The sequence below is a fragment of the Pinus tabuliformis genome, chromosome 6 (assembly GCF_031772625.1).
Source record: "Pinus tabuliformis cultivar Carrire ecotype Pingquan chromosome 6, CPIR1, whole genome shotgun sequence".
Classification (NCBI taxonomy): Eukaryota; Viridiplantae; Streptophyta; class Pinopsida; order Pinales; family Pinaceae; genus Pinus; species Pinus tabuliformis.
This window is the reverse complement of record NC_142292.1, coordinates 1,921,278,791-1,921,422,969: the sequence shown is the minus strand read 5'-3', so window position 1 is coordinate 1,921,422,969 and position 144,179 is coordinate 1,921,278,791.

Genomic DNA, 144,179 nt, shown 5'->3' with positions numbered 1-144,179 from the left:
TATGAAGGTCTACGATCAACCTTTGCGGACCCTTAACAATTGATTTAGCCACTTACGTGCATCAGAGAACAATCCTAAATTAGGGTTCACACAGATAAGCTTACATTATTAATAAACATCAGATAATTCATCACAATCTTCGCGAGAACTTAACATGCATTGTGTACATTTATTAAGACTTATTCAAGAGAATCGCGCATCATTAGATCAATATTTCTTAAACACATTATTCATCCACAACATATATCATAAACAGAAGTAAACATATATAAACAAATATACACAAGATTTCTTTGGTAACTTTCTTTATTTATCTTCAATTTGGCTTTATAGACTAAAATGTACCTTGCGTTCTCAGCTGCAGGGGTCCACGCACTTAGTTGCAGACTCTACCTAGGCATCTGTGCACTCAGTTGTAGAGCCTTTCTCTCCTATCTGACCCACTTCCTTGCGTTATTAATTTTCTTCTATTGACCCATTACATCCAAGATTATTCCTTAGACTCTCTAAGACACACCTATTTATACAATCCCATGGTTCGTGGACCATGGGTGGATCTCAAAGCTGACTCAAACTTTACATAAACAAGGGGCTAATACCCCTTTAACTCCTAATCATCTACACGGTCTGCATCCAGAAATCGCAGAGAATTTACATTAGTTACAAAAAATACATCATGTCTTGGGTTATTGTAACCCCAATATTGATCCAGGGGACCCCATACCAACACCAACATTCTCCCAGTTGTTGTCTTCATTATACATAGGGGGTCACAGGTGTTACAGGCCATTTTGTCACATCTGGTCAATAGGCCTGAAAACCAAATCAATCAATATCCATGAATATGTTGTCATCATCCCTCTACAAAGCCCTAAGCATGACCTCTCCAAAAAGTCCGAGTTTTTGGGAAAAATTTATCAAAAACATTGTTTTTAGCCCCAGCATACCTTGTCTCCTTAGTCACTTGTTTTGAACACATGTTTCATACTTGTCCACATGCATTGATCAACACTTGTTGCACCCTTTTGTAGACGTGCTGATTCTAGAAATTCGAGAAAAATAAAAAATATTTCTGAAGCTTTCTCTTCTAGAAGCTTCCAAGGTAGTTTTAACCATTTACCATGGATAGAGAATTTGAATCCTATATTGGAGACCTCATCTCTTATCCCTTGAGTTCATCCTCCCATCAGAAGTGGATCTCAATCCTAGATTAGTAATTGGATAATAATTCCTAAACAACCATACTCATCCTATAAATTTACTGTCTCCCATAACATCTGGGTTGGCATTTGGATATTGATAACACCATTATGTTGTTTCTTTGAGCCTAAAGGAGTCACCATATTCATGCATTTGGGTTGAAATTGAGGTGTGATTTGTGACAAGGAAGGACAAGTCAAGTTGGGGAGACATCTATACAGTCAACTACTATTTAGGGTTGTAAAATTGCTCCTATATTTCTCAATAAAAAGAGTATAATATCTCCCTATATTTGTTGCGTTATGTTTGGACTCATGCATTTTGTTGGCTTGAGGGGGCTTGACATAGGTTCAGTGTTGATTAGCCAAACAAATTCCTACACTACTGGCCCTTTTGACATTAGCCCGGAAAGCGCGGACCGAAGTCTCACCCGAAGTAGTATGGGGGGATGCTGGAACCAAGTTTCCGCACCCTGAGATGGTTGTGATGTCATTTGATTTCTTCTATCCTTGACTTCATGTAGGTGGTTTTGCTCTAGGTCTTGCAAGACAAATCCTTTATTCCGATCCTTAATACCTTTGGGAAAGTATACAAACAACCTTCGCGCTGCCCTAACCTGCGGCTCAAGTACTTTTGCACTGCAAGGGAAGCGAGCCGTGCAGATTCCTCAATTATCCTTAGTGATTTTTTTATCTTGTCAAATACTTGAAGTTATCACCGCGTAAACAGATATTCATAATTGTGTTCAATTATTCAATTTAATTGCATTCAATCACGCATCATATAAGAATAATAAAGGAAATTTATACATAAAATATCCAAGCCCATCAACAGAACAAAGACACAGAAATTGCAGAATAACTCCTTTTATTAATATCTCCCAAGTGTTACAGACTGTCTACCCTGCACACATAGCTGCAGGGATCCGCGCACTTAGCTACGAACTTCTACCCTAGGCCTATGCGCACTGAGCTGTAGAGCCTCTAGCTACACTATGACCCAAGACTTAGACTTTTTGCTTCAAGGCTATGACTCTATTCCATGTTTGATTGATTTCTTTCCTCTTTTTTTAAACTACTTAGAGCTCAGCTCTTTTTATACAATCCCATGGTCCACGGAACATGGGCAGGTCTCTTATAGCCGACTTTACTTTAAAAAGCTAAAGGTGGACTACACTTTTTAACACATAACACCTTCGCGCTTCGCAACCAAAAAATGCGGAGTCTTTACAATTATATTACAAAATTTGACTTAACATGGGCTTGTAGCCCCAAAACATTCCTTGGGGGATCTCGTTCCCAATAGGCCCTGTCGGCCGGATAAATCATTCTTGCAGACAAGACCGATCTCCTTAGTATCTACTGATATCTAGCGACAAGCAAGACAAGCAAATTCTTATCTTTCTCTAAATATTGCGATTTATAAATAAAAGCCAATAGATGTTTTAGACCCTACCTCAAGTCCAATGCCAGTTTGTGGAAGCCACGCTCCATTCATCCAAATGAGCTCCCTTTTAAAGAACCTGCAAACACAAACAGGCACACATCAAATAACACCTGCATAGCCAATATAATAAACCATATTTATCATGATGATCAAGGAATTCATGAAATAAACCATAGAAGACAATTTATTGAGAAAAATGAACTTGATTGTATTAACTTTAAACAAAGAATAACTTTACAACCTTGGTGCCTTGATGTTGTACAAGCTCCTCCCAGGGTCTAGCGAGAATCTCCTCTACTTTGACAAGCTTCACACTCTTCCCAATGAAGCCAAAAGGTATGTAATCTCTCCTCTCAAGCTCAATTAGGAAGTCTAAATTCCAACAACATTTACCCTAAAAAATATTCAGCTTTCAACCTCTCTAGCAACCAGCCCAATGCCTCATTTTATAGTGCAGAGGAAGGAAGTTACCAGGTCCACCTTCAAAGGGATAGATTCCTCCTTCAAAGGGATAAGATCCTCACATCAATGGGTTAGCTCCTTTAGTTATGGGATGCATGAACCACCTAGGAGAGAACTTGCCACCTCAAGATTCCTTCTAGAAGTGTCTAGAATTAACCCAAAGTGAGTTTTTAAGAATAAACTTGCGCCTTTTTGACTTTTATAGGGGTCCGCACCCTTTCCTTTAGAGACAGAGCGGGCAGGTCCGCAAGGAACATGACCAAGGAGTGCGGGACCACAGGTAATGCTAAGAGAAAGTGCGGAACCAGAGTTTTAGAGATTTTCAAGGACTTTCTCTCATTTTTAAGGCTTGACATGAAGAGCTGAGGTTTAAGACTTGCATAGGAGGACAATATGAGTGGTGATAGACTCACACTGATTTCAGAATGTTATGGTGACAATATTTTGTGCAACAGATTGCCCCCTAAAGTGCGAAGTTTGTAATAGATAGTATTTTTCATCTAAGAAGAGTGAAGTACTTTATCATTTCGAGGATCATCTTGTGGAGAGCCTGGTTGGAACCTATAAAAACATTCAATACAAAATATATATATGAGATCATATCATCGCTGAGGTAGGCATTCCCATACTCAGATCAAAACTGACTAGAAAACTAACTAAACTGCTCTGATATAGGAATGATCTCGTAATACATCACAAGTATAGACATATGTAGACACAGTATGGACGCAACCATCTGTTTATGAATAGTCCACTTTATAATGAATAACAAAATTCCTCGCAGCCTAGATGGTGGAAACTAGACCCAGGGTCTTGATTTCTACTTCCCGAAATAGTACGATTCTATCCATGTGAATGAATGTGTCTAAGTCGAACATGGTAGAAACCACTTGATTACCAGTCAATGATGTAAACTATTAACAAGTGTGAGAGAAACCACCAGTAATGTCAATGGATCTCAAAGTACTCAATGCAATCCATGAAATGTGAATAGATGTGTTGATGTCGAACATGTCACGGAATCCTTTGATCGAAGGTCAATGATGCAACCTATCGTCGAAGGCGAGAAACCTACCATTGAGGCATGCAGATTCCAAGGTACTGACGATTTCTAGATCATATTTCTAGATAATGAGCTGGAGTCGATAGAAAGTGATCCGTCGTAGGCAAGCCCACAACACGAAATCATAGATCAAGTTTGAAGAAATACGTTTGCAAGGACTGAGTCAGGGATGGTCAAGATGGATGATAGATATTTTGCAGATGAATGGTTTATTTTCACTAACCTCTTGAACACATAATGACACTGCAGATGGTTTGGTGACAATTGACCCAAAGCTAATACCCAGAAACTGGCTGAAGACTTTCAATATGGTTTTATTAACTGTTAGGCAAAGGATTTCCCAACCCAGGTGAACAAAAATGTCATGTTCAAGAGTGGTTGAATGCTTTTCTGAGACACAAAGTATGACAAACAGGTTCATTTTTCTCTCTTTCCCCCACCATTTCTGGCAAGTACCTCTTTATTTTTTACAATCTTGAGGAGGATAACATTTGCTTGATTATAAGCTCATCCTTCGGATGAGTCCAACTTAGTTTAAAATTCGAACCCTAAGAAGGAGTGGTCCGTTCCTGTTTTTAATTGAATAGGTCCTTTACTGTTAAATTTTAATGAGTCCAGTATAGGAGAAACTCGACATTTTTCAATTTTAGGGAGTCAGAAGAAAAACTTAAGAAAACTCCATGGTTGTCCTTTTTCGTAAATTTGTGTCTCCCAAGCCCGAAAAAGTATAAAATAATACTTGAGAGAACCACTTGACCATTACAATCAAGGAGTACTTTTCATAATTAGTGGCCCTGATCTAAAAAAGTAAAAAAGCGATCAAAGAAACGTCATTTTATTACCAATATCGAACTTGAAACGACAAAAGTCTTGCAATTTTTTCATGCTTATGCGGTCAGAAAAGAGCTGTAAGTGGACCGTCCTTTTAATTTTATTTTAACAAGTTTAAAAAGAAAACACTCGGCAATCTTTTCATATTTTATGAGTCAGAAAAGAGATTAAAGAGGACTCGTCCTAGAGGAACGAGTGGTATAAAGGGTAGCAACTGGTTCCGACAATGCAGGAACTGCTCAAAACATGTAACGGTTAAGAGGCTGGCTAACAAAACCACTCAGAGATGCGGTCCCTCAGGAAGGGTAAACAACCAAGTGAAAGCATATGATCAACCAAAGTGATGGTGGCGATGGAATGAAAACAACCAAGGCTCATCTAATAGAATTTAGCGGATAAAAAAGGAAATCACGAGATGTAAAATGGTTATGGGTTCATTTTTACACAAGCTTGAACCATAGAGAACTTTTCTTCGATTCGGTTTCATGTTTACACAAGCTTGAAATGAAAAACTATGCTTGTTATAAGTTCGCATGCCCCCAGCATAATGACGCAAAATGAGGTACATGCCACCCAAGCTTCATTACATTCAACCAGGTGGATGAAATGAAGGTTTAATTTCAAAATCTTGGAAAGACTCGAGGGAGTTGTTTCATTTTTTAGTGAGGTTGACACAGGAAAAGAAGTATCCTCAAAACCCTTGTTTCATTTTTTAAACGAGCTTGACACAAGATAAGGAACTATGCTCATGACTCCTTGTTTCATTTTTTAACAAGCTTGACACAAGACAAAGAACTATGCTCATAAAATCCTTGATTCATTTTTTTAATGAGCTTGACACAAGACAAGGAACTATGCTCAAGTCTACTCTCTACAATCTACCTAACAAGGAACTATGCTCTAAAATCGTTGATTCATTTTTTAATGAGCTTGACACAAGACAAGGAACTATGCTCTAAAATCCTTGATTCATTTTTTAATGAGCTTGACACAAGACAAGGAACTATGCTAAAAAATCCTTGATTCATTTTTAACGAGCTTGACACAAGACAAGGAACTATGCTCAAGTCTACTCTCTACAATCTACCTAACAAGGAACTATGCTCTAAAATCCTTGATTCATTTTTTAACGAGCTTGACACAAGACAAGGAACTATGCTCTAAAATCCTTGATTCATTTTTTAACGAGCTTGTCACAAGACAAGGAACTATGCTCAAGTCTACTCTCTACAATCTACGTAACAAGGAACCGATTCATTTTTTTAATGAGGTTGACAGAGGAAAATAACTGTCATCATACCTGATTCATTTTTTAACGAGGTTGACTCAGTAACAGGAACTATCCTCTGACCAACTGATTCATTTTTTAACGAGGTTGACACAGGAAAAGAACTGTCCTCATACCTGATTCATTTTTTAGCGAGGTTGACTCAGTAACAAGAACTATCCTCTGACCAACTAATTCATTTTTTAACGAGGTTGACTCAGTAATAGGAACTATCCTCTGACCAATTGATTCATTTCTTAACGAGGTTGACATAGGAAAAGAGCTGTCCTCTTACTAACTGATTCATTTTTTAACGAGGTCGATACAGTAAAAGGAACTTTCTTCGCAACATCTAGTTTCATGTTTTAATGAGGTTGAGACAGGAACAAACTATCCTCACGACACCCTGTTTCATTTTTTAACGAGGTTGACACAGGAACAAAACTATCCTCGAGGTAGCTTGTTTCATTTTTTAATGAGGTTGATATAGGAACAAAACTATCCTCGACAGCCTGTTTCATTTTCTAACGAGGTTGATACAGGAAAAAACTATCCTCACGACAGCCTGTTTCATTTTTTAACGACGTTGATACAGGAAAAAACTATCCTCGCCAACTGATTATGGCTTCAAACTGGAAGAAATACATGTCAATGGACACACCTTGATAATGGCTTCCAAGAGGTCTTCATCAAACGAAAGAATAGTTCTCTGGAAGGAACACATGTCAAGGGACTCAAAAGGGATAAGAACATCGCGTTCAAGGGGTTAGCTCCTTTAGTTATGGGATGCATGAACCACCTAGGAGCAAACTTGCCACCTCAAGATTCCTTTTAGAAGCGTCTAGAATTAACCCAAAGTGAGTTTTTAAGAATAAACTTTCACCTTTTTGACTTTTATAGGGGTTTGCACCCTTTCCTTTAGAGACAGAGCAGGCAGGTCCACAGGGAACATGACCAAGGAGTGCAGGACCACAGGTAATGCTAAGAGAAAGTGCAGAACCAAAGTTTTAGAGATTTTCAAGGAATTTCTCTCATTTTTAAGGCTTGACATGAAGAGTTGAGGTTTAAGACTTGCATAGGAGGAAGGTATGAGTGGTGATAGACTCACACTGATTGCAGAATGTCATGGTGACAATATTTTGTACAACAGGCCCCCAACACAAACATCGTGACTCACCCTTGAGTCACTCGGTAGGCGCATAGATCTTTGCACGAAGCCCGTCCAACTTGACCCTGATGATTACAACTTCGGCCATGCACTGAGCTGCTACCTACTTTGCATCTTCGACTCTTTTCTTGGTTACTGCCCCTACGCTATCAGCCCAAGGCTGTTGTTGTGTCGCTTGCAAAGTCACAATATTGCCTTCAATGTTTCTTGTGATTGTGTAAGCTTCCTCCAGCCAGGGTTTTAGTTGTGCCTTCATCACTGCTTCCTTATGCAGTTCTGCGTCCACCTGTTCCTTCAGCTGCTTGGCTTCCTGTAGCTTAGCTAACCTCTATGTCAACGCGACAGTTCGTGCTGTGCCTTTAACTTCATCATAGCATTGTTGGAGTTCGCTTGCCTCCGTCTCTAGCCTCTCAATGCTTGGGTCCTCTTGCAAGTTGGTCATGACCTCAAATGATTTTTTGATCAAATGTGTGCAGTCTGCTACTGCACTCTCCACTGCCACGATTTCTTCTATGATAGTGCCCGTCTCCTGTTCCTTTACCTCTGGCGGTGTTGAAGGCTGGGCCTTCAACTAGAGCTCTGTAATCTATAGGTTCAGCTCCAACTGAACCCGCGCCATCTCTGTCTGAGTGTCGCACACCCCTGTGGCCAATTTGTGGATGCAGACCTTGACTGGCTCCTCTTCTAGAATGGCCAACTCTAGGACCATTCTACATGCCTCCTCCATGACCTGTATGATCTTCTTGCTATGGTTGGTTGCCTTAGCCTCAGCAGCAATGGTAGAATTTCTATGTAGGGCCATCTATTTATTGTTTATCCACTGTTCACTGATCATCTCGAGGGCGTGGTGCTTGCGAGCCCTCAGCTCTGTAATTACTCCATCCTGCAAAAGGTGGAGTGCTTCGTGTGGAAGCATTGCCAGGTTCAGTCCAACTCCCTTCAATGCGTTGATAGTGGGCCTGTTAGCCTCATTTTCTATGGTCAGTGCTCCATCTGGTAGCACTATCGCATTGGAAGCCTTCATGCAAATCAAATCAGCAACCTCTGATGTGTCGATATCCAAGATGGTGGATAACGTACCAGCTTGCGATGCGCAGGTCTGTAACTCCCGCATCCCAGTTTTTATGGTGCTTAGGATGATCTACTACTACTTTTAAAATTGTTGTAGGGCCTTCGCGGTGACATCTCTGACTATGTCACCGATGTCATATAAGTCACCCTCCATCAATGTGATATGGTCCAACGAGGTCTTGGTCGCCTTGGATTTCTTTCTAGGCCCTCCCTTTTCCATCTCACTTTGGCACTTAATGCGGCCAGACGTCTCCTAAGGGTCCATGCCATGCTACTCTGTGTCCTCCACTTCAGTCTCAGGTGAAGGCGACCACACATATTTGTCAGAGCCCCACTCTATGCCACCTATTTCTTTTCCTACCTCCTTTCCTACCTGTTCCGCCTGGGCCTTCTCAACGGCCTCCTTTTTCCTCTTTTCGACCAGCTGCGCCATCTTCAGCTTGGCCTCTTCCTTCTTCTTTTGTGCGGCGGACTTTCTTCCACCCACTACCAAGTCCATGGTAGTGCACCACTCCGCTGAACATTTGTCAAGCACTGCATCAATGCCATCATCTGTGGCTAGGTACGAGAAATCATACCACTTCTACGCAGGTTCCTTCCGCACCCTCATTGATATCCGATGGAAATCAGCTTTAAAATCAGCATAGATCTGCAGGTTAGCATATACCATGGGCTAAAATCGTGGCTTGCAATTAATGGCCATCCTAATATTCATCTCCATCAAGATCCAGAAGATCTTGTTGTCTCGAACTCGTTGTGCATCCTTAGTCACCCATAGCAAAGCATACTTTGCTGCTTCAGGAAGGTTTAGAACAACCGAAGGGAACTGGCTCTCCTTTGGTAGCTCCCACACTACCAACACAATCGATAGCAAGATCCATGCTAGTGGAATGTCTTTCTTTGCTCTTGCGCTTCATGGTAGTTTGCCAGGAACTCTCAGCAAAGGTAGTTCGACCAGTTAAACTAGACTCCTTCGGCACATTGTTGTGCGAGTGCGAAGACAAGTGCCAACACCTCATTGGCGCGACACTTCCACATCACATTCCCTGCAAGGATCTGCGTTACCAACTTCACAGTGGGGTCATAGATGCTAGAAATAGTGTACCTATGCAGCTTCTTCACCAGTTTGAATTTCTCTTTCATTGATTCTGCGAGTGCCTGCTCGCCACCCTTGCCACCAAAGATCATAGCTAGGTTTTCACCTGTATACGAGAGGCACGTTATTCTATAAATCAACATATTAGTGATGGGTATCGACTCCTCCATCCATAGACACCCATCATGTGCCAAGCACAATAGCTACTTGATGACCAAAACTATCATGGGGGTGCGGTTGTAGTAAGGCACCAAGAGCAGGTTGAGTAATCCTGCCTTCTCTACTCCTCTGAGCCACTTCCACAGCTTTAGTGCAGTCATCCCCGTATTTGTGTCTATGATGCGGTGCATCGGTCGCCAGGTGTGGGAATTTCTCTTGGTCTTCCAAGTCCCAGTCTTTGAGCTTCAATATCGGTACCCATGCCAAACACGGACCGTCAAAAGCAATTTCATCCGATAGCAGAGGGGTTTGCAGGGGAATCTTACTTTCATCAATGTCCTTTGGGACCTTGGACTTAGGCTTGTGTAGAGAGACATACTCCGACAACCGTGTAACAAGGTCCGCACCCTGGGCTTCAACCTCCTATATTTCCACTCCCACATCCTCATCATCCATGGGGATGTCTTCAATATCCTCCTCCTCTGCTTCTAGGTTTATAGCCTTACCTTTCTCTTGGGTAGTGGGCTTTGGTGGGTTTCGTCTTGGCAACATGCACACCAGTGTGACAGGCTGCTTGCCCTTCTTATCCTTCATGGTCTCCTTCGTTGGGGTTGGCTTTAGTCTCGGTGTTCTTGGGGATTTAGGGATCTCTGCCAATACTCCGTCCACTTCTGAGGCAGCTACTTTGATCCCCATATCAATTCCCTGCACATTCTCCTTAGCTGCCACTCCTTCAGTGTCCATAGCTTCTACGCAGGCCGACATGATGCTATTCACTAGTGCTTGTGTTTCCTTCGATAATTGCTCAAACGACAGACTCGCTACCAAATCTTGAAAGACTTCACAGTTCATTTTCACCTGAGAGTGCAATAACTGAATTCTCAAAATGCCAAGTGTTTTTTGTTGGGCAGCCACTTGTAATTTATAGGGAATTTTGAATTCAAAACCAATTGTTCCCCCCAAAACCGTTTCATTAATGGTAGATTGGCGACAAATTTTCAAGGATCTAAGCCATAAATTTTGTGTTAAATGTCGAATGCCTACTCCATTTGGCCTCACTTCTGTCGTTTTTCATGAAAAGTGACTTTAACGGTCACTTTCCAGTTGACTTGCATGATTTCTCCCTGGGTAGTGCAGTTTCCTCCGCACTGCCGTGAACCCAGTGACACATCCTTGCTTCACTCCGTCTTTCGATCATGCATCTCCCAAACCCGGGTAGTGTATTTTATAGTCCCCCGCCTCCTTTCAGCTGCCTGGAGCGCTAAGACTATGCTATTTTCATTTAGTCACATGGCTAGGGCAGTGATGTATGGCTTCAAGCGAGTGCCATTCACCTTTCCTGGGAAGGGTTCTCCATTTAATTTGACCAGCTGTACTACTCCTCCATCGGTAATCTCCTTAATAACATAAGGCCCTAACCAATGCATCCTGAATTTCCCTGGAACTTTATCAAACTTACTAACATATAACAAAACCACATCATTTACCTTAAATGTGCGCAGCTTGATGTGTCGATCATGCCATGCCTTTTCGCACTGTTTTTGGACCTGCTGGTGAAATCTAGCCAAAAATATTTCTTCTTCAAGATCATCCAGTTGTGCGAGCCTCTCCTCTAGGGCTCCGCAATCCATCATACTTGTCAGTGTTGTTATGTGTATACTAGGCATGATGTATTCAATAGGCCTTACTACTTCCACACCATAGAGAATCCTAAAAGGGGTTTGTCCAGTCAATTTCTTGCATGTCGTTTGATAAGACCATAGTACTGCATGTATGCATAGGTCCCAATCACTTCACTAAGCATTGCAAACCTTGGTCAACACATTTTCGAGCACTTTGTTGAACGCATCCACTATCCCATTAGCCTATGGGTGATAAGATTTTCTCTTTTGGTGGTATACTTGAAATTCCTCCATCAGTGGATTGATCGTCTCATTTAGAAAGTGTGTACCATGGTCACTCATCAAGATCTTCAGACATCCAAATCACATCAGTACATGCTCAAATAGGAACTTTGTGGTAGTTGTGCCCGTGCAATCCTTCACTGGCTGTGCTTCTGCCCAACGAGTCAAATACTCCGTCGCGGTGATAATGTATCTTGCCCCTGTCTTTCCTTGTGGCTAAATGGGTCCTACAAAATCTATCGCCCACTTCTCAAAGGGTTGCAACGTCATTTGTGGATTCAAAGGCATTTCATCCCTCCATGATGGCCTGCTCGTTCTTTGACATACATCACATGCCTTGCAATATGCTTTTGAATCTTGATGAAGGGTTGGCCACCAGAACCCTACGCATAGAATCTTCTGCGCGGTTGCTTGCCCTGCATAATGTCCTCCCGCGATGCCCGCATAAGCGTCCGCAAGGATGCTGCTTCGTTCGAACTCATGTACATATTGTCACAATATCTCATCAGTCCCTATCTTCTATAGATGCCCAACAATAATAGAGAATTCTACCATGCGCACCACTAATTTCTTCTTTTTCTGGACAGAGTATCCTTCCGGTGCAGTTCCTATTTCTATGAAGTGTATTATATCCTCAAAATGATCATCTGCAACATGCACTGCAAATAGCTGCGCGTTAGGCAATCCTTCTTCCAAGTTAGTAGGTTCCTCCCCTATTTTGATGCACAACAGATGGTCTGGTCCTGCGTTCAATCGTTCAGGCTTCACAACAACTTCAAAATCATGCTCCTGGAATAATAAGAGCCATCTATAGATTCTCCCCCCCAACACAGGCTTATTGACTAGGTACTTTAGCATGGAGTGATCTATATACATCTTAAAATGGCTTCCTAGCAAGTAGTTCTTATACTTCTGGAGTGCATACACCATAGCTAGCCCCTCGCGCTTAGTGGTGAAATAGTTCTTCTCTGCTTTGTATAATCTGCGGCTTATGAACATGATAGGATGGTACAAGCCTTCTCTGTCAACCTGTGTTAGTACTGCTCCCAGCACTATACATGACGCGTTGACATGTACATGAAACTCTTTCCTCTAGTCCAGGAAGACTAGAATCAGCACGGTAACCATATTTTCTTTCAATATATCCAAGCTCTTCTTACAGTCATTGTTTGAGTAGAACATGACATTCTTCTTCAACAATTTCTCCATAGGCGTGGTGATTTGGGCATAGCTTTTGATAAACTTTCTGTAATATCTAGTATGTCCCAAAGTGGTGCGCAGCTGTTTCACACTCCTCGATGCTTCCAAGTTCAGTATCACTACAGTCTTCGTGGGGTCTATGATCAGTCCTTGTCTGCAAACCACATGCCCCAATAGGTTTCCAAAAGGAACGAAAAACAAACACTTCTTGAGGTTGAGCATGATCTGGTATCTTTGACAGGTGTCTAGCATCAGGCGCAAGCTTGCTACATAGTGCTTAACTAGCCAAAATACAGTCTAGTCATCAAAATATACCTCTAGGAACTTATGAATAAATTCCTTGAATTCCGTAACAACCACGCACGAGAAGATTGTAGGCGCATTCTTCAATCCAAACAACATTATAGTGTACTGAAAACAACCCCACTTAGTTGTGAAGGTTGTCTTGCTTCTATCCTCTAGCACGATTTTGATTTTGTGGTACCCAGAGAACCTATAAGTGAAGGAATATGCTTCCTGGCTGCCTACCTTATCCAACACTTCATCAATGAATGAAGTCGGGAAAGGATCATGCACACAAGTGTCATTCAGTTTTCTGAGATCCACACATAGCCTTATCTCATCCTTCTGCTTCTTCTATTGAACCACCATTGGGCTTATGCAATAAGATTCTTCCACGGGCTCAATGATGCCTACCATGAGCATCTTTTCTAGCTCTAAGTGGACCTTCTCCTTATATTTTGGATTTAGATGGGAAGGCCTTTGCTTAATTGGCTTTGCGTCGGGGTTTAACGTGATCTTCATCATTCCTAGGTCCCCGATTATTCCTTTCAAATCCATAAAATTGGTAGGGGATAAGTCTTGGTATTCATGGAGCAATTCATCAACATTATCCATCGTCGTGTCATCCCAGTAGTCTCCAATCTTTGAGAATTTGGGTTCTGCCTCTGTACCAATGTTCGCTTGTTTCATTTTCAATGGCACAGTTATATCAGGGTTCTCAATCTATAGTCCTTGAACCTCGCAGTGGCCTTCTGTTTCTAGAATGTTAATCTTCCACAGATTCTCATCCTCTTCTTTAGCAGTTACATTATAACATTCTAGTGTGTGACTCAATTGAGTAGCCCATTTAGGCTTAATCAGATCTAAAAGATCTTGCGGTATCCTAAAGATTGCTGCTTTCACCTCTTGTAGCACTTCATCAATACTGTCAAACCTGTTCTCAAAACTGAATGTCATCATGAACCCTTTGCGCAGGATATCCCATTCGCCTATACCAATTCATTGGGACAACATCCAGGGTATGACAAAATAGGTGCACCCACTCAGGTTGGGGCTTTTCTCCATAAGCCTGGGTCCATTTGGCCAGATGCACACGTGGATCATTCTGCCCATCATACTTGTCTATTAGTCACATATTAGGCTTCCCAAATCATGTTCTCATCATCCTCCTACATTCGTGCCAATCATCAAAGCTTCCCTTGTGCATACCCCACCACCTTGCGGGTGTAGCGCACAGTGCCTTGTCCAATGCCTGGAAGCATTGCTTTTCTGGTGCTTCCCTTTCAAATGCATCCAAAAAGATATCTACCTCATTCAAACCATCATAAGTAGGCAAATTTCTTACCTCTGATGACACACAATGCAGCAACTAAGTCATCATGTTGCAATTCAACGTGGTTACTTCATGTAACTGATTCTGCCAGTGCTCTATTTCTTCATCAGAATCCGAGGTGCAGGAACTCTCGCGATCCCATGTAATTCATCCATCCACGATGGGATTCACCCAATCTTGGTCTCACACTATTATCTTATAGATACAATCCAGGTCGTCATCACTCTCATAGTCGTGGACATGTTCAGTATAGTGCGATCCTTCAGCAGGATCGAGGGGTATTATTACGCACAGTGATTTCTTCTCAAAGATCATCTTTCGCTTCTTCAGATTGATTACCCTATTCATATTAGTAGCCCAGTCAATTCCTAGGAGTGCAGGATAGGTATTGCTTTCTTCCACTATTTCTATTACTTTAAAATCAGCCAACACGCTCGCTCCCTCAATATCCACGGTCACCCCCTGCAACCACCCCATGGGGATGATCTTCTGCTGACTCCCAATCCTTAGCTAAATCAAAGACCATTGTAGTGTAGGTCTCCCCATTTGTTCCCAAGTCTGCTTTGTAGGACATTCACATATGACCCCAGGTCCAAAATGACCTGATCCATTTCATACTCTCCTATCAATGTGGTCAGTCTTATCTCCCATCCCGTCCTTGTTTTAAGCTTGCCAATCTTTTATACTATGTGCGGCTCACCTGGTGCGATTCCAGTGCATCTATTGATGAGTTCTTGTAACCCATTCATAGCCCTACTGTCATGCAGTAACTTCATACAGGTTTCCAGGAAAGTTGTGAGCATAGAGGGGTCCATCTCCTGCTCAGGCTTATCCTTGCTTCCTGAGGTGGAGGTCTTAGCAAAGCTCTTCTTAGCTTCCATGAAGGTTTCACGTGTGCGCTCCAAATCAAACTCAACCTCCTTGGCTAGGGCTTTGCAAACCCATGTGTTGTCTTCTAGTTATTTCCCCTTGTCATCTCCTATCGTGATTCCACTTCTGAGCATTATATTTACGTTTGGATCTTCCTCGCGCGGCTCAGACCTCATCATCTGCAGGTTCTGAGTTGGCAGAGGTGGTAGTGCCCCTTTGTCACATATCCTAGCTATCAGCGTAGGACAGTCTTCCGTTTCATGATCAAATAGTGTGCAATACTTGCACAACGGACGCGTCGAATTAGTGCAATCACAGGCATAGCGTTCTTGTCCTCCGCAATTGTAGAAAATCAATTGTTCGTGACCTCTACCAGGTCCTCCTCCACCTCGGCCTCTTCCGTGCCCCTGAAATCCTATCTACGCCATCGCTGCGCTTTGGTCGAGGGGCTGCGTTTCGTCCTGAACCCTATAAGAGGGAGTTCTATCCATCATCAGTTCATAGCTCCTACAAGTATGCTCATCGCGCCCTACCGAGCTACAAAAGTTGCAGAACAGCTGTTGCAGTGTTTGTACAAACTTCTGTAGCAAGTGACAATTATCCATGGCATGTTTTCTGCCTATCTGACAGATAACGCATCATAATGCAAGCCCCACACTAGGTTTTGCTTGAGCTTCTAGCCTTAAAGGCATCGGTCCTCCTCTTGCAATATAGTTTGAAATGACCGGGCAATGGTCGTTGTCATGACCCTGACTCTTGCATTTCAAGCACCATACCTCCTTACGTACTTCTGATCGAACCATCCTTTCTTGCTTCAGACTTTGCATCTCAAGGCACAGATTCTTCAGTTGCACATGGATCTGCTGAACTCCTAGATTAGGATCTTGCATTGGAGTTTCATGTAGTCTCATGGCAATCTCCAAGGCCTTTGCCTGAGTTGTTATCTTCTACTGCGACAACGCACTCCTTAAGTGTGGTAGTAGTGAAGCCACAAACCACTCATGATGTTGTCCATCTGTCAAATTCATGTTGGCTTCGTGGATTATGCATTTCAGCCTCTGATCTAGTTCCCAAGGTGTCTCACCTAGTTGCATCACGATCTCTTTGAATCCCACAATCAACTGCGCCTTAGATTTAGGCCTACTAAATTCCCTATTCAGTGCTACCTGGATGTCTACCACTCTAGCATTCGGGTTATCGTTAGAGTACTTAATATACCAGGTTAGCGTGCAATCTTGAAGAGCACTAACCAGTGTTTTCTTCTTTATATGGTCATCTGTAACACCTTGATCTTCCCATAAAGCCCTCACAACGAACCAGAATTGGTTCGGGTCCTCATTTCCCAAGCCTCTAAATAGAGGAAATTTCACTATATTTGCCATACTGAACCACAGTGGAGGTGGAGGTGGTATGGGTGAAGTTGGAGGTGAGGGTGGTGAAGTTGGAGGTGGTGTGGGTGGAGGTGGTATTCGTGGCAATCTGTGTCTTATTAACTAAATAGCACTTCATAGAGAAATCTTCGCTATCCCTTCTTCATCACTTCACGGAGGTGAAATCAAGGGACTATACTGCGAACCTTTTTTTCCTTCGTTCCTGTAAGTTTTTCTGCTTCACATAGTCCCGAACATCAAGGTAGCTGCATAACCCATTTTTCACACAATAGCATTTTAATCTAGGTATTCAAAGATTTTACATACTTACCTCATGGTCCTTTGGAAAAGTGTCACTTCGCCTCGCAGTAGCTGACCGAGGTGTCGACCGTGAATTCATTCACAAATCCTCCTATGGCGCGCTCAAGTCAATGATCAATAGTGCAGGCTATCTTATCCTCCGATTCTTCCAACCTTTGCACTAGCTCTGGGGTCCACACAATAGGATCGTCAAGTTTCTACCTTAGTTATTTGCTAGCTTTGCGACCCACTCGTATAGCTCAATAGGGAAGGAGAAGAAAAAGATCTTGTGGATCTCTGTATACAGGTATTTGTCGAACCATTTTTCCTTTATCAGTCATGGGTTTCTACTCTCTTGCACTGCGAATTTGTGGATATTTCTATCCAAGCAGTCTCCAATCTCCTTCTTAGTTGGATTCCAGTGATACGACATCACACATCTCTTATGCAAACTCCGGTCCTGGCAACAGAACCATTTGTTGGCTTGAGGGGGTCTGACCTAGGTTGAGTGTTGATTAGCCAAACAAATCCCTACACTACTGGCCCTTTTGGCATCAGCCCGTGGAGCACAGACCGAAGTCTCACCCGAGATGGTTGTGATGTCGTTTGATTTCTTCTATCCCTTCCTTCATGCGGGTGGTTTTTCTCTAGCGCTTTCAAGACAAATCCTTTATTCCGGTCCTTAATACCTTCGTGGAAGTATACAAATGACCTTTTTGCAGCCCTAACCTAGGGCTTAGGTACTTTCGCACTACTAGGGCAACGAGCCATGTAGATTCCTTAATTATCCTAAGTGATTTTCTTATCTTGTCAAATACTTGAAGTTATCACCACGTAAACAAATATTCATAATTGTGTTCAATTATTCAATGTAATTGCATTCATTCACGCATCATATAAGCATAATAAAGGAAATTTATACATAAAATATCCAAGCCCATTAATAGAACAAAGACACAGAAATTGCAGAATAACTCCTTTTATTAATATCTCCCAAGTGTTACAGACTCTTTCCACCTTACACACACAGTTGTAGGGGTTTGCACACTCAGTTGCAAAATTCTACCCTAGGCCTCTGCGCACTCAGCTGTAGAGCCTCTATCTACACTACGACCCAATACTTAGACTTCTTTCTCCAAAGCTATGACTCTATTCCATGTTCGATTGATTTCTTTCCTCCTTTTTTAAACTACTTAGAGCTTAGCTCTTTTTATAGAATCCCATGGTTCGCAGACCATGGGTAGGTCTCTTATAGTTGACTTTACTTTACAAAAGTAAGGGTGTACTACCCTTTTTGACACATAACACCTTCGCACTCTGCTACCACAAAATGCAGAGTCTTTACAATTATATTACAAAAATTGACCTAACATGGGATTTTAGCCCCAAAACTGCCCTTGGGGGATCCCGTTCCCAACATATTTCAATGCCATGATGATTCAATGAATAAAGACTTTAGATTATGCTATGTGAATGTTGTGGATCCTTTGTTTGTCTTAGTCGTGTTTGGAAGTTCTAATTATAGCACTTGGAGCTACGTTTGGAGCTTACAAGCAAGGAGGAAGAAAAGGTTTGATTCTGATTCCAGGTGGGCTTATTTTCCATTCTCTAATTTCTCTAAGGAAAAATTCATGCTTTTTGCCTTTTGTTGTTGTAGGTTAGACCACTAGACCTAGGGAATTTACCTTTGTCCGCAATTGTGAAAAATCTACATAACAATAGGAGTACATGATCAATAATCCAGGGAAATATTGGGAATTGTTTATTTGCAACAAGAGATCTTCTCATTTCTCACACTTTTTTTTAATGAATATATAAGTTTCTTCAAAATGTCCACCTTCATTAGCAACACCTTCTTTTATTCAACCATACCTTTCACAAAGTGATTCTAAACATTAATATGTTTTTTCCTAGAATGATTCATTGGGTTCTATGCTAGGAATATTGCACTATAACTATCATAATCTATCCTCATAGCTCACTATACCAACCCAATACCTTAATTTAATCTCTATAGCCATACTGCATCCTTTCTTGCATGAGTATATACCATGTATTCAACTTTTATTGTTGAGAGTGCCACTATAGACTATCTCATGTTGGTCCAATTGATTTCTCCTCTAAATAAGTTAAATAGATACCCACTTGTAGATTTTTTACAATCCAGATCTCTAGCCCAATCTGCAACAACAAAGCCATGTACGCCCAACACTTTATCCAATCCTAGTGACATTCCTTTCAATTACATTTATAATTTGAGTAGAAATATATCAAAATGCTATACATTTAATTTTCAATTCGAGATTCATATGGAACTTATGAACTATAATGCACCATTTGTGATAGTACAATATGAAGTTGCAGTAGCTTAAATAAGTGTCACATGACAAGAGAATGGGATGCTTTCACAATTAAGTACGAGAAATCTACTTGAAATCCGATACACACTTGCAAGAAAGTAAATCACACTTATAGAAAAATGAATCACATAGGCATCTAAGGTGACTTGTTCCAATTGGTTGAGATGACATTCGTTACTGTAACAAAAATGCATTAATACATGAAATATGATGCAATAACACATAAACCATAAAACAAAAATCACTCATAAAGGAAATAAGGCTATAATTCAAACATTGCCAAAACATAGCTCAATAAAAATGAGAGTACTTGAAATCTTATAAAAGAAACATAATATTATGTTATTAGCATGGGATTGTTGCAACGAGAGTTGCAACAACATCTTGAGTCAGAATATTCTATGTAAACTCAACTATTATTCTATAATTAATGTTAATGTTAATGAGAAAACTATAGCAATAAATCTATGATACAACATTGCATCAAAATAAATTATTGGAGTTGCAACAATAAACCTATGTTATAGAATTACAGTAACATAAATTATCAGAGTTGCAGCAACATGAAATCATAGAGCTACAAAAATCAAAATTTAGAGATTCAGTAATTAGAGTGACAACAATTAAACTTTAGAGTTGTAGTAAAGGAAATATCATATGTATATCAATTGATCTTCATAATTGCAAATGTTGAAAGGATGGTGTTGGCACTAATGTCAACAATGAGCTAGTTGTGGTGGAAATGATGTCAATAGTTAGATGTGTTTTTTCATGGTTTGATTGATGCATTTTAGTGTTTTAGAGGTTTGTAAGGTGCTTACAGGCATAATGAAGCAATTGATGCAAATATGAGTAGTTTTGGGTGAAATATTTTATGTTCTCCCTAATTTTAAGTATAGACGCAACTTCATAGGGAGGAATTTGTGTTTACAGATTTGGAAGCCCAAATTTCCATTGTAAAATGAGCATTTGAAACTCAATTTCTCAGTGGAGAAACCAAATCCATGTCATGTGCATTGAAAAGGGAAAGTATACAAGCTTTACCAGCATTTTCCCATGGTCTTGGTTGTGATCAGGGTCATTTGAATTGATCTCATTTAATGAATTGATCTAGTCATCAAAGTATATTATGGGGTGTGTTTAATGAATACAATATTTGGGATTGATTTGGTCAATTGTAATCATTCCAGTTTGATCAAATATACAAGAAAAACATGGAATGCGTAATGGTGGATTTGGTCGTAAATTAGTGGTGATTGTTCACAATTTAATATGCTTGATTTTCTCTATAATGATCATACTTTGATATGGTCTCCAATGTAATTGTGGAAGATAATTAATGTCATTTGATCTAGTCACGAAGTCTATGTGCATAAAATTGGTTTGTTTTGATGGTCTGAGTAACAAAAAATTTAATATGTTATGTTATGGATAAATGAGGAGTTTATCCATAGTGTATCCCCTATAGTGGTGTGATTTCCAGAGACACAACATGTTTAAAGGATTAGTATAGTTGTGTCTAAGCATAAGAATGATGTGGTATGTTATGGATCAAGATGAACATTTGAGATGATGTGATTTAGAAGTCAAGTGAATTAATTTGTGCATTCTACCAGAGTTATTAATGGCTACCGGAGGTTGGACACAAAGAAAATGGATGAAATTTCAATAATTCGTTGATGCATTGAAGAGGTTTGATAATATTGGCTTGCAATGGTGAATTATAAGCATGATGTGCAATTGACTTTGAGGTAGATTGAGCATTTGCATTGTTGTAATGAAGAGACAGAGTTTGGAAGGAAAGTGTGATTGGTAGAGTAACACATAGTGTGTCTTTGGAGGTTGATGGATCATGTGTGTGTGGATCTTTGATCGGTGATAGTTTACATTTGGTTGATGGAGAGTGTTGCCCGTACAATCTACTTGTGTATGGAGTGACATGTAGCTAATGTACACTTAAAGCATGGAGCAATGGACAATATAGAGCATTGTTGTGTAAAACTTGTGACAAAATGTTACTGATCTAACCACTGTGTGTAGAGTATTGTTAGGTTTATATGTGTTGCTAATGCCTTGTTATTGATGACTATGACCATTTCCACATGATGTGCTACCATGAGTCTTATTTCTATAGTATTGGCAGAGTCTTGATGTGTATATGGTTGAGTGAGTGTTTGATTGATGGCATGTCTACAGGGTTTGAGATGAGTATGTTGGTGTATTTGGAAGTGGTGTTGGTCATGAGGCTTGTATTTTATTGAGTTAGGATTTTGTCAATGTGGAGTATTATTGTTGCTAGTATTGGTGTATAATTTTGCTGCTAGTCTTGGGAGTGAGTTTATATGTTTCTTGTATGGTTTCCAGTTAGAGTATGATGTTATTATTGGGTTGATGAGCTATGGTTTTGTTGCGGCCTCAAAATTCTGCTACCAAAACATGGGGGATAACCACCTAGTCCGGACCTTAAGATAGCTCCTTTTTCGTTTAAAGTGGTGGCTTCGACTGGGGATAATGGGACCAGTTTACCAATGTGGGTTTTAAGATGAGAGTGGGTGGTTCATGAGTGTTTTCAATAGGATAATGATACTCGAAATGACTTATTCTATGATTCAATTCTCTAACTAAATTATTCTAATATAAACCCGGGTATTCCTGTGTGGTATGCGATCTACAAAAATATCTACTTAGCATGTGATAATAAAGATTGATCACAACTAAACAAAGATGATAACGTATAAAGATAATTTCTTTGACTAAATAGTTAGTCAAATAAATTTATAAAATATATCACATATATGATGAGTTATATATGAAAATCACAATTTGAGCTAGGCATCATACAAAAGTGCAATTAACGCTTAACATAAATAATAAATCTCACATGCAATTCATGAAAGTAAAATTTTGCCACTAATTAAATGTTGACATAATCAATTATACAAGATAATAGTACCATATGTGTGAAGTCCTGCTCATTTGACAAATGACATAGACCAACTTCTTTCTTCAAATCAAATTGTCTCCCAAGAATACAATAGTGCATCAACAAAGGAAAGTAGTCTGATATCTAAAAGAAATGATCATGTTCCATAATTTCACCAAAGCATTCATAAACTTACAATAGTGCATTCTTTGCAAATGTTTTTGATAAAATTCTAGACCCTTCTCTAAATGCATGAGAAGGGTATAAATACTATTCTAACTAATGTGCAAAAATATATTATACAAAATTTGAGGAGGTTTCAAACAACCTTCCTCCTAACTAGGTAACTAACTCCAAAAATAAACAGTGGCTAAATGAACAGAACTAAGAGGATGACTTGTTGTTTGCCAGCTTGTCCTTCAAATCACATATATCAGTCATCGGTTGAATTTGAGGAGGTGCCCAAAAATGTGTCCTGAGTTGTCCTGTGAAAATTGCATCGGTGAGAGGTGGTAGCATCTGCTGAGTCATATGAAGGGAAAAATTGAGAGTCATAATATGGCTGTGTGGCTTGATGAGGTACTACCAATACGACTCCCAGTTGGTCCTGGTCAATTTTGTAATTTCCTCCCTTTGAGACTCCTCCTTTTCGTCTCAGCTTTTATACAAAGAATTTAAATTGGGAATTTCTTTTAGATTGCCCTCTTTAATTAGGTTGGTCACAAATAGGGTGTGATTCACTGCCTTAATGATATTCTTTGATACCCCGACTGCCCTTGCGACTGCTAGCTTGACCTATTTTATTCTCGCATCCCAATCTGTGAAGAGAATGCATTTATGAGTTTCCTCAATCTCAAGTAGATTGGCTTTTCTTCCATCTTTGTCTCCTTCCATTAGATGAACTTAGAGATTCTAGTGTTTAAATCATTAAACTCGGTTCTCTGGTCAATTGCCTTATCTATCAGCTAGTTTCTAGTAGTCAGATAGGGAGTAATGTGTGACATCTTTTGGCAGAAATACTCTTGTTGTTTCACCAGAAGGGAATTTAATTCCAGTGCCTCTTTAATAAACTCCTCAGTAGTGGGAACATCCTTGTATCTTTCCATGGCTTGCTGCATTTCTTGGAGTTGCATGTTTTTGGCCGATATATCAGCTTCATGGCTTATTTTCAGGACCTCCATGTCTTGTTGCAATTGTGCGAGCTGCTCAGCTACTTGCCTATTTACGCTTGCTTTCTTTGCTTTGAGTTGTTGTTCAAGCTGTGCAATCCTCTCCTCTTTTTCCCTTAACAAAGTAGAGACTTCAGTAGCCTTGTCCATAGTGGCTGATGCATATGCTCATGTGAACTGTGATAGTCTAGTCAAGTTTTCGACCGGATTGAAAGGAATGTCCTTCGAAACTATGTCCATCACTTCATTTCCAGATGGGAATTCTGGTGTGTCTACCTTTTTCCTTTTTGTTTGCCTTCTTACTACATCCTTGTGTAGAGGGCTATAGAACACATCAAGTGGAGGTATTTTAGTTACTTTCAAAAAAAAATCTGATGTGGGTAGGGCAGGGATAATTTCAATATGTTGGGACATTTTTGCTTATTCCTCCATAAGCTTGGACTGCTCACCGATAGACTTGGGCTCCGTATCCTTATGAACATGTAGAGGATTTTTATATTCCACTATTTCTTCGATATTTGTCATTTTGGGAGTGCCTTGCAATTTATGATTAAACTGATCCCACTCCTGCTCCAAACTACTGCCTTTGACCTCTGAACTGATTTCTGTAGTCGGGGTGCTCATCACTTGTTTCTCAGCTAACTTCCTACTGGACTCAGCTGTGTTATCTGCGTCTTGGGGTTTCCCTGTGTCTGGTGTCTTCTCAGTATTTACCTGAGAATCTACTCGAGAAATAGGACCTTCACTATCAACAGTGACACTTGGTGTAGGCTTATCCTTAGGCTTTAACAAATGCATTGGGATCACTTCAAGCCTTTCATTTCTGAATTCCTGAAAGCTTTGAAAATATTCAGGTTTCAGATTCACCCTTGCCCATTTGAATGCTTGTTTGAAGGATTCAGCTGACTATAACAAGTCTTCAAAATCGTTCTCCTCATGGTTGTATTGCTTGAGTTTTACTCTAGTAGTGATATTATATGCCACTTTTTCTGGATCAAATTTCCTCTTAGGAAATGTATGAAGCCTGAGGGCTTCCATGTGTGTTGACTCTTTAGTAGCATGAACAAATTTTCTAAAGCAAAAGAACCGCACTTGACAGGGAAAGAGGGCCATAATGACTTCTTGCTATCTTTGAGAACTTTAGTCAGGCGGTATCCCACGATCTGGTAGGCAATCTCTCTTGCTAATATTTGATCAGAAACATATAAAGGAAGGACATGTGGATTGGTTGTGCTACCAAAAACCCTAATGTAGGTGAACCGTTCTTCAATGAAATATTTGCCAACAACAAACAGGTCTGTTGCGGCTTCTTGGGAAAACCTGGGGGCTTTTTTATTGAAAATTATTTGATGTAGGGGCAACACAACAACATGAAATATCTTATAGAAGTGAGGTATATAATGTGATTCCCATATTTTTTTATGACTGAGATGGATTGGGTAGGGGTCTTGTAAGGTCCATTTCCAACCCATGGTTGGAAATTTCATGAAAAAACAGATGACATCCATAATGTAGGCACTAAAATAGAATGGAGGGAGGTTATCTAGAGAGGAGGCTCTCTTCTGTCGATATTCTGTAATGGTGGTGGCTAGGTTATCAGATAGGATGGAGGGCCAATTCATGATGTGGGAATTAACATAGGCATCAATCAGAGGAATCCATTCTATGAAAAAATTAGTATTATTGGGTAACCCATATAATCTACATAACATAGTTTCTACATAGTTGTAGGGGTTTGCCAAAGAGGCTATAGCATACATACCTGATTTGTCATATTTGAATTTGTTGTCCAATACTCTCCAACCCTGAATCAGCTTGAAGGGGTATGGGTTATTCTTTGCAAAGTTGGCCACAAATGTGTTATCGTAGATATCCTAAGGTTCAGGTATGTGGTACATTTTCTTCAACTCCTCTGCTCTGAACGACCCTATGAGCTCCATTCTTGAATTCTTGAATTTCCTATCTTCAATGATGAGGTTTTCGATCACCCACCTGATCATATCTGAATATGGGAGGATTTTAGCTCTTTTTCCTATCCTATGAAGGAAGGAATAGGAAGCATCCCTGAATTGAAGTCCCAAAGTCCTTGTTGAGTCAGTTGTTGCTCTCATGATAGCGGTTTTAGGACATTCGTCCCGAAGCCTATCATATATGACCTCCCAAGCTGTTGCGCCTCCGGCAGCATCACAAACTGTATCAGAGAAAATAGGATCCATCTCTGTAAACTCGGATTCAACAATGGTTTGCTTGCTCTATTTCTGCATCACCTTCCTTAGTGACATGTATTTTGTAGCTTGCCTGACATAGAAAAGATATATCAGCACAGACAGTATCGGGTAATTAAGACTGAAAGCTTCTCTGAAATGACTTTAGATCATGAGAAAGGTTTAATGAGATACTCGATGTTAACTACCCATAACTTGGAAAATGATTATCCTTCCTCGGGCCGCTAAATATTTATTAACTTGTCAATTCATTCATTTTGATATTAAACATAATTATTTCACACGTTTTACCACTCTTAATCACACATCACAATCTTTAAATAGATACAATATAGAGCTACCAGATTCATAAAGCGAAATGCGATTCCAAATAGTGAAATATCGAATTTCGCAAATTGCTAATGGACATTCTAATGGCATGGCTAAATTTCTTGCGAAGTTTACGAAGTGAAAAATGCGATTGTGAAATGACAAAGTGCTATTTATCGGGCTATCATAGTGGGATATTTGATCACAGATCACAATATTTTGAAGATGTTTTAGGATAGTCCCACAGAAAAATACGATTTGTGATTTGTGATGTGGATTTCATCCTTAGTTTGTTTTGCAAGGTTTTGCTAGGTATTTTCTTAGAGTTAGTGTTGTTGGGAAAAGTATCCAATACGGAATGACCCTATCCCACTCTAAGGGTGATAGTACCTCAGCAACAACTGAATACAAAGCTATTCAAGATTACTTCTTTATGAGATGTAAGAGAGAGGAGAAAGGGATCCACTAACCGTTATCTTCCGCTAATGGTTGATCCAATCTTCCCTCTTTGCTGCTTGCTCCCAGCTCCTTGCTCTTTAACTGGCCCAGCTACACAAAGACCCTGCAAAAGCACAAGAAAGGGAAACTACAAGAAGCATACATCCATAACTGATTCAAGGATTAGAATAAATCAAATATACAAGCATCAATTTGCCATAGAGACACATGCATATAGAAGAACCTCAAATGCTTTATTAATGGAAGAAGTAAAGTTCTGAGAGTGTTACAACCATAAGAGGCCCAATCCAGCAACACCTCCCAGCAGAAAGAAATCTCCTCTTCACCTCCTTCAAAGCAATCACCCAATAGTTCTATACACAAACCAACAACACTTCCTTACTTGCACAAAATTCCAGCCTCCTTAGACCTCATGAGAGAGCTCTATATATAGGGTTTTTGGAGAAAGGATGAGTCAGCTTGAGACTGACATGAAGCTGACTAGTGTCCTCTCCCACTTTAGTTAATCTTCAGTTCTTGAGTCCACTTGGAGATTCTTGCTTCCACTTGGAGATCAAGACCCTCTTACTCATCACAAGGCGAATTCCTTGACCCAAGTGTCAGTTTGGAAGCTTCCTGGGCAATTGACACCTTGCAGAATGACTGTGCCACTTGGCCAATCTCGCCCAGTGCAGGTAGCCTTCATTAGATTTGACATTCAGCGCAGGTACAGAGTGGAGTAGTTGACATTCAGCGCAGATGCTCAGTGGAGCAGCTGACATGATCCAGAAATAACTTGTTTTTGAGTGTTTTCAGGTGGAGAACTGATTTTCAGTGCTGTGGTTTGCTGACCTTGTTCCTCTAAGGGTAAGAACAACATGTTTAGGGACTTTGGATCCCTCAGATTATTGACATTTCATGCTCCATGCTGTTAGGCACAAAAATGTCTATAACAGTTGCCCCCTAAAGTATGAGGTCGTTTATCGGGTGAAATGCTTTATCAGGAGGATCCGAAGTTCATTCAATCGCTGAGACGTGCCCTGTAATAAAATACAATACAATACATTATTTTTCATTCTGCTTTCATGATCTAGCTGAGGCGGGCATTCCCATGCTCAGCTTTATAAATTCATTTTGGTACATAGAACAAACGATCGTCTGATGGTAGACTGATAATTCTCTGCTGAAATTATCATCCTTTGAATAGGATGATCATCTGTTGCAATGATGTACATAACAAATGTCTTTATATTTCCTGAATATATATCGCAGCCCGGATGGATGAAACTAGATCCGGGGTCTTCAATCTCATTCGATCTTTACTCTAAGTACAAGTCGATCCATGTGAGAATTACATTGAAGTCGAACATGGAAAGACATCGCTTGATTACCGGTCAATAATGTAAACCGTTAACAAGCGCGAGAGGAATCACCAATAATGACAATGACCCTCAAGGTACTGCAGTACAATTCACGTGGTGTGAATAAAGGACTTGGCGTCGAACACCACGCAAAATCTTCTGGTCGAAGGTCATTGATGTATACCTGTCGCCGGAAGTGAGAAACTTGCCATTGAGGCATGCAAGCTTCAAAGTACTGGGGGGGTTGTTCCTAGATCAACTTCCTGGATAATGAGCTGAAGTCGAAAAGAAGCGATCCGTCAAAGGAGGGCCTTAATGAATCCCACATTAGTGACACGGAACGGAGTTAATGATTTTAGTGGAGGTGAAAACAATCTGTGAAATATGATTCAGGGTGGCGATCATGGGTGGATGAAGGATAATGTATGGCAGTGGATGGGACACGGTTGACTCTTTCTGAACAACATCTCTTGAACATATAACGACACTGATGTGATGGATCGGTAGCATTACCCCAAATGTGGATGGTTTGGCGAGGACCATGGTGATGAGACCGGTGAATGAAACAACCCAACCCGATGTGATACGGAGGACAAAGTGTCATGTTCAAGAGCGACTTGCTACCATTAAAGCTTTGAGGTTCTCCCAATTTTTCCCCAGTCATTTCTGACCAGTACCTCTTTATTTTTGTCAAGCTTGAGGAGGATAACATATGCTTGTTCTATAACCTGCTCTTCGGGCAAGCCCATCGCTATATTTTAACGAGCCTAGCGATAGGGAAACTCGTTCTCATCTAAAGACAAGTTTGTCGCTATTTAATCATTTTAACGAGTCTAACGACAAGGAAAACTCGGTCCTTTTCATTTTTAGAGAGTCTGAAAAGGTACAGAAAGTTAACTCCAAAATTCCTTTTCCGTCATCTAATCCCTTAAGTCCGAAAAAGTATAAAACAATACAGAAGGGATGAGTTTTCGGTACTTTTAACGAGTCGAACAAAACAAGCGCTCGATCTTTTTGTGCAATAATCCCTCAGGTCCAAAAAGATTAAAATTTAGAGGAGGGATAGCTCTTCCGGTCGTTTAACGAGCTGGAAGGCCAAAACTCGGCAAACTTTTCATATTTTACGAGTCAAATGAAAAGAGCTCAAAGAAGACTCGTCTTTTGAGGAACGAGTGATAAACAGGGATAGCAGCAGATTCCAGGTACAGGTTGGAATTTTCCAATCACGGCAGTGTCATAAGGATGGCTAGGTGAAATCACTCTTCGCAGCTGCTCCTCAAAATGGGTAAACAATCATATGGAGGTGAACGATCGGCCAAATGACGGTGGAGGTGACGGGTACAAACACGACCAAGGCTCTTTATGGCTGATAAAATTACGATCACAAAGGTTATTTACCGGGATAGGTTCTTTTTTTAGATAAAAATGAGCTTAAACTCTGGAGGAAACATTTCTCACTGCTTTTATTTATTTTTTAACGAGCATGAAGACCGCGTTAAAACTGCTCGGATCTTGCGTTTTTTTTTTAACGAGCATGAACTTTATGCTAAAACTGCTCGAATCTCGCTTTTCTATTTTTTAACGAGCATAAATTCCGCGGTAAAACTGCTCGATCTTATGTTTATTTTTTAACGAGCATGAACTATGTGCTAAAACTGCTCGGTTATATGGTCAAATTTTGATTTTTACCATTACTAGCTTTTCTCTTTTTCAAAAATAGTACTGCATTTTCAATTGCTGCAACAAACTTCGTTAGAAATGAATAATATTTGCATGAAAATGAGATTATAACCCTAATATTTCACTTTAAACTGTGTAAAAAGCCATTAAAAGGTGTTTTTACCTCTCATTTACCATTTCATTTGCATTTGGTTTGTTGGAGCTCTGGAGGTGCCTCTTCCCCCTTGATTTTCACCAGCAGATTCCGGGAGATTCTGCGGACGATTTTTGGCGCCGTCTGGACCAGGTAGGAGCTAAACACTAGCTCTTTCTTTTCATGGTTTCATTTTCCAGTTTTAGGCCTGTTTTTCAGTGTTTCTGAGCCCCAGGGGTTTTGCAAAATCGCCCTAACTTCAGCGCAGGTTCCCCTTTCGAAATCTGCGCTGAATGTCAAGCTGCCTTAAGGCAGCCTGACCTTCAGCGTAGGAGGGACACTCTTTGCCTGCGTTGGGCTCAGAAAACTGAGTGTTCAGGTCATTTTTTGATGATTTTTCGCCAGTTTTTCATCAAAATCAGGAACTTACTCTTTCTCTTGTTTGCTTTGCAGGGAACTTTGAACAAAATGTCCCTTACATGGCGAGAACGAGAACATGAAGAGGAGGACATGATTGCCCTCCATGACCCAGTCACGGTGAACGCGCTGCGGAACTTTGGCCTGCTGAAATTCTTCCGTATCTCTAGCATGAGAGCACAGATTTCTTTACTGCAGTATATGCTTGATGCTTGGGATCCTGTTAACCAAGTGTTCCAGATTAGGGGGAATACCATCCCCTTGACCATAGAGGACATGTACTTCTTGACTAGACTGTCAAGACGAGGTGCCCCCATTTCCTTATCAGGTACGGCCCGGGGGACTGATTCCACCAGAGATTATGTCCGCCAGTACTGCAGGGAAGGTTCTCAGCCGAGCAGAGACGGCAAGATTGTTATCCGAGAGATTACTGATTGGGCTCTCAGGTCCATTCTGTTCACTATTGGTAGGATGGCCGGCAGCGCAGCTCTACATGTTGCCAACAGGTCTTATATGCAGCACGCCTTGGAGTGTCTCCAACTGAAAGTATTCAACTGGTGTGATGCAGTACTTGTTCAAATGAAAAGTCAATTGACCAAGGTAAAGGACGAGAAGCTGAAGAACTTTGGATTTGGTTCTATCCTGACTGCCTTCGCCTTGGAGAAAATCCCACTGATGCAGCCTCAGTACATCATACTTGACTTGCCTTCTTCGATCGAGCCACGCATGCAGAGGTGGGTTGACCACATGTCTAGGCATGCAGGTCAACCTCAGATTACCTTTACTGAGGCCTTCTTTAGGTGGTTCGAGCGCCAGGAGATGGCGTTTTCTGAGTATCCATATGTGGGTATGGATTTCCGAGGTGATCCGGATTTGGTGTTACCGGATGGCGAGCAGTGGGGTGCCATTGGTAAACTCTTTGACCATATTACTATTTATTGTTCTTACTCATAATGTTGTTGTGCTTTATTCTATCAAGACTTTTAATTGTACTCTTGGGTGCATGCAGATATTGGTCCTGTTCGTCCAGCAGTTCATCCGAGATCGCCAGCTGCTGCCCCGGCAGGGGAGCTTGCTAGGAGAGTTGTTATTCACGATCTTGACGACACCGAGACCCTTACAGCTATGCAGGAGTAGGTTGAGAGCCTTACTCGTGACCTTCCGGATGTACAGATTGATGAGTTACCTTTACAGATGCAGCGGCATACCATTGGTGTGCCTAGACGATGGACTCGTCTCTTGCGCATGATTGCACAGGCCGTGACGTACTATCATGAGCACCACTAGGCTAGGGTGCCCCCTAGCATCTTTTTGAGTTCTTAGGTCATATGACCAATTTTGTCTTGGTTACAGAACATTATGTATGAACTTATATAAACAGCTTATATATTTTGATTTTCGGATTTTACTCTAGTTGATTTACGTGATCCATATGTACAATTTTTTGATGATGTGTCCTTTTTATAAATGTTGCAAATGTCTATCTAACACATAGTTTGCCAATGAGTCAGTTAATGTGTTTAAGTTTCTCGAAATATGTTGATATTGAATTGAATCAAATCGTCTTTCCAAGATCTTAACCTTTAGGAACATGCGATAAATAGCTGGATTGCGACCAGAATATATACCATTGAGTTGTAGTATTACGAGCTGTGAGTCTAGCCTGACAATTAGTCGGCGTATGCCATGTGTGATGGCATCAGAGAGTAGTTCTATCAACGCGCTATACTCAGCGATGTTATTCGTTGATTGCCCAATACATACACCTCTGAAACTTACTAACTCGCCGCTTGGATCAAAAATGGCCCAGGCTGCGGAGGACAGGTTCCGCGAACTACGACTCGCTCCGTCGGCATATCCAACACATGTCTCCAGAAGGTTCGACATCTGCAACGGAAAAAGGTGGATCATTCGACCAGAACAAACACTTTAGCGAAAACAAAATACAACAAAAGCATGTAGGTTACTATTTAAGCATAGTAACGCTTGAGGTACAACCCGTTGCGGGGCTGCGCCAGTGGAATTCCATCGTAATCCATCAACTTGTAGGCTCCTTTTGCTAACACCCTTTTAACAATATAGGGGCCCATCCATAAGGACTTGAATTTACCTGCTCCCAATTTATCGGATTCTTGGTCATAAAGCAAGACCAAATCACCTTCTGAGAAGACACGGGGTTTGACATTTTTGTCAAACTACGCCTTGACTCGTTTCTTATGAGCTTCGTTAGCCAAAGCGGCATCACGACGGGTTTCATCCAACTGGATTAATTCCAAGAAATGAGCCTCTTCTTCTGAAGTTCCGGGGAGGAGGTCGATTGCGAGTTTAAGTGATGAAATTTCGCACTGGATTGGTAAGACTGCTTCCAGGCCATACACCAGTTGAAAAGGTGTGAACCCGGTTGCGTTCTTTACCGAGGTCCGGTAAGCCCTCAAAGCTGAGTACAGGATTAGGTGCCATCTCCTTTTATGAACCCCGATCATCCTTTGCAACATACGCTTCAGGACCTTGTTGATTGCCTCAACTTGTCCGTTGGCTTGCGGATAATATGGGGTAGAGCTGTCGTGAGATAGCCCTAGCTTGGCAGCTAATTCGACCATCATGTGATTGAGAAAATGCGACCCATGATCTGTGACTATAGCCTGTGGTACGCCGAACCTGGCGACTACATGATTGAAAAAGAAAAGGGCAGCTGTTTCACCAGTGTTATCCAATGTAGGCATCGCCTCGGCCCATTTGGTAAAATAGTCAACAGCGACTATAATATACCCATGCCCGCCGGTCGAGGTGGGGTTACATTGCATGAAATCGATGCCCCACTTGGCGAAGGGCCCAACAGCAACTATCGGCTGTAAAGGTGCGGGTGGTCGTCTGGTTTTGCTATCAAAGATTTGACAAGTATGGCAACTTCTGACTGCGGTTATGCAATCTTTGAACATGGTTGGCCAGAAGTATCCTGCTCGTAAGATTCTTTGTGCTGTTGCATATCCAGACTGATGCCCCCCACACGCGCCTGAATGACAATCATTTAGGGCTTTTTCGGCCTCCTCATGGGTAAGGCACCTCCTTAGAACTGTATCGACACCACGACGGTAAAGTGTATCATCGACGATCATGTAGTCTTTTGCTTGGTATCGTATACGTTTTTGTTCGGAGTGAGAGGTGTTAGGCCTGAACTTTTGGGTTTGGAGATAAACTATGATATCCCCATACCACTCATCGCTTACAGATATCAGAAACAAACTTTCGTCCACGATTGACTCTTCCGATGTTTCATCGTTGGACAATGATGGGAGATCGCACAATAATTCTGCGAAAACTAGAGCTTTCTTTGATTTGGATTTTACAAATTCCAGATCAAACTCTTGAAGGATTGCTATCCATTTTGAATATTTGCCCCCCAGCAACTGTCGCGACAGTATATATGTCATGGGGTTGCAATCTGACAAGATGGTAGTTTTCCGAAAGAGGACATAATGTCGAAACCTTTGAATCGCTTGAACAGCTGCAAGCGCTAGTTTTTCAACATAAGAATATTTACTTTCTGTATCGTTTAAGTTTTTACTTAAATAATAGATAGGATGTTCAATTCCATCGACTTCTTGAACTAAAACCATTGCAATGGTCGTATCTGCTGCAGCCAGATACAGGTTAAAATCTCTTTGATAGTCCGGGGCGTACATTAATGATGCTTTTACTAGACAATCTTTCAGAGCATCAAAGGAAGCTTGCGCCACCTGGTCCCAGACAAAAGGTACATCCTTTTTCAAAAGACGAGTATAACCCTTAGCAAGTTCTGTGTAATTTGGAATGAATCTTCTCAGAAAGTTTGCTTTCCCTTGGAGTTTCTGAATCTGAAGCAAATTTGAAGGTGGAGGCAAATTAATTATTGCCTAAACCTTACAGGGGTCGAGACGAATCCCATCCTTAGAGACTACAAAGCCAAGTAAACGACCAGAACTGACGCAAAACACACATTTGTGTGGATTGAGTCTTATCTTGTAGTGTCGGCAACGTAGAAATATCGCTCTTAAATGCTGCGGATGATCAGTCCGCTTTTGCGAATGAGCCGGAAGATCGTCGAGATAAGGTTGAACAATGTTCTTGATGTCATGGAAGGCATAATTCATTGCCCTCTGAAACGTTGCCCCTGCGTTCTTTAAACCAAAGGGTAATTTTCGATAAGCGAATGTGCCCCACAGACAAATAAATGCAGTCTTTGACTGGTCCTGTGGGTGGATATTTATTTGATTATACCCGGAAAATCCATCCATAAATGAAAAGATTTCGCATCCGGCGCATTCATCAATTATCTGGTCGATGAAGGGTGTAGGGTAGTTGTCCTTAGGACAAGCTTGGTTTACATCCCTATAATCGACACACACTCTAATCGTCCCTTGTTTTTTCATAACTGGGACAATATTCGATACCCAATCAGTTAGAGGAACTGGGTAGATGAATCCAGCATGGAGAAGTTTTTCAACTTCTACCTTAATGGCAGCGGCTTTCTTCGGGTGCACTTGCCGAAGTCGTTGTCTTACTGCTTTGACATCAGGATACATTTTAATTTCATGTTCAACGATACTCGAGTCAATGCCTGGCATTTCATCATATGACCAAGCAAAGACATCTCTAAATTCGCGAAAAAGAGCGTCATATATTTCCAGTTCTGAAGGGGAACAATCTTTGCCGACATAAATATTTTCTACAACATCTGTTTTGGTCGAGATATTTATGGCTATAGTCTCTTCAATATTGGACAGGTTTCGCTCGGAATCCACCGTATTTACAGTATTCGTTAGGAATTCAAATACTGAAGGGTGATAGAGGTCACTTTGAGTATCTTCTTCATATTCCGGAAGAAGGGAACGATGGTGGTGATCATTCCATGGTGCCCCCTCAATCATCATTGATTGTAGGATTCCTCCGTCAGTCCCATGTACTTTCGACCAAGGATCTAATGGGGTTCCATATTCTCTAGTTCTATCTACCCAAACGCTTGAGGAGCGTTGATTTGGGCTCGCCTCCCATGCTTGAAACATTGATTGCTACAATATTTCTAAAGGGCTTGGGGGAAAAACCATTGAATGATCCATGTTGACCTTCGTGGAAGATATCATGTTGCAGGTTGCTACAAACGGTACATTTCCTATATAAATAGGAGGTGGTAGCGCGAAAGTTCCCATAAATGTGGGGTCTTTCAATAATCCTACTCCGATATCTTGAATTGAATGGTTGCTCTCGTGGATCATGGGAATGCTTCCTGTAACTTGTGAACCATTAGGGAGGAAATTCTATTGGTCGACGATCGTAATCCCTCCTTCAAACGGGAATGCAATCTTCCTAAAATAAGTTGACACGATAGCTGCCATGGCATAAATCCATGGTCTACCCAATAGGATGTTATAGTCAACATTTCCATCAATGACTTCCACATCAATTTCTACTGTCTTTCCTCCTAGTTCAACTTTCAAGTTATTAAGGATACCGTAAGGGGTATAAGTCCTTCCGTCGAAAGCTTTTAATGTCGTCGAAGACCGCGACAAGGTTGGAGATCCTAAAGTTTTCCAGCAACTCATTGACATAATACATGTCGAGGCTCCCTCATCAATTATCGTTCTGTGAATAGTTTTGTTGAGTGCTTTCACTTGAATAAGGAAAGCTAGCTGAGCTGGTAACTGAGGATCATATCCCTTGTGATCAAAGGATACTAGATTGGAATCCTTGGGATCAACCCCACCAATTGCCGATAACAATGCCTGCCTTTGGGTTGGACAATTTTGTAGCACTTCAAGATTCGACATAGCGGATGGCGATTGGGCCAAATCTTCCACTATATTATAATGTTGTGCCGCTCTAGCGCGAGGATTAAATGTCGACTTGTGTACTACACCCTTCGGCGGTTTTATTGTTAATTCAGGGATGGTGGGCGTTACAACTTCTGTCGAAGTTGTTGTCGAACTACTTGGTTGATCTTTACCTTTTTCGTTCGACACCTGAGGATTCCCATAATCTTTGTTCCTTGTCGAAATCAAAGCATCATTCTGCTGTTTCGAAACCGACAACATAAGGACTTGCGATGGGGAAGCATTTCCACTATCAACCAGATTTTGACCTGGGTTGGGAAATGGATCAGTTAACACAGCTGAGGTTTGGGAACTTTTAAAGAACCTCTTTAACTCAGCTTTGAATGGGCAATTCTTTGTGTAATGATCCTCATCATCACATATTTGACATGGATAATTTTGTTTCCCTTTTCCAGGAGGGTTTGAAGAATTTTTTCCAGGGGAGGACTCACCCTGTTTCTTCTTCTTCCCTTTGTTTTGCTTTTTCTTGCTTCCTGGTTGATTGGTTTCTTTGCCTTTACCTTCTGATACGGCATTTACTTCCGAAGCAAGAATTTCTTCTTTTGCATTTTGATCCGAATTCTTACGGGCTTTCTCTGACGAAGCCTTTATCGATTTCGCGTTTGCCGTGCCAATCATGCCGTCACCGGCATGAGAGTCACTATTTGATTTAGGAGGGGGAGGAATTGAAAATTCCGGTCTAGGGGTGTCAGGTATTTTGTCATAGAGTGTGCCGGACTGAGTATAAACTAAGTCCAAATACTGCGCACGAGCAATAACTTGCTCCTCTGTTACGACTCCCCCTTTGGCCACATCTTCCGTAATAACCGGAAGTAACGACTTTATAAACCATTCAGCTAATAGCTGATCGGGAACATATGTTTTTACCATCCTACGACGACGACGCCACTCATGTATATGATCAGATATGTGGGTAGCAGTTGTCTGTTTGAAGTTGGTTAATATTTCTGTTCCCGTTTCATACCTTATCGGTAATTGAAAGTGGGTTAAGAAAGTTGTGGCTAGGGAACTAAAGTTGTCGAAAGAGGCTCTTGGCAATTCAATATACCATTTAGCCGCTGGACCTGTCAATGTCCTCTGAAAAAGGCGAAGTCTTATCGAATCGTCATTAAGGGTGTTCGACGAACACCACAGATGAAAAGTCATCACGTGATTCGACGGGTCTTCACCTGGATTTCCATTGAATTTAGGAATGTCAGATGGAAGTTTATGAGGAATCGCCGGCCACCAAGGGGCATAAGCAATCGGATCGTTTGTTAAACGGTGTAAATCGGGTAACTCTAAAGTTGCCACGAATGGTAACTGTTGATTCAGGTTAGGCGAAGCGTAACCAGGGTACGATGGAATCGCTTGAGCAGTGGGTCTTTGCATACCCGCATAATGTAATTGATGTTGGTATGACTGATACGGCTGGTGGACTTGACCACTGTAAAGTGGTTGGTTTTGACCGTTTTGGATATACGATTGTCCACTGTTCGCAAAGATCTGCTGCTCAGAACCTTGGTACACTTGCTGGAACTGCGGTTGTTGGTATTGTACAAGCCATGGTTGTGACGCCATGTTCTGTTGCGCCATGCTAACCATTGGACCAAGGTGTGGGGTAATTGTACCCATTTGTACTTGTGTCATCCCACCAGTTGGCGATTGTGGTTGTGACCCATGGTCAAGCGACTGTTGCATTACAACCTGTGAAATTTGAGGTTGACATGTAACAGGTATCGCTTGAACTTGGGACACGGTTACAATAGCTGGGGTGGTTGGGATGTTCGTCACAGGTACACACTGTTGCATAGAATATACAATCCTTGGTTGTTGAGGTAGCATAGGTACCCAACTACTTGATGCAATTCCAGTATAACCAGAATACTGTTGAGAACTGCCATATGGATATCCTCCCGGAGGAGGTAATGAAAGGGCATACTGCCCCCCGTATGGTAGCAATCCGGAACTCAGAGGGATTGTTAGTCCTTGAGGACTAGATGGCCCAAATTGACCTCCATGAGGATCAATCTGTCGAGTCTCAACATAAGAATTACCGGGTATTACTCCGGATGAACAAACTGGAACAGACCATACTGTCGAAATAGTCCCTTGGTGGACTCCTTCTAGCTGTTGAGAGCTAGTTGGGACAGCTGGTATGCCGGCAAACATCGTTGGAGTGACGGTAGGGGCTTCTGCTGTCGCTGTGTCATTTGACACAGTCCTAGATGATGACGGTTGTTCAGACATTTTAAGTCTATCCAATAGATTGCCTAGCGATTCTACAGGGACTTCCACTTGTGGTGGATTAACCTCTGATGAAGGAAAGAGAGTGACCCCTACTCCAAAATGAGTTGGAGTACTTGCTTGCGGATCCTCTGCAATCTCTTCTATCACAATCAAACCCGGTGGAAGAGGAAGACCGTCAGGTCCGTAAAATATTTCTGGTGCCGAAGAAGTGGTTGTTTCGACAGCGACAGTTGTTTGGGGAACAAAACTTTCTGGACCGGTTACAGATGGAACTGGTTCAGTTACACAAGTATTTGCCCCCAGACTAGGATCAATATTACTGTCCTTCTGTGGCTGTTGAACTTCTTCTATAGAGGCAGGGTTTTCAGAAATGTTAGGAGTAACCGGAACCTCGGATGTAGTAGGAACACTTGTTCTAACTTTCAAAGGAGATTTTGAACCGGTTAAACGAGTTCGCTTTGCCCGTACCGTTTTCGATTCCAGGGACAAAGACGGTTGACTCGTAAGCCTCTGCGAACGACGGGGTTTCAATTGACTTTCTTCCATGATTGCGGATTACTCGATCAACTAAAATATTAAAAGGGGAAATTTGTGTTTCCGAATTGAATGAATTTTATTAGACGCTTTTAGACACAACTTGCTTTTTCACTTTTTAAGAGTCGAGAAAAAGCTAAAGATGACTCTAGTCTCCTTCGATGTATTAACGAGCCTGAAGTGACAAATGCTCGGTTGGACTTTTTTGGTTATAGAGTTTGAAAAATGCCAAAAGAAACTGCTCTGGAGATCTAGGCAGAGGGTGTGCCAAACCTTTCGCAAAACCACAGAATACGTTTTACGGTACGAGTGGTCGATCTTCGTGAATGCTGTGTTCACTGCATTGCGATCAGTAGGGCGGCCGACACGGTTTCCTATTGGATAAAGGCTTTATTCCTATAGGGGTCTCCCAATATATACGCGATGGTACGTGGGAGCACAAGTCCGTATTAGTGCCACCGACTCTCAGGAGGAATCACCCACCTTCGTCGAGATCGACAGTCACTACGTTTAACGACGCCGGAACACGTCTCTAGCTTAGACCTCTAGATGTTTGCGTTATGTTTCAAAGCGTTGTTAGGTTCATTCAATATATTTTAAGTTGATCTTTTTAAAGTTTGCCTTTCAAGGTTCACCACGAGATGTATTGATACAAATTCCTAAATGCAGTCTAAGATGAGAAGCAAGCTTTTTTTCAATCTTTTTGACTTATGAAAATCTTAACTACTGAGGGAAAAGAGAGACAAAATCTTTTCACACAGATCAAAGAGCACTCGCTAATGCACTTTTTCCCTAAATCAACATACAAACTTATATGCAAAATGCAAAGATGCATGTATTTCTTTTCTCTTTCTTAATGTTTGTGCGACAATACAAAAAGAAAGCTGTTGTATAATTTTGAATTCAATTTCAAGTGAAAGCAAACAAGCTTGTCCAAAATCAAAAGACACCTTAAGATTTACTTGTTTCGACCCTAGAAATATATAAACTCAAACCAAATGACGAAAACAAAAGCTCAATCAGCTATGAACAGCAAATAAACTAACTCTTAAGATCAACACGACACTTTATCACAGGTCTAGATCTAAGAGGTCACAGCAAGACTGGTTCACTTTTCGTTATGGGAAACTGTAAATGTATAAGAAATACACAAAGAACAAACACAGTTTCCTTATACAACTAAGGCGGAATAGTGACAAGGAAAGTTGGTTTCAGATAGGCCCACTGACTGGTAACAAACTGCAAAAACAAGATTGAAAACAAGGCAAGAACCAGTAGGAAACCCCAGCAGCACAAGGCAGGACTGGTCCAGCGCAGGTGGAACACTGCCTGTTTGACCTTCAGCGCAGGTAGCCCCTTCGGGAACTGCGCTGAAATGAAAACAGCCTTTGTACAGCCTGCACTGAAGAACGAAACTTTCGTTTCTGGTGGTTTCCGGGTCACAGATTGCTCAAAAATTCACAGTTTTTGCTCAAATCAGAAGCTATCAGTCAAGGACACACTAAGGGATGACAAGGAGGATGAAAAGCTATCACTAAGAGCTTATTAGAGTCTTTGTGGATCAGCTCTTCAAATCATAAACTTGCCCAGAAACTGAGCTAGAGTAGCTGCCCTCTACTTTGTATTTGAATGATTCAAATACAGTTCGATTCGGTACTCCCTTTGTTTATGAAATGAATAGCAAAAAACACAAACAACCAACAAGATACAATCCCCAGCGGAGTCGCCAATTTGTTGTTGGGAAAAGTATCCAATACGGAATGACCCTATCCCACTCTAAGGGTGATAGTACCTCAGCAACAACTGAATACAAAGCTATTCAAGATTACTTCTTTATGAGATGTAAGAGAGAGGAGAAAGGGATCCACTAACCGTTATCTTCCGCTAATGGTTGATCCAATCTTCCCTCTTTGCTGCTTGCTCCCAACTCCTTGCTCTTTAACTGGCCCAGCTACACAAAGACCCTGCAAAAGCACAAGAAAGGGAAACTACAAGAAGCATACATCCATAACTGATTCAAGGATTAGAATAAATCAAATATACAAGCATCAATTCGCCATAGAGACACATGCATATAGAAGAACCTCAAATGCTTTATTAATGGAAGAAGTAAAGTTCTGAGAGTGTTACAACCATAAGAGGCCCAATCCAGCAACACCTCCCAGCAGAAAGAAATCTCCTCTTTACCTCCTTCAAAGCAATCACCCAATAGTTCTATACACAAACCAACAGCACTTCCTTACTTGCACAAAATTCCAGCCTCCTTAGACCTCATGAGAGAGCTCTATATATAGGGTTTTTGGAGAAAGGATGAGTCAGCTTGAGACTGACATGAAGCTGACTAGTGTCCTCTCCCACTTTAGTTAATCTTCAGTTCTTGAGTCCACTTGGAGATTCTTGCTTCCACTTGGAGATCAAGACCCTCTTACTCATCACAAGGCGAATTCCTTGACCCAAGTGTCAGTTTGGAAGCTTCCTGGGCAATTGACACCTTGTAGAATGACTGTGCCACTTGGCCAATCTCGCCCAGCGCAGGTAGCCTTCATTAGATTTGACATTCAGTGCAGGTACAGAGTGGAGCAGTTGACATTCAACGCAGATGCTCAGTGGAGCAGCTGACATGATCCAAAAATAGCTTGTTTTTGAGTGTTTTCAGGTGGAGAACTGATTTTCAGTGCTGTGGTTTGCTGACCTTGTTCCTCTAAGGGTAAGAACAACATGTTTAGGGACTTTGGATCCCTCAGATTATTGACATTTCATGCTCCATGCTGTTAGGCACAAAAATGTCTATAACAGTTAGGTATTATTATCCTAAGCCTAAAAATTTAAAAGGGTCCCCATTTATAACACTAACCTTAGCTATTGTTCTTTATAAATGGGGGGGTTGTTTTTTAGTACAACTATTGGTGATTCACTTGGGAGAACTAGTTATCTCTGAGTAGTTTTCTGAAATTTACAAAAACTTTCAAAGTAATTAGAGTTATAAGAATAATGATTACATGAGTTATAAGGTAAACAATATTTATCGAGAATCATCATTACTTTCTCACTCTACTTATTTAATTACTTTATTCTTTTAATGAAAAAAGATATAAATTTTTGCATCAGCCAATAATAATATTTTAAGTGATATAGCAAGTGTCTTTTGCAGATTAGTTTTTTGTTGTTTACTCATTTACCACAGATAGAGCCTCTGCTTCCAGTAGGCATTAATAGCCTTGACAAGGTTATCTTTTAACCAACAATGATCCATTATCCCATCTGAAGTAATTTTCAAATTTCAAAATAACATTGACTTACTTTGAATCTCACTTGGACCTTGTCTCTTTTTTCCTTTTTGAATATAATCTTTTTCTTTTTGGTTTCTTAAAAGACATTTTCTAGGCATGGTAACCTAATAATGACAATGTCATTCACTGGTTGTAACTAAATTGAACAAGCTATCTCTTGAGACCCCTTGTCTTCTGATCGAGGAGATCATTAGTTATTACCCAGTTTGATATGTAGTATTGGTAATATCAGTTTAATCATTTCCCTATGAACATGGTAAACAAGCTCGTAATGATACTTTTTATCTTCTAAGTTTTATATATTTTAGAATTACACTCTGAAAGAGGAAAATTTTATCAGATGGGGTGAATCATTGGTTCTTTTGAGAATTTTGGATGATAATGATAGAGTTTTTTAAGATACTGATCTGCAAAAAGTCCTTACTAGGTTAAAGATTCTTTTCTTGACTAATAACAAAACATTCATATTCTATAAAGATAAGAGTTTGTTCGTAGAATAAATGTTTTAAGCAAGATCAAGTTTTTCCAAAGAAATCAAGTTTACTTTAGTACTCAAATTCCCTAATTATTTCTTTTAACTCTTGCTTACTTATAAAAGTGAAAAAATAGAAATATTATCAAAGATTTTATTTTGAAAAGCCAAAAGCAAATACTAGTTAACCATTATTTTCCTAAGAATCTTAAAAGCAATATGTTACAAAATTGGAAGAGGTTATCTCTTAAGAAAAGTATTTTTTCAAAATTTTCCCATTAATGGGAAAATAATCCTTCTTACCTGACAAGTCTTGTAAAAGAAACGTTGATTGTCCAATTTTTTCAATGATTTGAAAAGGGCCAAGCCATAGTCTTTGGAATTTGGTATGTCTACCTTTTTCCTCATGTGCTTTGTCCCATTTCAAAACTAAGTCACCTACTTCAAGAGTTTTTTGATTGGCAGAAGTTGTATCAAAAGAAGCTTTGACTAATTGTTGATGATGGAAGTGGGTTGCTTTAGCCTTTTCTCGTTCTTCTTCAAGCTTGAGAATTTGAAACTGTCTAGCCTGGAGAGAAGAAGAAGGGTTTTCATCAATGAATTGTACTAGGGAAAGAGATGGGATTGCTACATTTTTGGGAAGAACAACTTCTTTTCCATAAAATAAAGCAAAAGGAGAAGAACCAATAGAGGCTTTCTGAGTAATTTTGTCTTCCCAAAGAGCAAATGTTAATGCTTTGTGCCAATTCCTGTGATTTTGATCAATAGTCCTTTTGATAATTTTGATGAGGTTCTTGTTTGTTTATTCTGCTAATCCATTACCTTGTGGATGATAATTGGCTGAATATTTCAACTTGAAACCTCGCTTTAGAGAAAATTATACCATTGTATTTCTAGAAAAGTAAGATACATTGTCAGACATTAAAGCTGAGGGTAAGCCAAACTTGGTAATTATGTACTGATCAATGAAGTCCGTGATGCTTTCTTTATTAGCTATCTTAAATGGGACAACGTCTACACACTTTGTAAACTAATCAGTAGCTGTAAGGATGTACTTATGCTGTTTGGAAGAGTTAGGAACAATCTCACCAGTTATGTCCAATCCCCATTGTTGAAATGGTTGTTGGATGTTAACTGGTTGTAAGGGGAATGTTGGCTTTCTTTCTCTTCTAGCTGTGGTTTGACAACTTTTACACATTCTTGCATATTCATGTGCATCTTTAAATGCCATTGGCCAATAACATCCTGCATGTAGGATTTTGTGAGTTGTGGTATTTCCCCCAAAATGTCCTCCAGCCAGTCCATCATGTAATTCCTGCATGACCTTTTTGGCTTCAGGTTTCTCCAGGCATATTAGCAATACTGAATCATAATTTTTTCTAAACAATATATCATTGACTAGTTCATACTATTTTGATTTCAATCTTAAATATCGCTTTGTTTTATAATTAAGATGCACAGGAGCATATCCATCTTTTAGATAAAATTTCAAATCAACATATTTTGATTGTGTATCATTGAGGCTTACCTCTGATATTTGCATTTCATTACCTTGATCTTCTTCTGGTTGTAACTAGGAAGATCCTGTTAACATCCTACAAAAACCTTGGCCCCTAACAATTTTAGCTGGCCGGATTTCTACATCATATTCTTGAAGTGCAATAACCCAATTAGCTCTTTTCTCCCCTACTTCTCTTTGGATTAATAATTGTCTTACTACAGGGTAGGGTACAATTATTTTTGTATGGGCTTTAAGAAGAAAAGGTCTGAAATGTTTCAAGGTTTTAAAAACAGAAAACGCTTGTTCCTCGACATCTGAATAATTGAATTTGGCACCTTGGAAGTTAGAACTGAAAAAAGAGATGGGTGCCTCGATATTTTCATTGTTCAGCTATGTTAAAACTACTGCATATGATGTATCAAATGAAAATGTGTATAATATAAAAGGTTTGAGAAATTCAGGGGTTGTCAATGAAGGATCATTAATAATGGCTTTTTTAATAAACTCAAATGACTCCCTTTCATCCTTATTCCATCTAAAAATTGTGTTTTTTCGTATCATTGCTTATATGGGTAGGACGATTTGTGAAAAATCTGGAACAAATCTTATTACAAAATTTATTTGGCCTAGGAATGATTGCATGTTTTTTTTTTTTTGTGTGCGAGGGGAATCCTTTTGATCTCTTAGACTCGATCAGGATCAATGTAAATTCCTTTCTTGGACACTATAAACCTAAGGAGTTTGCCTTCTGGTAAAGAAAAATAACATTTTTTTGGGATTTAAGGAAATGCCATATTTCTTGCATCTTTCAAAAATGTGCTTCAGGTCACTTAAATGATTGTTCCTATCCTTAGAATAGACTGTGATGTCATCCAAGTAAATAACAATTGATTTATTAATTATACCTTTGAAGGCAATGTCCATAGCATGTTGAAATGTGGCACCAACATTAATGAGTCTGAAAGGCATCTTCTGATAGGCATATGTTCCCCACTTGGTCTTGAATGTTGTCTTTAATCTGTCATATGGATGCACAAGAATTTGATTATATCCTGAGAATCCATATAGAAAAGATATTAATTCGTAACCTACAACTAATTGCAATATCTGTTCCATAGTAGGCAAGGTAAAATTATCTTTTTGACAAGCTTTATTCGGGTTTCTAAAATCAATACAAATCCTAATATCACCGCTCATTTTCCTTACGGGTACCATATTCGATACCCACTTAGAGTGTCTAATAGGGAAGATTATTTTGGCCTTCAGAAGTTTGTTTAATTCATATTTGATTTGACGATCAAGGTTTGGGTGAATTTTTCAAAGCTTCTATTGAACTAGATTTTTGTTCAAAGTCATAGGTATGGTACATTGAATTACAGAGATATCGTAGCTCTTGAGATCTGCATAATCCTAAGAAAATAAACCTTTGTATGTTTTCAACAACCTAATGAATGATATTCTTTCTTTAGATAATAGGTCAAGACCTAGGTTGACATTTTGAGGTTTTTCAGTTGACCATAGGTTTACTACTTCAAATCTCAATGTAGAACTTTGAGTTTTGGAGGTAGTAATTTTCCTGAACCTATCCTTTAGATAATAGAGATATTCCATATTAACTATAGACTTTGGGATTGGGTTTTGATCATGATTATGTTTGGTTTCTAGATCATTCTCATGTTCATCTATGATTTGTTCTTCATACGACCCTTCTGATGTAAGGAAATTAACTATATCCACATCATTTTTGAATACTCTCCAATTTGTTACATTATCGGGAATAGATGGCCTGAATATTAACTCTATTGAAAATCTGTTTAGACTAAAGTCTTATGAGGGTATAAGCTTGGATGCCACATTAGTAAGTAAGTCAGCACTTGTGTTTTGTAGTCTAGGGACTGAAGAAATGTTAAAAGAAAAAAAATGAGAAGTCAAATTTTGGGCTAATGATTGATAATGTTTAAGGTGCCCAGAGACACAATGAATTGTATTTCTCACTTGTTTCACAATTATTTCAGAATCACCATAGACTTGTAGATATTTGACATTAAGACCGATGGCTTTATATAGTCCTTGGATCAGTGCTTCATATTCAGCGATATTATTAGTGCACTGGAATTCAAGTCTACAAGCTAGCATGGTTTTCTCTCCTTGCGAAATGATAAAAATGCATCATGTGCCTGTGCCATCTTCCGATTTAGAACTGTCAAAATAGAGAGTCCAGAACAAAGAATTATTTGAAACTTTATCTACTAAATTTAGACACTTGGAAGCATCTGTTTGTGAAAATTTTTTGATTTGAGAAACTACAGCGTTATCTGGAAAGGGAGACCTCTAAGCATTAAAGGATCCAAAAAATGACTCAGTTGAGTAATTTCCAATGATATTATTGGTGAAGGAAATAGGTTCGTTGCTTCCCTCGAGGTCAGTGACTGTATATTTCATGATTTTTCTTGGTCTACCCTGATTTGGTTTGGTTTACCATTGTGTGGAAACCACATGTGAGACCAATCAGTTGCGAAATAACCATGCAATTTTTCAGACCAATCCCTACTGAGAATTAAACCATAAAATTCAAGGATATCAGCCACCAAAATATCAATTATTTGTGAAACTTTTGGATTAGAGGAAAGCCTAATTGAAATTGATGCTATCTCTCCAAGCACCTCTACTTTTGTTGTGTCTAACTGAACTATGTGTACTAAATATTTTTTTAGGGGTAATATTCAATTTGGTACACATAGCTCTTGGAATTATATTCAAGGAGGCTCCTGAATCAACAAGGCAGTTATGAACATTCCAGTTGAAAATTTCTTAAGTGAGCAGGAATGGAGGAATATGAGAAATAGATCTATCACCAACTAAGACTAAATCTAAAGGATCTACTTTTTTTGAGGATGAGGGAGGTTTTCCCATATCATAGGTAGCTTGAGTAACTACAAGAGATGGCAGAGGAGATACAGGAATTGCTTTTAACTCTCTTAATATATTTTTCTGTTGCTACTGGAGCTTAGTGAGCTCATGTAATGAGATGTTTGCTCTAGTCTTTTTCATGTCTTCAACTATATTGTATTCCACTGTATTTGAGATTACCAATGTTTTTGAGGCATTTGGGGAATCTAGAGGAATAGGATCAGTTTGGCTAGTCTTAGATTTATTAGCTACTGTTTTCTCCTTTGCAAGAGTAGCAGTTTTTTGTTTCTGATTTGTGATAGACATGTCAAGAGAGTTTTTACTTCTTGTAGTCACTAGCATTGCTTGTGCCTCTTCTTCAGTTGGGAGGATGAAATCCCACATTCCATTTAATTCAATTTCTTCTTCTGTTTTAGCTTCCTCTTCGTTTAGTGAATCTTCTTCTACTTCATGATTAGACTCAACATTTGAAATGGTGTTTGGGGGTTGTGATGTAGAAGAAGGGTTCCTTTTGAATGAGTGAAAAGGTTTCTTGGGAGTAGAGGATTCTGCGACCTATTTTTTGATTTCGACCATTTCATTAGACATTGTTTTTAACACTTTTTGAAGGCCTTCAAGATTGAAAGGGTCCTTTGAAGATTTCTTCTTAGAGTCATCCTTAAATGTTACTTTCTTTGACTTCCTTTCATCTGTTTGTGATCTCTTTTCCAAAGCTATAATTCTTCTTTCTATAGACAGGGCTTCTTTCATGTTTTCTACAAGGGTAGCCTTATTGGCTCTATCTACAAAAATTGCAATATTAGAAGGAAGAGATGATATATACCATTCTATTTGTACATCTACAATAGGTTTAGAGGTAGCTGGGATTTTATTTAGCAACTTGTTAAATCTGGAGTTGAAATATTTGATCTTTTCATCTGGATTAGCTTTCAAATTAGAAAGATCATTAATCAAGGATGCTATGGTCCTATCATCACCAAATTTTGCAAGAAATACTTCTTGAAAATTAGTCTCTAATTGAACCCGCTTGAAGAGAAAAATACCAAGATCTAGTAGATCCTTGGAAAGTATAAGGAAAGAGTTTGATTATAATATCTTCATGTGCAGCCCCATTAAGATTCATGGCTAACATAAAATTATTTAGATGTTCTTCATTCGGGAGAGCATCATCAGGATTGTACTTAAGCAGCCACTTTTCTAGGTTTGATGGGAGTGCATTCAGATTTGCAACTAGGACAACACCAGGATTTGTCCAAGGTTGATTGGCCATAACTTGAGTTGGAGACTGAGAAGATGGGAAGGTTAGTCCAGAAGTAGGTATAGATGGCGAAGAACTTACTACTGGGTTAGTACTACTAATGGTAGTACTAATTGGAGAAGTGGATAGTTGAGAAGTCATGGATTGAGTAGAAGTGAATGGGGAAGTGAATGGATGGAAAGGTGATGTGATCTCGTTGGTATCTGATTCAAATCTTGATGAAGTAACTTTCCTACATCGTGGAGGGATGGGGAACTTGAAAGGGGTGACCCCAAGCCTTTCACTTTGTAGTCTAGTCAATACACCAGTTTGTTGTAATAAGGAGGTAACACTTTCTTCAGAAACTTCAGGTCTCTCTGGTTTCTCGGCAGAAATGGATATCTATTCCAATTTCTGTATCAAAGAATGAACTTTGGGAGACTCAGGAGTGTAATCTGGAGAGGGTGGTTTCCTTACTACTTCAGGAGACGAGGGAGATTTTTCTACAACTTCATACTTCTGATCAACATATTTTGAATGAGATCTAGAAGGTGCAGAAAGTGTGGAGGGGTTTTGACTCTTATGAATGTTTCTCGAATGATCTTTAAGTTTATATGCCATTCACAGTTGAATGGCCCTCCTTCTAGCACCAAAACGTTGCGGCCTCAGAATTATGCTGCTGAAAAATGGAGGATAACCACCCAGTCTAGACCTTAAGACAACTCCTTTTCTATTTAAAGTGGTGGCTTCAACTGGGGATAATGGGACTAGTTTTTCAGTGTGGGTTTTAAGATGAGAGTGGGTGGTTCATGAGTGTTTTCAATAGGATAATGATAATCTAAATGACTTATTCTATGATACAATTCTCTAACTAACTTATTCTAATATAAACCCGGGTATTCCTGTGTGGTATGCGATCTACAAAGATATCTGCTTAACATGTGATAATAAAGATTGATCACAACTAAACAGAGATGATAATGTATAAAGATAATTTATTTGACTAAATAGTTAGTCAAATAAATTTATAAAATATATCACATATATCATGTGTTATATATGAAAATCACAATTTGAGCTAGGCATCATACAAAAGTGCAATTGATGCTTAACAGAAACAATAAATCTCACATACAATTCATGAAAGTAAAGTTTTGCCACTAATTAAAAGTAGACAGAATTAATCATACAAGATAATAGTACCATATGTGCAAAGTCCTGCTCATTTGAAAAATGATATAGACCAACTTCTTTCTTCAAATCAAATTGTCTCCCAAGAATACAATAGTGCATCAACAAAGGAAAGTAGTCTGATATCTAAAAGAAATGATCATGTTCCATAATTTCACCAAAGCATTCACAAACTTACAATAGTGCATTCTTTGCAAATGTTTTTGATAAAATTTTGGACCCTTCTCTAAATGCATGAGAAGGGTATAAATACTATTCTAACTAATGTGAAAAAATAGATTATACAAAATTTGAGGTTTCAAACAACCTTCCTCCTAACTAGGTAACTAACTCCAAAAATAAACAGTGGCTAAATGAACATAGCTAAGAGGATAACTTGCTATCTGCTAGCTTGTCCTTCAAATCACATATATCGTTCATTGGTTGAATTTGAGGAGGTGCCCCAAAATGTTTCCTCAACCGTCCTATGAAAATCGCATCGGTGAGAGGTGGCAACATCTGCTGAGTTGTATGAAGGCAATAGTTTAGAGTCATAATATCGCTGTGTGGATTGACGAGGTACTACCTATATGACTCCTAGTTGGTCCTGGTCAATTTTGAAATCGCCTCCCTTTAAGTCTCTGCCTTTTCCTGCCAAATTTTATACAGAGCATTTAAATCGAGCATTTCTTTCAGATTTCCTTCTTTAATCAGGTTGGTGGCAAACAGGGTGTGATTCATTGCCTTAATGATATTCTTTGATACCCTGACTACCGTTGTGATTGCTAGCTCGACTTGTTTGATTCTTGCATCCAAATCAATGAAGAGAATGTTTTTATGAGTTTCCTCAATCTATGGTAGATTGGCTTTCCTTCCATCTTCTGTTTCCTACCATTCGATGAACTCAGAGATTCTAGTGTTTAAATTGTTAAACTCAGTTCTCTGGTCGATTTCCTTATCTCTTAGTTGGTCGTTAGTGGTCATATAGGGAGTAATGTGTGACATCTTTTGGCAAAAGTACTCTTGTTGCTTCACTAAAAGGGAATTTAATTCCAGTGCCTCTTTAATAAACTCCTCAGTAGTGGGAACATCCTTGTATCTTTGCATGGCTTGTTGCATTTCAATGCTGGGAACTTCCAAACTGTAAGTGTATTTGTCTTCTACAACCACGCCAGTTTCCCATAGTCTTCTGATGTGTACTCCACCATCATGCGGGTGTCGTGCGTAACGCCCATTCTAGCGCATCGTACCACTACTGTTCTGGTATTGCACTTTGAAATTTGTCTAAGAATTCATCCACTCCTGTTACCCCCTCATATGTTGGTAGTTCCCTTGCTTTGGTCATCATGCACTGCAGTGATCTAATCATCATGTTGCAATTTAGCTTTGCTACTTCATGCAACCGATTCTGCTAGCGTTCTATCTCTTCATCTGAATCTGAAGTATAGGAACTGTTGTGCTCCCATGAGATTCTCCCATCTACAGTTGGGTTCACCTGATCCTAGTCTTGCGTCGTTATCTGATAAATGCAATCTAGCTCATCGTCGCTGTCATCGTCGTGCACAGGTTCAGTGTAGTGCACTCCTTCGGCTAGATCTAGCAGAACTACTATGCATTGGGATGTTTTCTTGAAAATCATCTTTCACTTCTTCAGGTTGATGACTCCATTCATATTCGTGGTCGAGTCTATTCCTAGTAGCACAGGGTAAGGGTTGCTATCATCAACAATCTCTATTACTTCAAAGTCCGTATGTGTGCTTGCACCTTCAAAGTCCACTGTTACCCCTTGCAACCTTCCCATGGGCAAGATCTTTTTTTGTTTTTCCATCCGTAATTAAATTGGGGACCACTGTAATGCAGGCCTACCCATGCATTCCCATGTCTACTTGAGTAACACGTTCACATCCAAACCCGGGTCTAGGATTACTTGATCCATTTCATATTCACCAATCTGCGTCGTTAATCTCATCTTCCTCCCGGTGCACAATGTATGCTTTCCTAGTTTCTGGACTACGCGCGGTTCCCCTAACCCTGCACACCTAGTTATCAACTCTTGTGGTTCTTTAACCACCTTATTATCGCACAACAATTTCATGCATGTCTCTAAAAAGGTAGTTAGCATAGAAGGATCCATCCTTGTCTTTGATTGATCCTTACTACTTGAAGTAGAGGCCTCCACGAAGCTCTTCTTAGCTTCCATAAACGTCTCCTTTATGTGTTCCAAGTCAAAATCAGGTTCCTTTGTAGGAGCCTTGCGAACCCATGTATCCTCCTCAGGCTGCCTCCCCTCATCTTCCCCTGTGGTCGTGCCACTTCTGAGCATCATGTTTATGTTGGGGTCTTCTTCATGTGGTTCAGACCTCATCATTTGGATATTCTGAGTCGGAGTAGGCTGTAGTACCCTTTCTCTCGCATTTGCATGATCAACGTAGGACAATCCACTGCTTCATGATCGAATTGAGCATAGTATGAACAAGATAGTCTGATTTGTTTTGTACAATCGTGAGCGTAGTGCCCTGGTCCTCCACAATTGTAATAGATTAACCGTCCACAGCCTCTTCCTAGCCCCATTCCTCCTCGTCTTCGACCTCAGCCTTGAAATCCAGTGTGCGCCATCCCTGCGACTGGGTCAACGCCTTGAGTTTCCATCTGCATTCTATATGCAGGGGTTCGCTCCATCAATAACTCGTAGCTGCGACAAGTACACTTGTCATGGCCCACCGATCTACAAAAATTGCAAAACAGCTACTGGGGAGTCTGTGTATACTTTTGCAACAAGGGATAGTTGTCCATTGTATGCTTTCCTCCCACCTGACAGATCATGCACCAAAGCACGGGTGCCACACTTGTCCCTGCCTGTGCCTCCATTCTCGACGACATTGGCCCCCCTCCTGCCAAGTAGTTCATGAAACTAGACAATGATCCTTGTCATGGCCCTGGCCTTTACATTTTATGCACCACACTTATTTGCATCCCCCTGGCCATGGTGCCCTATCCTGCTTCAAACTCTACATCTCTAAGTATAGGTTCTACAATTGCACGTCGATCTATTAGACTCCCAATCTCGGATCCTGTATTGGTGTTTCATGCAGCCTCATTGCCATTTCCAATGCTTCTGCCTGGGTCGAAAGCTTCTATTGTGACAGTGCCATCCTCAGGTGTGGTGTCAAAGACGCTACAAACCACGCGTTGTGTTGCGCATCCATTAGCGTCATATTAGCTTCGTAGATCATACTCTTCAGTCACTGATCTAAATCCCACGGGGTATCGCCTAGAAGCATCACGATCTCTTTAAATCTGATGATCAACTGTGTTTCTAATTTCGGCCAGCTAAATTCTCTATTCAACGCATTCTAGATCTGCGTTATTCCTACATTTGGATGATCATTCGAGTGCTTAATATACCATGTCATCACGCGATCCTATAATGCACTTACCAGTGTGGCCCTCTTAATGTTGTCATCTATGACCCCTTGCACTTCCCACACTACTCTTACCACAAACCATAACTAGTCCGGATCCTCATTCCCTACTCCTCTGAATATGGGTAGCTTGATCGCGCTTGCCATGCTGAACTATGGGGGTGGTGGAGGTGGGGTGGGTGAATATGGAGGTGAAATAGGCGAGATGGGTGAAGGCATAAGTGGGGTTAATAACTGTAGAATGCGCTACCTTATCAAACTGACTACACTTCTCGAGGAAACCCAAGTGTTCTCTTCCTCACTAACTCGTGGAGGGAAAATTAACGGATTGTTTCCTAACCCTTCGATCCCTTTGTATATCCTTCTACTTAGCATCGTTCCAATCATTAATGTATTCACATAACCCGCTTTTCATATAACAACATCTTAATCCAGGTATTCAGGGATTTGATGTACCTACCTCGCGGTCCCTTGAGGAAACGTCATTCTACTTCACTATAACTCATAGTCATGTCTATCGTGAACTCAGTGATAAACCCTCCTATTATCCGGTCGAGCCAATGGTCCGCAGCCTGCGTGATCTTATCCTCTGATGCCTCTAGTTTACGCACTAGCTCTGGAGTCCACACTATCGGTTAATCGAGCTTGTACCTTCCTTGGCTATCGAATAGCCTCACGATCCAATCATACATCTCTAAAGAGAAGGTTGTGAAGAAGATCTCGTGGATTTCTATATATACATAGCGATCCAGCCACCTCTTCTCGGATATCTATGGAGTCCTGTTTTCCTGTGTTATGAACTCGTGAAGCTTCTGATCCAACCAATCTTCAATTTCTTTCTTCATAGGGTTCTAGTGTTCTGGCATCAGACATCCCTTAGGTAGATCATGATCTCAGCAATGGAACCATTTATTGGCTTGTTGGGGCCTGACCAAAGTTCAAAAGTGTTTTAGCAAAATAAATCCCGAAACTACTGGCCCTTTCGGCAACAGTCCGCAGAGCGCAGACTGAGGTCTCACCCGAGGTAGTATGGGAAGGTGCTAGAACCAGTTTTCCGCACCCTAGGGATGTCTTAATGAGATTTGGAAAGGTCGTGAACCAATCCTGTGCACTAGTGTAGCTCCGCGCAATTGTTTGACCTTTGCGTAGCTTTATATGGAGTGTGAATGGGCACTATCTAGATCCTCTAACCTTACTATGTTATTATTATAGATCTAACTTAATTGTGTGGGCCCATAAATCTTTATCAATCATTCAACATTTATAACCAGTGCGTGCAACCATAAAATGTAAAGCGATGCATAAACATATAACAGAAGCAATAAACATATAGATCTGTGAATAGATGCACAATATTTCAGAATCAACTTAGCTTTTATTAAACTTTTGTTCCGTTACAATCCCAACTCCACCCTATGCACTTAGCTGCAGGGGTCTACGCACACAGTTGCAGACTCTACCAGGCCTTTGCGTACACAACTACAGAGCCTCTTCTACTACTACAACCCACGACACAGATTTACAGACTCAGAGCAAATATCGCATTCAACAACCCATATCACTTCAGTTCAAGACTTCACCAAAATAAACTGACTTCTACACTTATAGCCTTGCTCTATTAACCCTAGACTCTTGCATTCCGTGCCCACATTTTGCAAGGTCTTTACATTATATTTACCAAAACTCAGTTTTAAGCCCCAAAAACCCACTATGCGGGGATCCGCTACCCAACAAGAGGTTTGACAGGACACTGCCCAGATTACAGTAGAACTTCAAGCCTTGAAGTTTGAATTCAGCAACTTCAAAGCACATTTCAAGGACATACCAGCGTAGTGACTGAGGGATGAGTCGCATCTTTGTGTTGGGGGCCTATTGGGATGGGGTCCCCTGGGTCAGTTTTTGATAAGATACTATTAAGTCTCCACATTTTGAGAAGCTGAGCGCGAGTAGCGTAGGTCACTAGGAGTCAAGGGGCTTTAGGAAGGTCAAAGCCCCTTAGTTTTTGTATTATTTTTAGATCCGCCCATGGTTTGCAAACCATGGTATTGTAATGGATAAAATATACCAAAGGGTATCCTAGCAAGTCTAATGGGGCAGATAAGTTAGATTTGATATGTTTTGAGGTTGTAAAGGTACGATATTTATATATTTTTGGTTAAGGGGAAGGCTCTTGTAGTTGAGTAAGTAGAGACCTTGGTAAGTCTGCGGTTGAGTATGTGGGCCCCTATAGCTATTTACGTAGGATTTGGGAAGTTTGTACATGGAAGATTTTAAGTAATAAAGAATATTTGAAGAAATTATGTGTCAAATTTATCTACTTGTGTATTTTCTGTATTACGTGCAATTTTTTTTTTCTAAGTAAAGCTAAACTATTATATTACAGCAAGAGCAGAGTTACATTGTGAAAATTACAACGGGGCCACGGCCCTGTAAAATTTGTCCAAGGACAGACAGTAGACACCTGAGAATTCATGCCAGAATTACATAGGACACATGGACAAAGACTTAGAGCCACACTCATGTGGCTGACACATGGACAAAAACACTTGAAGAACATCGACACAGAACAGAGATAACATGAAACCGACACAATTACATAGAGACAGAGTGACAGACTCATATATAACCGCATTGGAAGCTGACTGAGAAAAATTCTTGCTGTAAAACCTGGAGCGCGAGCTGGGCATGTCAATCTTCATCAGTGGTCTGCGGTTCATCTTCTGCCTTGCAGCATGGAGGCTGTAGGATAGCTTTACCAAGGTTGCGCATTCCACGGTCGCTTGGGCCAGCGCCTGAGTCACAAACAGGTTCTCTCAGGCTCGCTCCCGGGTCATGTAAGGGCCGCATCATCTCAACAGCAGGGAATTCCATATCCACCGTAGGAACAATCCCAGGAACACGCGGAGGGTTGGCCCGTGGGTTGCCATCCTCATCTTCCCAGGGATTGCTGCAATGCTCCACAGAGACAGTCACAAAGAAAGTAGAATTGGCTAAGGTGCAGGGGAGGTGGTATCTCACCATTGGGTGTTCCGTATGCCCACAATCCATGCACGCAGGAGGTTCCCCCAGTCTGCCTCTGCCCGGGGGCCTTCCCCTCGGCCTTCTGCACTCAGAGGTTTCCTCAATTGAGGAAGAAGTCGAGGGGGCTCTGCCACTATAACCTCCCCTACCACTGTTGCCCCTTCCGCGATTGCGATGCATGCTGGTATTCTGAACAGAGCGCACAATTCCACAATGTAACAACGTTGTTGGCACAGAAATACTGCCAGACCAGGTCTTTGTTTCCCAATTGCCAAAAGCTGTGGCCGCAGAGCCTTGACCCTCTTTCTCAAAGCTTGAATGAGAGCTGAGAATCTGTGCCTCCACACCTTCTAACGAAGCCAGAACAGGAGCTAACGATAGACACGGATAAGAGCTGAGACTCTGTGCCTCCACACCTTCTAACGAAGCCAGAACAGGAGCTAACGATAGACGCGGATAGATAGGCGCTGCCAAATTCTCAGAGGCGCAATTGGCTTGCTTGTGAGCTTGCCAATTGCCCCACTCTTCAGCAGCAACACACCCACATTCACATTCTGGGCAAGAATGACAGTCGAAGTTCAGAACCTCCGTCACCTCCGGCAAGAACAGAACAGTTGCAGAAAGGAATGGCGGAAGAATGTCCGAGAGAATGCGGTTATGAAGCGCCATGTTGCGCTTCTCAAGACTCGCCTTGAATGTCGACAGGACGCCTCTGTCAACTCCCTTTACTCCCTTCCTTAAATGCTGCAGGTTGGTGAATTGATGGTGTGTCCTCCCGTCATGCGTGGCTCGTCCGGGCGGACACCTGCCCTTTGGACGAGCCTTATACGCCAAGTGTCTAGCGACCACCCGCATCCGGGGGAGAGAGATCTTGTTGCACCAGGGTGATGCATTCTTTTTTGAGTTGTTCATCTTCAACTGTGTCCAGGGGTCCTGAGAAGTAAGTTGAAGTCTGGGAAACTCCTTGGTTAGCCAGTCTATCGGCTACCTTATTTGCTGTTCTTCGCACATGCTGAAAGGTGAGGCTATGTGGATTTGTAAGCTTTGTTTCCAAGGCTTCCAACCTACTCAAGAGTCTCCAGCTGGTCGCTACCTTGTCTGCTGCTCTTCCTGCTTGGATTTTCTTGGCTGCATTGATTAGGATGAGGGAATCGCCTTCAACCTCCAGAGGGAGGAAGTGAAGTTGCTCTGCGAAGCAGATCCCATGCCAAAGTCCTTCCATTTCTGCAACATTATTGGTATCTTTGCCTAGAGAGCCATAGTATATGTGCACGGGTTTGCCTGTGTGACTTCTGATGATTCCTCCATAGCCTGCCGGACCAGGATTACCCTTTGCCGCCCCATCAAAGTTGAGCTTGAAAGAGTTGAGAGCCGGAGGGGACCAAGAGGATGGAGAGGTGGGGCCACGGGGGGGACGCGTGGTGACCTTTGCAAAGGCTGAAAGGTCAAGATTCCATGCTTTAAAGATTTCCTTTTCTTGTTGCGTTTCTGGCATATCAGTGTCATACCAGGTTCGAATAGCTAGGGTTTCCTGGACATTTCTTTTATAGATGAGCCACAGGGCATCTATTGATCTGGAGGAGCTGTTGAAGATGCGTGAGTTACGCTCTTTCCAGAGCAGCCAGTACATGAAACCCGGAGTGAGATCCCATAAGGAGTTGAGTATTTGGCATCGAAACGGATTCTTGGCCCAGTTCCTTATATTGTCCGTCACATCTTCGCTCCGTGGAGCTGCTCTTTTGTTGCAGTGCTCCACCCGCTCCCAAAGTTGCTTTGCTAGTGGGCAGGACTCCATTAAATGGCCGATTGTTTCAGTGTGGAGGTTACAGTTCGGGCATCTAGAGGGCCCGACGAATCCTCTCTTTAGCAGGTTATCCCAAGTAAGTATACGCCTCTTACTGAGCAGCCAAAGGAATGTTGAGATTTTGGGCCAGAGCCCAGGAAGCCAGACTCGTGCCCAGATTTGGTCTTGAATCTCTTGGCTATTAGAGTAGCGCAGCTGATGCGCCTCTTGCGTGGTAAAAGTGCCCTTGTGCCTGTGACCCCATCTGAGCTTGTCCTGCTGGTCAGAGTGGCGTATTTTCCGTTGCACAAGTTCCTGGTCCAAGTCTGAGAATGTTTCCCCTGCCCAGTCTCTTTGCCAGCTGTTAGCAGATCTCCAAGTTCGGTATTCTTGATGGGGCATTTGCTGCCAGAATTGATGCACGTGAATGAGGTTTTCGTGATGCATATACGATTGCCAGAGTGGCATCTGGAATAGATTAGTCAGCTTGGGGAGTTGCTGCCACGAATCCTCCCAGAACCTGGCTGACGTTCCTGAGTGTATTTCCCAAAAGCTATGGTCCTGTATGAAGCTGCTGTGTATCTTCGCCGCATTCCAGATTGGAGAGCCTTTGGCACTGGGATTGATTCTGATTAGTTCTTGCCATTGACTTCCCATTGCGTATTTTGCTTGCCATAAGCGAGCCCAAGGTGTGTGAGGCTTGGAGAGCCAATTCCACCACATGCGGGCTCCCATAGTATTGTTGCTTTGTAGAGGATCTCGAAGCCCAAGGCCTCCCTCTGTTTTGGGTTTACATACATCTTTCCAGTTCACGAGGGCCCATTTGCGGTTTCTGCCCGAGGAGCCCCAGAGGAAATTTCGTTGAAGGTTGCGAATAGCTTTTAGGACCCATTTTGGAGCTGCCAGAGTGGAGAAGAGATACAGCGGCATAGCTTGAAGGACAGACTTGATAAGGACCAATCTGCCAGCCATATTGAGAGCACGAAAGGTCCACGAAGAGAGTTTTGATTCCAGCTTATCAAGGAGGGATTGCCATGAGGTATTTTTAATAGCAGAGGCCGAGAGAGGCGCGCCAAGATATTTGGATGGCAGATGAGAGATGGTGAATCCCAGGATTCTTGCTATGTTCCTTTGAGTGGAGGGGGGGGTATTGAAAAAGAAGAGCTGCGATTTGGAGGCGTTAATGGAGGTGCCGGATGCTTCAGAGTAGAGGGAGAGGAGCGATTTAAACATGGAAGCTTCTTTTGAGGACGGGTGGCCAAATAACATGGTGTCATCCACGAATTGTTGATGGGTCTGCGGATTGAGGCCATGAATGGAGATGCCCTTAAGCTTGCGAGAGGCTGTGGCTGCTTTGAGTAGTCTACTAAGCCCCTCAGCCATTAAAACAAAAAGAAAAGGGGAGAGAGGATCCCCTTGTCTTATGCCACGAGAGGGCCGAAAAGGAGGAGAGGGGGATCCATTCAGTAGGACTGAGAAGCTAGGGGAGGTGATAAGGTTCATGATCCACCTGGTCCATGTGGCATTAAATCCAAAGGCTAGAAGCATTTTTTGGATAAAATTCCAACTAAGCTTATCAAATGCTTTGGAGAGGTCGAGTTTTAAAATCATACCTGGTTTCTTGAGGATCTTTAGAGAATGTATGACCTCGTTGGAAAGAATGATTCCATCCATAATTTGCCGTCCTTCCACATAGCCCGTCTGCTCCTGAGATATAAGTAGGGGGAGGAGAGGCTTAAGCCGATTTGCAATGACCTTTGAGATGAGCTTGTATATCACATTGCAGAGAGCGATGGGTCTGAAGTTCTCCGGCCTGTTGGGTTCTTCGCCTTTAGGAACCAGAGCTAGAAAAGTTGTATTGAGGGACGGAAGAATCCAATGCATGCTTCTGGATTCTTCAACCAGATTCCAGACTTCCTGCTTGATGAGGTCCCAGAATTCATGGAAAAAGTTAGCCGTGAAACCGTCAGGACCTGGCGCTTTTCCATCCTTGAGTTGAGCCATGGCTTCTTCGACTTCTTGCATGGTGGTGGGCTGAAGTAATCTGTTGTTATGATCCTCAGTAATTATGCTTGGAATGTGCTGTGTGATGGCGCGGATGGCTGCTTCTCTGTTTTCAATGGGCTCTGTTAATATTTCCTTAAAATACCCTGTGAATTCCTTTTCCATATCCTCATGCTTTTCAATTCTTTCACCTTGTTGGTTGTTGATGAATGCTATGTTATTATGCATTCGCCGTTGAATGGTGGTCTTATGGAAGAATTTTGTGTTCTTCTCCCCTTCTTTGAGCCAGTTGATTCTTGATTTTTGCCGCCAGAGTATTTCTTCTTGCTTCCTGCGCTCCTCGATTTGGTTCCATAATTCCTGTTCTTGTTGTGCTTGTTCTTCTGTTCTGCCTTGGAGGATGAGGGTTTGTTGGAGTTTACTCATTTGCTGTTCTAGTTGTAAGCGCTTCTCCTGAATGTTGCCAAAACTTGTGCGATTCCATATTTTGAGGACATGTTTCAGATTCTTTAACTTTTGCTGAAATTGATACATTTTGGCACCCTGCGGCGGAATGTAGGCTGCCCATGCATCGTGGACAACCTTTTTGAAAGTGGCATTTGTGAACCAGAATGCCTCGAATCTGAAGGGTCTGTTGCATTGATTGCCTGGTCTGGTCCATTGTAGCAGAATTGGCCAGTGATCCGACCCTCCTTGAGGAAGAATGGAAGCATGAAAATCCCCTCCAAGATGGATTGCATTGTCAGAGAGGAAGAATCTGTCAAGGCGGGAGGCTATGTGTTGTATGCCTCGTCGCTTGTTTGTCCAAGTGAAAATTCCATTAGAGGTGGGGATGTCCATGAGATGGTTGGTTCGAATGAATTCTTTGAGGCTTTCGCTGTCGCTGTCGAGCCCGATTCGGCCTCCCTGTTTCTCCGTCAGTGAAGTTATTATGTTGAAGTCGCCACCCCCAATCCATAGTGGGAATTGTCTGCTTTCATTGAGATGAGCAATCGTTTCCAGGAGTTCTATCTTTTGCTGAACTAATTGAGGGAAATAGACATTTGTGAGGTGGCCATGTATGCCAGTGCCAATGAGATGGAATGAGGCTTGAATGAAATGAAGTGTAGCGTGAAAGTCGTATAATGTGACTATCTGAGGGTTCCAAAAGATGGCTAAGCCTCCTGAGGCTCCAGAAGCATCAACAGAGATGGCTCTGCTTCCTGCCCAGACTTTGCCTCGGATTCGTTCAATAGCATCCGTGGTGCTTTTGGTTTCTTGCATAAAAACTATGGTTGGTTTTTCTTGCTGAATCAGGTGTTTGATCATTCTGTGTTTTGAGGGACTGTTGAATCCTCTCACATTCCATGATATTAGCTTCATGTAAACTATTGTTTGGGTTTGTAGAATTTAGTCAACTTAGGGAATCGCCCCGATTCCATAAGTATTTCACCCAATGCTATTGTGCGCTGGAGTTCTGTCTTTCGTCCTCTTTTCTTGAGGTCTTTGAGAAGCTTTTTTCCATCCCATGGGCTACCTCCCTGGATACCCAGGCTTTTGTTATGCTGCGCCTTGGCTAGAACTCCTTCCAGCTTGTCGATCTGCCAGGGTTGAATGGAGTTATATTCTTTTTGTTTGCATGCCGTTTCAAGTGTGAAGATGTCTAATCCATCTATAGTGACCTCCGCTTGATCTTCTACCATATCAATGTTGTCATCTAGAGCTTCCTCATCCTCTTCGTGCTGAAGCCTGAGAGCAAGAGAGACATCGGTTTCCATATCGGTGTCCTGCTGCTGGCTAGCCTCTGGGGAGTGTTCTTTGGAGAATGAGGAGGGACTGAAATTTGATATGGATTTGCCTTTCTCCATAGTGGGACTGGGTGTGGGTTTCAGTGGATCAGGGACAGATACTTGCATGGGATCTGGGCGAGAGTGAGGTGGAGAGGGCGGGGAGGGAATGTGAGGGGGATCAGAACTGGGTTGGCCAATATTTTCTTGCGTTGCAAGAACGGAGAATTTATTCTGGTGGTCCACTTTGGGAGTGTTTTCAATGGCTGGCTGGCTCTTTTTGGCATGCCTGCGGCGGTTAGGTATTTTGATGAAACCTTCTGAGTCCATTTCAGAGCCAGCAGCAGCTGCTTTGGACTGTACATTTAAGGGGCAGTCACGGAAGAGGTGACCGTGCTCATGACACTTACGACAACGAAAGGGAATGTGTTCATAATCTAAAGATTGAGTCCATTCATAATCATCATGATAGAGCTTTACCGTATCCGCGAGAGCGTTGGTGAGGTGCATCAGGACGCAGATCCTGGCATAAGAGGTGTACTTGCGAGTCTTTGTCTCAGCTGCCACTCTGATGAAGGTGCCCAGTTTGTTGCCTATGTCTGCAAGTGTTTCTTCTTTCCAGTATTCTGCAGGGAGGGAGTACATCCTGATCCAGACTGGCGCCCAGCTGAAGTCCTCCTTGTCAGGATTGAATCTGGGCTTCCATTCAGTGAGATAGAGGCCTGAAGAATTGAAGAAGTACGGCCCTCCTTCGAATATTCTCACTCTGTCCTCCACACAGTGGAATATAGCAGTGAAGAAGCCCTTTGGTCCTAGTTGCAGAGTTATTTGACCTTTGGGTTTCCACTTGGAGGCTATCCAGCCTTGTAAGGCCCTTTCCGTTGGCCAGAAGCCTAAAAATTTTCCGATGAGTGCATGGTCTTGCATGTACTGGATTTCACCATTGATGCGCTGGCTGGGCAGGTCCACTTTGATGGGTTCAGCTGCTTTTGGGATGCAGGTGGCTGATGTAACCTTATGCTGATTCGTTTTGGCTTTAGCAGGCGTCTCTTTGTCATCTTCTGCTTCTTCTGTAGGGGCCGTATGGGTCCTTGCTTCCTCTTTCTGATTTGCACCTTGTCCTGTTTCTGGATCGGCGTCAGAAGGGGGCGTATTCTGAGTGTGCCTGGTAGCGTCAGAGCGCGCAGAATGTTTTGGAGGGGGAGCAGAGCTCTCCCCTCCTCCCGCCATATCCATTGCTAACGACCAGCAAGGAGTCGGCGGCTGTAGCAGGGCGAAAAAACAGGGCGGCGGCTGGTTAGGGTTTGGATGCAGTAGCAGAGCTCTTCATCAGCTCGGAGACCCGTATTACGTGCAATTGAATGCCATCTATCTATATTTTTGTCTTAAGTGCTCCACGAATATTTGGATCTGCTATTATATGTTATTTTATGCATGACTAGATGTTTACACGAAGTTCATAACTCTGTTTAATTGAAAATCACTTTAAGTTTGGAGATTTCATGTTTAAGGGTTTGCGAAGGTTAGATCGGGCCAGAAACTAAAGAAATGACCTAACCCCATGTCACATAGCTTTCTGGATGCAGAAACCTAGTTCTAGCATCCCCCAACACTGCCTTGGGTGAGACTGTAGCCTGCACTAAGCCGGTTGTTGCTGAAAGGGCCGATAGTGTAGGGTTTTATTGGTTAGCACAACTAACTCTAAACCTAGTTCCAAGCCCCCTCAAGCCAATGGAGAGGAAAGATTTCCTACCTCACTCCTATGTGATCATGTTTCCATGTCAATCTCGATCTTGATCTGCTCACTTTCAAGCTTGATCCTCACTATTTTGTTGTGATGTCACCAATTTGTTAACTAGGAAATACTTTCTATGGGTAGAATCAATTCCTCTAGTCCAACGAGTGAATATAGTAACACTTGAAACAAATACATGAAAAACTCTCCTAGTTTAAATCAAAATGACATGAGAGAGAAAATATGGCTTACCTCACTCCTATGCGGTCGCTTTTCAATGTTGATCTCAATCTCCTCACTTTCAAGCTAGATCCTCGCTATTTTGTTGTGATTGAATACCTGCAAGAGAGATCAAACAAAGATAACAAAGTAAAATATAGCATATGCATTCTAATGTAAACCATATGAAAGATCAAGGAACAGGATACTAAGAAATTAGTCATTTACACACTTATGGAAAGTAAACATACATTGTATTAATAATAAATACAAGAGGGTAGCATAAAACCACTACCTTGATGTTGGAAGCCTCCTTCCAAAATGGTTTCCAAGTCCAATACAAGACTTCTCAAGCTTTCCTTTCTCCTTCACAAATTGGCAGCAATTAGGCACAATTTAGCAGCAACATGACCAATCTAGTCTGACCAACCATTTGAGGGTATAAGGGAATTCATTTATAGGGAAAAAGAGAGAGTTAGTGATCCACAATAGGGGGAAGAAGGTCTGCATCTGAAGGGAAAGATACCTAAAGGTAGGATCAAGGACTCAAAATGGGAGAACTCGACCATATACTCATTCAACAATAACTAGCTCTTCATTCTTGAGGCTTCTAATAATGGAAGATTCTGCTCCATTTTTGGAGAAACTGCCTGAAGAGATCAATGCGTATTTTCCTATCCAAATTTGCGCTACCAGCGCTAGTCACTAGTTAGACCAAAGGGTACCATCACAGGTTTGCCTGCTGAAAGTAGCGCTGGGCTTGAAAATAGGGTTTTTTGACAAGCTCTTCTAGAATTAATTCATGGCATTTCTTCTTCTTTTCTTTAGGGATGCTCTAATCAATGTTTTTCATGGTGAATTCATTGACATATTTTGTCGCTTTGCGACATTTTGGGAAAAGTTCGACAACTCAGGGTATGAGACAAGGAATGTGAAAAAATATTTTATAGCAAATAATAAGGTTATGTATAAGAAGAAGAAGTAGTAGATTTCGTAAAGAAACTCCAAGTGGGTATAGGAAGATTCAGTGGTAAGCTTCCTTTCAAATGTTTTTCCTGTGGTAGAGTTGGTCATTATGTTGCTAACTATCCTTATAAAGGAAATCAGGTGAAAGTAAAAGAAGCTCCTAAAATGAAAACAAGAAAAGTTTTTATGCACAGGAAGATAGTGATGGTCTTTCAAATGGTGAAAAAGGTGAGTTTGATCAAGATTGTCACTTAATTAAGGAATTTGAAGATGAGTCTAATGATAATTTCATGGGTTCCCTAGAAGAAAAGGATGCTTTTATAGATCTTAGCAAATATTCAAAACATGGAGAAACCCGCTTCCTATTGATCAAGAATGATGAAGACGATGCATCATCATGCATGGATATTTTTTCAAGATATGATCCATGTTCTTGTCTATGCAACAATGATAGTGATGATGATAGTGAAACCACTGAGTATGCACTTATGGGTAAAAGTGAAAGTAAGCCTCTTGAAGTAGCAGATCAAGGAAAGTTAGAATCAATGGAAAATGAAGATGTGTCTATGCTAAGCAAAGATAATTATCAACAATAGAAAGGAAAGATGAAACAAAATCTAATGAATCTCAATGTCTGGCATCTAGTGTGCAATGGTTACACCAAGTTTCCTCCATCAGACAAGGAAGTGAAAAAGAATAGTAAGGCTTTGAGTAACATATTTTGTAGCATATATGATTCAATATTGAATAAGGTTATGCATTATACTACTGCAAATGAAGTGTGAGATAAGTTACAAGTAGTACATGAAGAATTCCAAAAGGAATATCTCACTGGTAATCTTATATCTAACAATGTGACCAATATGAAAAATAGAGTTGTTGATTCAAAAGAAGATAGGTTAGAATAAATTGTTGATATTAGAACAAAACTTGATATTGCTTTGAAAAATATTGTTAATATTAACGATAAGCTGCAGGCTTATGATAACAAGGATCATGCTGGTACAATATCTAACCAATATTGAAGGTCTTGAAGCTGAGGTCGTCTCTCTATGAGAAGGTCTTGAAAAATCAATAAGTGAAACAAATATCTACTTCAAGCTTTTGAAGAACAAGAAAAGGGGTTGAAAGAAGAAATTATCAAATTGAAACAACAAATGGAGGAAGGAAGAAAGGTTGAAGAAATCATGAGGAAGCAATATCTAGAAAAGGAAAGGAAATATCAGGCTGAGGTAAATATCCTAAAAGGTAAATTGGAAGAAAAGGATAAACATTTGTGATTTCAAGATAGTACTAAGATTTTGGATAATATTCTTAGTAGTCAAAGGTCTCCTGCCATCAAATCTGGTCTTTTTTTTCATGAATCTATTAAAGGTGAATCTAGTTCACAAGTTGAGGCAAGGAATTCTAATGCAAAATCTAAAATGCTTAACAAGGAGATAAGAAGTCAAACTCATCATCAACCAAGGAAATAAAGTCTTCAAAGGAAACCATTTACTCCTAACTATAGAAGTGTTAATTGATTTTCTCCTCTAATCAATAATGTTGAAAGTTCTATATGTTATAATTTTGGACATGTTGTAGCCAATTGCATAAGTAAAGTGATTCAAGCTAATAATCATCTTACAGAAAGACCATCAACAATGGATTTGTGACCTCATGGAAATAGAAGATGGTTATCAGGTCCTCAGGATCAGTGATGTGTAATCTCAGGGGGAGTAATACATATTGATTCCCATGGTTGTTTTTATTTTCTTGCTACTTATACTATTGATAGTGTCTTTGGTGAAGTAATAGTAAATAGGTACAGACATAACAGACTCAAGGGGAGCTAAAGGTGTGAAATTTCAGTATTTCACTTTCTATATGTGGATCTTATGAAGAAAATTCGTATGTATACGTGAGTTCTAAGATGCACAGTCGCATATATTTTGGTTTGATGAAGAAACAGTGGGATAAACTCAGGAAAAGGGTCTGATATGCTTTAGTCAATTATCAATTGGATTTTCTGTTCTGATGGTTGAAGGTTACAGTCTATTGATGCTATTTGAAAGTGTTTTTGGCTTGTATAATTTTTTGATGACTTGATGGATGACTGGTTGATGATGATGCCTTGATGATTCTTACTAATATATGAAATGATATGATCAAATATAACAGTGAATAGTTGGCACAAGTTCATGGGGAGCATTTTCTATGCTTCTAATAATGCATTGTTGGCATTATGTTTTCTTCATACATAATGATTCTTTGGTGATGTTGCTTATGTTGATGAATTTATTGAATGATGAATTTTTTATCTCATACTATAATGAAAAATTGATTATGTTGCATATTGATGAAGTGGTGTTGGTGTGATAAATCTTCTTATGAAGAATTTGGGCCAAGAGAATGATGTTGTGAAGACATGGTCATATGCTACTACTACATCTATTGAATAATACATGGAAACATGGCATACTGAATAATGATGCTACAGTGTCCTCTATTATGACGATTCTCACTTATGATGTTGTGATTGCATACCAGGTCACAGGTTGATGATATTGAAGCTACAATGTCTTATCTTACGAATTGATATATGTTATTGTTCTTGGTGCTGCTAACACATGCTTATGGTACAGATCATATATGGTGTATGATAGTTATGATGACTATCATGGTCTTATTGAGGTCTTTGGTCTTGGTTATAAATGTCTTATCTCGTAAAGGTCATGTAAAGATGTATGATGTAATCATTGTAGAATTCAGTCATGTATGGACTATTGTGGTCAAGCCCTTCTAGATATGTGATGTAATTTCTAACCCCGTTGTCTTTGGGAAGTTGATGTAATAATGATATCAAATATGTAAACCCACTATGATTGGGTGATTGATGTAAGTTTTAGTCCTTAGTGATAGAACAAGTCATATGAGTCATAGAGTCATTGTACATCCATCATAAACTTCAGCATGTGCTCACGGGGAGCATGATCAATTTTCATACTTAGTAGTTTAGATACATAAGTATTTATTCAGCATTTGGTCAGCGCTTTTCCCTTGATTTCAAAGGGGGATAGTATCTTGGTGTTTGGAGAATAACTTGGTTTTGTGCTTGGAGAATAACTTGGTTTGGTTCTTGGCTTGATGTTTTTTACAGGTATTTATAGGTTGTGGTGACCAAACACTAAAGTGGTTGTCATCAAGTCCAAAGCGGGAGATTGTTAACATTATGAATTATGTGTTGTCCTTGATGGAAACCTACCTGATGAATGGAAACCTACTTGATGAGTTATCTCTTGATGGAAACCTACTTGTTGAAGATGTAAACAAGATGTGACAAAGTGTTTTATAGATGTGACATAGTGTTTTGGCAAAGGCATAGCAGTTCAGAGGAAGAGGTATGATAAAGTTCAAATTTTAAGAAGCATACATGGGTTCTATTAAGAAAAAATATGTAGACACGCGAGTTTGAAGAAGCAAAGGCACGTACAGTTTCTGCACCATGGTATTCTAAATACCAAGGGTCCTTACCATGGTATTTCCCTATGGTATTGAGCCCAGTAATAGATGTTTTGATCCCATCTAAGAAAACCATCAGTTGGAGTATGGTTTTGACTTGTGGTATTGAAAAAGGATAAGCTATATAAGGTGATGAAGATCAAAGTGGTAAAATGTGTGAAATGTGTGCAAGTGATGGAAATCTTATGAATAGTTAGATCTAAAGCAAGTATATATGTTATGAGTTATTGATGCTTTGCTTGATCTAAACTAAGTATGCACCTGGGAGTTTGATGATGGATCAGATCCAATAAATCTGAGATGACAATCATGATTATGGGATGATTTGATTTGTGTTGATGGCGTCTTAACACATGATTTGTCTGTGTATGTCAAGATCTAGGTATGTCTAAAGTTTTGTGTTGCAGTGAAGATTTGACTCTGAATTTGCAGATCTGTACGTAGGTTTTATAGCTTGCAAAGTGTGTACACACATGGATGTGTTTTTGGTAATTCACATATACATAGGTTTGGTTTCTGAAACGTGTGTATGCGCGAAGATATGCTTTGAAGAAAGTGTTGGAAATAATACTAAGAGGGGGTGAATAATTATTATGAGTTCAATAATTTTTCATTCCTAAACAGATTTATATACGCTACTTCTGTGAAGTGAACTAGTGTGTACACGCTACTGTTATTAGAGAAACCAACATATACACAGAGAACTTATGATTTAATTAGTTTATCATGTGTTGATCTTTAATCGGTGCATCAGTAACTTGTTAAATAATGCAGTAAAACCATAATAAACAATCACACATAAGCAATGCACATGAACACGAAGATTTAAGGTGGAAACCTAATGCGGGAGAAAAACCACTTGCTGCTATCGTCTCTGTCTTCTTTTAATAATAACAAAATATGTTTACAATCTTGTACTGGTGTAGACTCATACCAATATGCAGGCGCCCACCTTCAGAAGGCTACAACCTTCTCTCGTTTTCCAGCTTCTACTAGAAGGGAGTTGCAACCCCCTAGCTCTTGTACTAGCCAATGTGTTTACTAGTACGTAGGCACTAGCCTATAGAAGGCTACAACCTTCTCTCTTCTTCCAGGGACCACGTTTCATAAATTTTTAGACTGGATGCTCCTGACACACAAAAATATACATGAAGGCCTCGTTTCATCAAATTTTCATACTGGACCCATCAGAACTTTCAAACTGCATCAACCAATAATCATTTAATCTAATAAAAGTTAGATCATTGTCACCAGAACACTGTGTTGAACCTAGAAACCTACATCATCATTCAGAACCAGCTGCAACCTCAAAAATCATGCATCAAAATGTATATGCTACTTTACTAAACCCAACTTGCGTGTATACGCTACTTCCTTTAATCAAACCTACGTATACCTTCAAAACTACTGAAACATAAAACTTCTAAATCAAGTCTATACCAACCAACAATATACTGAACATCTACTGTCAATTTATAGAGCTTTACATAGGCAGTAGTAGATATCACTTATACAATCAATCAATCAGATGTCAAAATCCTTATGCATTGAGTTTTACATTCAGATCTAAGAAGACTTCATTGACATACGCTGTAAAACAATAAAACTGATTAGATAGATCAGTCAGATCAAAAGAATAGACTTTTCTTTTGTATACGCTACTTGGAAGAGTAGAACTTGCGTGTACACATGCTTTTACCAAGATGAACCAGCGTATAGATCTACAAATATTAACTCATAAATTCATTGCTATTCCTAACTTCAGACAAACCCATATCATGAAATTTAAAGAACAAAACAAGTGTGCATAACTAGATCTAGCCCAACCAATATCAGATCATTCAATGATAAATCATTTCAGGTCTCATGATCCTGATCCAAAATTGAATTCAAGGTGCACAAAATATTTCAAATCAAATAAAAAACATAGCTAGTGCAACATAAAATATACTTAAGATAGAAGTATTCCTTAGAAACCCTTTCACTTGCACGCCCTGGCTTTATGATCTTCTCCTCCTTATAAAGTTTTAGGCCTTTCTCAATACCTCGGACCAAAACCACTTAGGACCCATGGTATTCTTGGACAAGATCCAATAGTTGTTACTTCGCTCAATATTGTGGGCTAATAACATGGTATTGACCCCTAGTACTGTCTCCTCTTGAATTTCCTTGATTTTCCAACATATATGCACTTTTCTTCTTGTGAAAGTGCGTGTACACGTATACACTCTTTTTATTTTGTGAACCTTCATGTATACGTTTTTTTGACTAAGTGGACTTGCGTATATATCTTAAACTTCTCTTCACCATCCTTTACCTTCAACTTCTTCATTCTAATTAGTAGACTTTAGTTCCATCTTCTTGTTCTTCTATACCAATGCCATATTGCATATGAATAGACCTGTTACACTATGCGTTGCCCTTCATCAAAACTAAACTGACCTGTGAGTGATTTTCCATCAAGGACAACATTTGTATCATAATGCCAACAATCTCCCCCTTTAGAGTTGATGGCAACCATGATTGTGTTGATTACTACAAGTTGTAGAAACTGTTAGAGATAACAAGAAACACCAAAATACTGTCCCCATTTGACATCAAGGGCAAAGGGCAGACCAGGCTATTCTCCCCCTTTGATAGATATTATGATGTCCATGCTCCCCCTGAGTACATGTCGAGTCTGCAGTGATATGTTCAAAAGAATAACATGACTCTATAACTCAACTAAGTGAGTATGACCTCCCTATGACCAATGACTCATACATACATCAATCACACAACCAAGTGGAGATACACCATATTTAACTCATCCACCCAACCAAGTGGGGATATAAAAATTATTTATACATGACAAAAATACAACAATTACATCATCCATCCCATGCAATGTGGCGATACAAATTACATCATATGTCCAATAGGACTCATTTGAATATAGACCATGATAGAAGAAGTCATATCACACCCTAGATCTTTACATGACTTATGCAACAAATGATATAAGTATCTAAAGCCATAACTGAACTCAGCAACCATGATGCCAACACTACATAATGTGTGTGAAGGATAATGCTCCCCCTGAACCTCTGCTACCTGTGCATTGTCAACAAGTCATTCATCAAGGCATCTTTGTCAGTCAGATAAAAATCAATGAACAAAGCATATCATCAAACTATGTTGGGCATGGGCGCAACATGTTTTAGGGCTCAAATCCCAAGTTTTGGTCAATTGTATTATAAGACTCTGCGAATTGTGGGCGCGAAGCGCAAAGTCTAGGAGGAGTCATAGGGTTGTCTGCCCTAGAATATTGTAATTTAATGTAAACTTGTGTCGGCCTACCCATGGTCCATGGACCATGGGATTGTATAAATAAAGCGAGGCTCTAAGTGTAAAAATAAGGAATGATAAAATAGCGAAGGCATGGTTCAAGGCTAAGAGTGAAATCTGAAGTGTACTGGGTCATAGTAGTAGGAAGAGGCTTGCAGCTAAGTGTGCAGAGGCCTAGTAGAGTCCACAGCTAAGTGCACGGACCCCTGCAGCTGAGTGCGCAGGGCGGAGTCGGGTCTGTAATTGAGATTGGAAGTTAATAAAAGAGAAATTTACTCTGTGCATCTGTTCTTGAATCTATATTCTAATGTTGTTTATTACGTTTACTATGTTCACTTAGTGCGTACCATTGATAAACGCTTGCATAAATGCTTATATATGGGAATAATCTAAGTAATCAGCTAACAGAGCCTAACTAAGGAAGACTTGGGTAAATAACATGGGTTGCACTATGGCTAGAACTACACGAAGACAATATCGCAGGGCACAGCATGCCCGCCGGTGCGCGTAGCGTAGTAAGTGTGAAGCTTGGACCATGTAACAATCACCTCATATCAGACATCCCCAGGGTACGGAAACCTGGTTCTAGCACCCTCCCATACTACCTCGGGTGAGACCTCAGTCTGCGTTTTGTGGACTATTGTCGAAAGGGCTAGTAGTACCGAGATTTGCTTGGCTAAATCACTTCTAAACCTAGGTCAAGCCCTACTAAGCCAACAAATGGTTTCATTGCCAAGACCATTTGTTGGCTTAGTGGGGCCTGACCCATGTTCAGAAGTGATTTAGCCAAGAAAATCTTAGTATTACTGGCCCTTTTGGCAACAGTCCACAGAACGTGGACTAAAGTCTCACCTGAAGTAGTATGGGAGGGTGCTAGAACCAGGTTTCTACACCGTAGGGATGTCTGGTATGAGGTGATTGTTACGTGGTCCAACCTTCGCACTTACTGTGCTATGTGCACTAGCGGGCACCCCACGCCCTGCGATATTGTCTTTGCATAGTTCTAGCTGCAGCGTGACCCATGTTATTTACCCAAGTCTTCCTTAGTTAGGCTATCTTAGCTAATTACTTAAATTATTCCCATATATAAGCATTTATACAAGAATTTATCAATGGCACGTAGTAAATGAGCAGAGTAAACTTAATACATAACATCAAAATACAGATTCAAGAATAGATGCATAGAGTAAATTTCTCTTTTATTAACTTCCAATATCAATTACAGACCTGACTGTACCCTGCGCACTCAGCTGCAGGGGTCCGTGCACTCAGCTGCGGACTCTACTAGGCCTTTGCACACTCATCTGCAGAGCCTCTTCTTGCTACTATGACCTAGTACACTTCATATTTCACTCTTAGCCTTGAACCATGCCCTCGCTATTCTATCATTCCTTACTTTTACACTTAGAGCCTCACTCTATTTATACAATCCCATGGTCCGTGGACCATGGGTAGGCCAACACAAGTTTACATTAAATTACAATATTCTAGGGCGAATAGCCCTATGACTCCTCCAAGACTTCACGCTCTGCGCCTGAAATTCGCAGAGTCTTATAATTCAATTGACCATGTGTTGGGGGCCTATTGGGCATGGGATCCCTTGAAGCATGTTTTGGGGCTCAAAGCCCAAGTTTTGGTCAATTGTATTATAAGACTCCACGAATTGCGGGTGCGAAGCATGAAGTCTAGGAGGATTCATAACGTTATCCGCCCTATAATATTGTAATTTAATGTAAACTTGTGTCAGCCTACCCATGGTCTGCGTACCATGGGATTGTATAAATAGAGCGAGGCTCTAAGTGTAAAAGTAAGGAATGATAGAATAACAAAGGCATGGTTCAAGGCTAAGAGTGAAATCTAAAGTGTACTAGGTCATAGTAGTAGGAAGAGGCTCTACAGCTGAGTGCGCAGAGGCCTAGTAGAGTCTGCAGCTAAGTGCGCAGACCCCTGTAGCTAAGTACATAGGGTAGAGTCGGGTATGTAATTGAGATTGGAAGTTAATAAAAGAGAAGTTTACTCTGTGCATTTGTTCTTGAATCTGTATTCTAATGTTATGTATTATGTTTACTCTGTTCATTTACTGCGCGCCATTGATAAATGCTTGTATAAATGCTTATATATGGGAAGAATCTAAGTAATCAACTAACAGAGCCTAACTATGGAAGACATGGGTAAATAAAATGGGTCACGCTACGGCTAGAACTACGCTAAGATAGTATTGCAGGGCGCGGGGTGCCTGCCGGTGCGTGTAGCACAGTAAGTGCGGAGGTTGGACCGCATAACAATCACCTTATATAAGACATCCCCAGGGTGCAGAAACCTGGTTCTAGCACCCTCCCATACTACTTTGGGTGAGACCTTAGTCTGTGTTCCGTGGACTATTTCCAAAAGTGCCAGTAGTACCAGGATTTGCTTTGTTAAATCACTTCTGAACCTGGTCAGGCCCCACTAAGCCAACAGACTATAATCATCAATATCAGACAGAGCACCCATATCAAAGTCTGACCCAATGTTTTTCTGTCAAAAAAACATATATGCTCCTTCAGCTATAGAAACCCATGTGTATATGCGACTATACTTCATGAGACCTTCCTATAATAACCTTCCTCGGAAAACTAGATTTAACAGCAAGATGATGTAGCAACTAGTCCCAACTTTTGTCTGAGATATTCAAATGTTTCTCTGGGAAGCGGTTTAGTGAATATATCAGCAACTTGTTCTTTGGAGGGAACATACTCCAATATAACCTTTTGTTCAAGCACTTGTTCTCGTAGAAAATGGTACTTAATGGTTATGTGCTTGGTCTTGGAGTGCATGACAGGATCTTTTGAAATAATGATAGCACATGTGGAGTACATGTGATCTGAATGTATTGCAATGTTTGCATCATGCAACGTAGTTGTGTGTAGCAATATGTAGCAGCCACATATTCTGCTTCAGCTCTAGATAAGGCAATCGAAATTTGTTTCTTGCTGAACCATGACACTAACCAAGAACCCATATAGAATGCACCTCCACTAGTGCTCTTTCGATCATCAACATTTCCTGCCCAATCTGCATCTATATATGCATGAAGAGTAAGGTCTATATCTTTAGGATACCATAGTCCAAAGTCCTGAGTTCCTTGAAGATATTTGAAAATTCTTTTGACTGCTTGGAGATGTGATTCCTTTGGATTTGCTTGGAACCTTCCAACAATTCCTACTACAAGCATGATACTAGATCTGGTACCTGTTAGATAAAGTAGACTTCCAATCATAGATCTATAAGTTGGTTGGTTTACTACTGGTGATTCATCGTTAGAACTAAGACTGCATCCTGTTAACATTGGAGTATATACTAGTTCCGTACTTCTCCAAGATCTGCTTGAGATATTTGGTTTGTGAAAAAAATATACCATCTTTTGTTTTCTGTACTTGTAGACCAAGAAAATAAGTAAGTTCACCAAGTAAGGATATTTCAAATTCTTACTGCATTACTGAAGCAAAATTTTGACTCATGGATTCTTCATTGCTACCAAAAATGATATCATCAACATAAACAACAATAATTAGCAATTTATCATTTTCAATCTTTGTGTATAAATTTCTATCTGCGAAACCTTTTGTGAAACCTTGTTGTTGTAGATATTTGTTAAGGTGGTAATACCAAGCCCTTGGATCCCATTTCAGACCATAGAGAGCCTTTTTGATCTTGCATATGAGTTTTGCATCATTTCCAAAAATTAATCCTTCTGGATTTTCAATATAAACTTCTTCTTCTAAATCTCCATTAAGAAAGGCTAATTTTACATCCATTTGATATACTTTGAATTTTTGAAAACTAGAAAGAGTAAGAAACATCCTTATGGCTTCAATTCTAGCAACAGGTGCAAAAGTTTCTTCAAAATCTATACCTTCTTGTTGAGCATACCCTTTGAAAAAAGTCTTTCCTTGTTTCTAACAACTTCTCCATTTTCATTCAGCTTATTCTTCAATATCCATTTTTTTCCTATAACATTTTTATCATGAGGTCTAGGAAATAACTCCCAAATATCATTCTTTTCAATTTGGTCAAGTTCTTCATCCATGGCCTTGACCCAACATTCATATTTGCAGGCTTCATTTACATTCTGAGGTTATGTGGAGGATAATAATGCTAGATAACTTGAGGTCCCTGAAAGGGTTCTTCTTGTCTATACTCTAGAACCTTTTTCTCCTAGAATTTGAAATTATGGATGATTCTTCTGAGCATACCTGGATGGAGTCTTTTCCCTCTCTGTTGTATCTTTTTCTGGTGCTTCATTGGTTTCTTCCTCTATATCATTTTGATTTGATGTAGGAAATCATTCCCCATCTTCCCCGTTGTCATATTCCTTTGTTGATTTCATTTGTTCTGGATTTCTGCATGCTTCATCAATTACAACATCAATGCTTTCAACAATTTTCCGAAGTCTTTTATTATAACATTTGTAACCTTTACTTCTGGATGAATAGCCAAGAATAATTCCTTCATCTCCTCTGGGTTCAAACTTACCAAGTTTTTCATTAGCCCTTTTGATGAAACATTTGCTTCCAAAAACTCTAAAGAGTTTTACAGTAGGAGGCTTACCATACCAAAGTTCATATGGAGTTTGATTTCTATTTACCCAAACATTCGTTTTGTTAATAATAGTCACGGTAGCAAATTCATCTTCACCCCAGAAGGTTGCAGGAGTTCCAGATTCATCAAGCATAGCTCGAGCCATTTGTTGAATTGTTATGTTAATTCTTTCCACCATGCCATTTTTTAAGGAGTTCTTGTGACAGAGAATTGCCTTTTTATTCCATGTTGTTAACAAAAGTCAAATAATTCATCTGATATGAATTCTCCCCCTTGATCAAATTTGAGACATTTGATTTTTCGATCTGATTCATTTTCAGCTAAGGCTTTGAAGGCTATAAAATTTTCAAATGCTTCATCGTTATGCTTTAGTAGACCTATCCAACACATGGAAAAATCATCAATAAATAAAATAGATTATTCTTCTCCACAAGGTGAATTTTTCCTTGTTGGACCACATAAATTAGTACGAATGAGTTCAAGAGGCTTACTTACTGATCCTTCTCATTCACTGAAGTGAACTCTAGTTTTCTTACTGACTTGACATGGTTTGGATATGGTGTTTTCTGGGATGCTGATATTTGGAAGATCACAAACTGCCTTGAGCCTGCATGCTTTTCTTATCTGAGAAAAGCTTAGACATCCTAATCTTCTGTGCCATAACCAGTTTTCATCTCTTTTTCTTAGATATCATTGTTGTTGTCCTCCTTTGAGTATGTATAAACTATTTGGAGTTCTTGTACCTTTGATCACTATCTTTCCTATATCAAGCTCACGAACCACACATCTATTTGATCAAAACACAACTTCATTTCCTTGATCGCACATTTGACTGACACTCAACAGGTTATGCTTTAAACCATCTACATACATGAAATTTCAAGCTTTAACCTTTTCTTTCAAGAAAATAGAACCTTTACCTTTAACGACAGTTGGAGTGTAATTTCCAAATGCGACATTATTTTCCTTTTCTAAAGCATTATATGAATGAAGTTTCTCTTTATCACTTGTCATGTGTTTGGAGCATCCGTTGTTGATGTACCACTGATTTCCTTGTCTTTTTGCATATAGAGCTATGCCACATATTTCTGATTGAGATTCCTTCTTTCTCCATATCTTGGGATTTAATGATGTTTGCTCCTTCTGAAGTGTTGGTCAAAATTTTCTCTTGCATTCAGATTCTTCATGACCAAAGTTGTTACAAGTTGAAAATTCTATTTCATTTTCAAGAGGATAAAATTTATTATAGGAAATTTTCTTGATTCCTGTTACACTCCTTTGATTTCATGCTTCTCTAGTCACGATGGTTTTTTAAGAAACACATTGAGCAACCTTATGCCCAAAGTTAAGACATGAAAAACATTGCCCATTGAAGAAATTTTTGCGATCATGGAATCTTTTGGCATTGTTTACCTACTGGTTGAAGCTTCTACTGATATTCATCCTTGGATTAAATTGAGTATGATTTGCCTGATGAGTAATTTTAGGCCTTTGTTGATGATTAAGATATTGTTCACTGGTCTTTGCTGCATCAAGATAGCTCCTGGTGGAGGCTGACAACTTTTGTGATTGAGATGACTCTTCAATATATCAAAGACATGTCTTTATCAGAGGAGAAAACTGAACTTTGATGATTTCATTTAAAGTTTCAGATCCTTTAGCAAATATAAGATTAAGAGATTTTGTCTTCTCAAGTTCTTTTCTTAGACACACGATTTCACTTTCTAGATTTTCATTGTGTTTTTCTCTTTCAGTGAGTTGGTGTGTCAATGTATCTATGATCATATTCTTTTCTTCTAAGAAGATTTTGATTTTTGTGATTTCTTCAAGAGGGTCTTCCTCTTCTAAGGCATCCAAAAAATCAACATTGTCATAAGCCATGAGTAGTCTATAATCTTGTTCAGTCTCATCTTCATCACTATTGGATAAACCATCACTACCTTCATGTGTATAGTAATTCCTTTTATTGACAACCTATTTTCTATTGCCTTTTTCATATTCCTTTCCATTTTCATATTTATCCTTATGGGGACATTTGGCAGCATAATGGCCAAATCTACCACAAGAAAAGCATTTGAATGGTAACTTACCTCTGAATCTCCCGAAACCCCGTTGAAGCTTTTTGACAAAATTTACCTCATATTCTTCTCCTAAAATGTATCCTGGTTCATTGTGGTCTTCCTTTTATTTTCCATTTGATGAAGCTTTAAAAGTGGATTATCTCATATCTAATGGACCTCCTTTCCTCATTTCAAAGGCAGTTAGGATTCCATGGAGTTGAGTCACAATAATAGTTTGAAGATATTTTTTTTCTTCTATGGAAGACACTTTTGACTCAAATTTAGAAGAAAAAGATCTCAAAATTTTCTCAACTAAAGTAGCTTCCTTTATCTCTTCACCTAGATTCTTCATACAGTTAAAAATCTCATCTATAGGTAAAAAGTAACTAGAAACACTCTCATCACTATGCATCTTAAGAGTTTCATACTGAATTTTGAGAGTTTGAAGCTTAACACGTTTTACTTGAGAGTCTCCTTCGTAATTCTGAATGAATTTGTCCCATATCTCTTTGGCTATCTTGAGCTACATAACTTTGATAAATTTTGATTCTAACAGAGTTCCCAATAACATACTCACATCTTTGGCATTGGTTTCATATAACTTCTTACCTACAGAGTTTGTAGGTATTGCTGCTAGAAATTGATATCCTCCTTCCACAATTTCCAAAACATCGGCTCCAAGCGATTGAAGATAGGCTTATGGTTCTTATTTTCCAATATATCAAGTTTCTCCCATTGAATATTAGTGGTCTGATAGATCCCATGCCTTCGTGATTATTCATTTTGAAAGATCTTCCTTCAAGCAATCAAGCTTCTTCTGAAGGACCTACTCTGATACCAATTGTTGGAAATGATACTAAGAGGGGCAGTGAATCAATATTATCAGTTCAATAATTTTTCATTTCCCAAACAGATTTATATATGCTACTTCTGTAAAGTGAACTAGCATGTACACGCTACTATTATTAGAGAAACCAATGTATACCTAGAGAACTTATGATTTAATCAGTTTAACATATGTTTATCTTTAATCAGTGCATCAGTAACTTGTTAAATAGTGCAGTAAAACCATAATAAATAATCACACATAAGAAACACACATGAACACCAATATTTAATGTGGAAACCCAATGTGGGAGAAAAACCACCTACTATTGTCGTCTCTATCTTCTTTTAAAAATAAGAAAATCTGTTAACAATCTTGTACTGGTGCAGACTCATGCCAATACGTAGGCACCCACCTACTGAAGGCTACAACCTTATCTCATATTCTAGCTTATATTGGAAGGGAGTTGCAATCCCCTAGCTCTTGTACTAGCCAATGTGTTTACTAGTACGTGGGCACCGACCTATAGAAGGCTACGACCTTCTCTCTTCTTCGAGGGACCACGTTTCATAAATTTTTAGACTGGATTCTCCTGGCATACAACAATATACATGAAGGCCTCATTTCATCAAATTTTCATATTGGACCCATCAGAACTTTCAAACGCATCACTAATAATCAGTTAATATGAATAGTTAGATAACTATCACCAAAACATTACGTTGAACCCAGAAACTTGCATCATCATTCAGAACTAGCTGCGACATAAAAAATCATGTGTCAAAATGTATACGCTACTTTACTGAACACAAACTGCGTGTATATTCTACATTTTTTAATCAAACTTGTGTATACCTTCAAAACTACTAAAACATAAAAATTTTGAATCAAGTCTGTACCAACCAGCAATATACTGAACATCTACTATCAATTTACAGAGCTTCACATAGGTAGTAGCAAAGATCACCCTTCTCACTTATATAACAATCAATCAGATATCGAACTCCTTATGCATTCAATTTTACATTCAGATCTAAGAAGAATTCATTGACAGATAGCAATAAAATGACATAACTAATCAGATAAATCAGTCAGATCTGTAGAATAGGATTTTCTTTTGTATACGTTATTTGGAAGAGAAGAACCTGCATGTACACATGCTTTTACCAATATGAATGAGCGTATAGATCTACAAATATTAAATCATAACTTCACTGCTATTCCTGACTTCAAACAAACCCAAGTCATGACATTTAAAGAATAAAGTAGGTGTGCATGATCAGATCTAGCCCAACCAATAACAGATCATTCAATGATAAGTCATTTCAGGTCTCATGATCCTAATCCAACATTGAGTTCAAGGTGTACAAAATATTTCAGATCAAATCACAAACATAGCCCCTACAACATAAAATATACTTTAGATAGAAGTATTCCTTAGAAACCCTTTCACTTGCACACCTTGGCCTTATGATCTTCTCCTCCTTATATAGTTTTAGGCCTTTCTCAATACCTCAAACCAAAACCACTTAGGACCCATGGTATTCTTGGACGAGATCAAATAGTCACTAGTCTGCTCAATATTGTGGGCTAATACCATGGTATTGACCCCTGGTATTGTCTCCTCCTGAATTTCCTTGATTCTCCAACATATATGTGATTTTCTTGTTGTGAAAGTGCGTGTACACGTATACGCTCTTTTTATTCTGTGAACCCACGTGTATACGCTATTTTGACTAAGTGGACCTACGTATATATCTTAAACTTCTTTTCACCATCCTTTACCTTCAACTTCTTCATTCTAATTAGCAAACTTTAGTTCCATCTTCCTGTTCTTCTATACCAATGCCCTGTTACATCTGAATGGACCTGTTATACTGTGGATTGCCTTTCATCAAAATTGAACTAACCTGAGTGAGTTGCCATCAAGGAAAACACTTGTATCATAATGCTAACAATCTCCCCATTTGGACTTGATGGCAACTTGTTGGTGTTGATTACTGCAAGCGGTAGGAACCGTTAGAGATAACAAGCAACACCAAAATACTCTCCCCCTTTGACATCAAGGGTGTTATCACTCAGAAATTTTCCCTAGAAGTTATCAAAATAAGGAATAATTTGTGGTAACCACAAACCACTTATTTTAGAATCAGGTTCTAGCCAACCTAAGTCTAGAGAGGGCTCTCTCTTTATAATTTAACTTTGTTTCTATTAGACTTTAGGCTAGTTCTTAGTGTTCATGAGGATTTTGATTTTGATTGAAAGTTGGGTGGTGGAATTTTTGGAACTGATGGATAGAGATAGGTCTTCAACCTATTGGGCTATGGAGTCAATCAAAGGATAGATTAACTGGACCAGATCATTAAAGGGAATGTTCAGAGGGCATGCTAGCAAAGCAAAAGGAAACTATTCAAGTCTAATGGATGAGATGGTTCTAACCAGGGTAAAAGGGAAATGAAGAATCCTTAGACCGGGATCAGAATGAAAGAAAGCAGGTGATCATGGACAAAGGGAAATTAAGAATCCTTTGTTATAGACCATGGGGAGAAACTATGGCAGTAAGGGAGCATTTAAGAATTCCCTAACTAAGATAGTTTAGCAGAAACCATTAAGAATGTAAACAGTCAAGACAGAGTGCATTAAAGCAAGTTTTGAAATATCATTCCTAGTTTATCATTTAGATTTCATAGAAACACATATGATTATTAAGAAACATAGGGAAAAAAATAATACACATGAGAGAATACTTATTTACTTTTCACTTTACACAAGAATCCTATAAAATGTATGAGCTTTATTCCATGATCCAGCAAGCCAATCCAGTTTCAATGCAATAGCACTTTGATTTTAGATAAAAGTCTACAGAAATGTATTTGAATCCACCCTAAATACTTCGAAATGGGAATTATTTATACAAAAAATATTACAAAATATCTCATAAAAGTTTGAGATTTAATTAAGGAAATAAAAATATCTTCAAGCATGAATATAGAGACAGATGGAAAACTACATCATGTTGTCCCTCTTATTGTGGTAGTGCTAGCTGTTGCAGTTGAATTTGAGCCCTTTTAAGCTGGCTAATATTTGCATGCTGGAATCATCTTTGTCTTTAATCTCTTACTGATACTCTTTGACCCTGTTCAGCTATTTCATCTGGCTGCCATTCAGATTTGCTATGGTAACTTATAGTAAATCTGACATTTTTTCCCACCATTCATCCTCAAGTAACTTTACTTTCAGCATTCTTCTATAGATCTCATCTACCTCAGTGTATTTGGAAAAATTAGGCTTCTTGAAAAAAAGATGTTTCACCTCATGCTCTAGGAAAAACAGATTCTCTAAAGTATCATACAATACTTTCCCTATTGGCAAGGCTTTGAGACCTGAAATACTTGCTTGTTCCTTGGACAACTTCCTTAATCTGTCAACGTAATCCAATTGGGTCATAAGTTTTTCATGGATGACCATAGGACTTGGAATGCCTTTATCCCTCAAAATTTGAAACTTGGCCATGAATCTATCAATGCCCACCTGCATGTTATCGCATTTTTCCTCTAGGTTTACCATAAGGTCTCTTTTGGAAAGAACCTTTTTGACTTCTATGATGGCTTCAGTTCTATCCTCCACACCAAGCTCATTAAGCTCATGTCTATTCTTGCTATTCAAAAGGTGGATGAGTTAATTAGCATCCTCAGGTTGATCTCCCAAATCTTCCCTTACTTTCTTAATAGCCTTGGTGGCCACTTTCACCAGTTCTGTTTGCTCAAATATTACTTGAATTGATGGCCAAATATCATTGACAGAGTCAATGATATTGGCCCAGAGCATCTCTTTAGTCTGTCCTAGTGGCTTTTGTAGAGTTAAATATTTTTCTAGGACCTTAATCTTCTCACCCATCCTTAGGGATTTCTGTGTTTCTTCTCTTTGCTGAATCTGGGCAAGCTTGCAGTCAGTTTCTAAGCTTGCCACTTTCTCCTTAAGCCTTTTAAGTTTTGTTGCCTGGATGGACATTTCCTCCATGGCTTTCACTAGCTCTGTTGTCTTTTTTGTTGAAGTACCTATTGTTGTAGACTCAATTGTGACTGGCAGTGTTGTGGCAGGTGGAGCTGTTGGTGCCAAAGATGCTACTAGTGTTGAAGGAACTGCAGTTGTTACTATGGGAATGGAAATTTTATAAGTGGTGGCCAATTCACTTTGTTTGGACTGAATCAATGTGTCCAATTCTTTTTATATTTCATTCAACTAGTCATTTAGCTTTAGGACCAAGTCCATAAGCTCTTCTTGTCCCTTTTGTGTCTCCAAGACTTCTGCTATTTGTGGGTGATGTAGTGGTGGAACCTTAAGTTGCTTCTTCAAAACAACTATGTCATCATTTTTCTTCTTGGTCAGTCTTTTAGTGGCCTTCACATCTTTGGGATCATGTCCCAACTCAATGATTAAGTCCTCTAAGGACTTGATTCTGGTGTATTTTTCCTGTGAAGAGGCATTTTCCAATTGGAATTGAGCTGATATGTTATTTAGGGAATTTTGTAATTGGTGAGCTACAATGGATTTCCCTGTCATGGTGGGGAAAATCATCTCCCCTGTCTGCTTGTGCAGCTCAATCTGGTCAATAGGATGCATGTCCTTTTCCAGCACTTCGAAATCTATCATTTTGAAGTCAGTTGACGTTTTTGGTTGATGAGTGGTAGGTTTCACAAATGTCATCTGCATTTTGCCTTCTTTAACATCATATTCTGACATAAGCCTTGTCTAGTTTGTTGGTGCCATCTTTAGGTACTGTGCATAAGTCTGGGCTTTTAGCCTCTCGTTCCTAGCCTTTATATCTTTGTACCTTTCTCTGATGTCTTGGTCCCTGTCATCTGGCATCCTAAATCAGGACACTTCAACACTTTGTTTCCTTTCCAACATCTGAGTATTTGATGTGGAAGGTTCTATTGTGCCCCCAGAGGGAGTGGCAGGCCTGCTTCTTTCTCTTTCTATGCTGGTGGCCCCAAACGTTTCTTCTATGAATTCCAGTTCAGAAACATGATTTAACCTTTGCCTTTTGATTAGGTTGGTCTCTGCATAGGTCTATGTGGTTGCTCTGCCTGAAGTAGTGGCCTCTTCCCTATTTCTTTTGAAACTTGTCTCCTCATTTAGAGGAGTTTACAAGGTAGGGGGAGTACTCATGATGGGCTCTGGTATTCTTGTTTGATTTAATCCTCTTATAGGCCTAGCTGTTCTAACTCTTCTTGCACCTAGGATTCTTCTTCTATATGAGATTCACTTTGTACCTATGATTCTCCCTATGCCTGTGATTCAGTTTGTGCTTGTGATTCTTCTTGGATTTGAGATTCTCCTTGGGCTTGAGATTCTCCTTGGGCCTGAGATTCTCCTTGCACCTACAAAAAAGAACCCTCATCAAGCCTTTTCTCTAAATCAGTTAGAGAATTTTCAACTGCAACATCAGTGCTATCCTTGTCAACTAAAGTATTCTCCACCCATTCTAATTGATTTGCATATTTCTCTATCTCAGGGACTCAGTGGTGAATGTAGGGAGCCATCTTATTTTTCTATCTTCTGTTGCAGATGAAGTCACAGGGATCATATCTCCACATGAAACTCTGTTTCAGTTTAAGTATATGAAGGATTTGTTATTCTTCTTTTCTAGCTTCTCTGTTATTACACACAAAGGGGCCTAGTTGATCTTTGATTCTGAGCCGAGCCTTCTTTTTAGCTTTAACAAAATGTACCTCATCTAAGTTTATTATCTACCTGTAGCACTCCAGAGAAAATAACCTCATTGGGAGGTATCTAGGCAGTTTATATGGGACCAACTCACAGCCATAGATCCTAATTTCTGTGTGATTTTGGTACAAGTACCAATCTCCCACTTTGTGTTGTTTTGAAAGTTGCAAATATCTGAACTAATTCTTGGAGGAGGACTTCCTAGTAGCATGGTCACTACTGGATGCACAAAGAGATCTATGAAGTCTTTGTATGGATATGGTGAGTCATACTTGTCGATCAAAGGAGTTAAAAAAATCACTGACCTAGGATGACCTTTAGTATCAAGCTTTTAGAGAGTGAAGGGGAACTTGTCAACTTGGTAATATAAGAAAAGGTGGTACAAAACTGAAGAATACTTAAATATTCTCTCAATACTCATTATAAGGAATTGGTCATGCATTTTGTCAGCTATGATCTTGGCATAATCATACATGACAACAGGATGCTGTCCTAGAGAGAAAATGGACATGAAGGCTAAGATGATTTCATCTATATTCTCACTGGTAGTATAGCCTAAAACAAAAGAAAACATTGCTACTATGTCCTGACCAAATGGGGAAAATATGGTAGCCACATATGGAGGAGGATTTGTTGGGATATGCTTTTCCTCCCTTATGAAGGTTTGGAAAATTTTAGCAAGCTTGGGGGATCTCTCTAATAGGTCTCCAATTGAAATAGGGGCTAAGTTATGCCCTAGTTGTAGTTGCAACATTTCATTGATTGACTCGGTAGTGATGGTGAAAAGAATGGTTTGGTCAGGAGACATCACTGCTCTTTCACTGAGAATGTAGTTTGCATGGAAATAATGGAAAAACTCTGGAAAGATGTGCACCTCAAGGAATTGGTACTTGGGCAAATTAGACTCCCAACGACCTATTTTGTCAGCATGGTTTAGGCATTGGTCTCTGTATCGATAGTATAATTTGAGAGGGGATTCAAGGACAGAGGTGTCCTTGATTTGGAAATCTTTATCAGTAAGGGGAAGGAGGTCCAGGTCTAGGTGAGGAGTGGTAATTGGTCTAACATCCATGGCATTTGGGGCTGCCATTCTCAGTTCTTGTGGATTTAAGAAAATGGGGAAGGTAAATTTCTAGTCTTTGAGGTAATGGAGCTTCAATTCCAGGTGGGTTTTATGTTACTAAAATTTCCTTTAATTTCAATTAAGAAAATTTAGAGACTAATTCGGAAATTTCAAGGGTTTTCAATGGATTTTGGCTTAAATACCTGGAATGTGGAGTAAACTAGGTCTGAACCAGGTAACTGGCAATTCTGAATGGTTGAAAAGGCTTCAATCAGACTGGAAGGCAATCTGGGATCTTTTAGCATCTTCAGAGTGCAATTGTAAGTGGGTTAATAGATCTCAACATTCACAGGCACATGCATGGAAGTCCTTAGTTGGAAAAAATGATAAAAACAATGATTTGGGGCTTTTTTGGATTTATGTGCGAAAAGTGAATTTGGCGGGTATGGGCGTACAGTGATAGCTTGTCACGTAGTGGGCTAAACAATGGCAGTTTTGGCAAGTAGCGGGCTGGTGGTAAGTGGTTTACTTCACGCAACCTTTGGGCGTTTCACAGTATTGGGGGGAAGTCACCCGATTCCATTCATCGAGTGCCACGTCGCCTCGGGGGCCCAGTGGAAAACAACCCATTTTGGGCACATCTCATTTGGATTTCAGGCCCTTCCGAAATCGACATGGGCCATCAGATGGGGAGGGGGGAGATCGTGTGGTGGTCGGGTGCGAGAGTTGCACGAAAGGTAATGGGAGGGCCCGGTGGGCCATTAAGCGCGACAATTTTAACTTAATGAGGGGTTAAGGCAGGGATTAAGGTATCAGGTGAGATTTCATTGGTGGATGGTTTAACATTAATTAATCGCAGATCGATTAATTATGTCATTTGTCGGGGTTCGGATAATCTAAAGTTTATATTTCAAAATTCGGGGTAGGGATATTAATCTTAAATGGGTTTAATAAATATATGCGGGAAACTGTTTATTTTTCGGGAATTAACATATAAATAATATTAAAAGTTAATATGAAAAAGGCGGAAAATGGATTGCACTAAGCATAAAGCGTTTTGTGATTCATTTTCTTTTTACATAGAAACATTATAACTTAGGTTAAGTGTATTTTTGTGGGTTTTTCATAAAAAAGGGGTATTGATGGGGGTGATTGCTATTCCTTAAGAAAAATAGAGTTTTAACCTTACGAAAAGGGATTTATTAGGGAAAATGAATGAAATGAAGGGCGGTAAATGTTTATGAGGGGATTTTAGTACTTAAGATCTATAAGTCATTGGGCCGAGGGTCCAGTCCCTCTAGAAGTCAGAGAAATGCTCTGAGCCCCTTTGACTTTAAGATTTTGGGTACTTCAAGCTTATTGTGGGAAATTAGTTAAGTAAAGGGTGAAATGAGTGAGGGGAAATTAATTGATTTGACTTTGTGAACTTTATGCCAGTCCAATTTCTCATTCATACTTAGAACTTTCATGATGAAGGTGATCAATATGCTTTTGTCTAACAATCATCACAATTCTGCAACATTTCTTATACTTTCCCATCTACTCATCCTACCATTTTTACTTCTCTTTATTAGGGTGCATTTGAGCTAGAAAACCCTATCAAACATTTTTTCTTTTCTTCACAATGGTAATCTAACTAAATCTAACCTTATTACATCCAAGGGCTCAATTTAAATAGTTGAGCTCCTTTTATTTACTCTACCTATCTACTTATCTGCCAAGATTACACTATTTGGTCAGGTTTTTATTCTCTATTTATAAACATGAAATTGAACACATGAAATATCCAAGTTTAAACATTTTGACCATCATGGATTGTGGCATAGATTACAAACTGCACACAATCATTTATTTTGCACAAAATGTAAAAAGTAGTGGCATTTTGACTTCCATACTTTCATGGTCTTTTCTTTTCTTGGGGTTCATATTTTTTTTTATCTTTTTTGACCTTTTTATTCTTTTTGTCCTTTGATTTTTCTTTTAGGACATACCCTCTTTACATTTTTTAATTTTTCGAATATGGAAAATATTTGCAAAAAGCAAAGGTATGTACATATTATAGGTTTAATCTTAGTCATTCAAAATTATGACTCCTATTGGTATAGGAACCTAACAGTGGCTCCACTTGGGGATGGGATTTCCTAGTGAAATTTCAAGAACTTGTAGATCAATGGCCTATTGAATTGCTATGATTTTCTCCAGCAACTTTTCCTTTTCACTTTTCTTCCTTATTGCTATTTATGACAATAAAACCTTTGAATCTTAGGGTCTTCTCTTCGGGCTTCAACTTCAAAAATTACTATCCAATCCACTCTAGACTTTGAAAAATAGAATATGTACAAATGATTAGTGAAATCAGTAACTAGGTTCAATGTAGTGTTTAAGCATTCGACCATTAACTTGTCCTCCTTCTACTTCTGTGCCATCCATTTCTCTGAGGAAGAAAGCATTGTTACATCTAAATGCGTAGATGATATATGGGCCTTTCCATAGGAAATCAAATTTACCATGTTTACCTTTATCCTCTCTTCTTGAGTCCCATTTCAAAACCTTTTCCCCTAGGTAAGAATATTCTGCCTTAGTCCTTTTATCAAAAGCCTTCTTGATCCTTTCATGCACAACTTGAGATTTGATGTATACTTCTTCCCTAGTTTGCTGTAAATGAATTGTTTGGTTGATTCTTCTTTAGATGTCATTTGGTTCAACCTGTAACTCTTGGAGCAACTTCATCACTGGTGTTCCCAAGGAAAATGGAGAAACAACTTCAATTCCATAAACTAATTGATAAGGACTAGTACCAATGGATTTCTTTGTGGTTAGCCTGTCTACCCATAAGGCATTCACTAGCTTCTTGTTCCAGGTTTTCTTATTGTCTTCTAATAATTTTTTGATGATATTTACCAGACTTTGTTTGAGGACTCTGCTAGTCCATTTCCTTGGGGTTAATAAGTTGTGGAATGGCCCAAAGTTATATGGTACTTGTTACAGAAATCAATCAATCTCTTAGATTTGAAGGTTGCTGCATTGTCAATGATGAGTTTGGTTGGGCACCCAAATATAGATAGGATTTTGGATTCAAGGAAGGTTATTATAACAGTGTCAGTGGCTTGCCTTGATGGTATGGCTTCTATCCATTTGGTAAAGTAATCTGTAGCAGTGATGTCACACGGAATGAGTCAATCTTGCGGACAAGATCGACCTCACTAGTATCTAATGATATCTAGTGACAAGCAAGCCAATAAAAAACTATCCTTCTCTAAATATGCAATTATAAACAAAGGAAAACAGGTGTTTTAGGCCTACCTTGGGTCCAATGCAAGTTTGTGGAAGCCTTGCTCCTTTGATCCAAATGAGCTCCTTTGTAGCAAATCTGCAAACACAAACAAGCAAACAAATTAAATAGCACCTGAAAAGCCAATATCATAAAGCATATCCATCATAATGATCAAGGAATTTATGAAACAAATCACATAAGACAATTTGTTGAGAAAAATGAATCTGATTGTATTAATTCAAATCAAAGAAGAACTTTACAACCTGTGCCTTGATGTTGTACAAACTCCTCCCAGGGTCCAACAAGAAGTCTCCTCTACTTTGACAAGTTTCACTCACTTCCCAATGTAGCCAAAAGGTTTGTGATCTCTCCTCTCAAGCTTAACTAGGAAGTCCCAATTCCACCAGCATTTACCCTAAAAAATGTTCAGCTTCTAACCTCCATAGCAACCAGCCCGATGCCTGTATTTATAGTGCAATGGAGGGAAGTTACTAGGTCCTCCTTCAAAGGGATAAAGTCCTCCTTCAAAGGGATAGCTCCTCTCATCAAGGGATTAGCTCCTTCTCTTTTGGGATGCATGAACCACCTCAGAGCGAACCATCCACATCAAAATTCCTTCTAGAATCATCTAGAATTAACCCAAAGTGAGTTTTTAAAGATAAACTTGTGCCTTTTTGACTTTCACAGGGGTCCGCACCCACACCTTTACAGACAGAGCAGGTAGGTCCGCATGTAACATGAACAAAGGGTGCGGGACCACAGGTAACAGTGAGAGAAAGTGCGGAACCAGAGCTTTATTGATTTTTAATGTCTTTCTCTCATTTTCAAAGCTTGACTTGAAGAGCTAAAGTCTGAGACTTGCTTAGGAGGACAGTACAAGTGATGATAGACCCATACTGACTGCAAATAGTCATGGTGACGATATTTTTGTGTAACAGATTTCCCCCTAAAGTGCGAAGTCTGTAGTAGATGAGGATTTCATTTATCATATAGGAAGAGTGAAGTACTTTATCATTTTGAGGATCATCTTGTGGAGAGCCCGGTTGGAACCTGTAAAAACATTCAATGCAAAATATATATATGATATCATATCATCGCTAAGGTAGGCATTCCCATACTCAGATCAAAACTAACTAGCAAACTAACTACTGCTCTGATACAGGAATGATCTTGTCATACATCACAAGTATAGACACATGTAGACACAGTATGGACGCAGCCATCTGTTTATGAATAGTCCACAGTATAATGAATACAAAATTCCTCGCAGCCTGGATGGCAAAAACTAGATCTAGGGTCTTCATTTCTACTTCCCGAAATAGTACGATTCTATCCATGCGAATGAATGTGTCGAGGTCGAACATGGTAGCAACCACTTGATTACCAGTCAATGATGTAAACTGTTAACAAGTGTGAGAGAAACCACCAGTAATGTCAATGGCTCTCAAAGTACTTAGTACAATCCATGAAATGTGAATAGATGTGTTGATGTCGAACATGTCAGGGAATCCTTCGATTGAAGGTCAATGATGCAACCTGTCGTCGAAGGTGAGAAACCTGCCATTGAGGCATGCAGATTCCAATGTACTGACGATTTCTAGATCATCTTTCTAGATAATGAGCTGAAGTCGATAGAAAGTGATCCGTCATAGGCAAGCCCACAACACGAAATCATAGATCAAGTTTGAAGAAATTTAGATGCAAGGACTAAGTCAGGGATGGTCAAAATGGATGACAGATATTTTGCAGATGAATGGCTTATTTGCACTGACCTCTTGAACACATAACGACACAGGAGATGGTTTGGTGACAATTGACCCAAAGTTAATACCCAGAAACCGGCTGAAGACCCTCAATGTGGTTTGATCAACTGTTAGGCAAAGGATTTCCCAACCCAGGTGAATCAAAGTGTCGTGTTCAAGAGTGGTTACAAAGTATGACAAACAGGCTCATTTTTCTCTCTTTTCCCCCACCATTTCTGGCAAGTACCTTTTATTTTTGACAAGCTTGAGGAGGATAACATTTGCTTGATTATAAGCTCATCCTTCGGATGAGTCCAACTTAGTTTAAATTCGAACCCTAAGAAGGAGTGGTCCGTTCCTATTTGTAATTGAAAAGGTCCTTTACTGTTAAATTTTAACGAGTCCAGTATAGGAGAAACTCGCCGTTTTTCAATTTTAAAGAGTCTGAAAAAACTTAAGAAGACTCCAGGGTTGACCTTTTTCGTAAATTTGTGTCTCCCAAGTCAGAAAAAGTATAAAATAATACTTGAGAGAACCGCTTGATCTTTACGACCAAGGAGTACTTTTCGTAATTAGTGCCTCTAACTCGAAAAAGTAAAAAAGTGATCAATGACACGTCGTTTTATGACCAATATCGAATTTGAAACAACAAAAATCCGACAATCTTTTCATGTTTTTACGGTTAGAAAAGCGTTGTAAGAGGACCGTCTTTTTAGTTCCGTTTTAACGAGCTTACAAAGAAAAAATCAGCAATCTTTTCATGTTTTAGGAGTTAGAAAAGAGTTTAAAGGTGACTCTAATGTTTTTTCATTGAAAATGACCGATTTCACCTGAAAAATCCGTTATTCTGCACAAAAACCGAAACATTACTCATACCTGTTTAATATGGATAAAAATGCTTCAAAAATACCTTTTCAAAGTGAAAAATAAACAAATTAACAATTTATTCATCCAAAAAACTTATAAAAATGGTTTTTTACAATTCATTTTTACCATTTGAGATTTGGGTGAGAAAAGAGGGCTTTTTGTCAGAAACTTCCCATGAAGATTGCGGGAAATCTGTCCGTCGAAATCGAACGCCATCTCCTCTAGGTAATCTACATCATCCTACTCTTCAATTTCATCCGTTTCAAATTGTTTTCTAGGGTTTCATTTCATTTTTTGGGAGTTTTTAGGTTGAAAAACCTGCGCGCGGGGGCCCGCAGGTGTAACACAGGGGACCCGCGTACCCCAACTTTTTCGCAAAGGGAAAAAAGTCAAGGGCCCGCACCTGACGTGAAGGCAAGATGCGGGCCCACGCATTGTCTCTAATAGAGAGGGTGCGTATCCCGCGCAAAGGTTTTTAAACCCTAATAAACTCAAAAATTACCTTAAGATTTCAATTTTATATATTCTGATCCACCTTTTCACTGAATGTAGGTAACACATCATGCTTGATTGGCGAGAACGGGAGCATGAGGACGTAGATCTTGCTGCAATAAATCATCAACTTTCAATTGATACATTGAAGGCATGCGGCTTATACAAATTCTGGGAAATACCTGGCATGAGGGCCCAGGTGGACTTTCTACAGTGGCTGGTAGACAGGTGGAGCATACAGGACCAGTGCTTCTTCATTGGTGGCCACCAGCTTGAAATAGAGCTGGCAGACATATACTTTCTGACTGGTTTGCCTAAGAGAGGTGAACATTTGACCCTATTCGGGACTAGGCCAGGTGGCTAGTCTGTTGATAGCCTCCGGCTAGAGTACTGCAATGTCCATACTAGAGACAAAGGGATAGATATCAAAACCATATCCCGTCCTGAACTCATGGTGACCGCGTTTACTGTTACCAGACTTTGCGGGAGTGTCACACTACATATTGCCACTGGATCCCAGATGCAGATGGCAGTTGACAGCTTTTGAGGCACCATCTTCAACTGGTGCGATGCTGTATTGGCTAATATAAAAGGCCAACTGACTAGAGCCAAGAACGGACAACTGAAGACCTTTGGATATGGTGCTTTAGTTGTGAGTTTTGGTCTGGAGAGGGTCCCAATGTTGGTCCCACAACACCTCACTGTTGGAGCTGGACTTCCTCGAGAGCCCAAACTGATGCGATGGGTTGCATTTATGGCTCGTCATCCTGACGAGGGGACAGAGGTCATTCGATTCAAACCTGAGTATTTCCAATGGCTAGAAAACCAGGTTTTTTCTATTCAGGACTTTCCTTACGCTGGGGTAGATTTTCGCGGTGACCCAGACATGGCTCTTCCACCAGGAGAGCAATGGTATGACTCAGGTAAAATCATTTTCAACATTTTTCTAATTTAATTTTTTTTTTCTTTTTATCTCGTCCCAAAATTGATAGTAAAAGTTTCAAATGCAGATGTAGGCCCACGACGACCAGCCGCTCTCCGGCCTTACGAGAGGAAACAACCAGCTGTAGCGGCACCAGCCCCACAAGACGAATCAGCAGAGACCTTGGCCGAATTGGAGAGCCATCTAGAGCACTTGACAGGAGACATTCCGGAGACCAGCATAGATGACATTCCTTGTCGACTTCAGCGCTATGTGATTGGGGTCCTAGGACCTTTTAGGAGGTTCCTTTGTAAGGTGGCCCGTGCAGTGGTTTCTTATCGAGATCATCACCAGTGATAGGATGATCGCCTATTGTAGGCACATATGACATTTTTGCTTTTTGTACTTATCATTTTTGCCGATCATAAGGTGTTTTTCAACCTATGATCGAGGACGATGTATATTTTGACACACTCCTATATTATACTATATCACTATTACCAGCTTATCTTGTTAAACATGTTATGGAATGTTTTTAAATTTACTTGTATGATTATTGCAAATGTCTACTTAACATTCGAGAAGCAATTGCATCTGCTAATGTATTTAAAGATCTTGGAATATGCTGATATTTAATATAGTCAAATTCACGTTCCAAGAGACGCACTCTCAAAAATAATCTCAATAACACTGGATTTCTAATGGCATATACTCTATTAAGTTGTAATACAACGAGTTCAGAATCTAACCTCACTATCAAACTCTGAATCCCAAATGAAATAGATTCAGATAATAACTCAATCACTGCACTATACTCTACAATGTTGTTCGTTGTTTGACCGAGGCTTACCCCATGCATAGATACCAACTCGTCAGAGGGCGAATAGATAACCCAAGTTGCGGAAGAAATATTCTGTGTACTACGACAAGCACCATCAGCGAAACCAATGTATGTTTGGAGAGGCGTCGACATCTGCAATATCACAAGTAAAACCAGGATAAGCAGGAATAATGAAAAACACTCTCTAAGCTAAGCACACTTTTTAATCTAAAACACACCAGCTAGAAAGAAAACTAACCTATCTAAAGATCTCCACACCCATTTTAAGCATAATACCTCTTCAGGTAAAGACCATTTCTGGGTTTACCTAAAGAGTCCCCGTCAAAGTCTACCAATTCATAGGCCCCTTTTGCTAGCTTTCGCTTGACAACATAGGGACCATGCCACATAGGCACGAATTTTCTAGCGCCTAATTTATCATTTGCTTGATCGTACAATAAGACTAGGTCTCCTTCCGAAAAATTTCGAGGGGTCACATTTCGATCATACTGAGCTTTAATACGTTTTGCATGAGTTTCGATCGCTAATGCAGCATCGCGTCGATTCTCATCTAGCTGAGCCAAGTATAACAAACGTCTTTCCTCTTCGGAAGTGGCTGGAAGTAACTCGATGGCCATTTGCAATGACGGGATTTCGCATTCAATGGGTAACACAGCTTCCAGACCATAAACTAGTTGGAAAGGAGTGAACCCTGTTGATGTTTTTACTGAGGTTTGATACGCCCAAAGTGCTGAAAATAGCATGTTATGCCAATTCGACCGATGAATCCCAATGATTCATCGGATAGGAGGAAAAGGAAAAGTTCCCAGTAAACCAGCATCTTTAACTAGTCCTACTCCAACATCCTTATACGGGATAGTCGTTTTACTGACATGTTGAATGCTTTCAGAAGAGGCTGGGTCGGATGAAAAGTAAGTCAGTTGGTCTATGGTTACGATCTTTCCATTATGAGGGAACTTTATAACCCGAAAGACCGATGAAATGACAGCTATCATAGCGTAAGACCAACTACGACCCAAGAGAAGGTTGTAATCTAAAGGGGCATCAACCACCTCCACATCCAGATTAACAGTTTTTCCTTCTACCCCTATAGGTAAATCCTATAGAATGCCAAAAGGATGGAACCCACGGCCATCAAAGGCCTTTAGAATTGTCGGGGATTGGTTAAGTGTAGGAGAACCAAGCAATCTCCAACACTGAATCGACATAATACACGTTGAGGCTCCCTCATCAATCACAGTCCTATGAACAGGTCTGTTTTTTACTATCACTGGGATCTGGATAGCCATTTGATGAGGTAAGCGCGGTGTACTATTTTCTATATCGAAAATTATAAGGTTCGAGTCCTGAACGTCAACAGCTCCTATAGCTGACAAAAGTAATTTACGCTGTGCTGGGCATGATTGCATCACTTCCAAAGCCGACATTGTTGAAGGTGAAACATCTAAATCTTCAACAATGTTATAGTTCTGAGCCGCTCTCGCTGTCGTGGTGGAAAAAGTCGTTTGTGCGGACACAACTGACCTCCCTAGGAGTCTAAACTCTCTAGCGACAAACAAGACAAAATGGAGCGATCTTTCTCTAAATACATCTTTTAAAACATGAAAAATACAAGTGTTTAGGCTTACCTTATTCCAAAACGTTGTTGTTGTAGTCCGTCCTTGCTGATCCGGATGAGCTCCTCCTTCACATCAATTCCTGTAACCACAAACAATCAAACAATTACCAAGCACTTGCATCTCATATAATAAAACATATATTCAACATGCAGACCAAGGAACACATGAAATAACTCATTAACACAAGCTATTGAGAAAAATGAACCAGTTTGTATTAATAACGAAACAAAGAAACTCTTACAACCTGGCCTTGGTGTTGTGCAAGTTCCTCCCAGGGTCCATCAAGGGTTTTCCTCTACTTTGACAAAGCTCACCCACTTCCAAGTAGAATCAAGCAAAGACAATCTCTCCTCACAAGGTTCTAAATGGGAGTCCTAATTCCTACAACATTTACCCAAAGAAAATGTATAGCTTCAACCTCCCCTCCCTCTGGCTCAATGCCTTTATTTATAGTGCTGTAAAGAGGTTATTCAAGTCCACCATCAATGGGATAATCCCCCTCTTTGGGTGGGATAGCTCCCTTATTGATGGGATAAGTTCCTCCTTAATAGGGATACATGAACCAACTGGAGGCGCATCCATTTCATCAAACCGACCTCTAGAAAGTTCTAGAAGTAACCACAAGTAACGTTTTTAAGATGAAACTTGCACATTTTGCCTTTTACAGAAGGACGCACCTGTTCCTTAACATACAGAGCGTCCAAGGACGCAGCCTTTGTGAACATTGTGAGCGTCCCCGCAGGTAAGGCTTGAGAGAACCTGCGTCCCCAGAGATAAACACATTTTTTACAAGACTTTCTCTCTTCTTTGAGTTTGAGATGGATAGCAGAGGCATAAGACTTGCCTAAGAGGGTAGCATGACTATTGATTGAGCCATACTAATTGTAAATAGTCATGGTGACATTTTTTAGTGTAACAGATTGCCCCCTAAAGTGCGAAGCCTGGAATAGATTAGGGTTTTGTAATTCTAGGAAGGGTGAAGCGCTTTATCATTTCAAGGATTGTCTTGTGGATGACCTGGTTGGAACCTGCAATTTTCAACACAAAATAGATGTATAAGATTATATCATCACTGAGGTAGGCATTCCCATACTCAGATTCAAAACTTTAACTAATGGACTAACTATTCTGATACAGGAATGATCTTGCAGTACATCACTTTTATAGACTTTTGTAGACACAGTATGGACGCAGCCATCTGTTTATGATTAGTCTACATAGATAATGAATACAAAACTCCTCGCAGCCTGGATGGTAGAAACTAGATCCAGGGTCTTCACTTCTACTTCCCGAATTGGTACGATTCTAGCCATGTGATTAAATGATTTGATGTCGAACATGTTAGAAACCACTTGATTACCAGTCGATGATGTAAACTGTTAACAAGCGTGAGAGAGACCACCAGTAATGTCAATGGTTCTCAAAGTACCAAGCACAACCCGTGAAATGTGAATAGATGTTTTGATGTCGAACACTTCACGGAATCCTTTGATCGAAAGTCAATGATGTAAACTGACGTCAAAGGCGAGAAACCTGCCATTGATGCATGCAGACTTCAAGGTACTTTCAATTCCTAAGTCATGTTTCTAGATAATGTGTCGATGTCGATAGAAAGCGACCCGTTGCAGGCAAGCCCGCAACACGAAATCATTGTTCAAGTTGAAGAAATGTTGCTGTAAGGACTGACTCAGGGATGGTCAAATGGATGACAAGTATTTTGTAGATGAAAGCTTTGCTTGCAGACCTCTTGAACACATAATGACACGACAGATGGCTTGGTGATGAATAACTCAAAGTTAATCCCCGAAACCCGGTTAAAGACTTTCAAAGTGGTTTGATCAACTGTGAGGTAAAAGATTTCCCAACCCAGGTGAATGAAAAGTGTCGTGTTCAAGAGTGGTAATAAAGTTTCTTTTGAGACAAAAGGTAACAAACAGGTTCATTCTTCTCTCTTTTCCCCCACCATTTCTGGCAAGTACCTCTTTATTTTTAACAAGCTTGAGGAGGATAACATATGCTTGATTATAAGCTCATCCTTCGGATGAGTCCAACCTAGTTTTGATTCGAACCCTAGGAAGGAGTGGTTCGTTCCTGTTTGTAATTGAACAGGTCCTTTACTGTGAAATGTTTAACGAGCCCAGTATAGGAGAAACTCGGTGTTTTTCAATTTTAGAGAGTCTGAAAAACTTAAGAAGACTCCAAGTTGAACTTTTTCGTAGATTTGTGTCCCTCAAGCCCGAAAAAGTATAAAATAATACCTGGGGGAACCGCTTAGTCTTACGACCAAGGAGTACTTTCATGATTAGTGCCACTGACCTGAAAAGTAAAAAGTGATCAAGGACACGTCGTTTTATTTCCGTATCGAGTTTGAAACGACAAAAACCCGGCAATCTTTTCCTGATTTTACGGTCAGAAAAGAGCTATAAGGGGACCGTCTTTTAATTCCGTTTTAACGAGTGTAAAAGAAACGCTCGGCAATCTTTTCATATTTTGAGAGTCTGAAAAGGGCTTAAAAGAGAACTCAAAGGTTTCACTTTTTCGTAAGTTTTAACGAGTTCGAAAAAGGGATAAAAATGTACTCATGGTTTTCACTTTTTCGTAAGTTTTAATGAGTTCGAAAAAGGGATAAAAACGTACTCATATGACCGACTTTCAATTTAATTTACGAGCAGGAAAAGACGGAAAGAACTCGGCATTTTCATTTGTTTTACGAGAATGAAAGATAGCAAAATAATCTCGGGATTTTCATGAGTTTAACGAGTCTTGAAAATAACTGAAATTGACTCGACATAGGTTTCATTTTTTAAAAGACGGTCCCCTTATAGCTCTTTTCTGACCGTAAAATCAGGAAAAGATTGCTGGGTTTTTGTCGTTTCAAACTCGATACGGAAATAAAACGACGTGTCCTTGATCGCTTTTTACTTTTCAGGTCAGTGGCACTAATTATGAAAATACTCCTTGGTCGCAAGATCAAGCGGTTCCCCCAGGTATTATTTTATACTTTTTCGGGCTTGAGGGACACAAATCTACGAAAAAGTTCAACTTGGAGTCTTCTTAAGTTTTTCAGACTCTCTAAAATTGAAAAACACCGAGTTTCTCCTATACTGGGCTCGTTAAACATTTCACAGTAAAGGACCTGTTCAATTACAAACAGGAACGAACCACTCCTTCCTAGGGTTCGAATCAAAACTAGGTTGGACTCATCTGAAGGATGAGCTTATAATCAAGCATATGTTATCCTCCTCAAGCTTGTTAAAAATAAAGAGGTACTTGCCAGAAATGGTGGGGGAAAAGAGAGAAGAATGAACCTGTTTGTTACCTTTTGTCTCAAAAGAAACTTTATTACCACTCTTGAACACGACACTTTTCATTCACCTGGGTTGGGAAATCTTTTACCTCACAGTTGATCAAACCACTTTGAAAGTCTTTAACCGGGTTCCGGGGATTAACTTTGAGTTATTCGTCACCAAGCCATCTGTCGCGTCGTTATGTGTTCAAGAGGTCTGCAAGCAAAGCTTTCATCTGCAAAATACTTGTCATCCATTTGACCATCCCTGAGTCAGTCCTTACAACAACATTTCTTCAACTTGAACAATGATTTCGTGTTGCGGGCTTGCCTGCAACGGGTCGCTTTCTATCGACATCGACACATTATCTAGAAAGATGACTTAGGAATCGACAGTACCTTGAAGTCTGCATGCATCAATGGCAGGTTTCTCGCCTTTGACGTCAGTTTACATCATTGACTTTCGATCAAAGGATTCCGTGAAGTGTTCGACATCAAAACATCTATTCACATTTCACGGGTTGTGCTTGGTACTTTGAGAACCATTGACATTACTGGTGGTCTCTCTCACGCTTGTTAACAGTTTACATCATCGACTGGTAATCAAGTGGTTTCTAACATGTTCGACATCAAATCATTTAATCACATGGCTAGAATCGTACCAATTCGGGAAGTAGAAGTGAAGACCCTGGATCTAGTTTCTACCATCCAGGCTGCGAGGAAAGTTCCTTTTACTGTGTCAACCTCGTTAAAAAATGAAACAGTGTCCACGAGGATAGTTTTTTCCTGTATCAACCTCGTTAAAAAATGAAACAGGCTAACATGAGGATAGTTCTTTTACTGAGTCAACCTCCTTAAAAAATGAATCAGGTAGATTTTAGGTTATGTAGGTAGACTGTAAAAAGTAGGGTTTTGAGGATAGTTCCTGTTACTGAGTCGACCTCGTTAAAAAATGAATCAGGTTTGAGAACTATCCTCATACCTGATTCATTTTTTAACGAGGTTGACTCAGTGACAGGAACTGTCCTCAAACCTGATTCATTTTTTAACGAGGTCGACTCAGTAACAGGAACTATCCTCAAAACCCTACTTTTTACAGTCTACCTACATAACCTAAAATCTACCTGATTCATTTTTTAAGGAGGTTGACTCAGTAAAAGAACTATCCTCATGTTAGCCTGTTTGATTTTTTAACAAGGTTGATACAGGAAAAAACTATCCTCGTGGACACTGTTTTTTGTGAACTTTTTCGTAGATTTGTGTCCCTCAAGCCCGAAAAAGTATAAAATAATACCTGGGGGAACCGCTTAGTCTTGCGACCAAGGAGTACTTTCATGATTAGTGCCACTGACCTGAAAAGTAAAAAGCGATCAAGGACACGTCGTTTTATTTTCGTATCGAGTTTGAAACGACAAAAACCCGGCAATCTTTTCCTGATTTTACGGTCAGAAAAGAGCTATAAGGGGACCGTCTTTTAATTCCGTTTTAACGAGTGTAAAAGAAACGCTCGGCAATCTTTTCATATTTTGAGAGTCTGAAAAGGGCTTAAAAGAGAACTCAAAGGTTTCACTTTTTCGTAAGTTTTAACGAGTTCGAAAAAGGGATAAAAATGTACTCATGGTTTTCACTTTTTCGTAAGTTTTAATGAGTTCGAAAAAGGGATAAAAATGTACTCATATGACCGACTTTCAATTTAATTTACGAGCAGGAAAAGACGGAAAGAACTCGGCATTTTCATTTGTTTTACGAGAATGAAAGATAGCAAAATAATCTCGGGATTTTCATGAGTTTAACGAGTCTTGAAAATAACTGAAATTGACTCGAGATAGGTTTCATTTTTACAAAAGCTTGAAACAGAGAAAAACTATGCTTCAAAGTAGTTTCATTTTTACACAAGCTTGAAACAGAGATAAAACCGTGCTTGATGCCCCCTAAGCATAACTGCTAGAGTGCATGCCCCCCTAGCTTCATTTCATTCAACTCCGGTGGATGAAATGAAGGTTCAAGTACGAGATCATTTGAAAGATCTGACCTAAAATTACGTAAAAAACTGAAACAACTAACCTAAATATACAACTTAACATCTATGAGATCTAGTCAAGCTCTCGACTCAATTAGAGGAGGATTTGTTTCATTTTTTAACGAGCTTGACACAGGAAAAGAACTATGCTCGGATCCAGTTTCATGTTTACCAAGCTTGAAACGAAAAACTATGCTTGTTATAAGTTCACATGCCCCCAGCATAATGACGCAAAACGAGGTACATGCCCCCCAAGCTTCATTGCATTCAATGAGGTGAATGGAATGAAGCTTTACTTTCAAGATCTTGGAAAGACTTGTGGGAGATGTTTCATTTTTTAGTGAGGTTGACACAGGAAAAGAACTATCCTCAAAATCCTTGTTTCATTTTTTAAACGAGCTTGACACAAGATAAGGAACTATGCTCATAACTACTCTCTACAATCTACCTAACAAAAACTATAATCTAAAAACCTTGATTCATTTTTTAACGAGCTTGACACAAGACAAGGAACTATGCTCGAAAATCCTTAATTCATTTTTTAATGAGCTTGACACAAGACAAGGAACTATGCTCATGACTATTCTCTACAATCTACCTACTTAACCTACCCTTGTTTCATTTTTTAAAGAGCTTGACACAAGACAAGGAACTATGCTCAAGAAGTTCGCATGCCCCCAGTATAATGATGCAAAGCGAGGTACATGCCCCCCAGGCTTCATTGCATTCAACCGGCTGGATGAAATGAAGGTTTACTTTCAATATTTAACTTGAAAAGGGAGTTGTTTCATTTTTAAGGAGGTTGACACAAGAAAAGAACTATCCTCATACCTGATTCATTTTTTAACGAGGTTGACTCAGTGACAGGAACTGTCCTCAAACCTGATTCATTTTTTAACGAGGTCGACTCAGTAACAGGAACTATCCTCAAAACCCTACTTTTTACAGTCTACCTACATAACCTAAAATCTACCTGATTCATTTTTTAAGGAGGTTGACTCAGTAAAAGAACTATCCTCATGTTAGCCTGTTTCATTTTTTAACGAGGTTGATACAGGAAAAAACTATCCTCGTGGACACTGTTTCATTTTTTAACGAGGTTGACACAGTAAAAGGAACTTTCCTCGGCAGCCTGTTTCATTTTTTAACGAGGTTGATACAGGAAAAAACTATCCTCGCTAGCCTGTTTCATTTTTTAACGAGGTTGATACAGGAAAAAAATATCCTCGTAAACTGATTCATTTTTTAACGAGGTTGACACAGTAAAAGGAACCTTCCTCACACTCACTGATTCATTTTTTAACGAGGTTGGCACAGTAAAAGGAACTTTCCTCGTACCATCCAATTTCATTTTTTAACGAAGTTGAGAGAGGAACAAACTATCCTCGTACTAGCCTATTTCATTTTTTAACGAGGTTGAGACAGGAAAAAACTATCCTCGTGACCCTCCTATTTCATTTTTTAACGAGGTTGATACAGGAAGAACTATCCTCACAACTCCTTGTTTCATTTTTTAATGAGCTTGACACAAGACAAGGAACTATGCTCATAACTACTCTCTACAATCTACCTAACAAAAACTATAATCTAAAAACCTTGATTCATTTTTTAACAAGCTTGACACAAGACAAGGAACTATGCTCGAAAATCCTTGATTCATTTTTTAATGAGCTTGACACAAGACAAGGAACTATGCTCATGACTATTCTCTACAATCTACCTACTTAACCTACCCTTGTTTCATTTTTTAAAGAGCTTGACACAAGACAAGGAACTATGCTCAAGAAGTTCGCATGCCCCCAGTATAATGATGCAAAGCGAGGTACATGCCCCCCAGGCTTCATTGCATTCAACCGTCTGGATGAAATGAAGGTTTACTTTCAATATTTAACTTGAAAAGGGAGTTGTTTCATTTTTAAGGAGGTTGACACAAGAAAAGAACTATCCTCATACCTGATTCATTTTTTAACGAGGTTGACTAAGTGACAGGAACTGTCCTCAAACCTGATTCATTTTTTAACGAGGTTGACTCAGTAACAGGAACTATCCTCAAAACCCTACTTTTTACAGTCTACCTACATAACCTAAAATCTACCTGATTCATTTTTTAAGGAGGTTGACTCAGTAAAAGAACTATCCTCATGTTAGCCTGTTTCATTTTTTAACGAGGTTGATACAGGAAAAAACTATCCTCGTGGACACTGTTTCATTTTTTAACGAGGTTGAAACAGTAAAAGGAACTTTCCTCGGCAGCCTGTTTCATTTTTTAACGAGGTTGATACAAGAAAAAACTATCCTCGCTAGCCTGTTTCATTTTTTAACGAGGTTGATACAGGAAAAAACTATCCTCGTAAACTGATTCATTTTTTAACGAGGTTGACACAGTAAAAGGAACCTTCCTCACACTCACTGATTCATTTTTTAACGAGGTTGGCACAGTAAAAGGAACTTTCCTCGTACCATCCAATTTCATTTTTTAACGAGGTTGAGAGAGGAACAAACTATCCTCGTACTAGCCTATTTCATTTTTTAACGAGGTTGAGACAGGAAAAAACTATCCTCATGACCCTCCTATTTCATTTTTTAACGAGGTTGATACAGAAAGAACTATCCTCACAACTCCTTGTTTCATTTTTTAATGAGCTTGACACAAGACAAGGAACTATGCTCATGACGTCCAGTTTCATTTTTTAACGAGGTTGAGACTAGAAGAAACTATCCTCACCCACACTGATCATGGCTTCCAACTGGAAGAAAGACATGTCAATGGACACACCTTGATCATGGCTTCCAAGAGGTCTTCATCAGAAGGAAGAATAGTACTCTGGAAGGAACACATGTCAAGGGACTCAAAAGGGATAAGAACATCGTGTTCAAGTAATCCCATAGAGTTTTCCATGTCAATTACCGGATCTAAATCAAAGGAAGATGAGCAAACAGTGAGAGGCTCACTTACATCGGTAACTGGAAACATGGGACCAGTTGCCACATAATTAACCCGTGGCAGGGTAGATACCAGTTTAGAATCAGGAACATTTAGGGGTGTCATATTATTGGTAGTTGAAACAAGACTAGGGAACGAAAACTGGTCTACAGTCACAATACTGCCATTGTGAGGGAAAGACATCACGCGAAAGAGTGTCGATACGATGGCTTTCATTGCATAAACATAGTCTCGCCCAAGGAGTAAATTGAAATCCAAGGGACCTCGAACTACCACAAGATCAATACAGACAGTTTTACCTTCCAAGGTAATGGAAAACTTAGGAAGGATCCCTAAAGGTTCACTAATGGTTCTGTTAAAAGCTTTCAGATTCTGCGTAATAGGCGCAAGCTGAGGGGAACCCAAAGCTTTCCAAACAGTTGAGGATAAAATACTAACAGAAGCACCTTCATCTACCTGAGTACGATGTATGTCCCTACCACCAGCTTTGACAATGATTTGGAAAGGGATGGAGGAAGGAAGATGAGGTTCTGTCAGTCTATTCCAATCAAAGGAAAAGACCTCAGTGCTTGGAGGGGGTTCTGTAGAAACAGGTGAAATGCCCCCCGGCATAGAAGAATCTGATGTAACAAGAAGAACATTAGCGGTATGAAATTTACTCTCGAAAGGGAGAGTATGATCGACCGAATGTGAAATTGAATCGACCACTTGATCAACTAATTGATCATCAACCTGAGTGACATGAGTTTCACTCTCCAATGGAAGAGTGTGATCGACCGTTCTTGAATTTAGATCAATCACTCCGTCAGTTGACGGTAGGTTGGGAGAAAGTTTACGGTAACCAGTTGGAAATTCTTGCTGTGGAACAGTAAGTTTTTCCAATAATGTTGAGGCTTCATCCATGTGAGGGCAAATGTGAGTTTGATGACTCCCTTTGCATAACTTACAAGGAAACCTAACTTTACCCTTTTTCCCAGGAACCTGACTATCACTGGTTGATGGATCAACGGAAAGTTGATGAGATTTTTCTGACCATACTTCCAAGACCTTTGGAATACCAGGACAATTGACAAGGAAGTGGTCACCCTTACAAATCCTACAAGGGTATTTGGGTTTACGATGCATGTCGGAATTTTCCTCAACACAACTAACACTTACAGTCGTGGTTGGTTGGTTGACTTCTTTCTTATCTTGCTTCTTCTTCTTCTTCTTCTTCTTCCCTTTCTTCTTCTTCTTAGCCTCCTGGTTACTAGCATCAAGGCTTTTACCAGGCGAAGAGGAAGAAATGGAGGAAGAAAAATTAGGCGAAGAAGGTAAAGGGTCAACAGAAGGTTGGTGATGTTGAGATGGTGAACTCTGTTGAGGTGAAGCATCCGGTTGAGGTGGAACAATTGGAGTACTTTGGGCCAACGAAGTTGAAAATAACCATATCGGTAAACCTATTGTAAATCCAGGTAATGACAAAGTAGCCATATAAGGAGGACCAACATTTCCAAAGTAAGGAAAAGTACTAGGATTCTCATTAGGAGGGGTTCCTAGGTTGATAAATTCCGGAACATTTGCCATTATATTCAACTTCTGTGAATTTTATTAAAAATTTAAAACTAAAATTAACAATTCACAATTCACACCTAACAATTAAAATTCACAATTCACACCTATGGTCTCTAAAAGTAAAAACAAACAAATTAACACGCGCTATCAAATCTAGGAGTCAAACCATACACAAACAGTAGCCTTCCGGACCGAAAACACTAGTTGGTGATGAAGCCCAACATCGCCGAATTCAGTACAGAAGTGGTGGGTGGAACAGTTACCCCGGCAACCTGCTTAATGAATAGACTGGACCAAGTTCCTCCACTTTAACCATCTCGAGTGAAGTGAACCCCCCAGAAAATCCAAGTGAGTATAGCCGACGTCTGCTCCAGGTACAGTGGGATCTTCCCTCCACCATCACCTTGGGTAGAATCCTAAAGATTATGGTCACTAAGGTTACCAACGGCCACAAGTACACCTGGGGGAACAGTCTAAACTCCGACAGCACGCAAGGGCAGAGTAGCAAGCTCAATCCCCTTACCGGCTCCTTGACAGTAATCCAAGGTTTACCGATAAGTGACCCCTGGCTCCTCGACAATGGTTAATCCGAGGTTTACCGTTTGTAATACGTACTGTCTGGCGTCGTTCCCAACGAGGGAGGATGGATCCCCTCACTGGTTCGGACATGAGCTCGTGCTTCTCCTTTACGAGGAGCTTTCCCAGAGTGTAAATGTAACAATTGGATTTGATTCTATCACAAGATCAGCTACTTGTTTGGTTTTACTGTCTTGGAGAGTTAAGTACTCACCTACTCCAAGACACTAGCCTAAGCTATGTTGGTGCTTCAGAGCCCTAGAAATATAAAAATTACTAGATGAATTTTAATTAAGCGCTGTGTTATTAAGGCTGTTATTACTCAAATGGGTAAATGGATACGAAACCAATGGTGTTATGACCCGACTCAACTGAATGCAATCGAATATGATAATGTAATCTTTTCAATTCGATGAATCCTAACTAAAGTAAGGAGAGAGTTTCCATTCACTTCCAACAATGCAAAAAATTGATCACTAAGAGAAAATATAACAAATTCTCTAATGCACTAATTTTATCAAGAAAAACTAATGCAAATCAATTCCAAACCATTTTTTCATTTTTATTTTTATGCAAATTCAAATCAAAGAAAACTGATCTAAATCTACAATTGATTTTTCAGAATGTAAACTATGCAATTGTAATCTATGCACAATTCACTTGAAAAGTATGCAAATGTAATTTATGCACATTTTTCATTCATATTCCGAAAAGGAGAATTCTAATTATGCAAATGTGATCTATGCAAGAGAATTCTCAAACACAAGATGATTCTAATGTGATCTAAGAACCAATCAAGTGCAAGTCGAGAAAATTGGGTGAGAGTTCCAAAGATCAAAATATAAAAACACTCAAAGGCGATTAACACTCATACGCAATTTAGCCCCCCCCCGGCGAATGAGGGGGAAATTTTTTTGCAAAAACAGAAGCAAAAAGATGCAAAACTGTGAAAAGACTAAGACAAACCTCCAAGTAATGACCAAAGGAAATCAAATCAAGAATTTCTCAAAAAAGAGACTCAAAACACCCAATTGATGAAAGCTTAAAACAGGAATGCTAATGAAACAAGTTTAGGTGAAGATCCTTGGCAAGGGACTAATGAATCTGGGCCGAAAAAACTAAGAAAAAACAAAATCTAAGAGCAAAAAGTGTAAAAAATGGAATTTTCTTAAATTTTGGCAGGGGACGCAGGCAACCCGTTAGCACAGGTGCGGGCCCGCTCTGTGCACACAGCAAAAGTGCGTCCAGGGACGCACTGTGCAGCACTCAGAGGGTGCGTCCTACTGAAAAACTCAAGAAAAACCAAAATAAAACTAATCCTAAGCTAACCCACCCAGAGACAGAATCACAGAGCCAAAACCAGAAAAATAAACCAATTTTCTCAAAGCAAAGTTCACACAAAGGAAAAGACTTTTCTCATCAATGGAATCCCCAGCGGAGTCGCCAATTTGTCGTGGTGGAAAAAGTCGTTTGTGCGGACACAACTGACCTCCCTAGGAGTCTAAACTCTCTAGCGACAAACAAGACAAAATGGAGCGATCTTTCTCTAAATACATCTTTTAAAACATGAAAACTACAAGTGTTTAGGCTTACCTTATTCCAAAACGCTGTTGTTGTAGTCCGTCCTTGCCGATCCGGATGAGCTCCTCCTTCACATCAATTCCTGCAACCACAAACAATCAAACAATTACCAAGCACTTGCATCTCATATAATAAAACATATATTCAACATGCAGACCAAGGAACACATGAAATAACTCATTAACACAAGCTATTGAGAAAAATGAACCAGTTTGTATTAATAACGAAACAAAGAAACTCTTACAACCTGGCCTTGGTGTTGTGCAAGTTCCTCCCAGGGTCCATCAATGGTTTTCCTCTACTTTGACAAAGCTCACCCACTTCCAAGTAGAATCAAGCAAAGACAATCTCTCCTCACAAGGTTCTAAATGGGAGTCCTAATTCCTACAGCATTTACCCAAAGAAAATGTATAGCTTCAACCTCCCCTCCCTTTGGCTCAATGCCTTTATTTATAGTGCTGTAAAGAGGTTATTCAAGTCCACCATCAATGGGATAATCCCCCTCTTTGGGTGGGATAGCTCCCTTATTGATGGAATAAGTTCCTCCTTAATAGGGATACATGAACCAACTGGAGGCGCATCCATTTCATCAAACCGACCTCTAGAAAGTTCTAGAAGTAACCACAAGTAACTTTTTTAAGATGAAACTTGCGCATTTTGCCTTTTACAGAAGGACGCACCTGTTCCTTAACATACAGAGCGTCCAAGGACGCAGCCTTTGTGAACATTGTGAGCGTCCCCGCAGGTAAGGCTTGAGAGAACCTGCGTCCCCAGAGATAAACACATTTTTTACAAGACTTTCTCTCTTCTTTGAGTTTGAGATGGATAGCAGAGGCATAAGACTTGCCTAAGAGGGTAGCATGACTGTTGATTGAGCCATACTAATTGTAAATAGTCATGGTGACATTTTTTAGTGTAACACTCGCATGTGGATTGAAAGCTGACTTTCGAAGTATACCCTTGGCAGGTGGTTTGATTACTAAGTCTGAATTAGGTTTCTTGATCTGTAGCAGATCGGAACCAGGAGCTGAGGTTGATGGGTTAGAATGAGAAGATTCTGCTTCTTTACCATCAACAGGACTTTTACTTCCATAATCTTGCGATCGAGTCACAATCCTAACATGGGACATCATCATTATGGGTTCTTCGTTGGCATTTGAGGAAGAACCTATCATCTTACTGTCTTGACTTGGAAAAGGATCCTTCAAAACAGCAGGAGTTTGGGAACCTTTGACAATCTTCGCAACCTCTGCACGATAAGGGCAGTCTCTTGTAAAATGCTCTTCATCACAAATGAGACAAGGATAACGAGGTTTGCGTTTCTCATCAGTTGATTCCGCTTTTTCTGGTTTCTCTTTCGAATTTTTATCTGTTTTATTTTTCTTCTTCCCTTTCTTCTTACCACCAGATTTTGATTTGGCTGTAGATGACTCTACAACATGAATATCGGCGGAAATTTCTGCAGAAGAATCTCCTGTTGGGGAATCTGGCAAGGTTATGATAGGAGAAGAATTCTTGGAAGACTTCTTCTTACTTTTGGTATTAACCGTACCAATCATACTGTCAGCAGCATGAGGCCCTGAAGGAGCTGTAGCGATTTGATTTTGCTTGGGAAGATCGGGGATTTTCTCGTGTAACGTACCTGACTGAGTATAAACCAAGTCAAGGTATTGTGCTTGAGCAATTACTTGCTCTTCAGTAACGACTCCGGCCTTAGCTACATCCTCAGTGATCTTTGGAAGTAAAGATTTTACAAACCATTCAGCTAAGATCTGATCCGGAATAAAAACCTTCACTAAACGCCATCAATGTCTCCATTCATGAATGTGATCTGAAATGTAAGTGGACGTCGACTGCTTTAACGAAGTTAATAATTCCGTGCCATTGTCATATCTGACTGGCAACTGAAAATGAGTCAAAAACGAAGTAGCTAACTAACTAAAGTTATAAAAAGTGCCTCGCGATAACTCAATGTACCACTTGGCCGCAAGACCAATTAGAGTGCGCTAGAAAAGCCTTAAACGGATTGAATCATCTGAAATGGAATTAGATGCACACCAGAGGTGATAAGTCATCACATGGTTCGACGGGTCCTCTCCTAATTTGCCTTCAAACTTAGGAATATCACTAGGAAACTTATTCAACATTGGCGGCCAAAACAGAAGATAGTTAATTGGATCGTTCGTAAGGCGTGACAAGTCAGGCAAGTCCAAAGTTGTGATAAATGGTAACTGACGATTAGGGTCCCTAAAACTCTGGGTCATGAGACCAGCCCCAGAAGGAGGATATCCAGGATAACTAGGAATTGGAAATGCATTTGGGATATTATATCCTCCCAGAAAACTAGGATTAACCGGACCGTACTGGGGTTGTTGAGGTTGTTGATACGTATACCCGGGGTACGATTGATACTGATAGACTGGCTGCTGCATAGCAGGACCAAATTGGTACTGTCCCTGGTACGGTTGATAAGTAAATTGAGGTTGACTTGTGACAACCATACTTGAACCAGGTTGTCCTACAGGCATCTAAGCCAAAGTTTGAATTGTGGATCTAGACTAAGGTAAAGATGTCTGAGGAGTTGATACAGGGACAGTTGAAACCAGAGCTATTGATGCTCCAGAAGTAGGTGGGGTAGATTGAACAGATGTTGCAGCAACCGTTTGAGACGGAGTGCGAGGCGCACTAGGTCCAGGCTAAGAAACTACAGAAGGTACAGAAGTTTGAATAGTAGATTGGACAGGTTGCTGGGGTGAACTAGAAACTAAGGGTTGCCCAGTTTGGGATGACAACTGTACATTTGGTTGCAAGACCTGTTGAGTTTGAGATGGATCCCACACTAAGTTCGTTCCGGGGTACGGACCCATAACAGGTTGAGGGTAGGGTTGATAATTCAACGGTACATTTCCAGATCCTTGAACAAATGACTGACCGGAAGGTGGTTGGTAACCTTGGGTTGGGTACTGACCTTGGGGTTGATAACCCTGAGGCACGTACTGATACTAGGGTTGACCTTGAGGTACAAATTGATACTGGGGTTGACCTTGAGGTACATATTGAGTTTGGGGTTGACCTTGAGGAACGTACTGTCCCGTAGGTATGTAATGTCCTTGAGGTTTCCCCCCAGGCGCAAATTAGGTACCTTGAGGTTGCCCCCCAGGTGATACTTAAGGATTTTGAGGCTACCCCCCAGGCGATAATTGGCCACCTTGAGGTTGAGGATTAGGAATAGTACCTGACATCATGAGAATATCTTCTACACTCAACAGCTTAGTACCAATATTTCCAGTTAATAACCCTTGTTCAATAGGTTGAGGATATGCTCCCAAAAAAGTACCAGTAAGTGACTGATACCCAGAGGGAACAGACGGACCGCCGTACAAAAAGGTTTCTGGAGATTGAGAAAACATGGACAACTGTCTTGACATATTTAACGGAGGATAGTAACCTCTAGGTGTTGGGTGATAAGGAATACGAGGTGGTGAAAAACTTAGACCTAGGTTTTCCAAAAAGTTAGTCAATGAAAGATACCAAGCACTGCTCCTAGGTGGACTGTAAAATATTGATTCACGCTCCCTAAGCTCTATAACAGGTTTATTTTCAGGGATAGGGATGCCTACTTCTTCTTTCGGAGTAGCAAGTTCTTCAATAGCTATAAGTCCAGAAGGAAGATTTTGGGTAATTATTCTTTCTACCCTGGGTGAACCAGGACCACTAGAAGTTGGAGAGGTAAACCCCGATGTTGGAGTAGCAGCAAATTCACTTTCAGGTTCAGATATTTCAGGTTCCTCACCTATATCACTAGTAGATGAAAAGCTACCAGTAATTTCGGAAACAGACACCGATTATGGATTATAATCTGCTACTAAAGCTTGAAAATCAGGATGTACCACCAAAGAAGACTCTCCTTCTTCAGGTGACCCTACTCTACTGTCTCTAGGAGTTACCAGGGCTTGTAGCCCTTCAGGCTGGCTCGGTGAAAACTCAGGAGGTTGGCCTCGAAGTCTACGGGACTTCCTCGGTAATTCAGCCACGATTAAATATTTTAACTACTTCACACGAAAACAAAGTAAAATCTCAATGAAAACCACCTAAAGCCTCTAAAGAACCAAACAAATTTGAATCACACGCCTAAAGAATCTAGGAGATCAAACCACACACAAACAGTAACTTTCCGTACTGAAAACACTAGTTGGTGATGAAATCCAACGTCGCAGAGTTCAATACAGAAATGGCAGTTGGAACAGTTACCCTGGCAACCTGCTTAATGAATAGACTGGCACAAGTTCCTCCACTAAACCGTCTCGAGTGAAGAGAACCCCCCAGAAAATCCAAGTGAGTCTAGCCGACGTCTGCTCCAGGTACAGTGGGATCTTCCCACCACTGTCACCTTAGGAAGAATCCTATAGAATATGGTCACTATGGTTACCAACGGCAACAAATATACCTGGGGGAACAGTCTACGATCCGATACACACGCAAGGGTAGAGTAACAAGCTCAATCCCCTTGAAGGCTCCTTGACATAATCCAAGGTTTACCAACAAGTGACCCCAGGCTCCTCGACAATGGTTAATCCGAGGTTTACCGTTTTTAATACGTGAATATCTGGCGTCATTCCCAATGAGGAAGGATTGATTCCCACACTGGTTCGGACACGATCTCGTGCTTCTCCTTTAAGAGGAGCTTTCCCAGAGCATAAATGCAACAATTGGATTTTTCTCCTACCGCAAGATACAGCTACTTGTTTGTTTTACTGTCTTGGAGAGTTAATTACTCCCTACTCCAAGACACTAGCCTAAGCTATGTTGGTGTAATAGAGCCCTAGAAACAAAAAGATTACTAGATTGATTTTACTTTAAGTGTTATTTTTATTGGTTTTTCTTTAAGTCAAGAGGTGCGGAGATGAAACTCGTGGTGTGAAGACTCGACTTGAAATCACTAAAAAATGCACTTAAGATGATTAAGCAATCTTTTCCCTTCAATGAACTTCTAGCTAGGAAAGAGTTTGAGAATGCAAATGCTTGTAAACACAAATATTTCTTAACAAAAAAATTAAAAGAAGAGTTTTTCTTTTTCTTTTTCAATGCACTCAAAACGAGACAACTAGTTATATTTACAAAAATTTCCCTTTTCTTTCAAACACTCAAATGCTACAAAAACAAACTTTTTTCCAAAAGAGATTTTTTTATATTTTTATAAAACACTCAAAACTATTGAAATGACTAATCTTGAGGTCTACAAACTATAAAAAACTATTTGAAGTCAAAGCTTACAAGATGTCTTTTTCAAGGATGTTTTACTTAGCTATAAGCAAACTAAGGATTAATTTGTCCAAAATCGCAAATCAGTCAAAAAACAACCAATTTTTGTTTTCTTTTCTAAAAATGAAATCCAAACTTTTAACATAAGCTTTTCGAAATTTCGCAAAGAGAAAACACAAGGTGGATTCCTCAACAAAGGTAGATTTTGCAAATGGTCAGACTCATAAGAAGGCCAGTAAAAACCAAGGTGATCTGAGGCTTCTACAGCTTCTAAGCTTTGAGGTACTACAAGACCAAGATGAAAATCAAGCCCAACAACCAAAACTTATAGGAATTTCATCTAAAACCCTAACACCAATGGAATTAACCTAAGGAAAGTTCCTAACAAGTCATATGCAAATCTGTGCAGTGGATAACAATGTCTAAACAAAAACTAAACTGACTGAAAGAGAAAATCTTAAGTTTTCCAAAATTTTGACAGGGTACGCAGGCCCACAGTTCACACAGGTGCGTGACCGCTCTGTGTGAAAAGCAAAAGTGCGTATAGGTCCACACTATGTTGCAACCCGAGGGTGCGGTCCTCTCCCAAAGTTAAGAAAAACAAAAAATAATCCGAGATCTACTAAATCTACCCAATTCCACACACAACAAGCCAAAAACAGAAACAAAAACACAGTTTCTCAGGTCAAAGTAAAAACAAGGAAAAAATCAAGTCCCTAGCGGAGTCGCCATTTTGTCACACGGAACGAGTCAATCTTGTAGACAAGATCGACCTCCCTAGTATCTAATGATATCTAGTGACAAGCAAGCCAATCAAAAACTATCCTTCTCTAAATATGCAATTATAAACAAAGGGAAACAGGTGTTTTAGGCCTACCTTGGGTCCAATGCAAGTTTGTGGAAGCCTCGCTCCTTTGATCCAAATGAGCTCCTTTGTAGCAAATCTGCAAACACAAACAAGAAAACAAATTAAATAGCACCTGAAAAGCCAATATCATAAAGCATATCCATCATAATGATCAAGGAATTTATGAAACAAATCACATAAGATAATTTGTTGAGAAAAATGAATATGATTGTATTAATTCAAATCAAAGAAGAACTTTACAACCTGTGCCTTGATGCTGTATAAGCTCCTCCCAGGGTCCAACAAGAAGTCTCCTCTACTTTGACAAGTTTCACTCACTTCCCAATGAAGCCAAAAGGTATGTGATCTCTCCTCTCAAGCTTAACTAGGAAGTCCCAATTCCACCAGCATTTACCCTCAAAAATGTTCAGCTTCTAACCTCCCTAGCAACCAACCCAATGCCTGTATTTATAGTGCAATGGAGGGAAGTTACTAGGTCCTCCTTCAAAGGGATAGCTCCTCTCATCAAGGGATTAGCTCCTTCTCTTTTGGGATGCATGAACCACCTGAGAGCAAACCATCCATGTCAAAATTCCTTTTAGAATCATCTAGAATTAACCCAAAGTGAGTTTTTAAAGATAAACTTGCGCCTTTTTGACTTTCACAGGGGTCCGCACCCACACCTTTACAGACAGAGCGGGCAGGTCCTTAGGTAACATGAACAAAGGGTGCGGGACCGCAGGTAACAGTGAGAGAAAGTGCGGAACCAGAGCTTTATTGATTTTTAATGTCTTTCTCTCATTTTCAAAGCTTGACTTGAAGAGCTGAAGTCTGAGACTTGCTTAGGAGGATAGTACAAGTGATGATAGACCCATACTGACTGCAAATAGTCATGGTGATGATATTTTTGTGTAACAAGTGAGAATCCATTTGTGTTGGGCAGAGGAAGGTGGGTGGATTTCACCAATGAAGTCAAGACCCCATTGTTGAAAAGGTGCTTCAACAGATATTGGTTTTAGGGGCAGGGGTAAAAGCTTTTTCTTTCCTTCAAAAATTTGGCATTTATGACATGAGGTTACAAATTTCTTTACATCAGAAAACAAAGTGGGCCAATAGAAACAGGCTCTAAGAATCTTGTCAGCAGTGGTTTTCTAGTAAATATGTCCCCCACAGTCACCTGCATGAATCTCTTGTAACACCTTGTCAGATTCTTCTTTCAGTAAAATGTTGAGAAGGATACCTTCATGATTCCTCCAAAACAAAGCATTGTCAATTATGAAAAAATTTAAAGATTTCATTTTTAAAAACCCGCTTTTGGTCTTAGATAATTTAGGAGGAGCTTGTAAATTTTGTAAAACATATATGATGTCAGCATACCATGGTGATTCAATAAAGGCTTGGCTGATTGGTGGAGTCATCATCTCCTCTCCATTATCCATTTTTGCAATAAAATTTATGTCTAAGGCCTGACAGTTCTATTCAGCCATGAGCTTGGCTAAACCTTGGTCTTTGATTAACTTTGTTGGCTTGATTTCTAGGTCATATTCTAATATAGTAGCAATCCATTTCCCTCTCTTTCCATTTGGACCATCCTGAGTTAGGATATCCTTAACTACTGCATTGGGGACATAGGCTATTATATGAGAATATAAAATGTAAACTATAAAATCTTTTATAGCTTTGACCAGAGCAAAGGATTGCTTTTCCATTCTATTGTATTTTAAAGAGGCATCTCTCAGGGATTTGCTAAAAAAGGAAATAGGTTGTTCATAAACTTCATCATTCTTCTACATTAGGACTACAACAATTGTGTGTTCTGAGGCTAAAGAGAATATAATGAAATCCCTATCAAAATTTGGACTGATAAAAATGGTGTTTTTGTTAAGGCTAGCTTAATATCTTCAAAGGATCTCTTAGCTTCAACTGTCCATTTTATGGTCAAATCTTTCTTTAACATGTTGTTCAATGATCTAATTAATTTTGCTAAGTTAGAAATAAATCTCCTAAGAAAGTTTATTTTTCCTAAAAAGACGTGTAATTCCCTAATGTTCCTAGGATGTTGTATCAGTAAGATGGCTTCAATTCTTGCAGGATCTATTTGAATACCATCTTTTGACATTATGTGGCCTAACAATTTACCCCCTTCTAACCCAAATAAATATTTTTTAGGGTTCAATGAAATTCCATACTTCCTACATTTGATGAAGACCTGCCTTAGATGATCTAAGTGTTGTTTATCAGATTTAGAGAATACAGTGGTATCATCTAAGTACATTACTAGGAAGTCATGAATTTCTTTAGAAAAAGCTATGTCCGTAGCTCTTTGAAAAGTGGCCCCTGCATTCCTTAATCCAAAAGGCATGTTCACATACATGAATGTGCCCCAAGGAGTAGTGAATGCAGTTTTTGCCTGGTCATCTAGGTGAACTAAAATCTTATTGTAACCAGAAAACCCATCCAATAATGAGATTGTGGTTGACCCTGCTACCCTTTGTAATATATGATCCATTTTAGGAAGAGGTTAATTGTCTTTGAGTGAAACTTTATTGAGATTCCTAAGATCAGCACACAATCTAATCTCGCCAGTTTTATTCCTTGTTGGCACCAAATTTGAAACCCAATCAGAGAATCTAATTGGTGTTATTATCTTGGCTTCATACATTCTTTTAATTTCCTTTTCAATAAAAAGAAATAGAATACGATTAATCCTTCTAAGCTTTTGTCTAAAATGTTTCTAGTTTTCTTTTATGGGGATGGTGTGTTGTATTATGCTGGTGTCATAGGATTTGAGGTCCTCATAACTCCAAGAAAAGACATCTTGGAATTCCTTTATCAGTTCAATGTATTTTAATTTTTCAGTAGGAGGTAAGGACTTCGAAAGTTTTATCAATTCTAGATTTTCCTTAGTACCTATATTACACTCCTTTATATTAGATTTTAAGGGTTCCATCTTTGGTTTTCTAGGGACATCATTTGAATCAAACAAGTCTTCCAAAGGAGTTAATCCTTTGGGCAAAATTTGTCTTTGAGATTAATAATTTCATAATCTTCATTAATTATCTCTTCAATTTCAACTTGCTTTAGGTTTTGAATATCTGATTTTGTAAACTTTGTGGGATGGAATCTATCTATCTCTTCATCTTCTAGTTTGTTAATTTCTATTTTATCTATAAAACAGGTATCTAATGTTATGTCAGTATCTATATTGCTATTTACAAATTCTTCCTTTAAAGTTAAAAAATTATTTATCTATTGGTCATTAGTGAATACTTGCCAGTTTTTCAAGTTATCTGGGATAGTAGGTCTGTGCCTAACCTTAGCAGTGTACCAATGGTTAGGCTGAAATGGTAACTCACAAGTGCTGGAAAACATTGCTAAACTATGAGCTTACATATTATGTTTCCTTGGAATGACTGCAAGCTTAGTTTCTAGAAAAGTGTTCAATATTTCTACAATTGTTCCTCTATAAAAACTAATCTAGGGTCTTTGTGTAGAAATTTCACCTATAGAACAAACCGATATATGCAATGTCCTAAAGCATAATACTTGTTCTACTTCTACAAAACATTAAGCAGAAACATAATTGAATTCATGAGCAACATCAAGTAGAAACATGCATAACTGATCAAGAGAAATAATCACACATAACACAAGATATATCCAGGGGAAAGCACTAGCATAAAACCCCAACCATGTATTATCAATCAAGTGGAAATCCTCTTCACAATACAAAAATAATTAGCTCTCAAGCTATTCAGTTCTCAATGAACTATGAAGATATGAAGATATGTCTCATGAACCAACCAAGCCCTGTATATAAAGGCTTTACCTATGGTCCAATCCCTATTTCCTTGCATAGTTTTCTTAGGAAATAATAGCAAAAGCATATGCAATTAATTCCAAACATACCAAGTTAACCAATGGTCCAACTACACAATCCTTGAGGACACTAGTTCCTTAACCATGCAAAAACTACTTACTAGAAATAGTCAAGCATCTGATAGTACACTGTCCCACATCTGATCTCAACTGGGTCTCTGATAGAACTGACATGCAATAGTTATCCATGAGTGAATCCTCAATTATCTAAAATAATAGTTGTCACATGCATGCAAGCATTAACAAACTATATTTTATTATTTTAACAACTTGTTAAAATAATCTAAATGGACTTGACTAGTTAGAACTAAGTCAATTGATTCTCTCATTATAGAACTCATACTTATTCCCTCAATCAGTGGAGGCAATTAAGGATAAATTCCTAAATCAGTGGAGAACTCATGTGCTTGCTCACAATGACTTCAAATTCGAATTTCCTTAACTAATTAACTCAACTGAATTAATTAATTAATATTTCCAACTACTGTTAAGACCAAAATTAATTTTACTTGCTATAGATAGACTAGGGAGTGCTATAAATAGGAAGGGACCTACAAATGCTATTTTTATAACTTTCTATTTTTAGCAGTTTCACCTATCACCCAATGTGGCCAATGACCTCACTGGCCAAACTGCTATTTTTAGACATGCTATTTTTAGTAGGTATATTTTTAGCACATTCTAAATTTATCATTTCTTGTTGCACACTTTTCAACACTCCCTCTCAACAAGAAAGGCTTCCTCTCGAACCCAATCCTATAACTTTGGAATGTTCTGCATGCAACACATCTGCCCGGTCCACTTGCTCCAACAACACTTGGAACAAAAACACTCCCAACTGACCACTCTGTTGGGCTAGGAACATACTCTGATACTGAAGCTCTACCTGCTGCTGACAAGTGCTCCCTCTCTGACATCTGTGCTACTACAACATCTCCATGCATCTTGCACCATTGCACACCTCTCTGTGCCACCTAGCACTGTGCAAAACACTTATGCCTCTCGCATTGTTGCAGCTTGCTAGCTATGCACTGTCCTGGGATTCCCTGCACTGTCGCTCTCTCTGTCGCTCCATCCGCATCTGTCTCTACCCAATTAGTCAGTTCCTGCTACTCCACATCGGGGCTCCTGTAGCAAGGTCTCATCCAAGAGGTTGGGTACCTCAAGGATCCTACCCCTCCTCCTTGGGACAATCACTCTATATCACCTCACCTCCTACCTAGAGGTATGGCTGCATGTGATCCCTCAGCCCACCTAGCTTGAAGTCTCCCCCTACTGGAGGTCTCTGCATGAGTAGATGTCTCTACTCGATCTCCACTCAGCTTCCCCTATTGTGGCTACTCCACAACCTCTTTGAAGTTGCCTCACCAATCATGGCTCCTCCACAATCGTCTCAGACTTCTTCTGGCTCTGCATGTTGAGAGGTAATATACCCTCCCTCTCAATGACCAAGTCTCCATCAATTGCCTTGCTGCTTAAGGCTTTGCATGCATCTTGAACCTCAAGAGCATACAGGTTCTTGACCCGTGAACCAATCTTCTTCACCTATCTAGTGATGATGCGTCTAAGGAAAACCTTTCCCTTACTGAAGACTACATCATAGCCTCTATCTTCCAGCATCGCGATCGACACCAAGTTTCTCTTCAGTCCTGGTACATACTTCACATCGGTCAAGGTAAGGTGAGATCCATGCTCCCTCTAAAAAATAACCGTGCCTACACCTGAGACACTATACTTCTCATCATTACCCATCGCTATGTGTATCTAGAGATCTTTCTCCTCCAAAGTACTGAACAAACTCTTGTCTCCGGTCATGTGGAAAGAAGCTACACTCTCAAGAAACCAACCACTTCCCACCATGGATGAAACCATGCATGCGAAGAGTGTGAAATCCAACTCAAACTGTGAAGCAAGTGCTTCACCTTCAGATCCTTCCCTGGATCCCTTCTTGGATTTCCTCCATGGACAATTTGTAACATAATGGCCCACCTCATGACAATGAAAGCATCACACTTTAGATTTGTCAACCTTCTTCCCACCATTATAAGAACTGGATTCAGAAAGAGAAACCTTCTCCTTCCCCTTCTTCACCTTACTCGCTAAGGCACAGTTCTCCTCATCATGCATGGATGAAGAACTGTCTCTGGCACTCCATCTGATCTCCTCTTGCATCAAATCCGACCATAGTCATTCCCAATCTGGCAATTTCTCCTTTCCATTCACCGAGTCCTGGTAGCTATGCCAACTCTTAGGAAGGCCAAGGATTGCTAGACTTAGCATATCCTCATCCGATGTCATGACCCCTACACTTGCAAGCTCATCCCTACATGTGATGATCTTGGTCAGATACATAGAGATCATCTTATCCCTTTCACACTTGATCTTTCGAAGTTTGTCCTTCAATGCTAGCTTCCTCTGATCACTGCTATTCTAATATAAATCTTTCAATGCTTTCCACATTGCATGCAGAGTCTCCTTCCCATGGAGGCTTGATACAATGTGATCTCGAACTCCCTCCAAGAGAATTCTCCTAGCTCTAGCCACACACTTCCACCATTCGACCTGCTTATTCTTGTTAGTAGGATTAGGAATTTCTTGATCAATGAAATCCTTAAGGCCATTATCTTCCAAAATTTCCTCCATGTGATCCTTCCAAGCTATATAGTTTGAGCTGCCATCAAGGGCATACTCAAGCCTCAAACCATAGAATGCCATTGATGAAATAGATGTGATAAGAACTTGAGATCTATATCCCGAATAATAAACTTCGAATTTCTCCTGCTAGAATATTGTTCTTGCTTGATCAAATTGGCTCTGATACCATGTAGAAATTTCACCTGTAGAACGAACTGATATATGCAATGTCCTAAAGCATAATACTTGTTCTACTTCTACAAAACATTAAGCGGAAGCATAATCGAATTCATGAGCAACATTAAGTAGAAAAATGCATAACTGATCAAGAGAAATAATGACACATAACACAAGATCTATCCAAGGGAAAGCACTAGCATAAAACCCCAACCATGTATTATCAATCAAGTGGAAATCCTCTTCACAATACAAAAAGAATTAGCTCTCAAGCTATTCAGTTCTTAATGAACTATGAAGATATGAAGATATGTCTCATGAACCAACCAAGCCCTATATATAAAGGCTTTACCTATGGTCCAATCCCTATTTCTTTGTGTAGCTTGCTTAGGAAATAATAGCAAAAGCATATGCAATTAATTCCAAACATACCAAGTTAACCAATGGTCCAACTACGCAATCCTTGAGGACACTAGTTCCTCAACCATGCAAAAACTACTTACTAGAAATAGTCAAGCATCTGATAGTACACTGTCCCACATCTGATCTCAATTGGATCTCTGACAAAACTGACATGCAACAGTTATCCATGAGTGAATCCTCAATTATCTAAAATAATAGTTGTCACATGCAGGCAAGCATTAACAAACTATATTTTATTATTTTAACAACTTATTAAAATAATCTAACTGGACTTGGCTAGTTAGAACTAAGTCAACTGATTCCCTCATTATAGAACTCATACTTATTCCCTCAATCAGTGGAGGAAATTAAGGATAAATTCCTCAAAAAGTGGGAGAACTCATGTGCATGCTCACAAAGACTTCAAATTCAAATTTCCTTAACTAATTAACTCAAATGAATGAATTAATTAATATTTCCAACTGTTGTTAAGACCAAAATTAATTTTACTTCCTATAGATAGACTAGGGACTGCTATAAATAGGAAGGGACCCAGAAATGCTATTTTTAGGACTTTCTACTTTTATCAGTTTCACCTCTCACCCAATGTGGCCAATGACCTCACTGGCCAAACTGCTATTTTTAGCAGGTTTACTTTTAGCACATTCTAAATTTAGCATTTCTTGTTGCACACTTTTCAACACTTTGGTCATATATACAACATTAATTTGTTTTATAACCAACTCAAAATCTCCCATAATAGAAACTCTCATAGATCCTAACTTTTTAACCAATTTGAGACCTAAAAGAAGTGCTTCATAAAAAGCCATGTTGTTGGTGCATTTGAAATTCAGTCTATAGGCATGGCCCTCTGAGTAATCATTCTCTAAATTGTAAATCCACACTCCTGCTCTTGCTCCTAAATTGTCCACTGATCCATCAAATTCAAGATGCCATAATATTTCATGTTCATAATTCTTACTATCTGGGGGGACAAAATCTTCATTGATTAAGGTATCTCGATCATATTTTTTATCTGAAAGCTCTTGAGTTTGGAAATTTTCATTTTGCACTATAACTACAATTTCTTTCAGTTTTGAAATAGTGTTGTTTGAAGCGGTTTCTTGTGTTTTTTCAACATTGTACAGAATAAAATAATCGATGTTAGAATGCATGGAATAGATAGGAATGTTTTGAGGCCTAGCCTCGCTACTCACTACATATTTCATTAGGGTCTCCCTGTATAGTTTTTTAGGATGTCCAAAGACTGAAATTGTGGCATATGGCATGTCAAGTTGTAAATACCCTTGGAGTTTAGCCCCCCTTGATCTAGACAATAGCATAACATATTTAGGTGGTATATCAACAACAACTATGTCCATGAGAATTGTCTTAGCAGGATATTGTACTAAGGAAACACACAGGTCTTTGATCAACCCTAGGCACTTTACTTGACTTGAATCAAATGAAAACAGGTCCTTGTAAGGCCTAGTGATGTCTAAGTTCAATTTTTCCATAACAGATTTAGGCATTAAATTGTGTGAAGCCCCAGAATCTAACATTGCATTGTGTAAGATCTTATCATGAATGTTAAGGCTAACATAAAAGGGTGGTATCCCTCCTTCTAATGGTTTTCCATTAACATCAGGAAGGTCTATAAGCTCAGGCTAATCATCAAACAAGTTAAAAGAGTCTTCATTCTCAACGAAGTTTAAATATTTGCTTATTTGAGACTTGTAAGTTTCATTTTTAATCAATTCTATTAAGGGAACTAAAATTATTAGCTTAGCCACCTCTGCTCCCAAATTGAAAGGAAAATGGGCTTTCTCTGTTTGAGGATTTGGAATTTTCATGGCAGAAGTTTGAGTAGATTGTTCTTTTTCTGCATTTGAAGTCTTTTTCTTTGGATTTTCTAATATGATGTTTAGAGATTCCTCCACTGTCTCCTTGGAGGGGATTGGTCATTGGTTATATCTACAATGGTGGGACCAGAAAGGTTCTGATTTGGTCTAGAGAGGATTTGGAGAGTTTTACTAACTCGAACTGTTTTGATTTTCTTAGGTTTATTTGGTACTGCTTTCTTGTTTTCGCCAGGAGTATCACTGTTCTTTTTACTCCTCAAATTGTACTATTTGTGCACTTCAAAGATAGCAAAATCATACCCTTTCTTATAATCAAATGACTCTCTGGATTGGGTCTGTAATTGCTGAAGCATATGTAATTCCTAATCATCTTGAGTGAAGAAAACAGTTTCCTCATCATATAATCCCATTAAATTAATTTGTGTGCCTTGTTCAGGGTCTTCTGAATGGGAAGTTTCAACATAGTTTTCTTGAAAAGGAGGCCTAATATTCTGATCAAGTCCATTTTTCCAGTATTTTGATTTTGATTCTTTCTAAAGTTTGGATTTCTCACTGGAGGTGTCTATTGATTATCCTAGTGAGGCTTTCTTTCAAATTCTCTATCCTGCCCATCAGTTTTTCCATTCTTTTGGCTAGGCATCTATTTTAAGGTCAAAGGATCAGGCTTCATCTTTCAAGGGTCCTCTCCTTTCATTCCTAACCCTAGCTCTTTTTGCTAGCAAATTAGCTTCTACACTAACTGCTACACTTTGCATGTCTTCTAAAGTTGGAGGATTTCTCTCTCTAAGTTGAAATGCCATATCAATATCAAACCCATTAGGAAACTTTATCAGAGCTAAACCAGGTGGGGGTCTGAGATTGACTGGTATTGCATTGTATATATTGTTAAATCTAGTACAGTAATCCTGGACTATTTCATTTGGTCCTCTCTTGATGTTTTCATATTCTGAAAGGATCTACAGAGGGTTCTTTTTCTTTTCCCATCTATTTAAAAATTGCTGATAAAATACTTCTAAAGTGTCTATGCTATTAGCAGGTAAAGATCTAAACCATGTTCTTACATCACCAGCTAGAGTCTGAGCAAAAAGTCTCATTTGGACATCTCCAATATCAATTTCATGTAATTCAAAGAAATCTATCATTTTGTTTGTATGTTGTTGTGCTGTGTAAGTTCCTATGCCATGAAATTGAACAATTTTGTTCTGGTAATCTTATGGCATGGCACCTCATGGAGCAGGAAACACAAGAGGGGCATATCTATTTGCCATGGCTCTAAGTTAGGCAGGACTAAGAGGTGGGATTTAGGTACCAGGAGATGATATAGTGGGTGATGGGGAAATGGGAGTAATGGGTGACTAATGTGTAATGGTAGGTTGGTGGGGAAGGGAAGGTATAAATGGAGGTGAGGAATGAACTTCAGAGGTGGAGGGGGATAGTGGTGAACTAAAGGGAGTTGAAACTATTTCAAAAAGCTCAAGGATCTTAGCAGTAGTAAGGGATGACTGAGGGCAATTTAGAATATACTTATCAATTAACAGGTTTTCCTTTTGGATTTCAAGATCTACAATAAACTCTGGATCTAGAACTATGTCATCAAGTGCACTTTCAGACCTGGTTCTAAATAGTGAAAGGTCAAATGACTCATCAAAGGGGAGGCCTTCTAAAAACAACCACTCATCAGGGCATGAATCTGCTTTGATTGAAGGTGTAGGATTGACTGAACTTTCTTGTCTTCTGGATCTTCTTGAAATCGGGTTGGGATTATCCACTACTGGGGGAGGATTTGGATCAGGATTGGCCCTAGTATAGTGAGTTCTCCTTGAAGCCAAATTTAAAGATTTTATACTTATTTTCTTTTTGTAAAATTTTTGTAAATCACTTCTAATAAACACTTCAAGAGGCTCGAAATAAAGATTTGAAATTTCTGAAAGGTTTATTAAGACTGAGGATTTGATTCCCTAGTATGGTCGCCAATATGTTATCACTCAGAAGTTTTCCCTAGAAGTTATCAAAATAAGGAATAATATGAGGTAACCACAAACCAAATCTTTTAGACTCAGGTTCTAGCCAACCTAAGCCTAGAGAGGGCTCTCTCTTTATAATTTAACTTTGTTTCTATTAGATTTTAGGTTAGTTCTTAGTGTTCATGAGGATTTTGATTTTGATTGAAAGTTGCGTGGTGGAATTCTTGGAACAGATGGATAGAGCTACGTCTTCAACCTATTGGTCTATGGAGTCAATAAAAGGATAGCTTAACTAGACCAGATCATTAAATGGAATGTTCACAGGGCAGGCTAGCAAGGCAAAAGGAAAATCTTCAGGTCTAATGGATGAGATGGTTCTAACCAGGGTAAAAGGCAATGAAGAATCCTTGGACCGGGATCAGAATGAAAGAAAGCAGGTGATCATGAACAAAGGGCAATTAAGAATCCTTCGTTATAGACCGTGGGGAGAAACTACGGAATTAAGGGAGCTTTTAAGAATTCCCTAACTAAGATAGTTTAGAAAAACACATTAAGAATGTAAACAATCAAGACAGAGTGCATTAAAGCAAGTTCTGAATTATCATTCCTAGTTTATCATTCAGATTTCATAGAAACACATATGATTATTAAGAAACATAAGGAAAAACAATAATACACATGAGAGAATACTTATTTTCTTTTGGCTTTACACAAGAATCCTGTAAAATTTCTGAGCTTTATTCCATGATCCAGCAAGCCAATCTAGTTTTGATAAAATAACACTTTGATTTTAGATAAAAGTCTAGATAAATGTCTTTGAATCCACCCTAAATACTTCAAAATGGGAAGTATTTATACAAAAAATATTACAAAATATCTCATAACAGTTTGAGATTTAATTAAGGAATTAAAAATATCTTCAAGCACGAAGATAGAGACAAACGGAAAACTACATCATGTTGTCCCTCTTATTGTGGTAGTGTTGGCTGTTGCAGTTGAATTTGATCCCTTTTAAGCTGGCTGATATTTGTACACTGGAATCATCTTTATCTTTAATCTTTTACTAATACTCTTTAACCTACCACTCTTTGACCTTGTTCACCCGTTTCATCTGGCTGCCATTCAGATTTAATATGGTAACTTATAGTAAATCTATCATTTTTTTCCACCATTCATCCTGAGGTAACTTTACTTTGAGCATTCTGATGAACACCAAAAATGGATAATTATATGGGCTCATTCAACCTCCTAATTCGACTTAATCCACCATTCTCATTAGTTTATTACATGTTTTTAATTATATTTATGCTAATAGAGTGAATTGGGTTAGTCATTATGCCAACAAGTCTAATGTGTGCTTTGTGTAGTCTTTTTGGTCAATTTTGAGACAAAATAAAAGGTTTTAATGAGCACTTGGCAGCCAAATTTGTGGGAGAACAAGGGAGAGGATTTGTAGGAAGGTGTCCCCTTCATTTATGGGCCCTTACCTCGAATTCTCCACCATTAGCTCGGAGTTCAAGGGCCACCAAATCGATTATCACAAGGGCAGCCGAACAAGTGCTAGTAAAAGTGTTGTTAACTACAAGTTTTGGCAGCCGAGTTCCTAAAGTTTAGGAGGGCTGTTGGGGTCGTCAATTTGTATAAATAAGAGGGCTTAGGGCCTCATTTCAGTTAGTCATTTTTTAGTCACTTTGTAGACAGAAGTTAGCTAGCTTGTAGTTCGATTTTAGTCAGTAGATTAGCTTTTCATTTCAGCACATTTTCAAGTTTTCCCTTGTGGACAGTTTTTGATGTAACTCTTCTTTTCTTGCTCAATAAAGATAAATCCAGCTTTGCACCAGCTCTAAATCTCTCTTAGGAGGCTGTAGCTCTTGGGGTTGGGACCATCTCAAGTGCCCAGTACCTCCTTTGTTTACCTTTATGTGTTTTTGCTGCATTCTTAGAATAAAATCTGCTATTTAGATTTAAATCTTGTTTTGCTATTTAGGTTGTTTTTGATGATTAAAATAACTTTTCATGTTTAGATTTAGTTGATAGGTTATTGACAGGGAAAAGCTTTAGAAAAAGGCCAACAAGCACCTCTGATTTAAGCTCTCCCTCAGTGGGATGAGGAGCTGAGATCAAGGTGACCTTGCTGCCCACAAAAACACTGACTTTTCTTTGCCATGCAATCACTAGTGTTTGATTTTCATTTGTAGAAGTTGGTTACAAGTTCAGATTTTTGCTTGCTTAGTTGCATAAGTTAGTATACATGGTTTCATTGCAGGTCAAACTTCTGTTCATTCTCTTTACTGACAGCTAGCACAGATTAGGTCAACGTAACTAGGTCTTTGAATTTACAAGTCTTCGTTGGTTCAGTTGGAAAAATGACTTGCAGAGCACCTGTACCACTCCTCTATCTGCCCATACTCCATCAAACCCATCTGCTCCATCCCTCAACTCAGCTTCTTGCCTTACGTTTGCCATTTTCTCACATAACCCTAGTTTTTGTGCATCCTTCCTTCAGTCCTCCTTGAACAAATCCAACCATCTACATCTATCCTTAGCCTCATCCACCAAGTCCTAGACCCCTTAACATCATTATCCAACCTCCATTTCCACTTCCCACCATTTTTCCTCCATCAACTCTCCAAAATCCCATTTCTGAACATCCTGTAGAAAATTACAGAACATCCTGTAGAAATTCCAGAACATCCTGTAGAACCCCTGCAGACTTCCTGTAGAAGCTCACGAATGAGGTTTCTTGATAGCCAAACTTTGTGAAACTCTCTTGAAGGGTGTTAGGGACCCCTTCGGCCCTCTCTGAACCTTCCCAACCTCCTCCAAGTATTTCCTCTCGCCAATCCACCTCTGCACAGTCAAAAACAGTTAAAAGCACATGCATGATAATTCTAACAACTTATTCAAAAATACAAAAAGATGTTTTCTTCAGATAGTGATAACTTAGACACATGCATTTTACCTTCCTAGAAGTCAATGGCATTCCTTTCAGTAGCTTGCATCCTCTTCCTTGCATCAGTAGGACTAGCTGGTAGAATTAGGGTTTGCTAGGGTTTGCGTTTCTTTTTGGCTTTCAGTTTCTTTCCGCAAGTAGATTAGCTTCCTTTGAGTTAGCTTTCATCCATCAGTTAAAAAGCTTCTTCTAAGAGCTCATAGAAGTTGGCTTAAGCCCCTAGCGGACTTGTGCCAGCTGACCAAGTGACAGCTGCGGCAAGAGCTAGTACTTGTGCATACAGCATCATCGCTTCCAAGTTTGTTACGAACTACCGGGTTGATAAAATTAAAGAAGGGAGTTCCAGGAGTTGCAGCATTATTGCTGCAATACTGGGGCTCACCACTCTTTTTGGCCCCGTTTTTGGGGAAGCGTTAGAGTATTGGTGATTGCTGCTTTTCTTCTATTTTCCACTACAACCTTCTGCTAAGTAGTTTATTTCATTTCATTTCCGCAAAAGTAGAGTAGATATTTCCTACTTTCATAGATTAGCATTTCAATTCCGCAATTTCAATTCTGCAAGCGTAGATTATCATTTCATTCCTACAATTTCATTTGAGCAAACTAGATTAGTCATTTCCTGCTTTCATTTCAAATTCGCATTTTCATTTCAGCAAGATAGTTAGTTTTTGTTCAATCTATTTTAGTTTTGCAGGTACAAGAAGAAAAATACAAAAATCAACCAAAAAGATTTCCTTTCATGCCTGGTAGGAGTAGAGATAAGTCAGAAAAATATTTTCACAACACCCCCCATTGCTTCACACAGCCAACCTTCTCTCTTCTTCGATGGCTGTGACTAAAAAGAACCCCTGGGTGGACATCAAGGCATATTTAAAGATCCTCTAGGGGAGAAGAAGAAGAAAACATTCCTCTGGAGCAAATGGTTACAAATAGAAATTTTGGGAGCAGTACCTTGTCCAAAAATGAATTTGCAAATTAGATGGAAGATTTCAAAAGCGAGATGAAGCAATTTCTTGCCATGCAACTGGATACCTTACAGATCCAAAGGAAGCAAGAGGAAGCCAAGAGGGCTTTGGCCATCTTTTGTCCCAGGTGCACGAGAAAGCATCCTAGGAACAAATGTCCAATGTACTCCCTAGAAGTGTGTCTCATTTGTGAAGAATACCATCCTATGAATCAGTGCCCTTCCTTGCCCGGAATTAAAGCTGCATATCAGAGGGCCAAAGGAGCCACTGAACCACTCTATTATATGAACCAAAGGAGGCCACATGGACCTAGATCTTACCAGCAGGAACTACAAGGGACATCCGAGACCTATTATGACCCCTATCAAGCCACTTTCATGCCTTCTTGGGGTCCCCCTGCTCATCCTTCCTGGTTCACACCTCCTCCTTGTTCCTTCACAGATCCATATTATGCCCAACCAGTTTCTCATTCATTTCACTCTTATGCTCAACCACAGCCTCAGTGGAATGCACCTCATCAGGGGTGGAGGCCCCAATACAACTCTCCTCCCACTCATTTGCCTCCACCACCTGCCCAACCACAAACCCATCCACATCCATCTCAAATATACATCCCCACTCATCTACTTGTACCACCATTCCTAAAACCATACAATGGAGTAGCTCAATCCAATTACAATGCTGAGGCACAACATGTCCAAATGACTCCTCTTGAGCTCGATGATCTTCACCATAGCTCAAGAAGAGTATTGCAAAACATAGATTATATTGACAACATTGAAGGACCAAAGGCAAAAGAAGATTCAAAAGAAAGGATCAAAGAACCATGGGCTACTCTTGATGAAGAGAAGAGATCAGAATCAGAGATCAAGAAAGCTCCCTCATGGTTACCATCAAATCTTCCAAGTATTCAAGAGAAAAATCAACAAAAAGAGGAAGATGAAAAGGTCATGATAGAAGCTGACATGAAGAATGATCTAGATCAGCAAAAGGACCAAGGATATCAAAGCTATATTGAGATATGGTTCCAGATAGTCACTAAGTTGCAGCGATACTCTCTTCCTCAGCTATGTTTGATCCCTTCAAAGTTAGATCATTTGGTCTCTGAAATCTGGATACCTGTCAAAGCATACATTTCGAGCCTTCACATCATTTTGTCTCTAATCTCGATGTGCACATGGCTCCATTGGAAGTATTCTTATACTTGAAAATGATTTTGTTTTTCAAGTAGGGTAGGGTAGAAAAAAAAAAAAAAATAAGAGAAAAAAATGAAAATAAGAGGAAAATAAAAATCTAAGGTGAAAACCTCCTTGGAGGTGCCTTAGATTGGCTCATTGATTGAAAACCTCCATGAGGTGGTCAATGGGTTGGAAAGAAGAGAAAATAAGAAGGGAATAAGATCTTTGGGTGAAAACCTCCCTTGGAGGCGCCCAGGGCAGGCAATTAGGGTGAAAACCTCCATGAGGCGCCCTAGTTGTTTTTCAAAAAAAGAGAAAAAGAAAAAGAAAAATAAACATAATTTCCATTGGATAATTGTAGGTTGCAAGAAGGACATTGTAGGTCAGGAGGATCACTCAAAACAAAGACAGAGGAAGTTCTGTGCCTTCTACAGGAAGTTCTGTGTTTTCTACAGGAAGTTCTGTGTCTTCTATAGGAAGCCTACAAACAAGCCAAAATTGATCTCTGAAAAGGACCTGAAGGCTGGGAATCTATCCATGAGGCCTGCAAGCATCCATGTTTCCATCCCTCACCCTTCTCCATCATTTTTTTCATATCATTGTGCTTCTTTCCTCAAAACTGTGTGTTCTACAGGAAGTTCCTGTAGAAATTACAGGATTTCTATAGGGAGCTAGAAATGGATTTCAAAAAGGTGGTTTGGCAAACATGATAGCTTCCGCAAGGGTTCAGAAGTCCTCCTACAATATTAAAACTCCTCCTCCATCATCTCCATGCCTGCATCACAGCCCAAGCTCATTTTTTTTACCATGCAAAAACTTGCAGAATGCTTTGAAGAAAAAAATACATAGAACAGAATTTGTTTTTTCCCTAACTTGAAAACCATGCATCCATTTGAAAAACAGTTTTAAGGGGAATTGTACATGGATGATGGAAACATGTCCGAGCAGTTTCAGCCAATTCCAGTGCACGGTTTCCAAGAAACCAGCCTCCATCACCTTCAACCATTTTTGCATTTTCTCCATATCCATGCATTCATTTCAAAACCTGTTTCATGAGGAGATGCACATGGATGATAGTAACCTACCCAAGCAGTTTCAGCTGATTCTGATGCACGGTTTCCGAGAAATTGATCCCTGTAATCTTCATCCATTTTTCATTTTTCTCAAAATTTGTGCATCCATTGCTCACAATTTTTCTATGGGAGGTGCATAATGATGATAGGAACATGCTCAGCAAGTTTCATATCGATTCGGTCTATCGTTCGGGAGCAATGGCAAAAACAAGTTTCTATCTTGTGAAAATTCAACATCAGCAGCTGGAGGGTGCAGATCTGAACGTGGAAGCCAGCTCCTGCAATATGGATCCGACTAGAGGATACCTGCACAAGAAAACAGCCATGAATTAGTAGCAAAGCCATCATGCAACCACAAAAACCAGTGCATGCAGCAAATGAAAGGCCACAACACCTCACAGCAGCCATTCGACTTCTAGGTATGTGACTGAAACTCGTTCCTCTATTGCATAAATCTAATTTAAAAACTACATGAATAAATGGAATGGTGGGATTAAGCCACGAATATAGCAAGATTAACCCGACATCCAGTTCTCTAGCGCTCAGGAAAAAATCACGCAGCATACGTGTATGGTCATTCACGTGAAATTTGAAAAACATAGGTAGTGGTAGATGTGTTGAACTCCAGTGCACAGGACATCAAATAATTAACAGATAGAAGAGAACATACAGTTCATAACATCACTGTAGTTCGAATAAAGACAGCACACGTTTTTTCCACCTCACCACAAATCATGCAGTAATTAAAGAAGGCTCGGCTGAAAATCACAAACTGCTGTTCATCTGCACTTGCCACATCGTCAACTGAAGTATGCACAAAACTATTAACTAGTCATCCTCCACCGGTTTTTCTACCTATCTTCGAGATTCTACTGCGTATCGGGCTCGCTCAGAGGCGCAAGGGCGTTCTACAGGAAACGAGGGAGGTCTTCTACAGGAAGTACAGTATATCCTTCTGAAGCAGAGAAGCCCAAGTTTTTCTTCATCAAGTTTGGAGCTTGAAGAGAGGTAGGCTCGAAAACACCGTTCCCGTGCTTGATATTTCGAAAGGTGGTGAATTAACTTGTTTGGAGTAGGGAAAATTAAAACCAGTCTGCCTGTGGGTCAAGAATGGTGATTTGCCTGTGTGATACACGAAATTTCTTTCAAATAGTGCTGCATCACATTCTCCTCCAAGGTTCCTGTTGACAAATGCTCCATATGATAACGATAAACCACTGTAAGGCTCACCTGTGCATATAAAAAATTTGTGACTATTATGTGGTTGGGGATAGAAATTAAGCTCTGCACTCTGTCTGAGAGAGCCTAATTCCCTTTTGTCAGTCAAGTTTGGGCAACAACAACATTCTAACCAGGGATTTGGTGCAAAGTGGAATATATACACCTGAGGGATACTATCTTCAAAGTTCTGGGGAGGAAACCACACACAGAATTCCCCTTCTGATCAGAGCACAAGCCAAAACAGAGCATTATATCCGAATTTTGGCCAAGGAACTCACTTCATCCAGCAGTGAGGAAAACTAAGGGTAAGGAAGCTGAGGGTAAGAAAACCCAGGGTAGACCATCACAGGAAAAGCCACAGGAAAAGCAAGAGGAAAAGCAAGAAAAAGGACAAGCTGCTGAGGCCAAAGCTGTGGGTGAAGTAAAAACACAAACGCTAAGGGAGAAGCGGTTGCAAACCAGGGTAGAGAGGACTAAAAATGTCCAAACAAGTAAGGGCACACCCAAGGCAACCACATCACAAGTCAAAGAGAAGGCACCCCCAGCCAAGCAAGCCAAATCAAGGAAAACTGGTTCTACAGGAAGCCAGCAGACTGTTTCTACAGGAAGCTAGAAAACTGCTTCTACAGGAAGCCAGAAAACGGCCACTACAGGACTTTCTACAGGAAGTCTGAAGACAGAGCAACAGAGGGAGAAATCGCCCGAAATTTTGGCTAGGGAGGCAGTAGCTGTGCTGGCCACCCTAAGCACATCTCCCAAGTAGAAGGAAAAGCAAAAGAGGGAGCCTCCCTTGTATTTTAAGGCAAGAAGGAGTGTGAGGATTAAGACTGGCAGACCCCAGCCTCCGTCAAAAGAAACAATCACAATTATAGACACCCCTACCACACCAAAGGAGAGGTCTCCCTCAAAGGCATCCATCACCTATGAACGGGGAAGGTCATAGACATCCACCTGGAGAGAAAGAATGAAAATTTTGGACACAAAGACCTCTCTACAGGATGCTGAGACAGTTTTACAGGAAGCCGAGAATTCTCTAGGAAAAGGAGCATAGGCAGTGGGAAGAAGCAAAGAGAAAAGCATGGTTTCATGACCGAGAAGAGGACATCACTTCAGAAGCTTTCCATGACAGAGAGGCCACCAAGGCCATCAAAAATGAGGAGATAGATTGGTTGCTCAGAGGATGAGCAACACTTTCAGTAGGGAGGTGATGATGAGCCCCAAAAATGGATAATTATATGGGCTCATTCAACCTCCTAATTCGACTTAATCCACCATTCTCATTAGTTTATTGCATGTTTTTTATTATATTTATGGTAATAGAGTGAATTGGGTTAGTCATTATGCCAACAAGTCTAATGTGTGCTTTGTGTAGTCTTTTTGGTCAATTTTGAGACAAAATCAAAGGTTTTAATGAGCACTTGGTAGCCAAATTCGTGGGAGAACAAGGGAGAGGATTTGTAGGAAGGTGTCCCCTTCATTTATGGGCCCTTACCTCGAATTCTCCACCATTAGCTCGGAGTTCAAGGGCCACCAAATCGATTATCACAAGGGCAGCCGAGCAAGTGTTAGTAAAAGTGTTGTTAACTACAAGTTTTGGCAGCCGAGTTCCTAAAGTTTAGGAGGGCTGTTGGGGTCCTCAATTTGTATAAATAAGAGGGCTTAGGGCCTCATTTCAGTTAGTCATTTTTTAGTCATTTTGTAGATAGAAGTTAGCTAGCTTGTAGTTCGATTTTAGTCAGTAGATTAGCTTTTCATTTCAGCACATTTTCAAGCTTTCCCTTGTGGACAGTTTTTTATGTAACTCTTCTTTTCTTGCTCAATAAAGATGAATCCAGCTTTGCACCAGATCTAAATCTCTCTTAGGAGGTTGTAGCTCTTAGGGTTGGGCCCATCTCAAGTGCCTAGTACCTCCTTTGTTTACCTTTATGTGTTTTTGCTGCATTCTTAGAATAAAATCTGTTATTTAGATTTAAATCTTGTTTTGTTATTTAGGTTGTTTTTGATGATTAAAATAGATTTTCATGTTCAGATTTAGTTGATAGGTTATTGATAGGGAAAAGCCTCAGAAAAAGGCCAACAAGCACCTCTGATTTCACCTCTCCCTCAGTGGGATCAGGAACTGGGATCAAGGTGACCTTGCTGCCCACAAAAACACTGACTTTGCTTTGCCATGCAATCACTAGTGTTTGATTTTAATTTGTAGAAGTTGGTTACAAGTTCAGATTTTTGCTTGCTTAGTTGCATAAGTTAGTATACATGGTTTCATTGCAGGTCAAACTTCTGTTCATTCTCTTTACTGACAGCTAGCACAGATTAGGTCAACATAACTAGGTCTTTGAATTTACAAGTCTTCATTGGTTCAGTTGGAAAAATGACTTGTAAACCACCTGTACCACTCCTCTATCTGCCCATACTCCATCAAACCCATCTACTCCATCCCTCAACTCAGCTTCTTGCCTTACGTTTTCCATTTGCTCACATAACCCTAGTTTTTATGCATCCTTACTTCAGTCCTCCTTGAACAAATCCAGCCATCTACATCTGTCCTTAGCCTCATCCACCAAGTCCTAGACCCCTTAACATCATTATCCAACCTCCATTTCCATTTCCCCACCACTTTTCCTCCATCAACCCTCCAAAATCCCATTTCTGAACATCCTGTAGAAAATTACAAAACATGTTGTAGAAATTCCAGAACATCCTGTAGAACCCCTGCAGACTTCCTGTAGAAGCTCACGAATGAGGTTTCTTGATAGCCAAACTCTGTGAAACTCTCTGGAAGGGTGTTAGGGACCCCTTATGCCCTCTCTGAACCTTCCTGACCTCCTCCAAGTATTTCCTCTCACCAATCCACCTCTGCACAGTCAAAAACAGTTAAAAGCACATGCATGATAATTTTAACAACTTATTCAAAAATACAAAAAGATGTTTTCTTCAGATAGTGATAACTTAGACACATGCATTTTACCTTCCTAGAAGTCAATGGCATTCCTTTCAGTAGCTTGCATCCTCTTCCTTGCATCAGTAGGACTAGCTAGTAGAATTAGGGTTTGCTAGGGTTTGCGTTTCTTTTTGGCTTTCAGTTTCTTTCCGCAAGTAGATTAGCTTCCTTTGAGTTAGCTTTCATCCATTAGTTAGAAAGCTTCTTCTAAGAGCTCATAGAAGTTGGCTTAAGCCACTAGCGGACTTGTGCCAGCTGACCAAGTGACAGCTGCGGCAAGAGCTAGTACTTGTGCATACACCACCGTCGCTTCCAAGTTTGTTACGAACTACCAGGTTGATAAAATTAAAGAAGGGAGTTCGAGGAGTTGCAGCATTATTTCTGCAATACTGGGGCTCACCACATTCTTCTATAGATCTCATCTGCCTCAGTGTATTTGGCAAAATTAGGCCTGGTGACAAGCAAATGTTTCACCCGATGCTCTAGAAAAAATAGATTCTCTAAAGTATCATACAATACTTTCCCTGTTGGCAAGGCTTTGATACCTGAAGTGCTTGCTTGTTCCTTGGAAAACTTCCTTAATTTGTCAATGTAATCCAATTGGGTCATAAGTTTGTCATGGATGAGCATAGGGCTTTGAAGGCCTTTATCCCTCAAAATTTGAAACTTGGCCATGAATCAGTCAATGCCGACCTATTGTTGCACAAAAAATTGTCACCTTGACATTCTCCAATCTATGTGAGTCCATTACCACTCATACTTTCCTCCCTTTCATGTCTTAAGCCTCAGTTCTTCATATCAATCCTTGAAAATGAGAGAAAGCACTCAAAAGTCTCTAAAACTCTGGTTCCGCACTCTCTCTTAGCTTTACCTGTGGTCCCGCACCTAATGGTCATGTCTCTTGTGCACCTGACCGCTCTGTCTCTGTGTTATGGGTGCGAACCCCTGTAAAAATTAAAAAGGCACAAGTATATTCTTAAAAACTCATTTTGAGTCATTTCTAGAAGCTTTTGGAAGGAATCTTGAGGTGGCAAGTTCTTTTCCTTAAGGTTCATGCATCCCATACCTTAAGGAGCTAATCCCTTGATGTGAGGAGCTTATCCCTTTGAAGGAGGACTCTATCCCTTCATAGGTGGACCTGTAACCTCCTTCCTCTGCACTATAAAATGAAGAATTGGGCTGGTTACTTGGAAATTTGAAAGCTGAATATTTTTTTAGGTGAAATGCTGCTAGAACTTAGTATTCTTATTTGAGATTTTAGAAGAAGAGATTACATACCTCTTTGATCTCATTAGGAAGAGTGTAAGGCTTGTCAAAGTAAAGGAGATTCCTATTTCGGACCCTGGGAAGAGCTTGTTCAACATTAAGGCTGAAAAGGTTGTAAGGTCCTTCTACTTCAAAGTTAATATAAATAAGTTTGTTTTTTTCAATAAGCTATTGTTTTATGGTTTATTTTATGGATTCCTTGATCACCATAATGGACATAATTTATGATATTAGCTATGCAGGTGCTATTTGATGTTTTCTTGTTTGTGATTGCAAGTTCTCAAAAGGAAACTCTTTCGAATGGTTAAAGGATGGCTACCACAAACTAGTGTTGGACTTAAGGTAGGGTCTAAACACCTCCATAATTTTTATTTATGAATCGCATATGTTTAGAGAAAGATAGATTTGTTTGTCCTCCTTATTGCTAGACTATCTTCTAATACTAGGCAGATCAACCTTGTCTACAAGATTGATTTATTTGGCCAACAAATTGGTGACTCCGCTGGGGAACTGAATTTGGTTTTTGATTTTCCTTTGTCTTTGACTTGAGAAACTTGTTCTCGTTTCTGGCTTTTGCTTGATGTGTGTTGGATTGGGTAGTTTTTAGAATCTAGATTATTTTTTGTTTTTTTTGAAGTTTTCAGGGGACCGCACTTTCTATTTACAGAAAGTGCTGCCATCTCTGCACTTCTCCTTTAGTACACAGAGCGGTACCCGATCTGGTTCTTCTGGAAGCCTGCAGACCCTGTGAAATTAAAAAAAAAAATTAAAATGTTTACTTCCTGTTAAGTTTAGGTTTTATTTACGACTTTTAGTGTCTACCCAGATCTGCATGTGTTTAGTCAAAAATCTCTTGTGAGTAAGTTCCAATGGTATTTTTGTTTTAGATGATTTTCTAGAAGTTTTGCATGCCTAGAGTGGTTTTCACTCGGTCTCTGTAGTGACTCAAAGATCAGAAGCCTGAGAAACCTTAGATTACCCTGGTGTCTTTTTGTCTTCTTGATGAGTCTAACTGGGTTACGAAATTTGTCCTTTGTGAGAAATAGATCTCATTTTCTATTTGCAAATATTTGAACAAACTTGGTTATAAGTTTTGAATTTCAATTTTATAAAAGAAAACATATCTGAATGTTTTTTGATTAATTTGTTATTCTGAATGAATGAATCCTTAGTTTACTGAACAACTAAGTAAAACATCCTCAAAAAGAATTGAAGCTTTTACTCAATTAGGCTTTTAGAAGTTTTTAGATCTCAAGATTAGATTTTGTAGTTTTGAGTGCTTTCTAGAACTTGTAGGATCTCTTTTGAAAGAAATTGTTTTTGTAGTTTCAAGTTTTGAAAAGGAAAGGGATTTATTGTGGGCATAATTAGTAGTCTCGTTTTGATTCTTTATTGAAAATGACAAAAAGATTTTCTTTTCATTTATGTGTTGAAAGAAAGATTTGTTTCTCAAAGAATTGCATTCTCGAACTCTTTCTTTTAGCTAGAAATTCATTGAAAGAAAAACGAATTGTTTATCATTTTAGGTGCATTTTTTAGTGTTTTCGGAGTCAATTCTTCACACCATCAAAGTTTCATTTCCATACCTATTGACTTAAGAAACAACCCATAAAAGTAATGCTTAACTAAAATTGATCTAGTAATCTTTTTATTTCTAGAGCTCTTATCACCAATATAGCTTAGGCTAGTATCTTGGAGTAGGGAGTAATTAACTCTCCAAGATAGTTAAAACAAACAAGTAGCTATATCTTGCAGTAGCAAATAAATCCAATTGTAATTGATACATTCTGGGAAGCTCCTCTTAAAGGAGTCAATCACGAGATCATGTCCGAACCTTTGAGACAATCAAGTCTGTTTCAATGGGAAAGATAGAAGATTTGCGCGTATTATAAATGGTAAACCTCGAATTAACCATTGTTGAGGAGCCTGGGGTCACTTGTTGGTAAACCTCGGATTGATCATGTCGAGAAGCCTTCAAGGGGATTGAGCTTTGTTAATCTGTCCTTGCGCGTAGATCGGATCATAGATTGTTCCCCCAGTTGTATTTGTTGTTGTTGGTAACCTTAGTGTCCATAAACTTAAGATTATTTCCTAAGGTGATGGTGAATGACGGGTCTCATTGTACCTCGAGTAGACGTCGATTAGAATCACTTGGACTCTCTAGGGGGTTCTATTCACTCGAGATGGTTTTGTGAAGAAACTTGTGCCAGTCTGTTTCATTAAGCAGGTTGTCAAGGTAACTGTTCCAATCGCCCTTTCTGTATTAAAATTCTATGACGTTGAATTTCATTACCAACTAGTGTTTTTAGTACGAGAAGTTACTGTTTGTGTGTGGTTTGAACTCTTAGATTTTTTAGGCATGTGATTCAATTGTTTGTTTCTTTAGAGACTTTAGGTGGATTTATTGAAATTTTTCTTTGTTTGCGTGTGAGTAATTAAATATTTAATCGTGGCTGAATTACCGAGACAATCTCGTAGGCTTCGGGGGCAACCTCCTGAGTATTCACTGAACTAGCTTAAAGGGTTGTGAGCTCTTGTATCACCTAGTGACAGTAGAGTTGGGTCACCAGAAGCTAGAGAGTCATCCTTAATTGTTCATCCTAACTATCAAGTACACACAATGGAGTATATTTCTGAGCCAATTTCACTTTCCGAAGTTACCGATAGTATTTCTCCTATCAGTTGATTAGTTGAAGAACCTGAAATTTTTGAGCCTGAAACTGAACCTACTCCTACTCCATCTTCAAGATTTGCTTCTCCAACTTCTAGTGGTTCTGGTTCACCCAGGGTAGGAAATATCATTACCCAAAATCTTCCTTCTGGCCTCATTTCTATTGAAGAACTTGTTAGTCTGGAAGAAGACATAATTCTTCTTGAAAATCATCCAACTTTAGAACTTAGGGAGCGTGAATCAATTTTCTACAGTCCTTTTAGGAGTGACGCTTGGTACGTATCATTGACAATTTTTTTAGAAAACCTAGGCCTTAGTTTTTCACCACCTCGAATTCCTTTTCATTCATCACCCAAAGGCTATTATCCTCCATTAAATATGTTGAGGCAGTCATCTATGTTTTCCCAAACACTGGAAACATTTTTATATGGTGGTCCTTCTGTTCCTTCGGGGTACCAGTCACTCACTGGTACTTTTTTAGGAGCATCCCCTCAACCCATCGGACATGAGATATCAACTAGTAATAATGGAACTCAACCGTTGAGCGCAGAAGAAATTCTTATGATTTCTAGTAGTATTCCAAATCCACAACCTCAAGGTAGTCAGTTACTGCCTGTGGGGCAACCTCAAGGTAGTTAGTTACCGCCTGGGGGGCAACCCCAAGGTAGTCAGTTACCGCTTGGAGGGCAACCTCAAGGTAGTCAGTTACCACCTGGGGGGTAACCTCAAGGTAGTCAATTACCACCTCGGGGGCAACCTCAAGGTAGTTAGTTATCGCCCGAGGGGCAACCTCAAGGACAGTACATACTTCAGGACAGTACATACCTCAAGGTCAACCAGAGACTTAGTACATGCCCCAAGGTCAACCCCAATTTCAACATATACCTCAAGGTCAACACCAGTTTCAGTACGTGCCTCAAGGCTATCAACCTCAAGGTCAGTACCCAACTCAAGGTTTCCAACCAACTTCTGGTCAACCATTTGTACAAGGAGCTGGAAATGTGTCGCTTAATTATCGGCCCTATGCTTAACCCGGTTATGGTCCTCCATATGCACAACCTTTTATGGGTCCATACCATGGAATGAATATGATGTGGGATCCATCTCAAATTCAACAGACCATGCAACCTAATGTGCAGTTATCAAGTCAACCTGGACAACCTCTGGATGCTGGTCTAACCCAGCAACCTGTCCAGCCTACTGTTCAAAATTCTACACCTGGTTTAGTTCAGCAGTTTGGGCCTAGTCCACCTTGAACTCCACCTCAAACTACTGCTACAACTACTGCAGTCTCTATTCAATCCACACCTATTTCTAGAGTATGGGTAGCTCCGGTTTCTACTATTCCTATATCAGTGCAAACTCCTTAAGCCTCTTTACCACAATCAGGACCTATAGTTCAGACTTCGGTCCAGATGCCTGCAGGACAAGCTGGTCCAAGTACGGTTGTCACAAGTCAACTACAATTCACTTATCAACCGTACTAGGGATAGTATCAATTCAGTCCTACTATACAAAACCCAGTCTATCAGTATCAACCGTACCCTAGCTATACTTATCAACAGCCTCAGCAACCCCAGTTTGGTCCGGTTAATCCTAGTTTCCTAGAAGGTTATAATATTCCTAATGTAAATCCAATTCCAGGTTATCCTGGATATCCTCCACCTGGGGCTGGTCTTGTTACCGAAGGTTTTCGCGACCCTAACCGTCAGTTACCATTTATCGTAACTTTGGATTTGCTTGATTTGTCGTGCCTTACGAACGATCCAATTTATTATCTTCCGTATTGGCTGCCAATGCCTAATAAGTTTCCCAGTGATATCCCGAAGTTCAATGGTAAGTCAGGAGAAGATCCATCAAATCATGTGATGAATTATCACCTCTGGTGTGCATCTAATTCCATCATTGATGATTCAATTTGCTTACGTCTTTTTCAACGAACTCTAATTGGTCTTGCTACCAAATGGTACATTGAGTTACCACGAGGCTCTTTTTATAATTTTAGTCAGTTAGCCACTTCTTTCTTAACTCATTTTCAGTTGCCTATTAGATACGACAATGGCACAGAATTGTTAACTTCGTTAAAACAATCGACGTCCACATATATTTCTGATCATATTCATGAATGGTGGCGTAGACGGTGTTTGGTGAAAGTTTTCATTCTGGATCAAATTTTAGCGGAATGGTTTGGAAAATCATTGTTACTTAAAATCACTGAAGATGTAGCTAAGGAAGGAGTTGTTACTGAAGAGCAAGTAATTGCTCAGGCTCAGTACCTTGACCTCGTCTATTTGCAGTCAGGTACTTTACATGAAAAAATCCCCGATCTTCCGAAACATGGACAAATAACTACAGCTCCTTCAGGGTCTCATGCCGCTAATGGTATGATTGGTTCAGTTAGTACTAAAAGCAAGAAGAAATCTTCAAAGAAATCTTCTCCTATTATAACTTTACCAAATTCCCCGACAAGAGACTCTTCCACTGAAATTCCTGCCGATATTCATGTCGTAGAATCATCTACGGCCAAAACAAAATCCGGTGGTAAAAAGAAGGGGAAGAAGAAAAACAAACAAAACTCAAAAGAGAAAATAGATAAAAATGAATCTACTGACGAGAAATGTAAACCTCACTATCATTGTCTCATTTGTGACAAGGATCATTTTACTAAAGACTGCCCACATCAAGCCGAGGTTTTGAAAATCGTCAAAGGTTCTCAAACGCCTGCTGTCTTGAAGGATCCTTTTCCTAATCAAGATAGTAAGATGATTGGTTCTTCCTCAAATGCCTTAGAAGAACCCATTATGATGATGTCTCATGTCAGGATTGCGACTTGATCGCAAGATTATGGTAGTGAAAATCCTGTTAGTGGTAAAGAAGCAGGATCTTCTAATTCAAACCCATCAACTATAACTCCTCCTGGTTCTGATCCACTACAAATCGACAAACCTAACCCTTACTTAGTAATCAAACCGCCTGCTAAAGGTATACTTCAGAAATCAGCTTTCAATACACATGTGATAGCTGCTCAGAATTATAACATTGTTGAAGACTTAGCTATTTCCCCTTTAGCAATGTTGGCTTTGGAAGTGCTGCAATCATGCCCAACACAACATAAATTACTATTGTCTGCTATAGGAGCTATTGATATTTAGGATTCAAACCTAATAATCTTCGATTTAGAGAATAGTACACCCCGCCTACCTCATCAAATGGCTTTCCAGATTCCATTGTTAGTCAAAAACAGACCTTGCTTTCGGACTGTGATTTCTGAGGGAGCTTCTACGTATATTATGTCGACCCAGTGTTGGAGATTGCTTGGTTCTCCCACACTCAATCTTAGTCTCTGATGATTCTAAAGGATTTTGATGGCCGAGGGTTCCATCCTTTTGGCATTTTGCAGGATTTACCTATAGGGGTTGAAGGTAAAACTGTAAATCTAGATGTGGAAGTGGTTGATTCCCCTCTAGATTACAACCTTCTCTTGGGTCGCAGTTGGTCTTATGCTATCACTGCTATTGTTTCATCGGTCTTTAGGGTATCAAGTTTCCTCATAATGGAAAGATCATCACAATAGACCAGCTGACTTATTTTTCATCCGACCTAACCTCTTCAGATAGTATTCAGCATGTTGGTAGAACAACTATCCCTTATAAGGATGTTGGGGTAGGTTTTATTAAAGATTCTGGTTTACTAGGAACTTTTTCCTTCCCTCCTCCTAACATATCGCCTTCTATTGCAACTATTCATATGATTTTGTCGAACACTATTGCTTTTGATGATCATTGGATCATACCTTCCGATTCTGAGATGGATTCATTTGGTAACGTAATGCCTTTGAGTCCCTTTGAAATTTCATATCAGGCTGTACAGTCATTTTCTGACTCTTGTTCAACCAAAACTGATCCAATGAATGTGGTCCATGGGGAATTACTTTTGATATCAACCTCAGATTCAACAACATTTTTTGATCATGTTCATACTGATGAGAAGATTCGTGAACTTTTGTCTGTTGATGATTTACCATGGGAAGATCTTCATCATTGATCTTCATTTTTACCTGAGCTTGATCATTTTGAAAATGAGTTTTCATCTATTTTTACTACTGAATATGTCAAAGAACCACAGAATCCATTGCAACATCCTGATTCTGAGTTAAATTTGGGGAATATCTCTCGAACGGTTCCTATTGACATTTCAGTTAAACCTAGAATTATTGAAAACATTCATATAGGTGCTTCTTGTATGGACTATGAAATCCAAACTTATAAAGCCCTATTTCAAGAATTCTCTGACATGTTTGCCTAGTCATATGAAGAAATCCAAGAATCGATCCATCAATTGTTGTCCATGAAATTAAAACTTACCCAGATGCTAAACCTATTCGGCAACGTTCGCGTCGGATATATTCGAGAAAAGCTGCTGTTATTAAAGCTGAAGTTGAGGAATTCCTTCGTGTAGGTTTCATTTATCCAATTCCTTTAACAGATTGGGTATCGAATATTGTTCCTGTTGACAAAAAGCAAGGAACTATAAGAATATGCATCGACTATAGGGATATTAATCGAGCTTGTCCTAAGGACAATTATCTAACCCCCTATATCAATCAAATTATTGATCATTGTGCTGACAGTGAAATGTTCTCCTTTATGGATGGATTTTCCGGTTATAATCAAATCAACAAACTCCCTATTGATCAACCTAAAACAGCCTTCATTTGTCCATGGGGGACATTTGCTTATTGCAAATTACCTTTTGGATTGAAGAACACTGGAGCAACTTTTGAAAGGGCTATGTCTTATGCATTTCATGACATCAAGCAGATTGTGCAGCTTTATCTCGATGATTTACCTACCCATTCATTATGTAGAGCCGATCATCTCACTCATTTACCAACTATCTTTATGAGATGTAGGCATTATCAAATTAGGCTGAATTCACAAAAATGTGTATTCTACGTAGAAATGGGTCGTTTACTGGGATTTATCGTTTCAAAAGCTGGCATTCATGTCGATCCCTCGAAGGTTGAAGCTATCGTCAAATTACCTCCTCCTTCAACTCTTCGCCAACTCCAAAGTTTGCAAGGGAAAGCAAACTTTTTTCATCGTTTCATTCCTAGCTATGCCGAGATAACGAAAGGTTTTACCAGGTTTTTGAAGCAGAATACTCCATTCTTTTGGGATGAGATAGCTAACAAATCTTTTGATGCACTTAAACACGTGTTAACCCATGCGCTGTTACTGCATCCTCCCAATTACAACCAGGATTACTTTTTGTACCTCGCTGCTTCTCATTCCACCATTAGGATGGTTTTAGTTTAGGAAAGATGAATTAAACAATGAATATGTGATTTACTATCTTAGTCGAACTTTGCATCCGACTGAGATTAAATATTCACATGTGGAGAAATTGGCCTTGGAAGCTGTTCAAGTTGCCCAAAGATTTCCTCACTACATCTCATTACGCAAAACCACGGTAATTTCTGACTGTAACCCTATGATGTATATTTTGACCAAACAATTGCTAGGGGGAAAGTATTCCAAATGGATAGTTATCTTGCAGGAATTTGACTTGGAATTTGAAAAATCCAAGGCAAAGAAATCTTTGGTTTTTGTGGAACTGATGTGTGATTTCCCGCGTATTGATATTGAAACTGTGGCGGAAGAGCCCATTGTGGATGAATCCTTGTTTCTTATCAGTACTCTTGATCCATGGTATGGAGATATTATTGTTTATCTCCAAACCCAATCTTTTCGGCCTAAAATCCCACAATCTCAGCGATGGAAAATATGTTTCCAATCCCAACAATATAATATTATTGGTGATACACTCTATCATCGAGGGGCGGATTCTATTTTCCGATGTTGTCTAACTCATGAAGAAGCTGAAAAGGTTCTCAATGACTGTCACTCTGGAGC